The 144,179-nt window shown below is 40.8% G+C and overlaps 3 protein-coding genes across 9 annotated transcripts; all 3 read right to left on the bottom strand.

The window, feature by feature from the left end:
* Positions 1-3,401: 3,401 nt before the first annotated feature.
* On the bottom strand, positions 3,402-15,062 carry TAGLN3 (transgelin 3). Its single transcript, XM_008496813.2, has 5 exons — positions 14,672-15,062; positions 14,024-14,205; positions 13,014-13,188; positions 8,248-8,350; positions 3,402-3,959 (listed from the first exon to the last, which is right to left on the bottom strand). Exons 2-5 carry the CDS (start codon positions 14,201-14,203, stop codon positions 3,818-3,820), a joined length of 600 nt encoding a protein of 199 aa, XP_008495035.1. The 5' UTR covers positions 14,204-14,205; positions 14,672-15,062; the 3' UTR covers positions 3,402-3,817.
* An 8,276-nt stretch (positions 15,063-23,338) lies between these two features.
* ABHD10 (abhydrolase domain containing 10) lies at positions 23,339-32,367 on the bottom strand. Of its 3 annotated transcripts, XM_030469378.1 has the most exons (6): positions 32,288-32,329; positions 31,398-31,462; positions 28,421-28,604; positions 27,511-27,622; positions 26,516-26,653; positions 23,339-25,461 (listed from the first exon to the last, which is right to left on the bottom strand). In XM_030469378.1, the coding sequence occupies exons 3-6, from the start codon at positions 28,594-28,596 to the stop codon at positions 25,120-25,122; spliced, it is 768 nt and encodes a 255-aa protein (XP_030325238.1). In that variant the 5' UTR covers positions 28,597-28,604; positions 31,398-31,462; positions 32,288-32,329; the 3' UTR covers positions 23,339-25,119. The 3 variants fall into 3 exon arrangements, with proteins under 3 accessions (XP_030325238.1, XP_008495054.2, XP_030325237.1); XM_008496832.2 differs by lacking the exons at positions 31,398-31,462; positions 32,288-32,329 and adding an exon at positions 32,138-32,281; XM_030469377.1 differs by lacking the exon at positions 31,398-31,462 and having other exon boundaries at positions 23,345-25,461; positions 32,288-32,367.
* A 1,835-nt stretch (positions 32,368-34,202) lies between these two features.
* Positions 34,203-118,362, bottom strand: PHLDB2 (pleckstrin homology like domain family B member 2). 5 transcript variants are annotated; one of them, XM_030447587.1, is made up of 20 exons: positions 118,227-118,362; positions 115,592-115,689; positions 92,503-92,612; positions 87,897-89,245; positions 78,172-78,555; positions 75,887-76,030; positions 74,901-75,038; positions 63,877-64,005; positions 60,168-60,323; positions 59,327-59,437; positions 58,528-58,617; positions 55,848-55,991; positions 53,912-54,052; positions 53,234-53,333; positions 45,649-45,856; positions 41,959-42,049; positions 41,372-41,518; positions 40,061-40,280; positions 36,871-36,956; positions 34,203-36,108 (listed from the first exon to the last, which is right to left on the bottom strand). In XM_030447587.1, exons 3-20 carry the CDS (start codon positions 92,549-92,551, stop codon positions 35,968-35,970), a joined length of 3,828 nt encoding a protein of 1,275 aa, XP_030303447.1. In that variant the 5' UTR covers positions 92,552-92,612; positions 115,592-115,689; positions 118,227-118,362; the 3' UTR covers positions 34,203-35,967. The 5 variants fall into 5 exon arrangements, with proteins under 5 accessions (XP_030303447.1, XP_030303451.1, XP_030303442.1 ...); XM_030447591.1 differs by lacking the exon at positions 115,592-115,689; XM_030447582.1 differs by lacking the exons at positions 115,592-115,689; positions 118,227-118,362 and adding an exon at positions 101,295-101,364.
* Between the last annotated feature and the right edge of the window lie 25,817 nt (positions 118,363-144,179).

Raw genomic sequence — 144,179 nt, forward strand, 5'->3', positions numbered from 1 at the left:
TGGCCTTGGCCAAGTCATAGCCTTAGCATGGGCTAGCTGTAGCATGGCTAGAGTTGGAAAGGACCTTAAAGATAATCCACTAATGTACTAAAGATAATATACTAATCACTAAAGATAATCTACTAATACCCTGCATGGGTAGGAGCACCTCCCACAAGACCAGGTTGCTCGGGGCCCCATCCAACCCTGGACGTTTCTGGGGAAGGGGCAACCACAATTTCCTTGGGCAACCTTCTTGATGCAACAGAAGCAAACTTACAGTGGTGTGTTGTTGATATTAGAAAAGCAATAATGTTTCCTGCTATCCTGGTTACTGAACTGGCTTGGTACTCTATTAATTTATTTCTTAGTTTAACATGTTTGTAAACCTAGTAGTAAGGATGTTTTAATAGGAAAACATTAGTAGGTCAGAGTATATTAATAATCAATTAATTATACCATTAACATTTCTGTGTGTATTGTATGCAAATAAGGAAGGATAAGGTTAAATCACAAAATAAGGGTGACAGAGCACTAGAACAGGATGCTCAGAGAGGTTTTGGAGTCTCCTCTAGAGACTGTCAGGACCTATCTGGACACATTTCTGTGTGACCTTAGGTGATCCTGTTTTAGCAGGGTAGTTGGACTCAATGATCTCCAGAAGACCCTTCCAACCCCTCCTATTTTATGTTTTATATATAAATATACTTCTATATTTTGCAGCATCTACTGCCAGATATTAACATCTAGATTGGTTTGATAGTTTACAGTAAAGAAACACTTTATGGGATGTACCCTATTGCAACAGTTGTAGGTGCTGATGGATCTGGAAGGGCAGGCACTGAAGAAAGCAGCTGGGCTCAGGTGCTCTCTCTAAGTAACCACTTCTTTTACTGCTATCAGAGGCAGAGTACTGGGCTAGAGGGATCACTGCTCTGACCAGGTAGTTCTCTGCTCTTCTGAGGCAGTCATGCAAATGGCTAGGACTTGAATTTGCCCAGCTCCTCTCCAATGGCTGCAAGGAGAAAATCTGACACAGAAGGGGGGCAGGTGATGCTCTAGCATCACAACAGGGATGCAGAATGTATCATACCCTGGGAATGCAACTGGCATTTAAAAAATGGTGTTTCCAGGGAGGATATATGGATTGGGAATTATGCAGCTCAAAGGAGAGGTGATACCCAGGTCACCAAGCTCAGGTCTGGCTGCTGAAAACTGTGTCCTCAGTGTGGGTGGTGTGGGGCAGAGGGGTCAGCTTGTGTTTTCTCAGCCCCCTTACCTGCAAGGCAGCTTTTCCAGCTGCTCTCATCTGGCCTTTTTGTCTGCTGTGGCTGTGACTTCATAGTTTCTCTTAGGGGAAGATTGCTGCTGCTCACATTCACAAAGGCAAAATTTCTGGTTGCAGTCATTTATCTTGTCATCAGCCCAGACTTTCTTCATCAGCTTATTCATTTTTAATAAGAAAAAACACTATTTTCTTCATGTTACACTTAATGTAATACCTAGGGGAAAATGTTGTGTTATACTTTACACTGAACTAATGCCCTGCCACAGCTGAAAGCAAACTCCTATCCTGATGCACCACCAGCTGTAGTCATCTGATCCTCTGATGAACTAATTCACCTAAGTAACAGAAAAATAGCTCTGAACAGGTAGTAAACATTTTTAAACTGCTTGACAAGAGCACACTGGAGGAGCCAAGACACCTTGGCAGGTACAAGAGGAGGTCCAAGTGAGGGCAGGACCTTTTCAGGGGCAGCTGCTAGAAAGCCCCTCAGCCCCAACCATGTAACAGGATCTTTACATTACTCCTCACTTGCAGTGTCAAGCAGTACTTCAGGAAAGCTTGACTGAAGTGGGGAGTTGTTACTCTAATCCCTTTACTGACAGGGAAAATAGGATTTAATCTGAGCTGGAGAAATCATCCTTGCAGTTTAATCAGGGGTAGAAGCTTTTGAAGTCACGTCGATCTTTTTATTATTGGCTACAGGGCTACTTAGTGGACAACTAGATGCCACCAAGTGTCACCAAAGTTCAGACTCGGGCAGAAGTCTTCATTACCTGTGTCTGTAGGCACTCTACTGTCAGAGCAGCTTGCCCTTTTTTTGCTACCTGCACAGATAATACATTTTCAGGCCTTCTTGTAAGTCTGTCATGAAATAAAAAAAAAATTTTAAAAAAGGCCACAATTATGTTTGCCTTCCTATTTGCCTGTAGGGATGAAGAAGTGACTGGGCTTTGAGAGTGAAGCCATCAGAGATAGCTAACAACAGGAAGAAAACCCTGCAGAGACAATAGTGTGCATCCCCTAGGTGTATATGCCACATGACTGCAAGGCAGCTCACTGACTAGCAGGGGAACCTACATTTGCCTAAGCTTTTGTGGCCAGATGACTAGATCAGCAAGCAGTGACTCCCCAGCAAACTATCCCAAATGAACTACCAGTGTGAGGCACTTTTACCAGTTATTACAGCTGAGCAGAAGAGATTATTTGAATTATGAGCATTTTTCAGGTCAGAAATATTCTAACACTTTTGCTCTATTTCTTCCTATGTATTTAAAACACACCTTGTTTTACATCTACAATATCAATTATCACAAGGTAAAGCCTGTTCTCAGCTCTGTCTGAAATACTGCCCTTTCCTGGTGAAGAATTCCCTGAGTTTGGAGACCTGCCTGCTGTTTACAAGGTCTGGCTGGGATGAAGTTACTCTTCTCCCCAGCAGACTGTAGGGTGCTGTGCTTTGGGTTGGTGACTAAAGCAACATAGACAAACCACCAGCATGGTGCCTACTGCTAAACAGTGCCTGCTTTGTGTCAAGATCTTCTCCCTCATTCTGCCCCACAGCTGGAAGTGGGTAAGAAGCAGGGATGGATCACAGCCAGGACAACTGACCCCAGCTGTCCAGAGGGATATCCCACACATAAGGTGTCATGGTCAGCAAGTGGTGACAAGTAACCATTATGCATGCTGAGACCCTGCTTTGCAGGAAGGAGATAAATGTCTGACTGACAATGAGAAGTACTGAATTAATTCCTTATTTTGCTTTGTTTTCACACACAGCTTTTTTGCTTTTTACCTGTTAAACTGATGCTAGCTCAATCTGCAGGTTTGCTGGCTGCAGTGAACCCAGCACACTAGATCAAGGGAAATCTGAGCTACATCAGATGGGACTACACAAATGAGACTCCATGGATAATACATCTTTTTTTTTTTTGATTATAGGAAAATACATTAGTTGTTCCTTTAGACAAACACTAAAATGAACATGTAATGCAAACTCTAAACAACATAGCAAGGAGTCAGTCTCTAGGTTAGAGATGAGACAGGGGAACCATTTGAAATATTTAACTACCCAGCACTGTGCCATGGTGGCTGTTGGTTTTAGGTGATTTTACCTCTAAATAATGAGTCTAAGGCATGTCTTTAATTTGTCTTTATTCTTAGGTCAAACAATATCATCACTGAATTGAAGAACGAGGTTACTGGTTGAAATACAAGTGCAGTGTGAGACAAATATGGAAGATAACACTTCGCAAATAAATTAATACAGAATAATTGTCTTTGCATAGTTCAGAAGTGAAAAGGAGGAGGCAGCAGTGCACACGTGCTGTGAACTGACACATACCACCACAAAAACCCAAGTTCCTAGATGAACTCTTGCAGCTGCAAATAAAACGAACCAAACCAAAAATACTCCAAACCTTAAAGAGTACTAACTATTAGAAACCAGGCAGAAAAGGAACTAATGAGCATTTTTTTTTTGTTTACTTTTTCTTTTTTTTTTTTTTTTCAACATCATGCTGCAGAAAGAGTGTTTTCTCTACAGAGATGCTTTTAGATAATCTGTCTTGGCATCCCATAGCCTGTCATACCCGACTGTGATGCTCCTTTGTTGCTGCCCATCTGAAGGCCTATTACATTCTGTCCCTGACGAAGCTGCTCCTCTGAAAATCCTCGTCGATTCTGCTGCGCTTTCCTGTCCAGATACAGACAAAAAAAAGCAACATACACACATACCATCATTCTGTGTATGCCTAGAGGACCATGAAAAGCAATCTGATATTGGCTCACGGTAACAGACATGTGCCCTGTAATGCAGTATTTCATTTATGAATCCCATGGGCTGGACAATTCTGGCTGAGCTAATTGCTTTCCTGCAGTCAGAAGTAATCATAGAATCATAGAATTTGCAGGGTTGGAAGGGACCTCAGAGATCATCAAATCCAACCCTTGATCCACTACTGTTGCAGTTACCAGACCATGGCACTGAGTGCCACATCCAGTCTCTTTTTAAATATCTCCAGGGATGGAGAATCCACTACTTCCCTGGGCAGCCCATTCCAATGTCTGATCACCCTCTCCATAAAGAAATTCTTTCTAATATCCAACCTAATGCACTGGTCAAACCTATACCACTTCAGACTTTCACTGTACCACATATTCCAGAACCCCAAGGAACTCCCCCAGCCACTGTGACAGGTAAAATATTTGTATAGTTCCATTTGTATAGTTCCATAATACACATAATATGGTCAATTTGTGCTAAACCCTATAGCTCTTAAAAGCAGTAATCCGTGGCACATCCACGATCACTGAGACACTTACCTGTGCTGTAATACAGGTTGATATCCACCTACAGCAACAGTACAAATTGGTATCATTTAACTCGATGGAGTAAATAAAAGCTGAATGTACTCCAAGAAAAAATGGGACAGTGAAATGTCTTGCTTATTTTTGAAGAGCAGAATGGTTGCCTGCAGGACAGAACAATTGCTCAGTTGCCATTTCCAGATCTCTCTATTCTGAGCAATAGACTGCGCCCTTTGCACCTGTGTCTTGACTGTATGGCTGTCCTTTATCTTCTGTCAAAACACACTGACCACTTTTGTTCAGTGGTCCCGGGTCCCAAAAGCCCTTTGGATCAATGAACCTTTGTAGGAGTTTAAAAGGAGCCTCTCATCCTTCAGAAAAACACTGAGGGCCAAAGTGGCTTTTAAGAAGAAGCACAAAAGTCTGTACTCTGCTGCCTTGCTAGAAACTGTTTAGTTTATCCAAGACAGGGAAAACAAGTCATTTACAAGGGAAAAGGATCAGTCTGTGCCTACCAAATAAGCCATATGAATCAGCAGAGCCCGAGGATGAGCCAGGTTTTCAATCAACTCGACTCTACACCCACCCAGGTACAAACTTTCTCCCTGCTGTGTCTGTCTGTCCTGGGATCAGGTTTCCCTGCAATGTGGCATGGCATTACAATACCCCTTCTCTCCCCACACACTAGATGAGAACCCTAGATTAGCTGCCTGCAGTGATTGAAATCCATCAACACCATCCTCTCTGTGAAAGCACTTAAAACTCTTTGCTAGGCTCAGGACATTGCAGGTGAAGAACTCACGTGGGCATAAAAGCTCCAGAAAGCTGAAAAGGGAGAAGGACTCAGAGGAAACCTGTACTACCTGTCATTTTTCAGAATGGCTCTCCGGTGTTACCATACGGACTAGTAAGAGGGCTGACCAAAGCCCAGCATAGGCTCTCAGATCTCACAGCTCCTGAGAGAAAGAGTTTTGGAGGGGGGCATGCAGAACTGTGGGTTCCTCAGGCAGCAACCCTTCTCATTCCTGCTTAATTTCTTTTCCAGACTACTTACGTGGATACTGGAACTACTGCCGGGATCTCCACAAGAGATGTTTTTAAAACTACTCCTATTACCTAATTGAATCTCAAGTTCACTGTGTCTGCCTTTCTTTTAATTAAAATCCCAGGAACACGGTCTATTATTCTTCTCTCCTTCCTCCCAGAATTTTCAGCTGTGTTGTGGAGTATTTCCAAAGAAAGTTGAAAAATAACTCTGAACAAGATTTAAAAAAGAGAGCTGTAAAGAAGAAATGAAAAGAGAGACTAAAGGGAAGCCTAGATATGTAATAAAAGTTGAGTTTGGATCTTGTGATGTTATTTTTGCCATCATAAGCACCACATTTACTATATGAAGGCCTTGCAGACAGCAATATATACTTACATTTTGCTTTTAGATTGGTGGAAATAGCCTTAGCTGGGACTGTAGAAAAAGAGGTGAGGGCAAGGATATTCCCCTCAATATCTCACACTAGGCCAAGTTCTCTTTGGCCTGTCTGCCATCACTTGGCATCAACCTTACTGCAAACTGTGCCCACTGGATCTGTTAAATTTTTGTGCCAGCTTTTCACCAGTGCTTGTCCATTCCAAACCACAACAGAACAAACAGCCGTGGATCCAAGAACCTTGCTGGGGCATGCAAGGAAGAGAGAATCAGCCCTCGTGGGGCTGGTATCTGAGACACTGTCAGTGGAAAGTTAAAATGGCTTAGCTCAAGTGTGGGAGTATCTCAATCACTGTAGATCCCTGCATGGATACTCTTATTTTCCATTTAATCTTGACTTCTTTCAGTTTGAGACAATTAAGAATCATCCTGAAAGCCCTGATTTAGGACTAACACTGGGTGGCAGTGAGGGGGCTGGATATGCCTGAAGGGATGGGTAAAGTATTCAGAAAGTAGCTCCTGATCAGTAATTTGTTATTTCCTTATAGAAAGAGCACCAGTTTTCCTTAAGACAACAGCTGTAAAATGGTATTTGATGGGCTGCAATAGATATGAATTGGCTACCCAAGCAGTACAGGCAGGACAGACAGCTAGAGGAGAAGGGAGGTGATCACATCTTGATTTATGCCAATGAAAACTGTTCCCAACCACAATTAAGAGTCCAGATGGAAATTAATTTTTGCATGTAGGACTTTGTTTTCGTTACATAAAACAAATAAGCCTGTCCGGGTCGTAGTGATTTCATGTCTGGTTTATATTAAAGCATGTTACTGGATTTGAACCCAATTTTGAACCCAATTACATTCCATAAATACAAATATATTTGTGCACTGTATTAAGTTAATTTAAACCAATTTCCTATACAGAATTCTCAAGAGTTTCCACTTATTCATCTAAAACTTAAGTCTCCCTTTGCCTCAGCTAGACCAGCTCAAGGTTTAAGACAAACCAAGCAAAGTGTGCTTTACTTTTGCTGAGTCTCATCTACACATCCAAAAATTCAAGAAAACCAAATACAAGCAGCCAGCACTCTTATTGCTAACATGCTGCATATATTTCAGTGTAAGAAATGCTCTTAGATGGCAGAATGTCATGTCAATAATATGCTTGTGAGGCAGGAGGGCTAACTGGAAGGATTTCCTTTTCTTTCTGTCCCTGCTTCTCAGCCTCTGTAGCCAAAACAAATGGACTTTTACAGCAAATGGAGAGCTTGCCAAGACAGAGAATTCTTCACAGACAAGTGGTAAGATGACTAGGAAGTGAAACAATTTTTGCTTTGATGAAAAATAGAAAGAGACTTTATGCCTTTTCTTTGCTCAGTAAAGGGGTCATTTTTTGTTTGCAGACAGCCATGGCAGCCTTGTCTTCATTAGTCTTTCTGTCTGCTATCTGATGTGAGGCAAAAGCACACTTCTCCTGCCAGCTGCTCTTAGGACACACATATCTGCATGGCTGCTGCCACTTTCAATCCCTTTCCTTCATAAACAGATACAGAGAATTAGCTGGAGCTGCTAGATGAATGCCAGGAAAACTGGTGGCTGAACTGCCTAAGTATTGTTGTTCTTCTAGGGAATGAGTCAGGGATGATGTCAGTGGACAAGATTATGTCTTTAGTGACCTGTGCTGGACCCCTCCACAGGAGGATGGACACACTACAGAGATGCCTGGAGCAGCATGCTGCACCCCACCCTGTGCACACTACCAAACCCCAGACATCCAGTGGGGTCCCCAGGCATGCACAGACACATACACAGTGTGTAACAGTCTTGCTCAAAAGAGGCACCTCCAGGATGAAAACAGAGCTGGAGCCAGAGGCAATGTGCTTCTCCCTCCTGGTACCTGTATTGCTGTCCCAGCTTAGGGCAGGAAGGACACAAAAGGTGGTGTGATGAAGCTACATTAGCAGAGGCTGCACTACACGGCTCCCAAAGGGCTCCTCCCCAGCAGCCCTGGTGTAACTTTAGGCTCATGAGACACTGTAAGATGTGGGCCTAGCAGTGATGCTGATAAAACTGGGAACCAATGAAGGGTAGAAAATCTTTGTGCCTGGTAGGGTCTTTGCTAACTTTTCCCAAAAGAGTAAACTTCTCCATTACAAAGTAACTTTGGAAAGATTCTTCCCTTCCCCAGCACATTTCCTTAAGGCCTAAAGGCAGATTATATCTCTGTGCAGCTGTGCTTTGGACTTTACCTGTGAAACCAGGATGGATCCCCCTTGTAGCAGCCATCATCCTTGGTGACTGCCAAACTGCCCAGAGCCATTAAAGTTCTCTGCACTGCTGCCATGTCCTTTCCTAGAAAGACAGACAGTGAATTTAATAAAAGAAAACTTTGCATTAAAAATATCTTGGCACACTCATAAGCAGTCTTATCCAATCTATTAAATAACTCCCACAGTTCCCCTAAAAAGGTGCATTAATAGCATTATAGATCCTATTTTACCATTGCTGAAATGGAGATCCTGACATGCAAGAGTTTAATAAAAGTCATAAAAAGGGCAATGCTAAAGAGAAACTTAACAATTCAGACATTCCAAGGTTTCCAGACCTCTGGCTATTTTAATGCCTTCCCCCATACTATTTTAAATCCTTCTAGATAATACTTTAGGGCAAATTTTTCTGCTAAAAAGAAATCACTTTAGTGTATGAAGAACAGTAATATACTCAATAAAACGTGGGTGAAAAAGAAGAGTGTGGTAAACAACAGTACTGTTTCTCATTTTTTTCACCTATAAACTGGCAAGACTGATACTACCATTTAACTCCTGGCAATTCCAGCTAGTCCCAGTGCTAAGAGAGCTCACAGCTCTCCTGGAGAGCTCCTGTGCAGGTAACTTATCATCAGATCACCTCCCAGATCTGTCCTACTGGCTTCCCCTCTCAGGCTGCCAAAAATCAATGCTCTGCAGCTTCACACCTTCAGATCCTGCCATCAAGTCCTGCCATCCTTCCACCTCCCACCTATGCTACCTCACTTTATTTCTTGCTTCAAATAGTCAGGGCTCTTCTAATCTTTAGCCAAGTAAAAGTTACATGTCTGGTCATTACTAGTTCTTTAGGTTCTCTCTTTAAAAAAAGAGAGAGAAAAGCTGCTCAGGGGATGATTTATCCCATCTGTATTGCAAAGGATGTAATTGCCTATCACTTGGTTAGAGACACACTTTCATTTAGCTGAACATTCATTAGGGATCCAAGAGAGCACCTTTTCCTTTTTGGTCAACAACTTTTGCTGATTCCTCCAGTGATTTAAAAAACAAACAAACAAACAAATGAAAACACACCACACAAAAAAAAAAAAACAACAAACCAAACACAAAAAATCCAACCCTTTCCCCAAACAAAACAAAACAGAGAGATAGATTTTTTTACTTTTTTTTTTAATTAGAACTGTTCCTTTTTGTTGGTTTTCCTCCTGTACTTTGTTACTTGATGTAAAAAGGGTGGGGAACATTAAGACATCTGTTAGACAGATTCATTACCCAATCCAGACATCTTAACTTTTGGAAAACTTTCTAGCAAAAATGAGTTGCAGCAGAGATTTCCAATTGTGTGAGTTGGTGAATTGTTGCAAATCTGTCTTTTGCCTCTCCCTCCTTCTGAAATCCTTCCCTGACTATTTCTATGAATCCCCTCCCTTTCTCTCTGTTCCAGTTCTTTCTTTTTTGCTAAAATATTCCATCCAGTTAACAAATCTGATTTTGACTGTGAGTTCTTCACATGAGAAAATAAGTAGTTCATAAAAACATGAGATACAAGAGAGGTGATGATGATAACAGATTTCAGAAATACCTCCAGTGGGCCAGTATTAATGAAAACCACTGTAGGACCAGCTGGAGTGTAGAAGGAAGTGAGAGTTGCACATTCTGTGGTTATGCTATGCATCACCTTGATTATGGGAAGCTGCAGCTCAGGGCTTTGATTCACACAAACCTGCAGGTCTAACACACTGGCTGAGGTGAGGAAAACACTCCGCAGCCACAAACACCTAGCAGATTCCAACCGTGGCTGTCACACAGCCTAATAAAGTTTGCAGCAACCCTATCTGCAGGGGACCGTTTGCTTGGAAAATAAATTGCCAACCATCCAGAACCCTCACTGCACTGTATTTGTCAAGACAACCTGGATCAGACTGGATCTTTGCTTAGGAGGGCAGCTGAAGAGCCAACACCCCACACAGGAGGGTAGCAGGCACACAGGGAAGCGCATGAGGCAGCAGATGTACCATATGCTGTGACAGATGCCACCTACCACGTCCTTGGGATGCCTCCCATATAACAAGGGGTGCGGTGACTGGGATGAAGAGGGATGTTCTGGAGGATTTAAAAGTGAATGGGCTGAATAAACAGGGCAAGCCCAGAAAAAAAAAAAATTAAAAAGGAAAAGAAACAAAAGATGGGTAGCAAAATATGATCACGGGCCTCTCAGAGCCATCTGGCAGCCTCCCTCCCCCCACGCTCTGCCCTCAGCTCTGCTTTATTTGTCAGTGGAGAGTGGGAGATGCTGTGGGGGGAAAACAGACCAAGTGGGAGCTGAGTGCCATCTGCCAAAACAAAGGCAAGGATGTAGACCTGCTTCTCAGAGCCTCCTTGCTGTATATGAGAGGGACTGCAGGTGAGGGAAAAACCCCAAACCATTTGTGGTCTTTTGACATTCATCCTCTTCCAGCAAAGGACATAAGGGGCTCAGTGGTCAGCGTGAAAATGGCTGTGAAAAGTTTTACGTGCCCACTGAGAAAGTTGCCTAATACTGCAGCCACCTGAGAGCAGGGATAACAAGCATTCCCTGAAGCCAGGCTTGACTCTGGCATTGCAGTAAATTGCAGTCAGTGCCTTCCTTTGGCTCCAGTACTTGTTCACTGAGAGCCACGTGGGCTGTCTGCTCAGTCCTCAGCCTCCCAGCATCATGCTGCAGGGACCCACGTGGGGTCCCTGCATCTTCAGTGTCCTCTGCAGTGTTCTTCAAATAGCACAGCCTCCTAGAGGATGGTGGCAGTGCCCCTACAAGGATGAAGGGGCGTCTGATCGCTTGTTATGGGTTAGCCTTTTTCTTTGGGGGAAACCTGGCTGGGGAAGGTTCAAGCCCAAAGGTAGAGAACTGCTCTGCACAGTATTCCTGAAATGTTTTTTTTTGTGAAGGCTGAAGAAATATGCAGATGTACAGCTGCCTTTTGCCTACCTGGAAGTATACATTTATATATATACACAAGGAGGTATCCGTAGAAAACACTGCACATACCTTTGGTGTGGATTAGGGAAAGCAGCTGAGCACAGAACATTTGTATAAGAAAGGACTAAAAAAAGAGGTGATCCTTCTCCCAGACCAAGAAGATGAAGGAAAATGCAGCAGATGGACTGGGTGAATTTGAAACGGCCAACAGCAGATTGCATCCTAAAACATTTTTGTTAATCACTACTAAGAACTTCAAAGCAAAAGCTCTCAGAAAACAATCAGTGCCAGAGAAAAGCTGTATTTTTCTTTCCCTAGAAACATACATGGAGATCTCCTCTCTTTCTAAAGAGGTTATGGCGGGAAGTGTAGCAGTGCAGTAATTATGAAACAGTGAAAAAGAGGCTGTCCTTTCTGTCCAGCTAATGTATCCAGGTTCGGACTATTCAGCCCTGAAGCAACACAGATGCTAGAGGTCAGAATTAAGGTTAGACACAAAAAGCTTGCTGTGACTCACTGCTGAAGAGACACACTGTGTCAGCTCAGAACTGAAATGAGCCCCAGAGGGATGAAAAGGGGGTGTGAAAATGAGGAGACACATTAGTTTTGGGAAGTCCTAAAGTAACAATGGAGAAAAGTCCTCTATGTCTCCCTCCTAGGTTGTGAGATGTGTTTTGACTTCCTGTCCTCTAGAAGTCACTAGCTCTTTTCCTTAACAACTGTTCAGAAAAGGTGATGAGTGAAAGAAAGAGTGAAGAAAGCCACCATCATTAGGAACTTTTTGTCTTCAAAGCAAGTCCTTTTCATGGTAAGGATCAATGTACCATACTTTGATTTGCATGGTGTGAAACCATTGTGAGATGCAAAAGACTGCAAAGAACAGCATCTGAAATGAGCTATTATGATCCTCCTAGAAGTCAGATGGAGCTTCACTTTCAGTAGTCTGCTGTGCTGAGGGGCAGAGAGGGTGTTACACCAGGGAAGTGGAAATCCCTTACCTAAAGACATTTAAAGGTAGACTGGATTAAAGACTAACTACTGAACTGGAAGAAATAATCCTGTCCTTGTACCCAAAGGTAGGATTTGCCAAGTAAATCTGTCACTCTGAGAACATTACAGTTCCTAGTAACTCCAGCTGTCAGTACATCCTTCCCTTCTAACCTATCCAACAAAGAGGTTCCAAGTGTTTAATCCCTCAAACTGTTCCTCAGATGAGTCCTCCCACATATCCCAGCAGTCTGTGAAAATGCCATAATGACCTCTCTAAAAAGGCTGCATTCTCAGAGAAAGATGCTCAGCTAACATGGTGTTAGCAGTAAGTTTTGCTTTTTGCTAATCATAAATGAGCCCTCATAAGTTCCACAGAGGCATATTTGCTCCTGGGAACACATTTTGTAGCTCCAATTTAAGCTTTGCTTATAATTTGAAAACTGCAATAAAACCCTGCAAGCAGAAAAAAAAAAAAGGTTTTCCACATTTGCTATTAGAAGCTGTCTACTTGGAAATAATTAGCATAAAGAACATATGTTTTATTAGGTCTGTAGATTTCTATCAGAATGATGGAGGTTTTGATAACACATGAGTTTGGTAAGGCTCCTTTATGCCCTTGGGGCAATATAAATCCCTCAGAGGAGATAATGCACCCCTGGAAGAACATTATAATGAGGTAAGGCAAAGAGTAACAAAAGATAATTACATTAGAGAGTATGCCTTAAACAAAATGCACCATTACAACACATCAAAGAAAAGTAAAATGAAGACTGTAAACTGACTTCCAGTTTATTACTTTTACCTTCCCATAAATCCACTGTCTGGAAAATATCTGTTGTTCTTACTCCGTAGATTTCAGCAGCTTTTAAGAACTGTGAAATTTGTTCCATCTGCTTGAAAGCCATTTTTGATTCCGAGATCTTTGCAATGGGCTCATTTCCCTTTGGATGTAAACTGTTTATTAACTTGCATAACAGCTGAGAGATAAATATAGAAACAAAATTAGAAAACAGTCATCAAACTAGGAGGTAATTTCTGAAAATGAAGTGATGCTGCAGAATGCTTTTGACCTGGCCAGTTTCTGTCAGGGACATAATTTCTTCAAATAAAAACAAAGAAGTGAATCGCTAATTACCAAAGTATATTAGAAAGGAAATAAAGCTTTCATTAACTGATGTCAATAGCCTGGCCATATAAATCCTAATCTGCTAGGAAGAACAAAGCAATCACTGGTAAAGGTTATATAACAACTGACAGAGAAGAAACCACATGTCCAAGCCAAAAAAATAAGCAATGTCAATTGAAATATTGTTGAAGTCACTTTGGCTGAGATTCAATGATTAGCATATTCTTACAGCCCACTGCAAACAGCAGCATCTGCCTGTTGTTCAATGGAACACAATGTTTTAGCTACAGAATTATTCCCAAGAAGAAAACACATAATACAGTCCTTCAAATTTCCTGCATCTCTTCCCTTATCCCCAGCAACACTGACGATTTCATAAAGAGAAAAGTATACATCTGATTTTAAAACAGATCTCATCTAACTGTATGAGAAAAGGTGCTGAGGCAATGAGTCATACTCATATATAATGTGCATGACTCATAGGAATCATAAGTACTGTGCTAATCCCAGTGCACTAGCAGAATAATTATCTTCTGACATTAAGATTCCTGGTCAAAAGAAAATAAAGCAGATGCTAAGATAGATATCCATGCACTGTTCACGAGCTCTTTGCAATTTAGTTAAATGCAGACAGAAAATAAAGACACTGGGCATATAAATCCATGCAAGTATATAACCAGACTTACCGTTCCATCCATCAACCAGGTCTGAAAATGTTGCCTTCCAGGCGGAGGGTGCTCTATCTGTTCTCCACACTGTACAATAATCCAGTTCACCAGCCTAGACTCTAATTCTGGGTCATATTTCTGTTCAATCTTTTCCTGAACTTCTCGGCTTAAGCCATAGCTTGGTCCTCTGTTAGCCATCTCTGGAACCAAAGCAGAACTTACTTAGTGGTCGAGTCCCGATCTGCAGCTTTGAAGTACGGACCAGAAAATTAAAGAAGAAAAGAGAAGAGTGAGCAGCTTGCCCTGTATGTTCGACAGTGTAGCAGATGTTCAACAACACTGAAAGTAACTGTATGGCATCGGTTATAGCTGTTCTGCAGAACAGGGGAAGAACAGGGGAGGGATCAACAAGGGAATATCCTTTTCCAAAAGCACAAATCAGCCACGACCATTTTACAAAAAGAAGGAAAAAAACAGACACCCCCTGCCCAACCACAAAAAAAAAAAAAAAAAAAAAAAAAAAAAAAAAAAAAAAAAAAGAAACCAAGATTTTAAACAGAGCAGGTTTTAAAGAGAGGCTTCTGCTATGTTTACAGAGAATACGATAGGATTCTCAGGTCAATGTTAAAGCTGCCTGAAAATCCAAAGCATTTTAAAATTGCCTACCTAATGCTTGCTAATAAGAAGAAGGTTGTACATGGGAGCTCAAACAATCCAATTAAAGATGCAGTCAGAGTCTTTCTCAGCAGAGATGCAGGGATGAATATCCAGAGATCAGCAAACTGAAAAGCGTTGATGGATTTAAGAGACGAAGGCTGCCACAATGCCCTGCTGCTGCTGCAGCATCGTGGTTTGAAGAGCAGTGTATTGATTTGATTTTCCTCACATATGAGGAGGGTCAAAGCAGGGGCGTTGCTAAGAGCCATTAAAGAGGCCTGCCTACTCAGTCACAGCCTGGGGATCCTGTTTATCTCTCCCATCTGCAGTCTGTTTTCATGCCTGTTTCCTCAGCCTTGCGCTGTTCGTCCTACAGGCTCAGTTTTACTCCACCTAGTCTGCATCACCCCAAACTGCACCAGCATCCCAGTGCCTGAGAGCTAGAAATACAGAGGGACTTCACTGGACTTCACTCTGTTAAACAAAGGTAACAGAAATCATTACACATCACATTTAAGTTTTATAACCAAACAGAAGCAAAGCCTTCTTCTCTCTGTTCTGCATCATTATGCTAACAGGCTTAGAATGTGAAAACTGATTTCTCCTTTTCCCTGTTCAAGTGACGACAAAAAGTTTCAGTGAGGGGACAACAGGATGAAAAGTCAAGGAAGAGAAGGCAGGCAGTAGAATATTACTATCACTCTATCAGTACTATATATTCAACTATCAAATAGTACAATAGCATCTTGAGAAAACAAGTTGAACTGATAAAAACAAAGGGGAAATCACCAAAAACTAGCAAATATACTTAAAGCACTAGGATTGTATTTTTTGCTGGTATGAGTCAGCATACCTCCACTGACAGCAAGGAAGCTATGCCCATGTAAGGTAGCCTAAATTCTGATTATACCACTGCAGAGGTGGGAGGGGAGAGGAAGAAACATGAGACTTTTCTTCTTCTGTGATATATGAAAATGTATCCTTTATTAAATAAAATAATTTTGCTTCTCTTTTGAGTTGCAACACACTTTGTTAAATGTCTTCCATCCATGCTGCATTATCCACTCTGCTATAAATGAATTTTCTTTTGGCAAATGATTCATGTTCAGCTTAATAAGGAAGGAGGGTAATAAACCTGAGGTGGATTCACAAACAGCTTTGCCAACAAAATTCCTTCTGATGTATTAAAAAAAAAAACAACAAACAAAAAAACCAGCTCCTTGTATACCTATCTCACAATGGTCTCTTCATCCATTACTTTCTTATTTTAACACAATGAATTCTCAGATTTATACTGCTTTGGATGCTGCTGGGCTTGAGCAGACTCAAGAGATGAAAAATTTAATAGACGACCTAATTCATTGTTGTCCTCCAAAGGCATTTCATCTACTGCTTTCTCTTCTCTGCACTGGTAGTTTTAAAACCCCATGAAATATTTGATTACATAACTCAGAGCATGCTACGTGACAGGGCCACCACTTGAGCACTTTCCAGCCCAGTGAACACACTGTTGAAGGCACAGCAAATGCTTAGGAGCCAAGAGTGGAGAGATCAGAGAAGGAATAAACTACAGCTGAAACAGTAAAAGGCCATGCATGTGTTTAATGTCCTTTCCACTCAAGCAGCCCTTAAGGGCCATTTTTTTGGCCAGACCCACAAAGCAGCAGCAGCTTTGTTATCTTTTTACATTCTTCTGCTTAGAAGGGAGCTACCTAGGTTGCTTGGCTGCTTCTGGTCACACCAGGGTGCTCAGCATCCACTGGCAATGGGGTTTCATGAAAGCCACCTACCTTTGCATCAGCCACTGATCCCTGTTTCCTAACTTGGGAGCAGGCAAGGGTGAAACAGCTCTCCCAAGCTGCAGAGCAGAGGTCTCCCCCTTCACAGATATTGCTGGATATACAACCTGTTCTCCAGGGACCATTCCATCCTGGGAAAGCTGAAAAGCAACCTTTTCATCCATTGTGATCAATTTTTAATAAGTCCTTGAAAACCAGGAAAGCTGCAGAGGACTGGTAAAATGCCAGCCCTCCACCAAAATTTCCAAAGTATCAGTAATCAAATTATAAGCTTGCTTCTGTGCCATCAGTCCTGGGAAAAACAATGGAATGAATTTATGTTAAAGCAACAGTCTTGATGAAATGGCTACTGCACTTAGCTTTGATTAGTAAACTGAATTTGTATCTGAAACAACATGACACAGTAAGGACCCTTAAGCTGGCTAACTAGTAGGTCCTATAATATGTCTGTAACTCTGTGAATATAACTGTAATCATTAATTATTGTGTATATTTTTATTCAGTTTGTTCGTGTTCTCAAGGCTGAACTATTTTGTATGTCATCAGGAGTCACAAAAAATCCCAGACTCCTAAGATCTCAGCTTATGCAACTATGATGAGTAAACAGCAAAGATAAAGAAAACTGCTTAAAAGCAATCTACCTGGAAGCAGGCAAAAATGTTTCATTGCAGCAGAAGTCTAGGCATCATCAAAAAAGTGCTTTTCAGAATGTAGCACTCTGTCTTGTGTATAAGAAGATTTTTTAAAAACTGGAAAAAGGTAATGGAAGATAAACAGGTGGGCACACATGCTGGGTAAAACACTGTGACCAAAGGACTTGGCTGAATAAACTATGGGAGATGCAAAACTAATGGGAATATCATATGGAGTTCTGACAACCACCCTTCAGAAAAAGTGGTGAAAATGAAGTAAATTCAAATAGACTTCCCAGTACTGAAGAGGATTGAAACATGAAGTCTTTACAGTAGTCATTTCAGAAGGATTACCTGTTTAGCTCATCAAAACCAGAAGTTAAGAAATGGCAAGCACATGTGGCTAGAAAGCAGAGAAGACCACAAGGAAACAGAGTTCCTTTTGTTGGACAAGGGCATATAGGAGCCTGACTGCCAGAAATCTGATGAGGAAGGGTTGAATTTTTAGCAGCAAGGGTACTACCATTAGAACACCTCACCTAGCTGCTTCCAGTGGACTTTTTCCTCTTTATTTTCCTTGGTAATGCAAGATTGGAACTTATGACTAAAAACAGAGCTGAAACTTCAATACTTGAAGTAAGAGTTCATGCCTGTAAGCAATATGGCTTATCTTATGCTTTTGGATGATCAGCATTACCCTATAAATTTAAAACTTTGCAAATTTATAAACAAATGCTGCCAACAACAATAAAACTGACATTAACTTGATCACGACCCTCTTTAGATCCAGAGTAACTCAATAGTTTTCAATGCCTTCCTGCTGGAACACAGAGAGAAAAGTAAAACTTACCGTGTCTCAGAACACCTCTTCACCTTTGCTAGATTTGCTGCTTGGCAATTCACTCCTTAGAAGGAGCTTGGAATTTCAGCCATCCCAAAACACTGTCTCTCAAAGTATGCTGGGTCAATTCCCATCAGACAAAGCTATCCTGCAATTGTAACAACTGGGAAGTACAGGATCCATTTCCCAGGCCTGCTACTATAATAGACCATTCATAACCAAGTGTAAAAAAAAAAAAAAAAAAAAATTGGGGAAATTTTCCAAAGCTGTAAAACAGCTTAAAACACCTCCCTTCACAAGGAAACTTCTGAAGGGCTGCTGGAAAATGCTCCCTGCATATACAGCTATGTCATGATAACAGGTCTTCTATCGTTGCAGAGAGGTTGCTAAGGTTCAATACAAGCTCAGTTCATGTACAGGGTCTTTTCCAGGGAGCTGCAAGTGCTCAGCAGACCCTTGGTTTTATTCATAGCCCTGCTTTGTCATCATACATCTGCAGATATTCTACCCAAGAGAACTAGTCAGACAAGGTTAAAAAGGAGCTACTGGAACATGGCCATTTTTTTAACTATACAAGCCAAGTGGCAGGGATATCTGAACTGGGGAACAACATTAATTTTAAAAACTCTAACTTGCCCATTATTTTGAATTCTAAAATCTAGAGAGCTCTGGAGACAAGAAAGTGCCAGCTTAAACAACCATTTTCTCTTTCACTTGCAAAAGGATTTATTTGCCTGCTCTGTTAAGCCTCAAGCAAGTACAAGGTTGAAAACCTCAATTTGAGATTAAAAGCAAAAGTAATTCAGGAGGGAAGAAGCTTCCTATTTGTGGCATAGAACAGGATGCACTGACACTCTGGTCTCCAGAAAGAGGCAACTCCTAAGACTGCCATGACCAGAAGTGTTTCTGGAATTCTTAAGTTGCTGACCACCTTCCAGGCAGCTGTCCAGCAGGAACAGTTACCACTGGAAAACAATTCCTGTGGATGTAATTGTCACCATCCCCAATATTTAAGATGACCCTGGAGGTAAATTGCAAATTTTAATTCTCAAGATCTTTTAAGCCTTGTGCTGGACTGACAGACTCCTTGAAAGAAAACCAACATGTGTCATCATATGAATTTTTTATCTGTCCCTTACAAAAACAATACCTTCTGAGAACTGCCTTCGCTTGAGAATTACCCACTGCAATAGACATTCACCAGAAGAACAAACATGAAGCAGCATCTTTACTTCAGTGAAATATAGGTCAAAACAGACAGCAAGATCTAAGCTCATAACTAAATAAATGCTTCACATGATCAGGGATTTAGCTTTGCTGTGGGGGACTTTTTCAAGGGTTGCTATCCTAAGGACTAGCACACTCTGGCACGCTCTCTGCCAGCAAGCTGTATTCAATACAGCAGCAAAGAGAAGGACTCTTGTAAGGCCCAGACCTGATGCCAGGCAGCCCATGTCCTTCAGGGATTACTTTTCCAGGACCAAAGGCTGGGCAGGCCATTAACACCACTCCAAAGTTTAAGTGTGCTACTGTTCAGCATACCTTTGCCACAGCTATGAGCACCTGTTCCCACCCTGACAGGCAGCAGTGACCTTCTCGTGTTGCCACGTGGGAGGCGAGCGGACAGCATGGTGCAGGTCAGAAGGCCCAAAAAGAACACATCCTTTCACGTGCTAGCCTGAAACCATTTTAAATTTGTGTTTCAGAACCAACTGGAAGTTTCAGCAGCTGTCATTTGCTTTTCATTCCAAATATAAACACGGAGTTAACCAAAGCTCCTTGCCAAACACCAGTCAAGACACTCCAGCAGGCTGAGAACATGTCTGTTCCTCACCTATGAGCAGATCACAAGCTACAATTACTGCATCATATGGGGGAGGCCCACTTCTATTTAATGGAATAGAACCATTGGACTGTATAAAATACATATGCAGGACTTGGAAGAGAAACACAAGGTCAAGCCTGCAATCAGACTGCAATAGGTCCTGTAATTCAGATTTGCACATGATATTGCCAGGACTGTAAATAACATTCTTCTAATCTAGGCAAACATGTATTTAAGAGAGATAAGGTCCTAGAGTCACAAGTAAATCTCACCTATTCAGTGGAAACTGACCTATAAGCAGTAAATCTGTGAGCAGTCTATTTTTGTCCTTCATCTCTGTCTCTTCTTCCCAACCATTTCAATAATCACTCCCTGCAGAAAACACCTGCCAGGAGAAAAGCAACATGCACAGGGGCTTTAAATCCATGTATGGCAAACTGCCTGATATGACAAAGAATGGCTGAGTTCCCTCTGTCCTTCCCATCCCTGCTGAGTTTGAAAACAAGGTGGGAGAGCAAGGGCATGCAGAAATTTTCTGTATTTCTAAATGTATTCCTTTTACAATTGTTAAATTTTCTCCAGACTTCAGTGAAAGTCTACATGATCACACATCTGACTGTACAGCAGCTTATAGCAGAGGGTGCTGACCTTATAGACAGGTAAAACACATAACCCTCTTCTATTTCCAGGGAAGCCTTTTATCTTTAACATAATTTTTTAACACTTAAAAAAAAATAATCTGAAAAGTAGGCTTCTCTTTATTAGCACAATTGAGTAAACACAAAAACAAGGAAGCTTATTCCCCAGGACACAATTTTCCCTCCTACTTTTTCATTGTTTTTTTTTTTCTCCCTCCAAGGAGGGGATAGGGGCCAATAAGAAATGACAAGCACAGTCCTGAGGTACAGACTCTGATCAAGGCACTGGTTCAGAAAATGTTAACTCTGTATTGCAGTACATCTTAAGCATTGAAATCAGTTGAGCAGCTGCCAACACACAGCTGAATGAAAGTTTCTCTCTTAGCACATTTTAATTTGATATGAAAAGTATGGTACCATAAATCTCTTAGCCCCACTGAGTAACAGCATGTCCAAGATACCATGTAATCAAATTAACATAAAAATGAAACAACAGGAGGCAGTTCTTCTAAGGTCTATCCAGCTAGAGCTTTTTTTTTTTTTAACATTGCTTTGTTTGCATTTAGTGTTGATGCAAGAGAAATTAAGTTAGTTAAACTTAAACAACATGAAACACTTAATCCCATTTAAAAAAAAAACCACCACCACCAACAAAAAATCCAACAAAAAAAAAAGCCACCAAAAAAACCCAACCAACCAAAAAACCAACCCCAAGAATAGATGAACCACTACAAATCCAAACAACATAAGAGACAGAACAAGTAAACTACCAAAGATAAAAGTACACGTATATAAAACTGCAGTAGTACAGCTCAATATACATAGAATAAGAGCACTTTCTTATTAGGAAATCAGTTGAATAAGCTTTAGACTCTTTCAATACATACTGGTCTACTGAAGTTTAAACTCAAATACAGGAAAGTATGAAAGTATGCACCATCACTTTCTTCCTTTTAAGAAGGCAAATGGTTTGTTTCACAAGTTAAGTCAGAGTTATTTTGCAAGAGTTCTGAAACTAAAATGTTGGTAAGGTCTAGGAACAGCTGAGGTCAGCTGGTCATGCTTCTGTCTGTTTTTAATGAAAACTATCACCTACCCCTTTGGTATTATATGCTAATCAAGCTTTCTGCCTGGCTATAAAAGCTTTTTGTTATTTAGTCATGAAACCTGAACGACTATAGTAACTCCACAGGAGTTAATGCTATGTAGTTTAAGCATTACATATAAAACAAATACCTGGAAGTGTGTATTCAACTAGTATTGTTTGATGAAAATCTTCAACACAAGCAGCTGAATTGCTTGGTTAGGGGACAAAGCTTCCTTGTACTATGACAGCAGTGTCAGCCTTACCATGTCCATACTACACTTGATGGCAGAGGTTATTTTCAGACCTGCCAGAAGAGAAAGACAATGAGAATGCTAACAATTCAAGCTAAGAGAGCTTGATTTGCACAAAATGATCAGTGTCTTACCCTTTGACATTTATGAACTCTATTTTGTGCTGCCTGGGGGGTTTGGTTTTTTCTGAGTATTTTAATTTACAATTAAACCAAGCTCAGAGTTGAAGAAATGTATGTTATATATTCACAAAATATACTTTGGCAGCAAATTTTAACATCATAAGAAAAGAACATAAGAATTAATTACAAGGGATTTTAAAAATCTGCATCATGAAGAGCTTTCCAAATGTGCAATACTCGAGTTTAATACAGGATTTATACGGAAGAATCAAACAGTTGTTTTCAATCATGACTTATGAAAAAATATCACTACCTAGACATTTACTGCCAAAAAAGAAAAAAGAAAAAAAAGAAGAAATGTCTCAGGCATTATTAACTCAGGTGACAAAACAGAGTACTGAATCACTATGAATCACCATGACACCACAATATCTTAATATCTCATTACCCAAGACTGTCAAAACTCCCCAATAGGTCAAGAACTAGTCATGGATATGATGTAAATCTCCCTGGTTATCATCTATCCCTTCTTTCAGGTATTTGAACGTGCCAAGTTGATGGTAATCAAAATGCTGGTAACTTCCAGCATACACAAAGGGAAAATGCCAGGCTTGGTAAGAGAAACAAATATCAACAAATATAGAGCTCCTATACCAAAGCTACAGGAAAATGTCTGTATAAGGTCTACCTCAGAGCCACCCCTTCATACTTAAGGAATATAAGCTGAATTTAGAAAACAGTAAATGAACACAGAGAGAAGGGCACTAGCAATCACTGAATCTCAAAACATTATCAGCAATACTGTCTCTGAAGAAAGTATCATCTCTGCTTTTGCATTTATGTTGTATGTCATAAATTTTGGGTGTACCTGTAATGCAAATGCTACCATTAATCTCCATTCAGCAAGCAGAGAAGAAAAACACAACTACAAAACAAGTGGCATGCAAAAAACAAAAAAAAAACCCTCCCTAGGATTAAGTTTCAGTAATCTTGTGGTTTGAACAACTGATGCTTTAGTTCTGCATCCCCAGAATTTTTTCAACCTTGTTATGCTGCATTCTCCCACCTAATGTTGTTACAGCAGAATAATGGCGGGGGGGCTGGGTTGGGGGGAACAAAACACAAAAAAACCCACCACCAAACAAATCTGAAAACTCAACACAATTGCTCCTCTTTACATTTGCTTTCAGCTATCTTGCTTTAAGGCACTGTAACAAAAATGTAATACTTATTTCAAAACAGTGAAGGTTTGAATGAATGCAATGTAACACTTTCAAGAGAAATACACAGCTACAGTTGGTACAGACATTAAAAGACTTTTCCCTGTCTGAACTAGTACAGTTATTGATTGTTTATAGGCAAAGCTCCCAACTTAAAAAAAATAGCTTAGAACTTTTCAGTTATTTTATTATGTGTGACCAAAACATACATCTATCTTAACTGGCAAATCTGGGCCTTAGAAATTATTTACTGCACTCCACTTTTTTCAAACTTTGTCTCAGTAAGAGACAAAGAAATCTAAAGCTGTGACAAAAGTAGATTAAGAAAAAACTCTCATAGGCGAGCTACAAGCAGGCAGTTTTGAATTAAATTAATTATGATCTGATTGTGTCTTTAAAATAAAATATATTTTTCAGGTTTTATTAAATCCAAGTCACATTAGCATATAAGAAGAGGACAACTACATAACAGTACATGAAGATGAACACAACTCAACCTTCAGAAATGGAAGTGGCTGAGCAATTTGCATAAATTATCTGAATTAAGTTTTCTCAGGAGCAAAACACTTGTTCAGTACAAGTTTAAGAAAGTAGCACATTGCATATTTGTACAGAAAAAAAGTTTACTCCCTTTAGAAATACTTGGAAACAAGATTTCATGGGATGCTGTAATTCCTCAAACAAGTATCCTGAGACTGATAACTGAACTGGGGAATTGGTGCATTTGAATTAGAAGATTTCCATCTAAACTAGAATCATGTTTTTTAATCTCATACCAGAATTCCAATTTTTTTGCAATAGATTCCTGATTTTTTTATTGAAGCCTAAACAAAACTGTACTTCACAGGAACTCACCTGAAATTTAGGGTGTCTTTTTACTTTGTTGTTTTTTCCTGGGTTCGTTTTGGTTTTTTTTTAATTAGAAATCACTACCTCAGCAAAGGTCTATACAACTTACTACTACTGCCAGCATACTTCTACTGACAACACTAACACTGAAAACAACAAACCTTCAGTCTTTTAAAAAAAAGTAGCAACAGTGATACTATTAAGGCAGAAACAACTATGTACTTTTGACTGGTGTTTTATACTGAGACTGGCCTCATATTTTTTTATAAAACCCAGGTAATAATCACATTTGCAATTAAATCTATTTACTATTAAATTTAGTAATTTACATTACAAAAATTATCCAACTATTAAGTGTCAGCTACAAGTTCTCAGGCTTGTGATAATGTAATCAAGTCACAGGACAGAGGCAGCAATGCTCTATGGTTCTGTATTCCCTGCTTTAAAGCAACTCCCATAAAAACTCACTGATCTAGTTTCAGTTTACACTGATTATATATTTTTTTCCTTACCAATAGACCCACTGATTAACACTAACAAAAAGGTACCCTGCAGAAGAGGACAGAAAATTCTACTGATAAGCACTTGGAGATACTGTATTCTAAGTTTACTTGTCCCATATGCAGTACCCCAAGCACACCATCAGGGTGTGTCTTCCACTTACCAATTTTAACAATACTTAAGAACAGTATGATAATTCATCCAAAATCTGTTTATTATAACCATGTTAGTCACTATTTCTAGTAATAATAGCTTTAGTAAACACTTAAGTTGTATTTTGCCTTGCACAGATGGTTTCAGACATAAAATACACAAATATTACAGCAAAAGGATAACGTGGAAAAGCTGTCAAGAGACATGGGAATTTAAAGTTTTACTCCACAGCCCAAGAGTAACAGAAATGAATCAAGATTTCAGTAAAAAAATATAGGAAGCTTGTGAAAAAGGTTTAAGTCGTGAAGGAGAGATTCAGAACAAAACAGCAGCACTCCTTCACACTTTGGACTGTCTGTGCAAATGCAGTGTTAATAAAAATACCTGTATTTACGAAATAGAGGTCAGAAAACAGCAGGTAAAGCTCAGCTCCTACTGCGATAGTCACAGGCCTGTTATCATCTTGTTAAGAACTGGGTTTCTGCTACTCATGGAAAAATGTCAGGTGTAAAGTTCATGCAGGTATGCTACTCTGCAGCTTAGGCTAGTATTGCCAGCTTGTCAATTAAATCATCAACAGTATTGACAAGAAGTTTGATATCCTCCTTCTCACTCATCCGATGCTGGCCACCTTTGCGCAGGATAACATCCACGTCTTTGCTCAGAACACGCTCAGCAACCTGCATGGAGATCTGCCAGGGGACATCCTCATCCTTCATGCCATGGATCAGTCGTATGGGACATGTCACAGGAATAGGACTGTTTAGCACACAGTGATTTTCTGCCTCCTTGATAAAGTCATATGGCAAGGAGTAATACCCTTCCTCATTATACTTGGTTGGGAATTTCCATTGCCCTTTTTCTTCTATTTCTTTTTGTGCCTATTAAAAAAAAAAAAAAAAAAGGTGTAGACAAGACAGATGTTACAATCTCTTCAGAGTCCCTCAGTCTATTTCTATTCTAAATGCAACAAAAGTTCCTCAGGCATAAAATTTTACTTTGTCCATTTTTATTAGCAGAGAAGGTATATTCCTGTTCACCACCCAGCACATGGGAAAACAACTGTGCTACTGTGTCACAAAAGCTACTCCACACATCTCTCCTGAAAATTAATCTATTCAGGATTTGAAAAAAACAAACAAAATATCTCATCTAGAATTTATCAGAAAGAAAACAATGTACAGCCACAATAAACAGTAGGACTTTATGGCTTCAATCCATTGACTGAGGCTCAAACAAGGTGAATCCTAGGAAAAAAGGAATTTTCTAATCATCAACTTCTTCAGTCTTTGCCACAGTAGGTGTCTCTAAATACCATCGTTCCAGAACCTTACCTTAGTCTTAAGTAGCAATACTGACACTACACAGTACCTTGCAAAAAAAATCTCCTGAATTTTAAAGTATGAGTTACTTGTTGCCATTACGATGTTGTCACATAGTAACAGCTGATTTTCTCTAGAAGACTGGACACTATCAAGGAAGCAAATGGGAGACTTCCCACCACCGAAATCTCAGAGTCTTCCCAAATACTGGTCTGAAGAATTCCCCTTCTACACACACGATCTTTGTCAGATTGATGTCATCCAATGTCTTCCCAAACACTTTAGTAGCTGCTTTTTCATCCTTGAAAGCACAAGGATCCAATTTGAATGCAAATATAAGATATTGAACACTGAAATCTAATGGACTGCTGAACTCCAAAGACCTGACTTCATGTTCTTTATGTCAGAGCAATAATAAACATTCTAGGTAGTGTTTACATTAGCTTGATACTAGGAGCACAGCATTTCACAGACTTTTAGGTTAATGCAAATTTTTAGCTTACTTTACCAAAACCACAGAAAAATTACCAGAAGACTTGCAGGAAAATTACAGTTTTAAATGACTGACAGATTTTTCTTTTACACAGCACAAAAGCCAACCATCATCATTTACCTCAATGGGAAGCTTCTTAAAAGTTGTTACAAGATGGTCTGCTGCTGCAGCTACTCCAACTAGAGCAGCTACTTTATCTGGGCGTGCTATTGCAGCATGAATCATCAGCCATCCACCCAAGCTGGAGCCCACTAGAATCTTGAGAGAGAAAATAAGATATTATTTTACAGGAAACAGCTCATTTTTTTTCCTTTCACTTAGCATCAGTTTTCATTTTAACTACTTAATCCTTGGGCATAATCCTGCTGTCCTTACCCAGGCAGAACTGCTGTCACTTCCAGTAGAAATTTTGCCTGAGTAAGCACCACAGAATCTGGTATTTTATTATTCTTTTTGTTTGACATGGCCCGTTATTGCTGTCTGAGACTGAAACACTGTAAACAAAACAAGAGTTGAAATAATTCAGTATTCTATGTATGCATTATGTTTCCTTCTTAAAATAAATGCACATGGTAAGGGCTCAGTGCAGTGAAAGCAGGTCAACAAAAGCCATTCATAATATAAAAAAGTGTTTTAAACACAATGTTATTGTTTTCCAAATTTCCAGAAATTTTACATTTCTTACAGTAATTTCTAAAGTAACTGAATAAGTCAAATGCTGCTTCTGCTGACTTTTAAACTATATTATCATACAGAGTATATTAACTTGTAACATTCCTGTAAATCCTTTAATTAAGGTAGAATCTCCACCATGAGATTTTCTCAGACTCTAGAGGATGACACTCTTGGCTCTGGTCAAGAGGCTCTATTAAAGAACCTCCAGAAAGCCCTGCAAAATCATCTATCCATGATGTGGTGAGCTACCCGCTTGCAGAAGAGGTGCTATGAATATGACATTTCAAATTAATCAGTTGGAAAGCAAGCATGTATAAGCTGTTAAATAGAAGCTACTGTTGATAAGAGCTACTAGAGTGTGTTTTTTCTTAATGTTCTACCTTGACGACAAAATACTATATTTAGATTTAAAATATCTATATTTAAAAATAAAATATAACCTGTGGTCCATCTGTAAGTTCATCCAGTATAGACAAAACGTCTTTTCTCCACTTCCCAATTGTACACTCCTCCAAGTTACCATCAGAACTTCCACATCCTGTAAAATCAAATCTGAAAAAGTAACCATCAAAATGAAACTCATGGCACTGCCTTCAGCAAAACAGCAGCTAACTAAACAGTAGTAGTAAACTAAATAAGTAGGAGACAAGATATCACATTGAAGATTTTCTTACTTGGTTCTGCATATCACTAGCACCAAAAATGACAAGGAAAGATGTTTAAACACAATGGATACAACTGAGCGTTCTCTTACTATGTGATGTAACAATACCTTAAGTTATCAGATTATGCCCCAAAGAATTTTCCAACATGCTTCCATTTTCTAGATATTTTTTAAATGCACAAGATATCTTTCAAACATTATTCCCAAATAGAAAGATTTATAAAACTCAGCATTCAATCTACTCTATCAAAGGAGAATATCACTAAGCATGTGCATGTGCCCCTAAACCCACAGAAGGCACTGGACAGCCTCATAGACTTTAGTAGTTAAGAAGTACTTATAGTAATGATTTACAGAAATTAGAACTCCAGGTTCTAAATCTAAATTTTTTAATGTTTTCTTTCCTTACTTTTTCATTATTCTGCTGACAGCCTTGATGTAACACAAAGTATTGTAGCTAGATTACAGAAATTTATGGGAGCCTTCTGAATTAATTTTAGAATACATTCTCCTGATTTACCTCAGTTTCTCTACAGACAGAAAGCCTACATTTGAAATGGAAGACACTTTTTAGCTTGTGTATGATACCACATGCATTCCAAACCAAAGTTCACATGTTCTTGTTAAAATCCCTTCCCTCATCCCATGATACTTTGTCATTTTCAAGAACTACACTCTGAAAGTACCTGACAAAGGCATGACCCAGGGAGCTGCAGAAATCTTCAAGGGCAGTTGCTTTCTGACCATTCATATTTGAATTAAAGCCTGGAAGGAAAATAACCCCTGGATTCCTGCCTTTTAGTCGATGGTAAGCAAGTTTTGGTCGATCCGGCCGAGTAAGAAAGCTTATTGATGATTTCATCCTGCAAACTAAAAAGAAGAGTTATTTTGTACAACCATCATGTTGGCAGAAATACTAGTATTTTGTAACTGTAGGATTCAGGGAATTTGGGAGTATTATATGAAAGATACTTTGTAACAAGAGAAATTTAAAAAACTATCTTATATTGATCAGCCTGGTAAGGAAAGCTGATTATAATTCCTTCTCAAATCATTAAATGACAACCAACCATGTAAGGAGCCCACTCAGCAATTAGTGAAGTGACTGGCTAAAGCCAAAAGATAAGATTTCCCATGCTTCATGTGTCCTCATGTTTTAAACCAGCTTGAATATAGTTACTCATTTCACATGATATAACACATCAATAAAACCTTTTTGCTTTTTCTTTTTGCTTTTTAAGACAGAATTTCAAAAAATATTACTTTGGGACTGAAGTACTGTGTGCAATAGTAAGTTTACAATACACGAGGTGACAAATTTTTGATTAAAAAGTCAAACTGAAGGTCAAAAGTTCATCTGTATCAAATTCCCAGATCTAGAAGATCTATGAAGAAGATGTACAATAAAGAGTTAAAATGTGGAAACTGAAATAGAATCTTGAGATTAAACTTTTCAAGATGAAGAAAACAAAACAACTTTAGCATTGTTTAAAACTGAAATAACTAATATCTAGCTTTTTTCATATTATCACCAACAGCTACTTTTGCTTAAATTACAAATACTGCCAGGAACACTGGAAAAAAGGCTCATTTAACACAGCAATCTTAACATCTTTTTCTCAGGTATGAAGCACAGAAGGTAAATACAAAATAAAGTTATTTTCTGTAAAAAAACAGATCAATAGATAAAATACATCCCATTAAAAAAAGGAGTTGACCACTGCAGAACTACGATTTTCTTATGTATCTCCAAAAACAGGCACAGATATCCCGTTATACAGGCTGCTGTATCCTTGCTGGAGATGTTACACTATTGCAGTACTCAAATTGTTCTCTGCTTATCCAAAATGAAATAGCTGTTTGCAAAGTTAAGTATTTTAAAAAGACTAAAAATGGAAGATTGTTTAGGGCAAATTCTGTCAAAGTGATCTTCAATATATTACACGAGAGAGAAATTTTCTTAACAACATAAATTTAGAATTATTTTGGTTTTGCTTTAGTTTAAGATAACAAGCCAGATACATTTGTAAAGCAAGCACAAGGTTGGACTCTGTTACTCACGTTAATAACTTTAGAAGAAAACAGTTTGCCTCAAACAAGATAAAAGATTAACAAAGGAAATGCTAACTAATGAATAACTATGCTGCTACAGTATTCAATCTAAGTTCAGCAGTCAATTGTACCTCTGCTGTGTGTGAGGATAAGTGATTTGTTGAGAGGTGTTATCAAGACTTAATCCACTCTATTACCCACTCAGTAATCTGTTAAACTGAAAGCTTCGTTGAGACTTCTAAGACTTTGACATTCTTAATTCTTAGCTTAGTAGAAGATTGGCTCTTCAATAATGTAAATCAAGAGTGGAGCACAAAAACTATACAGCTCCAACTACATCAGGGCTTCCAGGATAAATACTGCAAAAACAAGCTGTCCCAGTATCACACTACTTAGAGGTTCCACAGCTTTGAGTTCTGTTTTCTCACTATAAGAGAGATTACACGCAAGGGTTTGGGGGCTTTTGTTTCTTTTTAAGCCTGTGTGTGCCTAAGTAAATGTGGGTACGTAGAAGATGCAGAGTGCAGCTAGCATTCAGCTCAAGGAAATTATTCCATTTGAACTATAGATTAAAACCACTAAGTCTCTCCTGAAAAGATGGGATGGCTCTCTAATCTACTTATTATTAAGGGGAGTAAATGCCACAGTAAAGGTATTCAGATCCACGCCATGGCTTTTGGTTTGTGTGTGCCTTTCTCAGTAAACCAGTCACTTCTCCACCTGCCAGTAACAGGAGATCAGGAGATGCACCAAGAAGTGGTAAGCCTGATAGAAAAATTAGTCTCTTTTTTTTTTTTTTTTTTTTTTTTTTCCTTTAAGTGCTGGTAACCATCCCTAAAATCATTGGTTTTCCATTCTGCAGCACCCTGGAGATGCCCTCAAACCATACTGCCACTTGGCAGGCTTTAGACTGCAGCTACAAGGCACAACTGCTATCTAAGCTATTTCACAAACCAGCATTCTGCACTCAGCAAGCCACTTTGTGGATCACATCTGTAAACTCATCATCAGCAATCCTAACCTGAATTATGCAGAACCCTAAAGGAGCTACCCCAGCCAATCCAAGAGCAAGGCTAAGAGGGGAGTCACTCTCTCAGACTTCCCTTCAAACTGTCAGAACCATCAATAACTAAATAGCTACCCAGAAATTTCTCATCCTGTTTTCACTGGAGGACCTTGTTATGAGCAGGGAAGCCGTTCTGAGAGGTGCAAGGTATAAAAGCTATATTAGGAGCTGCCTACAGGAAGACCACAGGCCCCTTGCCTGATGCTATGGAACTCTCTTCCAAATCACGCTGCAATTTTGTGTTACAAGAAACCAAAACTCTGATTGAGATCGATGCTGCATGACAAACCCAAAGAAATCCTCCAAAACAACCTTGGGAATGCTCCAGCACTGTGACTTCCCTAGTGCTAAGAGCAGCAACAGATTAACACAGTTCTAGGAGATAACTCTCCATTTCCCACAATAGTCTGTGCTGCAGGAGTAAGAAGGCCACACTGTAACTAACCACACAGAACAAACAAAGAGTATCGACAAAAACTCACTGCATTCATGTATTTGTGCAGATACAGAACGTGCACCCTTAGTTGTAAAGGAGTTTTACTCACTTCTACATGGAGTAACCCCTCAAGAGGTTCATCACCTCATCACCCAGTGCAGTTGCCTGTCAAAACTCAAGACAATGAACAACATGTCAGACAAGCACTGACCCTGGAACAAGAAGAAGGGGCACTGTATGTTTGGGCAGAGGATCGCCTCGCTCAAACGCCGATGCCAGTAAAGCTGTTCAGGTGCCCGATGAAGGCAAGCGAAGCGGCCCCGTTCCTTGCATTCCCACTTCCCCAGAAGGAAGAAGGTGGAAAGAAGGAAGAAAGCAAGCAGCAGCAGGGCCCCAAGGCGATCTGAACGCCTGAGGTGTGAGAGCAGCTGCCTCCAGCCAGGCGGGGCTCTGCCCTCCCTGTGCGCACACACCGAGTCGCCTCCCTCGGGACATAGCAGAGGGGGAAAGGCCCCTAAGGAACCCTCTCCCCCAGCCCCGTTTCACAGCCCCATCCCCGCCGCAGGGTGAGCGCCCAGCCCGGCGCCCACCCAACACGGGGCACTGAAAGGAAACCCAAGAGGGGGTGAGGGGTGCCACCTCTGCTGCCCGCCCCGCTCTCTGCCGGGAGCAGACACTCTTCTTCCCCGGGGCCATTACACACGGTATATACACCCGACACGGACACGAATCCTCTCGCCTCTCCGCCTGCCTGGCTGGCATCGCCTTCTCCCCCTAGACTCCCAAAGCCGGCAGCGAGAGAGCGGTGCCAAGAATGCCAGCAGAGGCACCCCGGGGCCCTTCCCTTACCCGGGAGCCCCAGGGCCGCCCTCAGCGGCGACAGCAATAACACGAGAGCCGAGGAGGAGAAGAAGCAGCAGCGGCGGCGACCGCCGCCCCGCACGAAACCCCGCAGAGCTCCCGCTGCAGCCATGGCCACAGCTCCAGCCCCGCACGTACCTCAGGGATGGCGGCGGGGGGGGTAAGGGAGGGAGTCGATGGGTGGAAGGTGTGGCATCCCATGGCGCAGGCGCGGGAGGAAGAGGAGGAGAGGAGGGAGGAGAGGAGGGGAGGAGGAGAAGAGGAGGAGAGGAGGAGAGAAGGAGAGAAGGAGAGAAGGAGAGGAGGAAAGGAGGAGAGGAAGGGAGGAGGGAAGGAGGAGAGGAGGAAAGGAGGAAAGGAGGAAAGGAGGAGAGGAGGAAAGGAGAGGAGGGGAGGAGGAGAGGAGGGGAGGAGGGGAGGAGAGGAGGGAAGGAGGAGAGGAGGGAAGGAGGAGAGGAGGAAAGGAGGAGAGAAGGAAAGGAGGAGAGGAGAAAAGGAGGAGAGGAGGAAAGGAGGAGAGGAAGGGAGGAGGAGAGGAAGGGGGGAGGAGAGGAAGGGAGGAGGAGAGGAGGGAGGAGGGAGGGAGGAGGAGAGGAGGGAGGAGGAGGAGAGGGGTGTGCATGCGGTGCTGCGTGATGTAGAGGTGGGGGGGGTTGGGGGTCTTCTCGGTGGTTGTGGGTTGCACTACGGAGCTGGGTGCGGTGGGTGTCGTTTGCGGTGTGCTTATTTGTGAAGTAGAAAAAGGAGTTATGACAATAAAAAGCACTTAATGAGCGTTTCTCTTGGGTGCGTGTGTGTTCTGGAGATGGGACCCCTCCTTTGAAGGTGCTGCACCAAGCATGGATGGTGAAACGCAGCCCAGAAACTTCCGTAGTGCGTGTGGCCTGTGTATACATGTGTGTGTGCTGTTATGAAATATGAATTTATTTATATGTACGTATGTGTAATGTAAGACGTTTAATAGAGAGCATTTGCCAGCCCAGCGTTAACCAGTGACACGCAAGGCCAAGTGTTGGGTCCTGCCCTTGGGTCATGACAACCCCCAGGCAATGCTGCAGGCTTGGGGGAAGAGTGGCATGGAAAGCTGTCCAGAGGAAAAGGGCCTGGGGGTGTTGATGGGACAGGAGGATAAATATAAGACAGCAGTGTGCCCAGCAGCATCCTGGGTTGTGTCAGGAACAGCGTGGCCAGCGGGATAAGGAAAGTGATCCTGTGCTTGGCACTGGTGAGGCCGTGCCTTGAGTGCCGGGCTCGGTTCTGGGCCCCTCACTACAAGAAGAGCATTGAGCTGCTGGAGGATGTCCAGAGAAGGGCAACCAAGGGTCTGGAGAGCAAGTCTCACTGAAGAACAGCTGGAGTGGATAGTCTGAAGAAGAGGAGATGGAGGGAACCCTAATTGCTCTCTACAGATACCCAAAAGGAGGCTGCAGTGAGGTGGGGTTGGTCTTTTCTCCTTAGTGACTGGAAATAGGACAAGAGGAAATGGCCTGTAGTTGTGCCAGGAAAGGTTTGGATTGGATATTTGTAAAAATTTCTAAAGAGCCGTCAAGTATTGGAACAGGTTGCTTGGGAAATGGTGGAGTTCATGGTGCTGATAGCAAACTCAAAAAAACCCCCCAAAAAACCAAAACCAAACCAACATAAAGCCCCATGGACTTCTACAATGAGCCAATGCTTCTTGCAATTCAAGTCATGACTACAGTCAAATGTTAGGAAAACTGGGCAACCCTTAACGTTCAGCAATTTTTGTTTTGCAGTTTAAAGAAAAAAAAAGAAAAAAAGGTCTACATCCAAGACTGGTGATACATTTTTCAAACAGGATCATAAAAAATGGAAAATGTATTATACTTTGTTCACAAATTAAACAGACTGTGTTGCTAATATCACTTTCATCTGAAAGATTATTTTTTATAGCTCTTTATGGGGAAACATATGGAATGGTTAGATAAAACATTACTAGGAAATACAAAATTGGTTGCACAACTGGATACACCTATTTAAAAGACATGCACAAATGTCTCAGGATTAAGCAGGGGAATACTTAAAACAAGTGTATTTTTAAAAACATTTATTGAAATGCCTTCATTGCATCATGCGGGATACAAAAATCATTACTGGAAAACCTTTATAACCATACTTAGGAGTAAAATCAAGATACATCAGGGAAAAGTAATAATTCTGTAAACCAGAGCAATTCATTTCTGATAGTGTTTTAAATCATTAGCTTACAAGTTGTGATCTCCACAGATGATAACAAATTAGCTTGTGAGAACAGTCCCTTCTTGCATGGTTCAAGTTGAAACTGATGTTCAGTATGCTAGAGCAACTGTATTACTGTTTATAGCACAAAAAAATTCAACCTGTTCATTACAGATAAAGGGTTCAAAGTATAACAAAAATATTCTGCCATCATAATTCTATATTCTGCTTTCGTTTTTTTATTTGTTCCATCAAAAGCCATTAGCTTTTCATAAAGGAAACAAAAAAGGCTAATATGCTTTCTTCTACTACACAAACCACATAGCACATAAGTTTTGACTACTGAAATAGAACCTCTTTAAAGTCATGTTATAAGAGACTTTCTTGAAGTTCAGCTCAATTAAGTATTGTATGTTTTTGCAACAGTGCTCAAAGACTTGGAAGTGATTTTAAAATGAGAGACCACTGCACCCTTGGTATTTTTGGTTTTTTAGGAATAAATTTACGTTTTCAGGGGGTTTTATTCTTACAGTTCTAAGTGCAAATTCTTAGAACTTGCCTCTCTTTTTGTTCTAATTGACAGAATTATTCTGTATTTTAAAAAATCTCCAGGGCTGAAGACTTGACTCCAAAGAATTCAGACAGGTAGAGCTTTTGATGCTGGCTTCAGTCTTCAAGAGGTTTCTGTAGAGTGTTTATTTGGCACAGAGTCAGATTAGAAGCATGCTGGGACCATACTACATGAAAAAAAAAATTGGTGTAGGATCTAGAATTCTGCTCCACAGGGGAGACTAAAAAAGCCTTCTCCTTATGAGGAAATCAATACAGGTGTCTCCATTTCATATCCTTGTGGAAAAATGCATCTTTATAAAGCTACCTTTTTTTTTTTTTTTGAGCTCCATAGATGCAGACTTTATACACACAGTTGATGTCACTAAGCATTTGAATACACAGAATATTGTAACAATTTAATTACATTAAAAGTCTTGAAGAGTTTTGGCACTGTCCCCTTAAAGTAAGTTAGGTACAAGTAACAATATGAAAACATGATAAGGGAATACTATAACTCTTTGGCTGTTGTAATAATTACCTACTAAGGCAAGATCTGTGTGTACCTTAGGGTTGCTTTTTGTTTATATTTTTATAAAATATTTGACTAAAAGGTTTTAAAAGTCCCCTAATCATCTCTAAGTGTCAAATGCTGCATATTAAAATATATGCTTACTACACCCTTTTGTTCCACTACTAGAATTTTTTGCATACTGATTTGAACACATACATTTGTAAACAGCTTGGTTTGACTTTTTGAAGGCATTCTCTGCGTCAGAGAACTTGTAGAAAATTATAGTATAAAGATGCTGTAATTCCAATTGCCCAATTATCCATTTTGGAGCACTGTGATTCTCTCAACAGCGTTACCTCTTTCTTTCCTCCAAAGATCAACTCAAACCAGTAACAACCCCCCCTTTTCAATGCATTTGTAAAACCGTCTCATCTGAGGTTTTGGGTGCACATCATTCAGAGGACGTTTCAGAGTATCCACTGGCTTCTCAGACTTCCCTACATATGGCTAACTTCATATGGTACATTATTGCAGGATGCCCCAGTGCCCCCTTTTGTTATAACATGAAGTGGGTGTAGCCTTCTGCTCCTGTGACAATGACATCCATCCATATCCGCATGGCTTCTGGTGAAGGAGCAACCATATAGTATATCCGGTCATGTGTCTTAACACTGAAAGTGAGCATTGGGTTGGGACTCTAAAATAAAGCAGAAAGAAGGAGGGCAAAATAGTGAAATCGAAGCCATTTATTGGCACCAGAAGTAAAATTACTTACAGGAAGATTTACAGGAGGGTTAAGGAGAAAGACAAAATGCAAAATGCTGTAGCACTGCAGCCTACATTGCAGCGCTGGGAGCACAGATGTGTTTACAGTGTTTGCATCAGCATAAACACTTTTTACTACATATTTCCACTAGCCTATTACACAGTTTTACTGGGCTCCAAATTGGGTTTTTTTGTGCGCATACAACTAACTTCCCCACTCTATCCAGTGGTCATTACAAATCTATGTTCCAAGGATATATTTGGGTTATTCACAGCTCATTTAAATTGCCGATGAGAGGCAGGGGGTGCAGACATCAGTTAACTCCCTCCCTGTGATAGATGGATACAGACATCCTTTGATTTGCCAAAGCCACTGGTTTCAGTGCTCTCACCAATGGACTAAGGAATTCCTCACAGCATATCTCATGTAGGACCATCACTTGGCAGGCAGATTCTCCCTTGCCCCTGTTTTTATCAGCATAGAAAAGAACCCCAGGGTTCTCTTGTCTTTGAATTTATCAGTATGAAAAAGAACCCCAGGGCTAATCATGGATCTGGCTTCAACTTCCTCTTCCTCCACTCTGGTTTTGTTTGTATTTCTAATAAGTCAGCTCTCCCTTTGACTTTACAGGATGTGCCATACTTTGGGTAGTGCCCTATGATACACATTTAAAACAACAATATTGATGTTTACCTTATATGCATTCTTTAGATGATCATAATAGACTTCTTCAATAGCTTGAAAATATATTACACCTTTTAATTTAGTTTCATGTTTATCTAAAATGGAAAAGAGAGAATGACTTTTTAGAACTGAAATTAAAAGTACACCAAGATGCAAAAGCTTAACTTGCATTTCTATATATGTTCAGCTGATAAGTAACTGGATTAATATTTCTGCTTCTGAAATCCCACAGAAATCTGCAACCTTTCTCATTAGTTAGCTGGTGTTGATGAGAAAAGCATTTCAAACTTATGTTTTCCTGCTGCCCTGGTTTCCAAGGAAATAAAGCTTTGGCAAGTTCCTCATCAGTCCCTTCACTCAAGTGGCTAAACATGGATGGTATTAGCCAGCAGGAGGACAGATGTGTCCAAGATACACCCAGTCTTCCAACTCCATGAAAGCCAGCCAGATGTTACAAGCTAGGATCTACAGTTTGCTTAGAAGGGAAAACTGTTATGATAAACAAATTTGAAAGACAATTTGATAGAAAAAGCTTTATTTTAGAACATCACTTGTCTTTATTTAAAAAAAAACGCTTCTTCCCATTTATCAGAATCTCCCTCAGTCTCAAGCTAGTATTTATTTACTCAAATGTGAAGTTAGGAGAATGTAGGCAAGTTTTGGTGAGCCCTGACAAGTGGAAAAGTTTACAGGAGGTTAAAAATTCCTGAGCACCAGCTGCAGCATCATAATTGCCTATTGCACTCTCCTACTCTGAAATCCAAGGTAAAAGCCAAATTAATTAGAAGCAGTTTGCCCCTGTTGCAGAAGGGACCTCCCCATTTGCTTCAGAGCACCCGAGGTGGGAATGCCTGGATGGACAGTTCCCCCAGGGAGGCTGCAGATGAGGAGCAGGTCATTATCCAGTGGTACTGTGTTTCTGAAACAATGGGGTTGGAATCTTCCTAAATGGAGACACAGCTGACTTAATATCCCTTTAAAGGCAATGGAAAGAAGGAGACACTTGTAGGGGGGGTCAAATCTAAACTATATTAGATATTTTGTGATGATTTCTTTCTGTCCCAGTATTACCTAGAGAATCACTAGTGCAAGGAGGTGCATATGCACAGTGCATATGCACTGTGAACTTAGCATCTTAACACTCACATTTATAGTGTTTCACAAGAAAAAGGTGCAGGAAGGGTGTAAAGTACCCTCTGTTTTCTTAAAAGGGAAGAGAAATTGTTAAATGGTCCTGGAGGGTGTAAAGAAGCATTATAACTGCATGTGACACTGAAGAGCAAACTTCCTTCCACTCTCCATCCTTTTATATTAGGGCAATATAATGCCTTCTGACCTCAAGTTAGTATCATCTTAACAGTGAACAGTCCTTTAGAACATCTTTATCTGTCCCATGAGAGATTCTGCTCATCTTGAACACCCAAGAAACTAAGCTTACATCCTATTGGTAGCTGCAGGCAGTTTCCAAAGCTTCAGGTAATACAAAAGAGAAATCCCAGAGATGCAACAATATAGCATTTGGAATCAAAAAGGGACCAGTAGAGTACTGAAGTATAAGATGATAACATTATAGCATACGTTATACTAAGGTAAATGCAATACCACGTAACATATACTCTATGTAGTACAAGCAAACAGTGATGAAGTTTCCTTTCAAGCCTCACCTCAGGTTTTGGTTGTAAGAGCATTTTGGGTACCCACAAGCTGCCACGGCAGCATTATTTGTAGAGTTTCCTGGATGCTTCAGATCAGAAAGTACAAATACTTCAGTCACTGAACTAAACAGTCAGACTTTAAGGTAAGGTCTTTGTTCAGTACACTTGCAGAATGAAACAAATATACTGGTAAATTTACTTAGAATTTAATTACTCTGAATTTACAGCATCAATAATTAATTTGGAAATCTACTAAATATTTAATGATCTAGACAGATATTCACTCATACAAGCAGCTGCATTTCTGTGCAGGTGGTACAGAATTCTCATGAAATTATGTTTGTTGGCTGAAGTCCTTGAGACACAATAAAAAGTTTTCTTTGGTAGTTCAAGCTGCATTATGGCAACTATACTGTACTCAAAACTAAAACTGTTAACTATTAACAGAACTACTGAAAAAATATTTTAAAAATCAGTACCAGATGGGAATGCTACTGTATGTTACAGGCCTTGCTAACCAATAAACCAGATGACAAGAACAAAATAAAAAGAAATGTTGCTACATTCTCAATAGTATTACAGCAGACTGGTAAGAAATATTCAGCAAGCATGTAATGAATTAATGTAATGAATTCAAGTATGTGTTTTGAAAAAGATGAAATGAGCAATACATAACTACCATCAATTTTAAGTTCTTTCTGAGCTGGTGGGAAGCAGTAATGTCATAAAGGAAATGGAACCATTTGGGTGTTTTTTGTACTCCATGTTTTCTTCTGTTTCTTAGCAATGACCACCCTACATATGCCCCTTTGTCTGGCCTCTCCTAACAATAAATATTCAGAACACAATGTCATTTTTCTGGCTTCCTCTGAAACTTCAAAGTCAAACTGTGTGTGGATTTGCACAGCAATCAGAGAATCATATATGTTCTTAAATTCCAAATATCTGCGTTTATCCCAAGATAACAAATTAATGTAACGATTATAATGTCTTTAGATATTGTCTAGAACAACTTAGTGTACAGAAACCTCTTTGGAATATTACATCTTGTTCATTTCCCTAGGCAAAAACATGGCAAACTCAAAGTCTTCTCCTGTATTTTTAATTTCCTGAGAGACTTGTCAGCACATCAAGCAGTGGGAATGCAGAAGCATTCAATTTTACTATCATGATAAGTATAAAAAATTATCTTCTTGTATGAAAGGTATAAGGGATCTTTCTGTCATTAGGGGAAGTATATCCTATTTAAATAGAAATTATGTGGAGCGTTTATTCTGTGTAACAGGAACCTGATGATCTTCCATTTCTTCCTCTTGCCTATCCACATCCCTTCCTTTGTCTGTTGCAGTCCCTTCTGTCTTATCTGGCATTAGGATTGAACACTATGAGGAAATGACTGCACAAGCTCTGAGGATATGTGTAAAACACCAGACAAAATGGAAATGTAAGTTTTACTCAGGATTCCCTACACATTCATAACTCAGCTGAGCTTGATAGGAAAACATGAAGCACAGGTCTAACCTTGTTGCAGTACTACAACCTACCTGCATAGTAAGTGAAAGTTCTCTTGTTTCTGTCAAAAACAAACCATCGTTTTTTCCATGTTTTAATTTTTCCTCCCATTTTAATCAGAAAGCCTCGGCAGGTCTTCTCTGTGAGGGAGACATGGTAACAGGTCTCTATGTTGTGACCAGCAGTTTCAATGTGACTTCGTAGGTCAAAGTCTTCCTTTCGAATGGGCAAATAGCGAGTCAAGGGACGGGCCTGAAGCAAAGCAAAGAAAATATATGTTATTTTTAATGGGAGTCTTAACTTCTCCTTCACTTTTTCTGCTACAAAGACTTTTAACTGCAAACTGCCCATAGAATCGAAAAATGAATGTAAGAAAAACAAAGAGCTCTTGATGCAGCCCTCATTTTTTTTAAAAGAAAATTTCTTAAAACTTTTAAGTGCCGGATAACGTTATACAGATGAGTTTAGAGCATAAGAGTTTCTTGAAATCATCATCTGATAATCTAGTAGAACAGGGGTCAATAGCATAGAAAGATTGTTTTGGAATTAAAATATTAATTAAATGTCAAGGTGTGTGATGATGAAGTGTAAAAAACTCCATCTGCAAGATGTCAGGCAGTTATTTCTCTGGGCTAGATACTCACTTTACAAATATCATTAATTAGCATTTTACTGCTGCAGGTATTTTCATTGCAAGTATAATCTAAATAATAAGAACATGATATCATGGGACAAATTAATAATGAAAGTGAGCTCTAATTGCTAGGTTGTTTCACAGAGACTGCTGTGAGCAAAATGGAATTATTTTCTTCTGACTGAATTAAATATGGTATCTGGTTCACAGTTGGCAATATGGTACAGTGCAGCCCTCTGCAAGAGGCAGCAAATGGTGCCTCATTCTTGACTGCAGTTCAAGGCTCTTCAAGCCTAGATAATATACATTGGGAGAAGAAGCAGGAGGGAGTAGTGATTTGAGATCTCTGCCAGCTGAGGGAATATATGCTTGTCTTCTGTGCCTGAAGAGTCTCTGCACACCCCTTTTCCCACCCCTATTTTAAGTACAGAAGACAAGTCTTGTGGTCTCCTGCTGCTGTCAAGGCAGACAGAGGCAACACAGCACAGGGAGCTTCAGAGCAGAACTGTAAATGTATATCCAGATATCTGTCTAAGGCTCCAAGAGCCCAAACATACCGTCAGTGACACAGTTACACCTCAGAAATACTAAATCCATCTATTCAGCTGACAGCAGTCCTGTTTACCATTGGCAGAAATGCACTTGATCCCTTCTATACATATGGGGGAGGTTTTGCACTTCGAAACCATTTCATGTCAATGTCCCTCACCTGTGCTCTTTGTTTCTCACGTATTTTGACTTCCTTTTCAATTAATTTTTGCCTCTGGCTAGTTTCTTCTTCCAGTCTTTTCTCCAGTTGCTCTCTGCGGCGCTTCTCTTCTTCCAGAGCTCGTTTTTTGGCTTCCATCTCCCGTTCCTATGTACCACAGCATATTCAGAACTTGAGTTATATTTGAGGCAACAGCAGAAAATGTAATTTCTAAGCTAGGACTAAATCCCTTTTCAAGTGGGAAGAAATATATATCCAGCAATGTGTATTGGGTATTAGAACCAGAATTGCAAATATTATGACTCTAAAACCTGAAGTTTTTCTTAAGCAACTTTCCTAGCAGGTGTAGGAGCAATGCTGACCTAGCTTTTGATGGGATTTTGCCATCAGCTCACCTGTTGAGGTAGAAGCTATTCTATATGGGCTCAAAGTATGGGCTTAGTATGAGGGTGAAACCAGACCAAAATAAGGGGGAAAAGGTTATTTTTAAGTGTCTGTTAGCTGTAAACTATTTAGGGTCCAATTTAGGAGGATGTTATCTAACCAAGATGCCCACACTTAGTTTTACTCAATAAACTTATGCTTACCCTGGTCTCAAGCAGCCTGGTCTTTTCAGCATGTGCCTGTTTCAAAAGTCTCTCCATCTCTTCTATTCGTGCAACATTTGAAGTGCTAGCACTGCACAAAAAAAAAAATAAAAATCAGTGTTATTGAAAAGAATACTTGATATTTAGAGATGTATTTTGCAGTCTCACATTAAAAAGTTAAAGCATACTTGATCCTGTTCTGACCCAATTCAGTGCAATAGACACTAACAAAAAAATGACATATAAAGTATACTGTACTCTGTCAATGTGTACATTTCCTGTGAAGAGTTGTGAAAAATGCAGGCTCAGATGCCTAAAAATGTATCTTGTCAGTCAGCTTTGATATGTTATCTTCTCTTTGATAACAGAATATGGATGGAGGTGGTTACCATGTCCCAGCAGAACAAACTACTGGCCATCAGAGCTGGCATTAGTAGCTGTATTAATATACCAGTCTCTCTGGCTGCCTCTGGTTTGTGTCTCACTGAGATCATCATCAAGAAATGCTCAATAAAAACAAGGAGGATTAAGAAGTATGCATTAAGACCATTCAGTGACAGAGCAGTGTCAGGAAGGATCTAATAGTTAAAGTAATAGGCAAGCCAAAGAAACAAGGGTAATAATAAAGAGTGCCAGAGCCTGGCCCAGCACAACACATCTATCACCTTTGCCTATCCTTTTTTCTTCTGTTTCTTTTCTCCAATACAGTTTCTTTGGTTCATCTCAATTTAACAGCCATTTCAACTGTGGTGTCTCCATGGCAGGTTTTCAATTTTATTTTTCATTTTATGCTGCTCAAGAAAAAGAGCTGATGTTAAGGATGACTGTAGTACCATTAATAATGCCATTAAACTAAAGCACAATGCAAGGAAACAGAAGGAATTAAAATATTTAGAGAGAAACTGGGATTGCAGTGAAAACACTATCTGACGACTCAAGTGGAAGTGAGTGTCAGATGGCAGGTTTATTCATAACACTTGGTATCATACAAGCTGACTGTGAAGGGACACAAGTTGAATAGAAGTAGTCCAAATATGTGTTCTGGGCAAGGAAAAGAAAAAAGTAAGAATAATTTCCTCCATTTTCTGAGCATGCATCTGATGCCTATGTCTGCAAGACCAGGATTGTTGTCTGAAGTAAGACAGTCTTAGAAGACATTTCTCTGATACGGGGAATGTGTTTCATGGGATGATACAATACAAAATAAAAATAATATACCTCATTTAACCCTATTTTGCAGAAGAGGTATAATCTATCTGAACTCTAAAATCTTACTGTCTCTGAAAAAAATGAGGCTTAGATGCCTAAGACTAGTTTGGCCAAAGTATGTTTCATTGACGAGTCAAATAACTCAAATAAAAGCAATGGGACCATAAATTAAAAGTCATTTAATTGACCTGGAAAATAGTTAATTGCAGTAGATTTTCCTGTAGTGAAATGAAGCAACCAGGTGCCACTAATTCCCAGGTAGTGGGCATGAGCTTGTGTTAAGCCCACCTGTGCCTGATTAGGGTGGGCCCCCACTGCGCATGAGCAGGATTAGGGGGCCAATAAACAGTAGGGGCCTGCCCTAATCGTGGGCTTAACACAAGCTCATGCCACTCCCTGGGAATTAGTGTCACCTGGTTGCCTCATTTCACTACATTTTCCCATCTTAAACTGGTTAATAGTTCAGCTTAGTTAAATTCTTTCATCCTTGATTTGCTTAACCAGACCAAAGAAATTAATGCATAACAGAAGAACATGATCTCTGAAACCTCAGCCATGAAAAATAATTTGCTAATTACCTTTGAAACAACTACTATTTGGTGAGTTGATGAATTACTATAATGGTTCTGTTATGTACTTTGAGCACAGACAGATTTTATGCATTTCCAGCAAAAAAGAGTCCCTGTCAATCTATACAAGGTAAAATATAAGTTAAGTATTTTAAATATGGCAGAACAAACTGTCAGAAAATGCTTTCCTTTCAAGTCTAGTATGGCTAGAAAATATCCTCAAATACCACCTAAGCCAATCTGAATTCGTTTTGCTTAAGTGAAGTTTAGTCAAGGAAAATTAACTGCCCGTCTTCCAAATTTTATTGGCAAAATCAGTGCACGCTCTTTTCTTCCCTCACCAAAGTTTTCCTCTGTGAGAAACAGAGAGATCTGTTGTAATAAGTCCTTTTCTGAATTTTGGTTTGGTTTGGTTTGAATTCCAGCACTGGCTGGGAGCTGCAGAAGGGCAAACAGTATCAGTGAAATTCAAGAGCCACTGGGGTACCCCCATCCTGGGCTGGAGATTCCATTTTTAAGATGGCCCCAAGATAGCTCAGCCACATGCCAGCTTATTCCAAAATGGTCAGAGCAGCAACTCAATGAGAGAAATTTCAAACCACTGCCATGTTAAATCACTGCAGAGATAGAATTAACTCCCAGCCTGTCTCCAGCTATCAGAAATGTACTGACTGCATACCTATTTAAAACAGAAAACCTCAAAACCTGGGTCCTAATGTTTTTACTTTAAATAAACCAAAACCAAACAATCAGAAAAACAAACAAACAAACCAAAACAAAAAGAATGACAGTCACTGGTATTTTCTGAAACCTTTAACATTACAGTGATGAAGATGACAAGTAAAAACCAGAATCAGTGGGCTGATACTTTGTTACAGGAACCAGATGCCCAATAAAACACAACATGCCAGCCAGAAGAGCTGTCCTTGTGTTCAGTTTTAATCCCACCACAACACTGTACTTAATTAACACCCTCCACTTGTGCTTGTGAAACTGCTGGGGCAGGATTGTGAGCAGAAATTAAAGCACTGTCATTAAAACCAGACTGTCAGAAGAAAATTGTTTGCACTCAATATTAAGACTCAGGTGGACTTTTAGCACAGACCATTGATATTCCTTTTATCTGAGAAGCAGTATCTGAGCTGATAGGCTCTGGGGATGAGAAAATCAGCTGAGGGCTCTAAGGCTTTCAGTGTCATCTCATTCGTTTTACTGACTAAAAAAAGGGAGGAGGGGTAGGGGCAAAAATAGATTGCCAGAGAGTCCTAAGTGTTTCAGCATAAGGCTCCAGTAAGTTAACACACTGGACATGCAGAACAAGTGTACTTCATCACTGACAGATGCCTTTGAGAAATTTCCTATCACAGGAAGTCTCGGGTGACCAGGGAAGGAAGCTCAGATATTACCTGAGCATCAGTGACTTCAGAATTTCAGTTCAGGACTGGCACTCATTTCTCTGTGGCCTTCAACATTACTATTTAGCCTCCCCATGTTTTTATTTTCCATATTGAAGCAGTTAGGTGAGGTGATAGTTAAACCTGATGATGAATGGCTACACAAATATTAAATATTATCATAGAATCACAGGATCATAGAATTGGTTGGGTTGGAAGGGACCTCAGAGGTCATCAAGTCCAACCCTTGATCCACTACCGCTGCAGTTACCAGACCATGGCACCGAGTGCCACATCCAGTCTCTTTTGAAATATCTCCAGGGATGGAGAATCCACTACTTCCCTGGGCAGCCCATTCCAATGTCTGATCACCCTCTCAGTAAAGAAATTCTTTCTAACATCCAACCTAAACCTCCCCTGGCACAACTTTTCAGCACTCCCAGTATCATAGCACTGACATAATACTTTTTTATTATAACCCTATGACCACTTCAACATCAGAAAGAAAGATGATTTACCTGGAAATGTTATCTGGTGAGCATGCTGATATGCTTGTCTCCATACTGTCAGAACTGTCTAAGCTTAGTGTATCAAAGGTATGGTCCTTGTAACTACGATCTGGGTAATGGAAACTATTCAAATACACATTTGATTCTGATGCTGTTCTGCTGTAGAATTCTGGAGACTTCTGCCTTTGGTTTTCACAGATACGTTGATGGTTATATCCTAGAGAGTAAAGAGGAAACATTTATTTTACAAAGACATTTTGTGACCCAAACATAAGATGTTAGCAGCACAAGCATTTTCAGTCTTAACTGCATTATGACAAAGGCATTATAATATTATGGTTAATTTCACAAGCTAATCATGACTGAAATAAAACTTTTATATGCTTGTTTTATCTCTGATGGACACAAATGTATACAGAATAATATAAGGACTTGTCAATATATATTCTTGTATGTGTATCACGCAAATTTAATTTGAATGACTGAAATTTGACTTTCAAAATGAAAATTAAGCCTCATCTAGAAAGTAGTGCAGCTACATTCAAGGACCAACGAACTGTCACTGCTTAAAATATATATATATATTAAAAAAAAAAAAATTAAATCCTGACATTCAGTAGTGTTGACCATCCATTTGGTCGATTATACTGAGCGTGGATTACTTTTGTCTGTTTTGGGAACCTTGCCTTCTAGTAACTGCATGTTGTGCTTTTAGATTCAGCTGGAATAATACAGGCTACTTGTCACATCATCACAGTTAGTAGTGTAAAGGTACTTTCCTGGAGCTTTAGAACTGCAGTTCACTCTGCATGACTGAAGCAGATCCCTATAGCTCAACAACTGTAAGTAAAGTAAGACTCATGCAACTTTTAGGTTCTTTACATTGTAGTTTTTCCTTAAAATCATCCTTTCTGAAAAGCCATCCTTCTTGAACACAGGGAACTTTGCTTGGCTATGTCATCTAAAAATTACTTCTTTGGATTTATTTTTATCTCACATCTCGATTGCTCTTTGTAAATAACAGAGCAGTGGTTATACAGACTTATAGAGAGGTTGTTGAGCTTGCCTGATTAAGAGAAGAGTATGGCAGTTTTAATTTCCACTGCTTAAGTTATCTTACAGTGCCTTTTTAAGGTCTGTTTAATTCACGTGATTACAATGCAGCTGCACTGCACTTCAGTTAATGCACTGAGTGAGACTTTCTCATGGTTCAGATACTCAGCCAGGTTTATGATACTCTGCATATTTCTGACCCAAAATCTGAGCTCGAGGCAGAAGTGGAGAATAGGAAGGCCTATTATACTACATGAAAACCTCCCATTAATACAGGAAGGCAGCCACTGATGTTCCACTTATTTAAAGATAAACAGCCAAATTAAAAACGCAGACAAATGTCAAAATGCAGCAAGGTCCAGATAAAAAATTTTAATAGACACTGATGTTAGGAAAACATGCTTGAAATGGGAATATTTTCCTGCTTTATTCCTATTCTCCATCTGCACATAGAAGGTTACAGTCTGGCGTTTTTTCTGCCATGCTGGAGTGGGTAGAGTCCCAGTTCAGGGAGCCAGCATCTGCAGCTCTGCCTTGGAAAGGCTAGAAAATTCCCCAGAAGGTATCTGAAAAGTATAACTGAAACTGAATAATTCAAGCATATTATGAAGGAAATCATGTCCTACAAGCATTTCCAAGGCAGATGCTTTCCTCTTTCCCCCTCATTTCCCTCTGCACAATACAAAGGTTTCTGGCAGACACTTAGAGCTGGTTTCTAAGGAACTAATAGGACTTTACTTGCCATTTAAAAGAACATTAGATTTCCAAAAAAGTTCAATTGCACCGATTAGTAGAAGAGACAAAGAGACACAAATACACCTCAGCAGTCATAGATAATAGCATCACACAACACAGGTGTTACTGATTCACACGTACAGTTTCCATTTTTTTCCCCCCATTGTTATGGTAAATGGTGCTGTTGTTGCAGATAAGAAATTACCTTTCATACTCCAACCTTTGGAATGACTAATTGTTCCTGGGAACCAGTTATTAATTATTCATTATGGAAAGAAAAAAAAAAAAATTACTGAAAGAACTTTACTCAAACGCATCTTTTTCTATTGAACCCTTTACAAAACCCTGACTACTCAGAAATAATAATTCCATATCTTATGCTTCACTGGAAAATAAAGCCATCTAAAAGACATACATAGAGAAACACAGCAGCTTTACAAATGCACTCCTAAAAGAAAATCAGCTTTCCATGAAGATAAAGAACCCATTTTTATGTAAAATATTTATTAGTTAAACTTTATGTAATCATGCAAACAATAACTAAACACTGCAAGAAATAGACAGCCGTTAGGTTGCCACATGAAAACCATTCAGGGCAACAATGCATAATGTGATGTTATCATTTTCTCCTCATGCTGTAAGCAACAGGCAGTTCCAAGCTCAGAATCAGCTGCATACTGACACCAAGAAGCCTTACAGCCAACCTGCCTCCATTAAAGCCCCAATTGTGCATCACACAGGCAACAATCTGTTGCTTTTTGTTATTTTTAACTGCTCAGGTTATTCACTTAAAAACACACAGGACATTCACTTAAAAATATGAGACTCCTCATGAGATCCATCACTCTACTAAAAATTCCCCATAAGCCATGACTTGTATTGCCAAGTCTAAGATGATGTAAGAGCTAAAATGTTATTGGGTTGTATTCTCTGTAGTAAAACAGTACAACACTGTTAACAGGCATTCTGTTGAGCAAAATATTACAAATATCCATAAAGCCATGTTATTGAAAAAAAAACCCCAACACCCAAGGTGTTACTGTAGCATCACAGAAACCAGGTATACAAGCACTGAATTATTATGAGGTTGAAACTGTAAGTGAAAGCTGTTATTAAAGTGGCACTGTCAAGTATGTTAAAAAACCCCCAGTGTTTCATAAAAAAGATCTCAGTACATTCTCTTTTATTTCTCCTCTTCTTTTTTCTTAATTTTATTTTGTTTAAGATTGAAATTAACATGTCAAGATACATTTTTTGTATGGAAACATGCCAAAGTAGAAGCCCAAGTCTGTCTACTTTGTCATTGTCACCCACAGATCTGCAAAGATTTCTCCATTTTCTGTTCTACTTGTGTGGCTCTGAGCAAAGAAGCAAAAAAATCAGGTCTGCATGAAGCTGTAGCTCTGCAGATATCAGCATTAATCAAAGATTTTGTTGTGGCAGGTTATTTGACTGCAGGAAAATTTTTTAAAGTGTTATCATTATTTAACAATTATTTTAAAGTTTTCCAAGATTTTTGGAACTACTTGACAGTGCTGATACAATTGGTACTTTTACCAAAACATGACAATGATAGATACAGCCAGGTAAAGGGATGTTTTCATACCTTTTCTAGCTTTTCCTGAGTTTGGTAAGAGAAGGAGAAAAAAATAAAAGGCAAACTGCTTTGAAAAGCTTGTAATTTGTTTTTACATATATAACTTACCCTTGGTACACTGCTTTTCTGTAGAGCTTAGAAATACAAATACTCATCTTGCTGGTACCTAACATCTCTGCCAAAGCAATTTGTTCCCAGTGCTGTGCCTGGTCTGAAGGTCCAGCTAATCACTCCCTCTTTCCTTCTGCAGTCCATCCTGTAGTCAGTCCATAGGACTGATTTGTTGGCTAACCCTCCCTCCCTCTTCCTGTCTGTCCTTTGGGCACCCAGAAACCCCACAGGAGTTTCCTGGAGCCAAGTTTTGACTTGTGCAGAGTGAGGCCTTTAGATTGTACCAAACAGCAGCTTCTTAATTTTGCTTTTTTCACATAGTTTGCTTCCAAAGGCATGTACACAGGAGGTGAGTTTATAAGCACAGACCTTCCAAAATACCTCAGGATTGCTGCTAAACCCCAGCTTTTTTCACTAATGATTTATATCAAAGATGTGGCCTCTTAAACATTTTATAAGTTGCTCTTAACTCAGGCTATAAATACAGTGACTTTTCTGTTCAAGAACAACTCTTGAATGCACATAACTGACTAAACACAGTTTTGTTAATCCTGGAACAAACAATATTTGGCTTTTAAAAATCTATGAAAATATTTCCTGCTGTATCCAGCCTAAAATTTATTTGTAGACATTACTTGTTCCTGCGCAAAGAAAATGAGACTGAAATCCATGTTCAAACTCAAGTGGCTGTTCTTCATTTCCCAATTTAATTTTTAACTGGGAAATTTTTTTCATCTCAGACTTTTACATATACCTTCTTAGACTGAAATAAGAAAAACTGGAGGAAGCATGTTAGAGAAAATTCTTTCAGACCATTACTAGTTTACTGATAGTCTTCCAAGCGGCCACTTAATCCAGGCATCGCTGAATATACTTGTTTTCTGAACTATGAGAACTGGCCAAAACTTCTGGTCTAGCAGTTTGCTCAATGCTTTTAAGACCTAAGGAACTTTGTTAGCTACTCATATTGCTTCAGGACTGTACCACCTTCTTTGTATAGCAGTTTGTGAGACACTGTATGAGAGCCAGTGTCCAGTGTGCATGAAATAACATTTTATCATGTGAGACCCTGGATCTTCACCAAGCTGAGCAAACCCTGCTCCAAAGCACTTAGTAGAGCTGTATGCTCAAGGTATCAGTAACTCAAGCCCCTCATGTCACTTGCAATACATCACCTTGAACACAGAAAACTCACAGAGTGAAAAACCTGTCCAGTGGGAAAAGAAATGCAAGGAAAAAAAGAAGCAGCTCAGTACTGGTGACAAGTTGAGAACATTTTTTATCTATTCATCACTTATTCTAGGTGAAAAACTAATTTCTGGAGCAGGAAGAGAAGTGAGTGTATATTTATCAGTATAAGAAGTATCTATATGTTAACAGAGTTCCACTGATTCAGTAGAAAATCTTACTCCTCCAAAACATTCACCCAGTCTGAAAAGGCACATCTGATCTACCTCAAGACTGTTTCCATAAGAAATACTGTGTATTTGTTATCTAACAAACATTTATCACAGAGTGATGGAATAAAAGAAAACTGCCATAGATGGCCACTGGCATGAAATTTGGCTTTGTTTTCAATTCTGTATTAAGGATGTCTGCCAAAATGAATCAGCAACACAGACTAAAATCTTGTTTATTTTAAGGTTTCACAATTTTGACAGCAGTAGTCCATTTCAGTTGTACTGTGTGGTATGTTTAACACTATGTTCAACACATTTCCTAAATGTCCTACAGAATGCATGCCCTTTATTCATGACTTGGGAAAAAAAAACCTTGGTTTTCCTCTGTACTCTAAGCATGGGTATGAGGTGCAAGGCAAAACAAGAAACCACAAAGTTACAGGCAGATCCCTCCCTGCTTGTACCCTGACATTCAGTATATTTATGCCTATAAGGCTGAATGAAAAACATATGAGTACAGTTCCTCCAGCCTGAGCTGACACAGGCTGGGCTGGCAGCTAGCTCAGGCTTAGGGCTGTCTCTCTTCAAAGCCATTTTTGTTGTGGAGAAAGCAAGTTGGAGCAGCCCAGAGCAGTGTGAGGAAGGGACGCTGACATTGTACAGTGTGGATGTCATGTGTGTGCAGTACACCCTGGTCCTTTTGCATAGCTGGATAGAAATGCTCTAGGATCTCATTCTAGCCACCTGACTTGGACAACTCTTTCCTTGCCAAGTTCTGCACTGCAGAAAGAGCCATTCAAAAAACTTTAGTGGTGTGTTACTGAAAGAAACCTAGAACCAATGCCACTTAAGAGCAGGAGAAAGCAGTTACACTCTTCAAGCTCCTCCAACAACATGAAATTCACTAAACTCCATGTTGAATACAAAGGGAATTAACCATTTGCTAATTACTAAGCTGCAAATAATCCCTGAATTCCTGCAGCCTTCGTGTTTTGACTCTACCTATTACTTCACAAATACTGTGAGAGTTCAAGTAAAGAACCTGGCAGCACCATCATTTCCCTTTGACAAAGCTGATGTTTCAGAATAAGCCACCTAGAGCTGCTCTCTTTCCTAGTATGAATTAATTCCCTAAGGCTCTTTTCATAACTTAATATTTCCATTCAAACTGTTTGGTCTTTCAAAGAATGGTCATCTTCCTGTATGGCAGGCAGTACAACAGAAATTATTCTTCATGACATATGACAATACTGTGCCAAGACCCTTAACAAATTCATATCCCTTGTTCTGGCCTGCCTCTCCTTTGTCAGGCCATAATTCAGTTTTGATTTGTGGGGATTTTTTCTTTCTCTCATTTTCACTTTCTTTCTTCCTTTCACTTTTAAGTCAAGAAATCTGCCTATATTCTTAGGGTTTCCTTAATTGCATGCTGACAAAGAGGAGGAACATTAAAACTAATCAATCTATTTTTAAAACATTTTTGCCTATATTCGGTTTGGCAATACTTTGAAATTGTCTTTTAGGTCACACAGTAATGCTGTGAATTAACAATGAACCAAATCCACTTTACAAGCTGAGCATGAAGCTTCCTTTGTGTCACACCTGAAATACTCCAAAGTAAATCAAACACAACATGCTGGCTATCTAAGGCTCAAAAATACCAAATTCAAACAGGAACAGCTCTAGGAAGTAAATGTAGTAAGCATGATGCCTTCTCAGCAAGGTTTTTCCGTCCCTGTATTGAATTATCTTGGTGCATATGGCTGACCTCAGTCAGGATCTTTGACCTTTAACAGCTGCTGGCTCTGACAAGTCCCTGTAACAACAGGATGGATCCTATCACTGCTCAGGCTTAGTCAGTGCAATTTTACAGAAGGGCCTCTGGCACTACTGTTGATAACAATGCCACAGATGCTGGGAAGAAGAGAGACTGACAGATGGTACTGAAGCAACTCCATCTGAAAATGGGACACTTATGAATAATGCATCCCATTAAAGCAGAAACTAAGTGTTATTGACTTAAGCTGACAAAGAACAGGCACTGAATGCCATAGCCTAAAGTCTCATGTTTCAAAGATATAACCTCCTTTTGCATCCCTAATTGTTATTTCTGCTACAAGAATGCAGCTACCTATCCACGGTAAAACATCTCTCTCCTTTCCTATTTTGTAGCCCAAATATTTAAGATTTGTGACAATAGCACAGTTACAGTTTCTCCAAGATAAGTCAGGATACTGAATCTCTGTCTGGGGAATTACTTTGGCTAGGCAAAAATATATGCCCATGGAAAACAATTTTTAAGATCACAACATGAAAGGAATTACTAAGAAAAAAAAAAAAAAAAAAAAGGAGGACGAAAAATTAAAGCAACATGTAGTATCTCTAATGTACTCTGTCTCCAAATCACCCACACAGATTACCCACATAACCCAAAGTATATTTTTCAATGTATTTTTCTTGTTTACTTAATTATATTTGCTGATCACATACTTTGTGGTCAAAACTACATGCATGCTTATGCCATTATCTTAAACTACAATATCTGCAAATTACATTTAGAGCTTGCTTTTTTTCACCAAGGAAAAAAACTTTTATTTCACAGCCCTGTTGATTATAGCAACACTAGTTTCAGACTTATTTTCTGAAAAACTGAACACTGACTTTTAACATCAATGAATCAAAAATAAAGAGGTCTTACCTTTGTGCATCCTTCTTGCCTCTGACTCTTTGGTCATGGTTGCCAGGCAGTGAGGAAGTACGCTGCCACAGCTGTTGCTCTGTCCTAGTGGTAAATGACCCTGCAGGAAATTTTGTAAATATGTGCTTAAAAATACACTTCAAAACTTTTTTTTTTTTTTTAATAAGCAACTAATGGTAAAATAACTTGCTTTGTCATGGGTATCTATGCCACATATCAGTCAGCCACGGATATTTTACTTGTGCAGTCTCTATTAGACCAAAACATTTTTGAAGTAATAAATCCACCTTGCCGATGTTTGTTGATTTACCATGTCACAAACAGAGGGTATTTTTACTTGATACACAGCTTTAGCTTTAACGTATAGAGGGGTCAGATAGGCAGGAAAACAACCTGTCAAGTCGATAAAATGAATTTAAACTAAACTAGCCTGGAAATAGTCATTACATCAGTCAGAATGCAAGATCACTATTACAGCACAGCACCTGCAGTGCTCAGAACCGAGGCTGAGAGTATGGGAGGCTTCATGGATATTCCTGTGTGTCAGCAACCAAGATCCCAAGTCAATTTCAGATGTGGATTAAAGGGGTTCTTACAGCACTACCCAACCTTACCAGTAGCACATAACAGGGTTTATGTAGCTACTGGAAGGCTCTCAATAGGAGGGCAGCCACGTACTTTGGATGTGACGCTGCGTCCCAGGGTGGAGCTGTTGAAATGCGGCGATACGGACGGCGCCGTTTTCTTGCGCGGCAAAGTGTCGCTCATGTACATGCAGTCTCTGTGCTGCTTCTTGCGCTCTTCCAGGTTTCTGAAATGCTTCAAATGGAATTTGTTATGTGGCTTTGAAACAAACTGAACTGACCTACTTGCTCAGTTAGGCTTTGCATAGGTTACGCTAGAGGTGAGAGTCTTGGGAACTCCACTGGAGAGAACAAAAGCGGAAGTGCAAATTACCTCTTGCTTCACAGTTCTTCCTGGGATTCTACAAATTTCACACTAAAACAACGCTGATTAAGAAAATGTATTAAAGTCATCCGCATACTTTACGTGCGTGTCCCTTGCAACTACTTACAAGAGACTTAGCTAAAAGCAAAAGTACAAGACAGAAAATCACCTTTATCCTGGCCCAAACCAGGACATCCCTGTAGCAAATTTCTTTTTTAAAAAATCTAACACACAACTGAATTGTACAGAATTAAAGAGAAAAGCATTTATTTACAGGCTGTTGTAATGTATCGGTGTCTTTAAACCAATACAGTTTTTGTGAGGCATTGTTCAAATTTATACGAAAAATTAATTTATTATTTCAAACTCAGCCACCTGTGCTTCATTTCTGCAAGGCTTCTGACAGTTACAACAGCTCCTAAATATTAGTATTTGCCTCTGCATTGTTTATATAAGGAGAATTTCTTTGTTGAGTACGATTCTATCATGCATTGTATTGATTTTTAAATGAGCAAAGCCTTCAAGGGCAGCACTGCAAACACAGTCAACTAATGATCTATCATATAACTCTAAGAACTTCACACATAAATCAACTTCATGGCCACAAGAACAAAACAAACAAACCAAAATAATCCCAATTTATCAGCTCTGAATCTGTTACCTGTTGTTGCCTGCGGTGTTTCTTAGCTGGCAGAGGTGGAGGTGTGTCAGATAAAGGAATAGGATCTACATGAGTAGCCATGACCTCAGGCCAATGGACTGATGGAAGTTGAGCAATAGAGCGAGGAGAAAGAGAGTGAGGAAACACAAATCCAGAACAGAGAGGTGATCTTAGCTTTATAGAAAAAAGAGAAATTACACACAGAGTTTTCTTTTTGGAATCGCTCAAAAGATACGGCACATACAAGCTGCAGTTTTAGCACTGTTTGTTGGAGTGTTTAGCAGGAAAGAAATGTTCTGTTGCAACTCTCGAGGTGATTTAACTATCAAAAACATCACAGAAATTCTAAACCTGTTGCTGCCTTATTGCAACACAAGGATAGGTGTTTCTACATTCATAAGATTATTCCATTCCTTTAAAAGGGGATTTATTAAAAATTCACTATGGTCATGACAAAGGCAAAAACATCACAAAGAATGAGGAAAGGAGAATCAGCTAGAAGACACGGATTGGACAGACCTCATAAAATAGCTAAGATAAGTAGAAGCTCCCCATCTCCCCCAAATATTCAATATATATTTCTTCTACCATCTCACAGGAAAAAAACAAACAAAGAAACAAAAAACTACAAAACATACAAAATTAAGACCTAAGCACCACTGAAGTAGTCATCATCAAATGTGTCCACAGACCATACACCAAAGGTTCATTACATTAGAGTGTCTGGCAGACAAAGATTGTTACTTATTGCTGCTTGTGTTGCTAGGATTCAGGTTTTTTGACCTTCAAAGTCCCACCTACATCATCAGACAGTTGACAACTGGAGCAGTTCTGCAGCTTTACTATTAAATCTTCATCTGACTCAATAACTGGCAGACAGTCGTTTGCCTTAGGGTCAACTTGTTACATGTTGAATTATCAAAAAATAATGAAAAATAAAAAAAGAAAAGAAAAAGGCATCTGTGAAAGAACAATGCAAACAAAGGGAAATGTCTTCAAACAAACCTCTTTATTTTGTGGCTGGCTGGTCAGCACAGCCGTGGAAGGCTCAGTGGCAACTGCTTCAGCATCTGTGGGGGGCTGAGTGGAAGGGGATATATTCGTGGAATTGCCATACAGCTCACTAATTTCACTTACACTGATATAGCCCTAAAAGGAGGAATTCAGAAGTTAAAAGAAGCATAAGCCAGAAGACGTGCAGGAGTATTAATGTATCCAGTATGATGAGAGTTAGTTTGGAGTGATACAGCCAAATATTTGTTAATCATTGAAATACTTCATCATAAAATAAAATTATTGGCAAGCTTATCAGATGTAGAATACTTGGATTCTGAAAGTTTTTCTTAATTTAAACAAATTAATTTGTGTGATCAAAACGCAAATATACATTAAATGATCAAAAGACTTTACTAAAATCTAAATACCCTTCTGCAATTAAGTAGTTCTTTCTCAGGAAAGCAGATTGGGAGGAAAGGAAAATTAATCTTATTCACCTATCTATTTATTCCTTAATTTTTTGGTCCATGTTGAAATAAAATAAATTAGTCTGATTTCTTTCTTGCCTGACTATTAAGCTAGTAAAGTAAGATACTAAAGTTTTCCTCTCAAAACATGTTGCCATACTGCAGTAATATAGAGTCCAGTGTTTCCAAACATAAAACTTGCTTAACCATCTTTTAGTAGCAGTACATTGCACTGATTTTCGTACAGATGGTAAAAGCACCCTCACAGTTACATGACAAACATTCAGTTCAGTCTCACAACCCCAGTGGGAATACACCATGGGGATAGAAAAAAGCAAACAGGGAAAGACTCCGGCTCCTCTTACATTAGATTAAATAAATGGTTTTGTCATAGATCAGGAATCCTTGTCAATGCTAGACCTTTAAAAAAACACCGATTCTTCTCAGTTATTGAAGTACTAGGATAAGCCCCCTGCCTCATTACATGAGGCCACATTACTCTGTATCCCCATGCACACATGGAGTAAACTTCTTGATGGATGGGAGAGTCTCAAAAGTGTGCTTGGTGAGGAGGGGGAGAGAAATGTCGCAGACGTGGCTGGTACAGGAGCAAGTGTGTGGTGAAATTAGCTTCTGTCTGTTTAAGCCTGTGTACCATTTGGTGCCTGGTTATTAAAAGTGCCTGAACAGTCAGAGAAATATAAAACTTAACTGAGACGAACATAACGTCTAGCAAGGAGAAGCATTTCTTTTAGGAGAAGGCATTTCTTTAGCATTTCTTTTATAGGAGAGAGCCTCTGAGTACACTGGGGTTATAATAGATAACCCTTACTGGTCCTTCTCTCCTTTACCTTGGATTAAGTCCTAACTGACTTCATTACACTGAACAGAATGACACCACTGAATAATCAATTTCAGGAAAAAGAGTGTCAGGCTCAGTTAATGTAGTTGCCTTTTGAAATAGCTGTGATTTAAAAAAAACCCCACAACATTATGTGAATACAAAGACAACAACCAGAGATAGCACCCACTCCAGTGAGAAAATGAAGTGATTAATCTCAAGAGAACAACAATGAAGTTTAGACTTGCCAGATAGCAGATCACAATCTAGGACATCTGCAACATGGCTTGCAGTGAGGAAGGGCACTCAGCCCCACAGGCATGTGCTGGAGATCATCTGGGTTTACCAGGAACCAGGAAGCCAAATAAACAAGATCACATTTCTCAGGAACTAATAGGACATGTGGTTGCTTTAGACTTTATGCCCAACTTCCCACAGTGGAAGCAGCAACTTCCCACAGCACCTACATTCTTAGATGGGGCAGACCTTGTCCAGAGCTTCAGTACAAGCAGATCCAGCAAGTCCAGTCAGAACTCTTAAGCAGAAGTTAACAAAGCAGCCACAGACATGTGCCAGTGTATTTTAAACACTAGATTTTCTGCTTCTCCATTTATAACTTCATGTTTCTCTGCAATCTGCAGATTCATCGAGTCAAGTAAAAAAGCTAAACACGGGGAGTTAATAATAATTTGGTACGTGCTGATTGAATCTTTGCAACAGGCTGTGGATAACCTTACGCTGACCTTGCCTGTGGACCTTGAGGCATAAAGTGGTATCCCCAAATCTATGCAGTCTTGGGTCTCATCATGTGTTATCCAAACTAACTCGGTTTTTTCAAGAAGAAATTTGACACTTTAACTACTCAGTATAGTTAAATAAATAGCTCAGTAGATATTTTACAACCAAAATATCCTGAAGTGCTCAATTCAATGGTTTTTAAAAAGACCAAAATGTACCACTCTGGTGTTTTACTGCAGAGCCTTACAATAAAGGAGGGGAGACAATGATAAAATCTACAGTGTAAAAATAAGACTGAACTGTATTCATACTTGAACAGTTATTCCTGGATCTCATTCTTCCTCACTTCAATAAGGTTTAATTGTCTATTTTGAGAAAATTAGACACACACATACACATGAGAATGATCATTTTTCCAGAGCAAGAGATTAAGATGATACCAGTCACATCTGGGAAAATGTCAAGAGAAGCTATTTTTGCTCACCCATACATTTGGACATCCATGAATAGCTTCATAAAGTAATTTAATCACATCTCAGAAAAACAAAAAGTATGAATAGGACTTTACTAAATACTGGAGTGCTTTTACATTGTGCTATTAAAAGTTACTTATGCTAAAGTCAAAAGCAGTGAATGTCTTTACCTCTTTTAGACTATTAGGACTGACAGGAAATCCCTTTCCTCCAGAAAGCATGGAATATTTCTTTTCCAGATTACAGAGATTCTCTTTTTCCTGTTAAAAACCATACATTTTATGTTAAATATCAACAGCTATGTAGTAAAAAAAAAAATGTTAGCCATTTTCTTAACCGTGTAAAGAAACATGTTGGGATAGAAGGCTAGAAAGTGCATAGCAGATCTTCAACTTGATCCATTTACAGCAGAAAAAATGGATGTATAGAATGAAAAGATATTGAAAGATTTATTTAATAACCACAGCCAAACCAAATACGTATTCCTTAAGCATTTTGGAAATGCTGATTGTGCTTAAAGAACTAAGCATGATTTCTCTTGTGATTTAAAGCAGAACATAAAATGGACATTAACAGTTCATGCCAGCTTCTTATTAACCAGATGTTAATAATCTTATCTGGTGGACAAATATCTGAGCATTCTCTGCAGTTCCAGAAGCCACACAGGGAGCACAGGCATCTCACTTCAGCACCCATGTAGGTGCCTCTAGTTGAATCCTCTGGAAGGGGGACACCTCTAAAACCCTCTTGATTATCAAATGCCACTGGCATTTTGTCTTTGGAAATCTAATGATCAATTACAAAAGATTTTTTTTGTTGTTAAAGTTGAATGGATACAAACAATGTCTATCATGTTATTGCCTGCTTGCTAGCTTCTGCACAAGTGACACTTTTCTTATGCTCTATGTTCTTTCATTCTATGAAATGTTCTTTTATGACACAATAAAATATTTAAAAGACAATACTTACCCTTTGCAGCATCATTATTAAGTTGTTTTTCTCTTTTACAAAATGATCTTGTTCTCTTTGTGCTTGTTGGACAATATGATTGGCTTGTTTTTTGAGAGCAGAAATCTTTTCCTAATATAAAAAGATAATTTCTATGTTTTATTTTCAAAGCAGAAGACAACCTGCAGCAAGGATCCTATTCAGGAGAGCTGACTTATTCATATGACTGAAGCAGTAGGAAAATAAGTTTTTACAAGACAGCTCACTGCTCTAAAGGTTATAATTAAGATTTTGACAGTAAAGAGAATTTATTCAAAAGACAAAAGACAATAAAAATTGTACATATTCTAAACAGGATGACTGGCATCCATATACTGAACAGAACTGGTTTAGAGATGCAACTTCTAATGTCTGAAAAACTGGCATTTAATTGGTTGAGATAGGATCTTTACAGCCAATTTTAAAAATTAAGGTTTTGTCTTTATTTGATGTTCTATTATTACTTCAACAAAATAATTTACCATCAATATCCATCATAAGCATAAAATAACTGTAGTTTTGTCCAGAGTGTAAGAAGAAGAAAGATGAAAAAACAACACGTTTTGTAGCAAACTAAAGGGTTTAATTATAATATGTAAACATACAGACAGGGCATGGGATTTTATTGATTTTTTTTTTTTTTTTGCAGAAGTGCATTATTTCATCTGTGTGGGATGTTACTGTGCCATTATCTTTGCTCTGCTTCAAAAGCTTTTTCAAAGAGGAAAATTTTGCACTATTTCTTACAGATGGGTGGGGTTAAATCCATTTAATTTCCTTTATGCTCACAAAGAACAAATAAATCTCATGTCTGTGCTCTTACCTTTCTACTGACAATGCTGCGCTGATATTCGGCTACTTCACGCAGAAGCTGTTGTGTCAGATTCTCTTTCTCTTCATCTAACCTGCTTTCATGTTCAAGCTGCTGGAATTCCAGGTCTTCAAAGTGTTTGCTTTCTATATCCAATAGGTCAGCATCCTTAAGAAAAAAAATAAAATAAAAGTAATTATGCTTTACCTGACATCAGAGTAGAGATACTTACAAACAAAAAAATCAGTCTCAAGTGGTATTTAAATGTCTCATACAACATGTTCAAACAGGAGTTTAATGCTTTTAATGACTTCCTGGCATAAGAAAAGAGTAAACAGCACTAATCTTTATTTTGATATTGCTTTCTCCAATGCTGCTACTGTTGTCCCCCAATGAAGGATGAAGCACCAGCAAGCTGGAGTCTCCTAACCACCTAGCACACCCTGGATGGGCAGATGATGGCTGTAGCCTACCTGTGACACCACCAAAGCCTGAACCCATTTAGTGAGGCTGTCACATACCAAAGTGGGAGAGCTTCTGCTTACCAACCAATGAGGACAGAAAGTATCATCCCAGCAACATTGGAGAACTACCAAATAAAATTAATTATGGGAATAAACACTCAAAGGAAGGAGTCTTAAACTGCAGTTGGAATTTCTTTAGGTTTAGCCCAAGTACCAGCACTGTTTTTATTAACAGACACACAGCAAGATAAGACCAAAGGTATGTGAAGCTGTGTGCCATCAGCAAGCTGCCATCACCTCAGCAGTGATGTCCAACCATTTAACTTGCTCAACCAGAGGATGGTCATGGAGCCATGAAGAGAAGCTGACAATTGCTCACTGGGCAAACACACAATTAAGGACTCATAATTAAGGAGGTCAGTTCAGAATAGGTGTTAGCCCACTTCTGTGCATTCCCCTGGACCAATGCCAGGTTTTGTCAGGAAAAAGAGGTTGAATTCTGCAGGAAAGACCCAAGAAAACACCTGCCTTCCACTGAAGGATGATGAAATACAACTTATGGGGCTTTTCATCCCAAGAACTGGATGCTAATCTTTCTCCTGTAGTATCTGTGTATTCATAATAACAAATTCCCACTTACAAGTTTCAGAGTTCTGAAGAAAAAGTTGTTTTTAATAACCACAGTATTATTACATTTTAAGGCTCTCTAAATGTTGTACATAAAATGTCAAGACAAGAAAACCTACATCCTGTAAGCAATTTATCACTTGGGAGAAATGTCAGCTTACCCCTTTTCTTATTTTGACCTAGGGCAAAGGTTGGTGGCTGAGATTAGCAGATAATTCTCTACAAAGGCGTTCAAAACCAGCTTCCAGTGTACCAGGGAAAGACATAGGATGAAGAAACTGAAGAATCTAAGTTACTATATGAAATACTAGCATGTTGCCATTAAACTCCAAAGATGTGCCTTTCACTTGTACAAGATAGTGAAGAGATCAAAAGTAAAGGTATGGGCTAAAAATCACAAGAAATCAGTTACTGCAATACAGAAATGCTTCATTCAAATTAGTGACCCACCTTCAGCGTTCAAAAAAACCTGAGGGGCTTTGTCTGGGCCACAAAAGTCTATGTCATACCATATTAATGGCTACTGTGTAACAAGAAGAAACTTCAGGAAAGGCAATTGATAGCCAGAGAAGCAACTGGTAGCCAGCTGAGCTCACAAACCTCTCTCTTCTTTGTGAGATATGCTATGGAGCAAGAATTCCACTACATGCTGTACCACTGTGTCCACTGGGGAAAGAGAAACCCACCTAATTCAAGACCAAATTAAAAACCCTCTCAAGGGTAAGTGGCAGTGTCTTATCTCTGCCACTGGCTGCAAGCATCTTGCAGTGAGATCAGCAGGCAGGCAGGCCCATGGGGATCAAGTCCCTGGGCAGCCTGTGGGAATAGGGCACAACAGCAGGGGCACAAGGGTCTGGCTCTGAGATCTGCCCAACAAAGTCCTTGCCATAACATTCTCAAGGATCCTACTTGGCAGTGTAGGATTTATAAGAGGAAAATTGCTCTTGCTGTAGGTAATGACATCCTGAGCTAAGTAGCAAGTGTGCTCCCTCCCTTTTATTAAAACATTTGACATAAAAATATTGTAATTGATCATCTCTTAACAAACAACAGACACAATTTCTCCATACTGAATTTCCAAACCATAAATTCACCCTGCACCTCTATGACTTCGCTAATGGGACTGGAGAAAGCTCAATGGGACACAGTCTGGCCCTGACTTCAGGGTGTCTGGGGAGCTCCACAGGCCCACATCATCTGTAAAAATCAGGAGAATTTTATCCAAAGAGTAAGATATTTCCATGCAGTGCCTTTACAGATCTCCACAGGAATCCAGGCATCTGTTCTCATTCTCCATTTACAGGGATCTCCAGAAAGCCAGGCCCATGAGAACAAACAAGCTTTGGTGCCTCCATACTAAACAGTAAAGGATGAAGAGTGATAACTGACTTTAAACAACCCATTGGGAAGATCAATGCTTTCCCTCAGTGCCTTCCACAAGCCCTCAGGTCTCAGCAGTTTCTGAAGAAGTGTCCTCCCTGCACAGTAAGCAGAGCATTTATTGATGGTAAGAGCCAGACCTTCTTCTCCTGGTAAGTGCAGAGGGTGCTCCAGCTGCCCACTGTCAACCCCAGCCCCAACTCCAGACCCACCCTGCACCCAGCTGAGTGGGTGCCCACTCCTCTGAGCACAAATCACAAAGTTCCGAAGTCCCATGGAGAGATGAAACAAAGGGAATTCATGACCATCACGCCTTCCATGATGGTAGTAAAAGTAGCACAGCATAGCCTGCTGCAAACTCAGGTATTTTATCCTGCACTGGGCTTCTACTGGAGGTAGAAGGCATTTGCTCTATTTTGTGTATGACACAGTAATTTTATAACTGCTCCCACACCAGGCATCCACCTGAGACCTACTGTGCACTGAAGTAGAGATAACTTCTATTTCTTTGACCACAGCAGCTACAGCTCATTCTCACTACAATTGGCCTGGAATAATTTAGTCATGCAATATGATGACTAAATGGACATTTATCTGCACCCCAGCATCTCAAGCTTTGCCCCATATTCAAATCCAAAATAGTTATTAAGCCAACTTAGAAGGAACAAAACAAAACAAAAAAACAACCAAAGCACAGTACAGGCTAACAGCTAAGTTATTTACTGAAGAAAAAAAAAGTTATCCATGGTGTTATTGATGCATCCATTTAGAGCGTTGCAAAGGACTAGTACAGAACAGGGTCAGACAGGAGTAACAGGAAAGTGATGCTAAAATGTCTGATCCTAATGACTGAAGTTCAATTCCTGTCTTTGCTCACACAGGTAAAGGGTGATAAACCACCATCCATCTAAACACAACAGCCTCCACCACCACTCAGCAGGTCTAAGGTGCATACTACAGGCATGGAGCCCAAAGCTTTAAAAACATCCAATAAAAAATTATTTCTAATCCACCCATTTGCACTCTACTAGCTTGTCACTTAACTATTACAAGTATTCCACACACACACAAAAATAACCCTTTTGACTATTAACAATCATAAATCGCACATATTTTTGGACACTGGATACTTCAAACAGAATATGTTACACTTAGCACTAAAAAAAATTTTTTAAATAAAATTAAAAAAAAAGAGAAAGAAAGAAAATTGAATAAAAAAAAAAAGCGCAATCTTGAAACTTGCTACTGACCCTCTTCAGCTGCTGCTGTAATTGTTCCCTCATGGACTCAGGGCAATTATCAAGCTGCGTCTTCTGCTCGGAGTAAAGCTCCTGAAGCCTCTCTAGTTTTTCCCTCTCAGCATCAAGTTTTAATTTTTCCTGAAGCATGAACCAGAAAATAAACACAATTACCTTCAAACCCAAGCAGTTGTTAGTGATTATGACAGTGCGTGGCAAAACCTTAACAAACAGTTGAAGCATCCAGGTCAAAAGCAGAAACCTCTCGTTAGTCGAAATGTAATGGCAGGATGTAAAGTGACCAAAACAAAACATTAATCATTTTAGTGCAGTGATTAATTCTCTCCCTCATCACTGTGTTTTGTGCCCATGCCTGGATGATGCTATTAAAGCCCACTGCCCAAACACTTGCCTCAGCTAATGGGAAATAATAATAATAATGAGGAAATGGGAGCCATGTTAGTGAGGAAATGATGAAGGAGAAAGAGTAGCTTTTAGAAAGCAAAATGGATGGAAAATTAGTCTGGGAGTGAGAGGAAAATAGATCTTCCCAAGAGAATGGATTACATGCCTATGTGCCTCTGTACAGATAAGTAAATTTAGCAAGCAGTGAAAAAACAGAATGAGATAGAGCTTTATAAAAAAGTAATTCTGGGCCAAGAAATCCTATTGCAGCAGAAACACCAAGTGATTTAGCATATTTGCTTCAAGATAGTTCAACCACCCTCGTCTCCTTCAACTAGTTCAGCTTTCCTCTCATTTCACTTGAGCAGTAGCACTTGGCAAACTGCTTCTCACCCTCAAAAGCCTTCAACCTTTACATCTTTATAATAAAATGCTACACTATTTACTGTGCAGCATTGCTCTGAAGACTGACCCAGTCACATAAAGATGACTTTTAGACTATTATTTATCTACAGAGCAAAGATTGGTGGAAAAAAAAACAGAGTGCAAATAATTTTTCAATGTTACTTTTTTTCATCTATACCACCCAAGATGCATTTTCTACGGCTAGCAATTACTAACTGGGACAAAAAACATGCCTGATATGCCAGGCATAAATAATTGAGTCCCTGAAGACCAGCTCTCTGCTACCTTCTAGAGTCACACTGCTATAGTTATCTTTTCCCAATGCTTGTTCTGTATTTTCACATCTCTCCTCAGGTGGTCTCTAACTTTCCTTTATACTGAAAAATTAACAGTATCAGCCTCAAAACTTGAGCTGCTTCTTTTGGATGCACCAAGAACAATTGAATTCTGTCACAACAAGCACTTATTTGTCCTCTTTCCAGTCCCAATGATAAATTAAAATTAATTTTTAAATCAAATGCATGTCTCAGCAGGTACTATATGATCAGACACTCTACAGCACCCTATGGGATATACGACAGAGAAAGAACTTGTTTCAGAACACAGTATTTGCCATTGCAAACTCTGGGATGGTCTTTCCCTAAAACCTCCTCCTAAAACCTTCTCTGTGTTGTTCCTGACAAGGTTCTCAAGCCCTCATGCATGGCGGAGGCAAAATAAGGAATTTACATTAGTGGCCTGCTTTCTAGATCATTTTGTCTTTAAATCTGAGTGGAATCAGAAGCTGGGATTTCATTTTCTCAGTATTTAAAACAAACAACAGGAAGCATTCTCATTCAATCCCAACGTCAGCCAAATTTCCAGCTCTGTTATTTTCATTTACGCGTGCAGCTTCTCAGTCAATCAAGCAAATTAACAACACGCAGAACACAAAAGACTTTTTTTTTTTTTTTTTTAAGCTTGTAAAATGAGCATCAGAGACAGCATATTCTATTACCTGGACTTCTTGTACTAGCTTCTGCCTAAAAACAACAGCAGCAGGGATCAAAACTATGGAGGATGTAGCACGTGCAAGCTGCACAATGAGGGAGAAGCATGCAACTCTTCAGAGGTCACCTCCAGACCTCAGTCCCCAAGGAGCCCCCTCTGCTGAATCATCCTTACTTCCAACAAGGAAGGAGATCTATGAATAAACTGGTAGTTCCCCTCCTCATAAACCTTGCTGTCCATTTAACATGGTCTGCCACACTGTTTCTCACTTTTTTTTTTTCTGCCCACCTAGCAATCTGAGCCAGAATTCTCTGACCTTAGCTGCATTGTGCCTCTGAAGCTAATAATAACTCTTGAAATGTCTGTGCCCTATAACAAGCATGCTCACTCACTAATGAACAAGTTAAATCTCAAGAGTGAGGAGACAGCAGCAGCAGCAGCAAGTATAAAACTCCCTGAGAGCCCTGCCAGAGATACTGTTACGTCCCTCAATAAATTAGAAATGCAGTCCTTTAAGATTGAAAGTGATACTCATCTGGTCTATTTATAGCATAGGAAGTGCTAGCATCCCTCCAGACTGGCTCCCTTGAAAATATGCAGTCTTAACAGGAAGTATCACTTTCAGCAAGGAGAGGCATTACTTGTTTTGCAGCTGTGGAGTTAAGTTTGCTGACATCTCTGGCTGCACACTGCTGTAAGTCCACCTAATTCACACAAAGTAATTTGATAAATAAATGAATTATCAGATTTTTTCATACCGTCTCGTCTATAAATTCATCAAGGCAAGCTCTTTTAGAAGGAAAAATATGAATAACTTCACAAGCTAAGAGCAAGATGCCACTGAGAGAGGCTTTGGCTGTCTCCTTGAGCTGTTTGCTCCAGTGCAGCAGAGCCAGAGCTGTGAGCTGAACCCATGTTCTCCAGCTGCTCATCCTCATTTAACCACATGAGCTTGTAGTAATTAAACATTTCTCTGCAGACAACCACTTCCCAGCCCCAGCGTTGTCTCTGGAGTCACATTAACTTCAGTCTGGCTGGATGCTTAACATCCTCTTTCCAGAGAAAAGAAGTACAGCCCAGCAAAGCACAACATCTGAGCTGAGCCCACACTCCAGCTTGCCCTACAATGTGCCTTCAGATGTATGATAAATGAACTTTGGGTGAGTCAGGGCAGAGATGGACTGACTTGTTTTGTGATGATGCTGGGGCACAGCTTGGATTGGTTTGGGAGGATTTTGGAATATTGTGCAGGACAGTAGTAGAAAGAATTGCTGTGAGACACCATCTCTAAAGCATAGACACAGGATGTCACCAAAGCACCCACGGTATGAACACAGACCTTAAGTGATCAACACAGGTCATAAAATGAAACCAATCTTTAGTCATGGTAGAACTGATTTTAGGGAAAAGAGAGACAAAAGAAAGAATATATATATCCAAAACATCTCATAGATGATGACACAGAGGAATTAGGACAGTATTAAAGGCAATCAAAGACCCCAGAAGAATGAGAACAAAAGAAAGAAAGACCTAATGCTTCAGTGTTGTCTCCTGTGGTTAAGGATGCCCTATGCCTGATCAACACTGCTAATTAAAACCCTAATAGGTTTCCACACACCTTCTACAGAGAATTTCTGCTTTTCAGTTTGTTTCAATTCATCACATTCTGCTACTTCAGGCAGGCAAAAACTGTAGAGCAGCCTGTGTCTGCTGAACCAACCTTCCTGCATTAACTGGTAAACTCTGCAGAAATGAGTCAGAATAAATGTCGATGAAACAGAGATATTATCTCAAAAATCCAGATAAAAATAGGGAAAAAAACAAAGCAGCCCCCCTGTTATTTTTACCAAGTCATTGTGAAATGGACAGTATGGCTCAGTGAACTGGGCTCACTCTACAGCCTTCTGATTAACCCCTTCAAAAAAACAACCAAAAAACCAAAACCAAAAAAACCAAGGTATGTTATTTTAAGAGAGAAAGTTAAGCTGTAAAGAAACCTAGGAGCCATAAACAAAGCAAAAATAAATGCTGAGTGCCTTCCAATGCAACAGGCTCTTCTACTTTAAATGTTCCTGTCTCCAGGATCTTCCTCAGTCCAAATCACCTGCTAATAATCACATTTTAAGGCAGCACCATCTCATTACCCACACCAAGCTTCAGACACACAAGCCCTAACTCTAAGTATGGAATCATTCTCATTCTAAGAAATTTGTCTGTCTCATCCTCATGCTTTCACCTCTAGCCAAACCTTATTGTTTTGCACTGCAAAAGAACACCCCTCCTCTTTTTCAAAATAAGCTACAACAAAAACTAGAAGCAGAGGAGAAAGGGCAGACTATAGAAATTATTCTGTTCAATTTGAACATGGTGTGATACAGCAGACATCCTCCATGCATTATTTTGGAGAATAAGTGGAAGAGCATTTGACTTTAACAACTCATTGATGAAAATGGCCTAATTCTTACCATGAATTTTAAAGAAAATATTCTAGTTCCTATCAGGCAGGAGGCTAGGAAATGTTATCTGCTCTTCAGTGGTAGCTGAAGGGGTATATGGTACATTTGGGGAAAGGGTTATACCTGAGGTCTACCAACTCTTGAAAGCATTTCTAACGCTATGGCTGATACAAATCAGACTGCATAAAACTCTGATTAAAAGGATGACATTGAAATGAAACAAACAGTACATGCTCTGATACTTTGAGTAGTCTTTCCTGCATTCCCTGCTGTCTTTCAGAACAGAAGCATAAAACTTGTCGCAATTTAGTTGTCACTAAATCCCTGTGAATTTAATAAAACAAATTTAATAAAACTAATTAAAAAAAGGCAGAAGGGGGGGGGAGAGAGAGAGGCAGGAAGCATAATATGATAGAAGAAGGTATTTCTCAACAGTTCTTTTTACTGCATGAGTGGTAAATAATTTATACTATAATAGTAGACTGTATACAGGGATAGAATCTCTTTGAGAGATCTTAATGGGTTTTTTTTATATGCATATGTAAAGTTAATGTTAAAAAGCACTCAGCTGCAAGTAAACCAAAAAAAAAAAAATATAGTTGCCACATCAGTCTGCTTCTAAAGCAACTCAAGTTTTTCTTAATTCCTAAGCTCATTTTCTGACCACTGCAATCTGCTGTCCCAGTGAACAGATGGGGAGGCAAAAGAAGATCCCTGATTCTCAAGCACTGCTCCTTCATGAAAGTAGAAGAGGAAATAATCATCCAAACCAGAAGATGAAATTTTCAAGTAAGAACATTAAAATTCTGTACAGTATTTGACATCTAGCTGACAATAAGAGGATTTCACTCATGAGTTTTAAAAGGAAGCCTGTGAATTCAGACTTTTCTCCTTGAGTTTTCATAATCATCTTTTTCCTCATGAATGTTCTCTCTACAGGATAATCTTATGTGGATATATTCAGTGGATGCAGGTATGGTATTCTTCAAAATAGTTAAATCTTCTGTATGATGTCTTAAGGAGATTAATAATCACAGACTCATAGAGTGGTTTGGGTTGGAAGGGACCTTAGAGATCATCCAGTTCCAACCCCCCTGCATGGGCAGGGACACCTCCCACCAGATCAGGGTGCTCAAGTCCCCATCCAGCCTGGTCCTAAACACTTCCAAGGACACAATTTACTTGAGCAACCTGTTCCAGTATCTCACCACCCTCACAGGAAATAATTTTTCCTCATGGATAACCTTAGTCTCCCCTATTCAAGTTTGAAACCATTTTCCTTTGTCCTCTCACTACACACCCATGTGAAAAGCCCTACCTCAGCTTTCTTGTAGGCCCCCTTCAGATTTTGGAAGGTTGCTGTAAGGTCACCTCAGAGCCTCCTCTTCTCCAGGCTGAACAACCCCAATTTCCTCAGCCTGTCTTCACAGGGGAGGTGCTCCAGCCCTCTGATCATTTCAGTGGCTTTTTTCTGGACACATTCAAAGAGCTCTGTGTCTTTCTTATGCTGGGGACTCCAGAACTGGACACAGTACTCCTCACAAGAGCAGAGCAGAGGGGCAGAATCCCCTCCCTTCAGCAGCTGTCTGCTGCTTTTGATGCAGCCCAGGACCCTGTTGGCTTTCTGGCTGCAAGTGCACGCTGATGGCTCATGTTTAGCTTCTGGTGCACCACCACCCCCAGTTCCTTTTCTCCTCAGGGCTGTCCCCAGTCCTTTCTCCTCAAAACCTGTATTCATGTATGGGATTGCCTTGACCCAGGTGCGATGCCTTGCACTTGGCCATGTTAAACTTCATGCATTTTACATGAGTCCACGTCTCAAGCCTGTCAAGATCCCTCTGGATGGCATCCCTTCCCTCCAATGTGTTAACTTCACCCCAGTTTGGTGTTATTAGCAAACTTGCCGAGAATACATTCAATTCCACTGTCCATGTCACAAATAAAGATGTTAAACAGCGCTGCTCTGAGTACTCTGAGGAACACCACTCATCACACATCTCCATTTGGACACTGAGCAATTCATCACAACTCACCCGTTTAAAACACTTGCTTATATCTTGCTGAACTGGAATCTGACCAGGAAAGATTTACAAGGCTATGCTATGGGGAATAAATTTGTCAGATTTATCAGGATAAAAAAACAACAGCAGGAATTTTGAATCCATAAGAGAAAGGACTGAGGAGAGATGAGCAGTATATTTAAATTTGATTGCTGGTGGGTCATCAGACAGCTTCTATTTCCTTGACTCAATTCTTGCAAGCATTTGCAGTACTCATTCAGCAAAGAGGCCAAGCTTCAAATATTTTGGCATGGCTGGGATATTCTGCTAATGACTGAAAAATATTTCCACAAAAGCATGTGGACAAAATTAAATGTATTCCAAAAAAAAAAGATGAGTTATCTGCTGCCAGCTGCTCCTGATTTCTGTTCTTGAAGCAGGACAGGAAACCAGCATTGATAAGAGTCCCTGAGTACATATTTCCACCATGACATAAGGCAAAGGTCCTCCAGAAGAAAAGGAATCACCTCCAACTCTTAAGACACAGTCTAAACTTTTGCATAAATGATTTCTTTGAAACTCTGTCAAAACTCCCATGCAGCTATGATTACCTCCCACGGCACTTCCGATAAAGTAATAACTCATTTTCAGTTATTCCTGTTTATTCATGCTTGCTGAGCTCTTCTTTTCACTCTATGGTGTTACTTACAGCCTCACTCTTTAACTTGGAGACATCAGGCATGGTAAATCATTAAGCATCCTTCTTTGCATCTGCCAGGCTCCATGTTTTCAAACTACACATACTAAGGAAGCACTGTATGAAAAAAAAAAGTACTTTGCAAATCTGGATAACATCCAACTGGGTAAATACAATTTTCTCCAGCTTCCTTCTAGACAAACATCAGTCCTGAACTAAATCTTGTGAGCAAAGGGTCATCAGAATGGAGTCATAATTGTGAATATCACCATGGACCTGAGGTGCTATTCCACTTGAAACAATAGCATTATTATTGTACACCTGCAGTGCAGTAACATCAATGATTGCCATGGTAATTAGAGGGAGCTGGGCCTGAATGGCAGGGAAAAGGGACACTGGCTCACTAGCTTGCTTGTTTCTGGGTACTGCCCAGCTTGGCTCTTTCCAGAGCAGGCTGCATTCAAAATAATTTTGTCAGTATCTGTAGCAAAACTCTTGCCTGAAGAACTTAAAGCTCTGTCAAATTGTGTTACTAGCGACTTATCAGGGATGTCCCTACTTAAATGTTGGACATCTTTTTCTGTGGATAAAACCAAATACGTAGGAAAAAAAAAAAGAATGAGGCAATTGTAATCTACACTCAAGAAGCATGGCCATAGAGGCAAAGCCAGACCTTCCTCCATACACTACCATGATTTTCAGCATAGCTGAAAGCAGAGGCCATGGCAAACAGCTCTGGAAGTAGCTATCCCAGCCAGAACAACTGAGTCCTCTCAGCACTTGTACCTGGCAGAGATGCACCACAGCCAGAGTCCTGCAATGCTGCTGACAGGCTCTGTCATCATCTTTTCAAAACAGTAACTGCTCATAACTTTTGTATCCAAAACCTAAGTAAACCAACATTAATTTCTTTGTTGCTTACCATGCATGTGGTGGTATACTTAAAAAATCAAGAAGAAGGCTTTCAACCCACCACTACATGATCTTCCTCACCTATTCATTTGCTCTTCCTTGCCCGTAGGCCTGCCAGGCACTCAGGTAGGGATGAGCAGAGGAGCCAAAGATCAGAATGCAGCATGACAAATAATGTACAAACCCCCCTGCTAAATCTGTTCCTGATTTACAAGATCCTGATCTACAAGCAAGATGCTGGAACACAGAGACATTGCACCAGAGCAAAGAGCACGCTGACACAGCCCTAAACTGAGCTCAGAGCTCCACACCCTTCTGCCTTGAGATATATTTTCCAGCTGGTTATCTTGCTTCACAAAGGCTAGAAACTGTGGCTTTACAGTCAAACAAAAATTAGCAAAAATTTGTGTCCTCCTCTAAATGAATTGTGCACGGGGCATTAAAAAAATAAAATAAAATTAAAAAAAATCAAAGAATTGGGTAGAAAAGTAGTAGAAAAGTTTCCATCTACAGTCTATTTCAAGTACATAACATGGCTGAGTGATCATGTTTAAGTTTATGATCTCTCTTTTTAAGAATTTCACAAGTTTTTCAAACAGGTGCATGGGTAAGGATGAAACACAACCAGGCAGGGGTTTCCTGTCAAACAGGTGTCGAGATCAGTGGCAAATTCCAGGAGATGCTCAAGTCACTCCAGAGACAAGTGCCATCGTGTATAGCACTAACACCCCACCATCATTCCATGAGTGAAATCAACTCTTCCTCTCACCTCACGACAACGTCATTCGGTGTATTCAGATATCACTGCCCTTACCCTGACAGAAATCCAACCATTGCCTCAGAGATAGGACCTGACTGTGACCCTCCCAGTACGTCGGAAACTACTGGGCAAAATCTGAACCTCAGTTCTGTTGAGGAGGTCACAGGTTTCAAATATTTCAGTAAAAGGACCACATACCACCACCACCCAAGGACTGGGCAGGGGCTGATCCTGTACTATTAAAGCCAATATTTTGCCTGTCTTGCATCAGATCTGCAGGGCTGCAGCCTTCAACATACAGACAGACAAATGAAGCTTTAAAAAAATGCTGATGTTTCAAGTAAGCCAGAACCTTTATTTGTTGACATGATCAGTGCCATCTGTTCTGCTGGCTGACACTGCTTTCTCTACAACATTTCAGCTGTCACTTTATATTTTGGCCATTTGCAGAAGCCTGTCAGCCACTCCTGTTTTTAAACATTCACTTTCATGCAAAGCTTTCAGACAGCTTCCAGAACAAAACCTGTAGGCTGTCTTCGGGTTGATTTCTACAAAGATAATTTCATTATTAACTGAGACACGGTTTTAATTCCAGAGCACACACACACAGCTGGTGTGTTTGTTTGTTTGTTTGTTTGTTTGTTTAAAAAGGAACACACAAGAAAAGAGAAATAAAATACTGTAACTGATCTGACTAGTGGCATGTTTCATACCAAAAAAACCCTTTTTGAGTGAACTTGCCTTTTACATAACAAAAGTGCTTTCTCTAGGCTCCTTAATCTGAAAATTTAAACTAGACTTAGCATTTTAATTTTCTGACTGCTGCACACTAATATCCCATTAGATAATTGCAAGGAAATTTAAACAATCTACAGGTTTTAGAATAGTTTCTATTCTAAATAATAAATAATAGTTTCTAAATAATAGTTTCATTGAACTTTGGAGGCTATTAGGGTACAAATATAAAAGGCAAAAGACCTTTTGAATTTCTGGATATATTATTTGTCACCACCTGTGAACCAAAACTTCTAGCAGAATCATTTGGAGGGTACCTGTTTGCATCACACTGTCTGTTCTTGCCAACTTTAAACACATATTTATACTGAAAAGCAAGTCCATGTCGATTTGCTTTGGACAACTTAAAAAGAGACATCACCGAAAGCTGAGGAATCACTGAAGGGTACACAAGAACAAGGAGAAGTGCAGGCAGGAAAGCCCATGCAAGCTCAAGCTCAAACTGGATGTGTGCTGTCACTTCACACAGCAGAGGTGGCAGCACCTTTCTCCTTAGACACAGGCTTGATGAGAACAGCCACAAAACAGCATTGAGGTTCATCACAAAGTAGGCAGAAATTAAAGACAAAAAGCTCAGAATAAACAATGCAAGCTGTAAGGCATGAGTTCAATGGAAACTTTGAAAGAAGTGAAAATGTAGTTTGCCTAAGCAAAAGCAGGTAACGCAGAAGACTTCCAGATATTTCTGGAGAGCTTAAAAGAAGAGGGCAAGAGAGTAGCTAGAGTGTTTCATCAAGTGACAGGTTTAAATTTTAGAGGTAGAGGATGAAATTTAAAAAGGAAACATAATTGGCTGAAAGCCCTGGAAAAACTTCCTGACCTTGAGTTATTCTTGGCTGTGGCACATCCCTGGTGGAGAAGGCAACCATCCACCTGGAGAGGCCAGCAGAGAGTCTGCTGGAGTGAACCAGCCCTCCATGGTTGGAGGGAGACAGCTTTATCTTGCAGACCCTTTTAGTTTCTGTACTTAAAATCTTATTATAGTGCTATCCTATTTTGTAAGTATAAGCTTATATATATTTTCTGTGTATTTGAGAGCAATTAAGTATCTGACTGTATAGAACTAAATTCCTTTGACTTAATCAGAGAATGTTTTACAGTACTAAAATTGTCAGTAAGCAAACAAAATAAACAAACATAATTGCTTTAAAATTATATACTTAACAAATAACAAATATATAATTCTATACAATAATAGTAAAACAATCTTCTGAAACCTTTTCTGAGAAAGATGTTGTTGCATTTTTTTAAAATTCAAGATAGATAACCTATGAGGGAAGTAAAGGAACAGCTCAATTAATGCTGTTCTTTTAAACAACAGATAAGCCAAGTCTGAGCCCTATATGGATTTTTTAATTGATAAAAAGTATCTTCACAGTAGTTCAGGTCCTTACTTAAGCATATGGTATTTTGCTTGTCAAACATACCTTGGGAAACAAGGTTGTTACAGGGAGATGTAACATGGTTTTGGTGAGATAATTACTATTTTCCTCCATATATATGAAATAAATTTACTTACAGACAATATAAAATAACTTCCATAAATATGTTAATCATATAAAGGTATTTTGAACTCAAGCACAGAGCACACAGCTATCTAGAGATAGCTCAGTTACCTTTGTCTTTTCACCAATAACATTTCTCTCCAGCTCAGCTATTTTTCTGTTTAGATGATCCAGTATTTCCTTCTCTTTCAGCAGCTCTGTTGTTTCAGATTTCTGTTCTCCATCCAAAAGGGCACATTCCATATCCAACTAGGAACACAAAAATTTTTTCAGAAGCAGTCCAGATTAAGAAGGAATCTTGATACACATTATTTTCTGGGGGAGGGAAGTGCATTGGCAATTATTCACGAGAGAAACATGATAAAAAGAGAGGGTTGGTTGGAAAGAAGTAAGCTTTACTGCCACAAAAGAAGGTAAAAAAGAGATCACAAATCTGATAAAAAGTAAAACTGCAACATAAAGTACTGCAAAATAAGATCCAAACCAACTTTAGTTTGAAGATTCTTTTTTTTTCCAAAACTTTTTCTTTTCTGTCTCTTCTCTGTGCTTCCTCCTGTTATAACTCTCTGTGTGCAGCCTCTGTAGGAAGCCCTTCTGAAACAGCTGTTTCTTTCCTGTTGCTGATAATTGGAGCAAGCACAACCCAAATGCCTGGCCAGCTTCGTGTGCAACTGTGAGATACCAGAAGTCAAGAGGGTGACAGCATGCCCTTGCTACTGTAAAGGCAAGGAGAATTGAAAGGAAGTTGTCTCACTTCCTCCCTCTCCCTTTAAGTGGTCACAGGAGACACCACCATAAAACTCCCAAGTGACACAAGGTATTTAAATCAATTGAGTGACCATTCAACAAACAAGATAATTCCACCTAGGAGTATAATGGTTACAAGCTAGGAGACTATCACATCCATCTCCCTGTAGGGGAAAAATACCTTTCATCGTGGTACACTGCCAAGTCCATGATGTTTCACCTAATTCTGGTGAAAATGCACAGAATACAAAGGCTACACTACATACAGCCATGAGCTCCCTAAGTATTTGCTGAACACATCAGATTTGTGCTATGTAGACATAGCTAACAAGCCGAAACATATTTCATACCTCTCTTGAGGATTCATCCATCTGGTCATTTAAATCTTTGATCTTCTGCTCCAGCTCTTCCAAGTTATTTAGTATTACTATGCGCTCCTCCTCCAGGCGACCAAGCTCCTGCCCTCTTTGCTCATCACTTGTGCATTCTGGAACCTACAGATGCACATTACAAGAGGTTCATTAGCAAAAGAGTTAAACAGGGGTTTTCCTTCCCTTTTCATTTTGTGCTCATTTTAGACAAGTACCGAACTGCTGGGTTTGAACCTGTTACATATTTTATGTCTATTATACTGTTATATCTGTATTTAGAAAGTGCATAAACATGATACTTTACTTCCAGGCACTGGAAGTAAATATTATAATTAATAGTAAATACTGCTGATACTACAGGAATTATTAAAAAAACCAACTTTGATAATACTTTACATGATGCACTATTTAGGTTATAAAGATACAGTTTTTCTTTATAAAAATAACACAGGGAGATGAAGATGCTTTTTATGTAAATTTCATCTATTCATATAGTAAAAGCCAGGAAGTAGGGCAGGACATTTTAGGAAGCAGCCATTGAGATTGGCAGCTTCTATGAAGTAAGGACAAAGGTTAATTCTATCACAGTTAGCACTGAGGAAGTAGTACCCTAAACATTGCTTTTTTTGTTGCCTTTACTAGCTAACTGTGACAAGAATTAAATAACATTATTAAGAAAACACCTGTGATCTTGTACCAGCAAAGGCTAGATCAAAGAGCACTGAGTTTCAAATATATTCTTCATGTTCATATGACCCCAGGGGCTTGTGATCCAATTTCGGTGATAAGGCTGCTTGCTCCACAATCAGAATTAGAAGTGGGCCACATGCAGGGCTTCAAGTTAAAACCACTGGACCACACAGCCTTTCACAAAACAGGCTCAGCTTCTGAATGGCTATTCTGAGAACAGGCATTCTTATCCTAAACAAATATGATCTTGATAATTTTAAAACAATGAGCTGTGTTTCATTAACACAGTTGCTTGTTACTGCTTTTGTCAGGGCTTAGCAGAATACCCTTTATGAGGAATGAATGAATGGTATTCCTTGATTAGCATTAGTAATCCTAGCAGGAAAGCCTCTTTTTGTCTGGCATCCTGCTCATATAATGCTGGTATAATGTCTTTGATTTCATCTTCCTAATAAGGATTTTAAAAAGGGCCTCTGACCTCCACAAAGAAAGCAACAAATGGGAAAGGAACAGTAACTTGTAAGTGAAATATCTTACTATCTTTTCAACAAAGAAAGACCAAGTCAAGCCATAACAGCATGTTCATGTTCAACATAATTTCACAACAAAAGACTCAACAGACATATTTCCCTTTGAAAGATAAAATGTTTTTCTGTCACACCTCTCTCTTCTGTAAACACACACTTCTATTGACTTTAAGGATGTAAGCTAAGGAGAATGTTAAACACATTCCATGTTAGGCATGGAATAACCATGATGAAACTCATATAGTGTGTAAATAACAGTAGGAAGTAGAGACAAAAAGTATCTTCAAGGTGTGAGTTTAGAAACAGAAACCTGCCTTAATGGCTTTGCTTGGTCTTCTTATGCTCTTGATTCTAACTCTTGAATACAGTTATTTAACACAGCGCCCATCACCAGGATTTGCTGAGCTGCTGGCCTGGCACACCAGAGCCTGGGCACTGGCCCAACGCAACAAAACAGCAGTGTGAAGTACACAGGAAAAGAGCTGGAGCTAATTATAGGCAGGAGTTAAAAGGTTAGAGCAGCAGGAGGCTGGAGCCCTGTGAGAGGGAACAGCTGATGTGACAAGTGACTCAGGTCCAAGCCCAGTAAAAGAGACGGGACAGTAAATTCGGCTCAGGCCACTGCTCTTCATCTCCTGTGTGACTGTTCTAGTTTGTCCATGACAAAACATCCTCCTCTTACAGAAGACAGGAGCCTCAGGCTGGGAGAAGATGACAGGCCTTCCTTCCTTCCTACATCCCAGCATGCTGCAAAGCAGGGTTCCTGAAACCTTCCTTATTTAATGAGTTATAATTGTTCAAGAAAATCCTTCTCCCTCAGAAAACCTTAAAACTCTTTCTGAACTGAACATCCCTCTGAGAAAAACAAAACAAAAAAAACCCAAAAAACCAACATCCTTACCGTACCAACAGCTTTCACAGAAAATTAAATAATAATTTCCTGGCTGCTAAACTGTATGAGCCCACTCTTCACTGTGGCCCCTGCCAAGACAGCCACCTCCTAGAGGACGATTTTAAGCAGCTGACTCTGGATGGTGAGAGCATTACCTTTGGCGTGATGCTTAGGTAGGATGATTCAGTGGCATCCTTAAGGAAGGTAGGAGCAGGGAAAGGTGGAGGCTTGGTGTTTTCATTGAAGTGCTCATCAGCTCTCAGCCCTCTGGAGGAGAGGAAAGCAGAAGTGCTGCGGCTGTGGTTGCTCAGCTCCGAGAAATCCGAATCGCTTGCAGATGATTTCAAGTGGCTTCTGAACCTCGTTTCCAGGTTCATCTGGGAGTCTTCAAACACCGAGTCCTCATCAGAGAGCTGAAGTTTTTCGAGTTCCTTGTTAATTTTTTGAACATCAGCAACTGTTGTAGCTGCAGCGGGGTTGCTGTCGGATTTGGAGAATTCTGCGCAGAGATTGAGGATTGTCTCCAGCCGCTGTCGTTCCTAGTTTTAAAATAGATAATAGCACTAAGCAACACATGTGAGCTAAAAGTAAGGAGGAAATTATAAAAAGTTTTGGCTTTGGTCATTTTTTTTTTAGAGCAAAGGATTAAAGTTCTCAAATTCCATGTATGTCTCTAGGACTTAGAGATAATAAACATATATACATAAATAAATTACAGTGTAAGATGAAGGATCAATGTTAACATGGAAGAAAACCACAAAAACTTAACAGTACTTTGACATACATTAACCCTTACTTATCTTTACAGTGTAGGAAATTTTAATATTAATATTGCTTATTCAGGTTGTTTTAACCATACCCCATTTGTATGTACACACGTCCAGTGAGCTAACTGTATAAATCCTTAATTGCTCCTCTTTAGACATACACTATACTCCTACCAACCTGCAAATATCACACATATTTTCCAAGAACTTATTAATTCCTGGCTTTTCTGTATTTTATGTTTTGTTAACTTTGATTCACTTTTCTGGGAGAGAATTAGTCCACATTTTGAAACATGCTTTTTCAGGAGCATTAACAGTAAAATTAGGCATTACATCTTAAATACAACGGATGTCAAATGAACAGTAGTGGGAGAAATCATTATTTATTAGTTAATTCAAATTCCATATGTACTCATACTAACCTATCAAACTTAAGAATCTGAATAGCTGTGCTGGTTTGACCTAACTACTTCAAGTTGCTAGCATCATTTAATTCCCAGAGGATTTCTAGAGCTCTATGATACTTGACTAAAAGTATCACAAAGCTGTACTTATTTAATTTTCCTGTTGTCATAGCTTCCTGTAACTTCTATTTCAGATTCCATTTTTTTCACCTTTTCATTAAGACATGATGCTTTTATGTGATTTCATGTTTCTTTTGCTAAAGAAGACAAGTAAAGTAAATAAAATACTGCTTACCATAAGCCTATTGAAAATTCTGCTGGAAAAAAGACCACTGTGAAAATTCCATTCTCAGCATTAATACACGCACTAATTATCTCATTTCTGATTCCTAGGAAATATTTTTTTTTGTTTTAGTAGTACTTAGAAAGAAACTCCAAACCCCCCATATCCTCAGATTCCTTCCCCAAGAGCCACTGCAGTGTATTCACTTTCCAGGTCCTACCTGGCATTTCATTTACAAACAAGATTTGTGAAGCAGCTATTTCTGAGAGTCCTACCACTCCTTGTGCAGGTGATAACAAGGATAGAGTAAAGCAGTTTGGGCAGGGCATTGCCTGTCCTTTCCCTGCAGCAAGCCAGTGGAGTTTTATGAAAAATTAACACCAGTTTACAATCACCCAGCTTTTTATACAGCTACCAAGAGATTACACAGTTGGTTACACTACATGTTCACATCACCCTGCATCACCTGCACTTAAAAGCTGCACTTCTGAGCTGAAGAACCAATCTGAACCCATCTGTTTCCAAGCACTACCCAAAAGAGAGCCATGAGATGTAAATTTTGCCTTCGGGTAGCTTATTCCCAGGTTCCTACTGCAGGTTTCCTCTGAAATGGCACCAGCAGAGAAGAGCTGCTGAAATACCGGAGCTGTGGGGCAGCGATTGCCAGATTGTATTTTCCACAAAACGGGTCCAGCAGATTCTGCAGACATCCTTCAGCCTCAAATGATCAACGTAATTATAACTCCCCAAAGCCTTGTTCCCTACAGGCAACCACTGCCAGACCCTAAGCCTTTTCCCTTACCCCTCCAACGTCGCTATCCTCCCTCTTACTGAGTCTTTTGGCCACACAACCCAATTCCTAAAGCGCTGTGCAAGGGCTGGCTGGCGGCACCGGTAATTACCCAGTTCTCCTTGGTGTGACGGCACCAGGCCTGGCACTTCCATACACTCATCATGATGATTATGGATGGGAAACACAGCAGCAAGTCCCATCCTTCCCTGCAGCAACAGGGTATATCAGGTTACCCTGTGCCAAGCCTCCATCCTTTCAATAATAACAGGGAATGGCAAATTTCAAATTGCTGACACAGCTCGTCCGAGCCTAAGCGCTCAGGTAAGGGGCTCAGAAGTCAAAAAAAAAAATAGGATTCTCTTTTTCCTCCGAGTGTCATAAGGTCAGGAAATCTTCAAAACTGCAGAAAAACCTCTGCCAGTCTTCAAAAAATTCCTGGTGAGCTTTCAGACACATTACAGAAATACCGATAGCTCTCACTTCTATTTTGACATGTGGCGAGAGGCTTACAGACAGGAAGCTCTGTGGTTATTTTATACACTCTATTCTCATCATTTCAAGTTGGCCAACTCATTCCAGCTCCAGCACATCTGCACTTAACTGTTTCCAGATTATATACTTCTGAGTCAAGCAGCGAGCTAGGAAAGCCCTCCTGCAATGAAAAGTGCAAATCCAACAGGCAAATCCAGTCAATAATTTTGCAAGAAATACCAAAAAACGTTATTTTTGATGCTGAACACAGCAGAGGGAAAACATGTATGTCAAAAGAAGGAAACTGGTTAAAAATTTGCTCTGGCAGGAGGAAGGGGTGTTAGACCAAGCATTGTAAGCTCTTCAGTGCATTCTCCCATAAAATGTCCTTTCTAAGAGATTAAACATCTCCATGTGTTTTCAGTGGATCTCTTACCTGCTCCAAAAAGGGGTACACAGCTCTTGTATACTTTCTGCCTTTGCAGTTTCACCACTCCTGGCTTTGACAAAACTATCCAGCACCTACAGATGGCTGCAAGTTTTGGTGGTGAAGGAGATGGGTGGGAGAAGAGGATAATAACCCACCTCTATTATAGATTAATAATGACATTAAGAGACATCCCTGCCTGCGGCACTGTAAACAGAAGTACTCTGAAGCAGCAGAGATAAATACCTCCCACTTAAACAGCAAGCATGTCAGAAATGCCTTGGTTTGTTCATCTACTGCATGTGGTATACATGAATTTTACAAATGCGTAGGTAGGGGTGAGGAAACACCTAGATAGCAAGGCAAGACTTGGTTTATCAGCTGTGGCAAGCTGATAAATTTATTATTTGATAAATGCCATTAGCAACCGGATAACCCCAGATTTTATTAAAAATAGATGTGCAGCACAAAAAATACTTTGTGACCGATGCTAATGAGACTAGAAAGCAGTTAGGGCTGACTTTGCCTGAAGAAGAGGCTGTTGCTCTTCTCACCTACCAAAGAACAGCACTTTTCCACTGTTAAGACTTTCAAAACCTCACTAGCAGACAAACAACCAGCTTCACAGCAAAAGGTTGGAGCAGCAACTATTCAAAAAGGACGCAGGGAGGAGGCACACAGAGCTGCGAAGAGTGCAGTTCCCAAACTCTCTTACAAATACATTCAATAGTCCACAGACTTCAATAGTCCACAGACCAGAGGCAGGAAAACGTTTTCTCTTTCTTTCCTGCATTTTTAAGGAGCTGGTGATTTCACACCTATCAGACACCAAGAAGCTTATTTCAAAGATAGACTTCAACCAGGACTGAGAACAGCTTGCCATCTATTTTTGCCTTTCCCTCCAGTTTGCACCAGTTTCTCGCTCCTGCCTCATTTATTTTCTGATTTTCAGCCCCTTGTTTTTGCCTTTTGGCTCTGACAGTACCACTAGCAGCACAGAACTCAGAGAAATCACCCGTATTCCAAGCCCGTTTCCCACGGAGAAGCTCAGGCAGCCTCTCCCTGCAGAGACACCCGCAGGGAGCAGAGACCGCCCCAGCACAGGGACCAGGCTGGCACTCCTCGTCCTTACCTTCCCAACACAGGCATGGAAAAAAACAGAGCAGGAAAAGCAGATCAGTGGCACGGAGTAGAGCCAGGAACAGAGCAGGCGACTTGCTGCAGAATTAGCTCCCGCATCTGCCAGGACGTATTCGGCTCCCGAGGAAATGCCGTCTGCTTCCAAAACAACAGCGCTGGCAAATGATCACTTCCCAGCACCCAGAAGAGCAATCCCGTGTTTTCAGCAGAGTGCTGCCTTTTGCTCAGACCCATCTCCTTATGCCCCTCCAGTACCTGTGTAGAGGCTCCATGTCACATCACAGTGAGGGCAGGACCCTGAAGGAGCTGTAGTGCGGTACTGAAGTTCTGTAAACGGTAATAATCTCCTGAAATAGATTTCTTCCTGGTCTGTGCTGCTCATTTGCATAAAACATATAGCTGCAAAAACCTGGGTGTATGTAATCCACACTTTGGATTACTAAAGAACCCACAGAAATACTTTTAGAACACAACAAAAACTGAGTGTTCCTGAAAATTTACTGAGTTGTCAGGATAAATCATATTCTGCAGGTCGGTTTGGGCTTTGGGTTTTTTTGTTTATTTGTTTGCTTTTTTTCTTTTATCCTAATAAATGGCACTTCTTCATTTAGTACACCAAGCTAATTGCTAAGTAGCTATTCTGTAACAGTATAGAGCCTGTCAAATATTACTGGTGGGAAAAAATACCTTGAACTTCATTTTTTCTACTTGGCTGAGGTACCTGTAAAAAGTCAGTTTTATATACGGCTTGGGTACTTTACACTTAAAGGATCTATAAAAAGACACTGTGCCAAAATAAATTTATAAAACAAGTATATGAGATTTTCCCAAGATATATGGGAGGTTTATATAAGCTCTACTAACCTTAATTGTAAAGCAGCACCACCTTGAAAATTCCAGAAGATTTTCTTTTTAGTTTCCCTCATACTAGCACGTGTTAGTACACTGGAATACAACAACATAAACCAGGCACAGGGATATTCTGTATCATTTCCTACTTGCTAGATAAACTTAGTGATATTCAGTGTTCTTCTGAGTGTGAAAAAGTGGACTGTGGAATAAGCTCCTCGATTATTTTTTTTATGGTTCATTCGTGCAATGGTGATACAAGCTGAAATGTCCCCTGGTGCAATTATTTCATTTACTACATTATCAAGCCTGTGTTCTTAGATTCAGGCAGACAGCAGGACTGTGGAAGGCATCATAGAGACACTGCACGGGTAATTTTTAAGTACCTACCACCATCTAGAGGATATACTGAAAAACTGCAGCAGAAAAGCAAGTTTCATGCTATTCAAATGGGCAGGTATCAAACAGGTGGCCCTTAATACCTGTCTGACTCTGTTGCCCATGATGTTCCCGACCCCACCAGAGGCTGAGGAGAAAGACCGCCTCAGTTTCAGCAGCTATCACAGATAAGCTTTTATCTCTGATAGGAAAAAAAAAAAAAAAAAAAAAAAAAGTGAGATTTCCTCTTTAAAAACAAATTAGATATTCAGTAGCTAACCAAATCACGGGATTCTTATATCACAGTGCTCATGTTTTTCTCTGTTTCTAAGGGCGAGCTTCAGCAATAGCTAAGTCTGACTCTTGCTTGTGAAAAGCTTCTATAAACATCCCCACACCATGATGCAATGTCCGGCCAGCTGGGCTGGAGGGGAAACAGCAGCAGATTGTGACCCTCCAGCCCTGCTGCCTGAAAAACCCTGAGAGAGACCTCCTGCCATCTCCCCTGCTCCCACAGCCCACCAGTAAGGCAGGAGGGATGGCAGCAATGAGATCTTGGGTTTTTCCCACTCCTCAAGTCACAGAGGAACAGACTGACAGAACAGAAGTGGCACCAGCCCTCAGCCAGTTTGGGAAATCAAAAGGCAAATCAAAAGAAAGAGAGAGGGAGAAACACCAAATCCTACAGACAGAACCTACATGTCTCTTTTGTCTGGTCCATGGGAACCAGAACATAAAAATTCAGATTTTTAAGTAATTTAAAAAAAAAAACCCTGCAATTTATATTTCCTCTATTTGTACTATTTTTTCAAATACTCTGTTAATTTTCTTGGTCAGTGACAGCAGAAGATTTGGTTTCATATGCAGGTTGTAGCAGCAGCTCAAAATACAAAGTTTCAGAGGGGACTGTCACTTAAAATGAGAAGTACAAGTAAAACTCATAGAAGAATTTACACGGAAAAAAAAAAAAAAAAAAAAAAAAAAAAAAGAGAAAGAAAGAGAAAGAAAAAGGGAAAAAAAAATGAAAGCAAATAGAAGAGACCAAGGGTGGATACTAGGTAAGACCACAATGTGTACACCCTTTTACTTTAAAAAAATCCAGAGGCCAGCATGAGCTATCAAACGCAACACCCCGAACTTGCTCTGTGCCAGCAGGATAGCTACAGGGGCACTGCTGGTGCAAAAATGCTCTTCACTTTGTATTTGGGCTATAGAACAATCTAAACCTTTAAAAAGGAGACACATGTTTCTGAACAAGTTCTCCAAGTAGCATTAGCCATTAGCCAACAGTTTTACCATCCATGGGTGTTTGGTTGGTTGTCCACCTCATGTTACACAAGGTCAGGGAAAGCTGCTCAGTCTGGGTACATAAAAATGATGTTTGGATAAACCAGTTACTAGATCCACACAGAAGGACACAAAAACCCCAAACCCAAAACTGTACAGGCCCAAAAGTACAAAGAGCTGATATAAGGATTTTTATTTTATTTACTTTTTAATATATTCCTTTCTTTCAGAGGTCTGAAAACCTGCTTGTGATGATCTTCAGAGTCTCAAACCCTTGAAAGGAGGCACTCTCCCAATATTCAACTCTTCCACCAGATACCTCTAACAAGGGATTAAGCATCAAACAGGATACTGAACAGAAGATGAACTCAAGCAGGAGGAAGTTCCTTCATGTTTAAATTATATGCAACACACAAAACTTCATCTATTTTCAAAAACTTTAACGTGCTTGGAAAAGCAGTAGGCAAATTCTCCTTTAGACTTGAGGGTAGCATTGTTAGACAAGAAAAAAAATCAGAGGAAGAAGGGGAAAGTAGTCACATTCAAATATAAAGCCAGAACAATTTTTAGCATTACTGAATATTGAAACAACCTGATGCCTTCCATCCCTTGCTACAAACACACACACACAAAGCTGTTCTCTTTGAAATACAAACACTCTACTGTGTTGTCTTTTATGACTGATTAGCTCAGGTTTTACAGCATTACTGTCTGGAAAACCCTTTGATAAGAAGTAAACACCACTTCACACACACCGAACACCAGGACTAGGGAGGAAGGGTGGAGATTTTCAAGGGGAGTGGAGGAGAAGCAGGAAGAGAGAAAACAACCTGCCAGTGTTTCTGCTGATGCTTCCCACTTCTGGGTTCACAAGCCCCAGAACCTCTTCTAAGCTACTCAGTCATCTCCATCATAGCCAGGGGAGATCCCTTCACCCTAGGGAGCCTTCTCCCTCCTCTCAAGAAGCCACAGCTTCTGGGGGGAGCTGGTGGAGGGTTTCAGGGGTAGGTAGGTGAGACAGGAGGGAGAGATTTGAAAGGTTTACAATCCTATGTCTGAACCTGCTTGAAGGTGAAGCTCAAAATGGGAGCTATGGCCCAGTGCAGGCACCAGGCATTACCGGTGGTCCCTGACAAGCACCCGCTGTTCCCGCATCCCACTGCCCCCACTTCTGCCTCCAACACTTTTCACTCTGCCTTGCCCAGAAAAGGAACTCTCATGCAAGCTTGCTGTCTGCATGCAAACTAGACAGGCTTAAGAGCATCCTGTCCCCAGGGCAACTAGGGAATCAGGCCCATCCAGCATGGTTTCGTGAAAGGCAGGTCCTGCTTGACCAACTGGATCTCCTTCTATGACCAGGTGACCTGCCTGGTGGATGAGGGAAAGACTGTGGATATTGTCTACCTGGACTTCAGTAAAGCCTTTGACACTGTCTCCCACATCATTTTCCTAGAGAAGCTGGCAAATTGTGGCTTAGACATGTGTACTCTTAGCTGGATAAGAAACTGGCTGGACAGCCAAGCCCACAGCTGTGGTGAATGGAATTAAATCCAGTTGGCAGCTGGTGACATGCTGTGCTCCCCAGAGCTCAGTTTCAGGATGGTCACGTTTAATACCTTGAATAATAATCTGGATGAGGGCATTGAGTTCCCTCAGTAAATTTGCAGGTGACACCAAGCTGGGAAGGAGTATTGATCTGGATAAATAGGACAAGGTCAACAGTATGAAGGCCAACAGGGCCAAGTGAAGGGTACTGCACTTGGATCACAAGAACCCCAGGCAATACTACAGGCTTGGGAAAAGTGGCAGGAAAGATGCCCATAGAAAAAGGACCTAGGGGTGCTGTTTGGCACCTGGCTGAACATGAGCCAGCAGTGTGCCCAGGTGGCCAAGGCTAACAGCAACCTGGCCTGTATCAGGAATAGCATGGCCAGCATGAGTTGGGTAGCAATTGTTCCCATGTACTTGGTGTTGGTGAGGCCACACCTTGAGTGCTGTGTTCAGTTCTGGGCCCCTCACTACAAGAAGGACATTGAGCTGCTGGAGTATGTCCAGAGAAGGGCAATGAAGCTGACCAAGTGTCTGAAGAACGAATCTTAGAAAGAACAGCTGAGGGAACTGGAGCTGCTTAGCCTGGAGAATTCTGAGGGGAGACCTAGTGGCTTTCTACAACTACCTGAAAGGAGGCACTAGTAAGGTAGGTGTTGGTTTCTAGGAGGACAATAAAATCAGTACAATATGAGTGGATGTTAACCCACTAAGTGGGTGAGACAGACTCTGTAGTCCCTGCAAAAACTTTTTTCTAATAAATAGTAAGTATTTTCTCAGGGGCTGTTTCACTATGAAACTGTTTCAACATTGTTTGTGTATTCTCAAGACCTTTTTCCTACTCAAAAGTTGCTTCAAAGATATATGAATTCCACTGTGCTGTCAAGTTGAATCTGGAGCTGAAGCTGCATGCGCTGCTTTATGCTGACAAGAACCAAAGACAGAAACTCTGTCCCTCTTGGCTCCTCTCCATTTCAGGAAGGGCAGAAGCAAGGAGCCATACATTTTAATGTAAAATAGTCAGAAGGAAAACCCACAACCAATCAAAGGAAGCTCTGATGATGGATGTTGAACCCACACCAATGTATACCTGACTCTGCAGCACTGCGCACATGACTTAGAGTAGCTTATATAGCGGAGACTCCTTTTTTTTACCCATTTACCACAAAGTGAGTAAGTAGTACCTTCATCTAAAACAAAAAGTGCTGGATCCCTACAGAGCAATTTGTGGATTTTATGCACATAGACATTTTAACAGAGCCCACAGGATGAATGAACAATTTACATGGGTTCCAATATTTTTTTAAGATGGCTGGATGGTCTTCTCTATCCTTTTACAGCAGCACGCTCTTTCAGCATTTAGTTTCATGGACTGCAATAATACACAAAGATTCTGAAGCAGACAACATATGAATGTCAGAACAAAGTGGCTTATGCTTTGCTGTACCCTTATGATGGCTAGATCTGGAATGGATTATTGTGCAAATGCTAAATTGCCATGAAAAACTAAGAGGAAAAGAAAAAAAAAAATACCAGCCGTTCCATCTCCTGCTCCCGAAGCCGCTCTTCTCTCTGCCTCCTGTGATAGTCCATGAGATCTTCTCTTCCCGAAATTGAGCTAATGCTGTTCTTCCTCTCTCGCATGGATGTTTGCAGTGAGTTTGGTGTCTGTCTGTAACTTTCCAGATCTGTATCATCAAGTTCCACGGAACTGGTGGAAAGGTTTCTTCGGACAGAGAACGACCTGTCAAAATCCACCGGGGAGAAGGAACTACTGGGACTTGTTCCTGAGAGTCCAAGTCTATCAAAATCATCAGAAAGATAGGGGGAAGAAGGTGCTAGAAGCATTTTTTTAGCAACTCGAGGGCTTGCAGGAATGCTAAGAGTTGAACCCATGTAGGGATTATTCCCAGGGACAGAATTTGCATGTGGTGAAACCCCTGAGCTGCAAGAAGAAAAATTCAGGTAATTATCAGCATCTAAAGCATTCTGAGGTAGATCTTTTTCTCCAAGTTTTTTTCTTTTAATATTACCCAGAGAGCTTCTGGGGGGCAAACTTAATGGCACCATCTGGCTTTCTGTTGATTTATAAAGTCTGGGTAGGGAACGACTGTACATTCCCATGTGACTTAGAGATCCACTGGAGTATTTCCTAGGCCGTGAACTCAGAGTCTCCATCATAACATCCTTGTGTTTCACTGGTTTTATGTGAAGGGCAAGGCTGTCTTCAGTATTCATCCTCCTGACTTGCTTTGGGCTAGAAGGCATGCTGGCTGCCCCTGAATTGCTAGCAGGTGAAACCATCAGCTCATTCCCTGAGCTTCCATTCCACATGGTCAGAAGAGAGCCTGAAATCTTCTTCGATTCCAGTATTCCTGGGAAGTAGAAATTGTCATAGGACTTGTTTTTCTGACTATACTTTGAGTAATGAAACTTATCCATGTGTCCAAGGGATTTTTCATTTTCTCTGCTGGCATGAATATCAAAGTCTGTCCTTCCTAAACTATACCCACTGAGGGATGGAGATGTGCCCGATATGGAACCCAAATGCTTTACAGAGATGCTTTTATCTGGAAGATATGGGCTTTCACAGGGGAACTGCTTGCCTCCTTGGATTTTGGTAACAGAGTGTGCGTTTTTAACACTGGAGGATGGATTTGGTTTAACTGGCATAGGTTGTGACAGGGTTAAATAAGAGCCAGCATAGTCTCCATTTGTTTTAAACTTGAGACTTGATGAATATTTCCTTGGGTTGAGGTTTTCCATGATATCCTGGAGACCATTTTCAAGGGAATTTGCCACAGAACCCTTTCCCAAGCTAGCATTTTGTAATTCCATCTGGTTTTGTGTGTGGCTATACTCTGCCATAATCTTACTGGAATCTGTAAGGAAGAGAAAACAAGAAAAAAAGAGTTTTAGCAAATAAGTAACCTCTCACATGTGTATTACTGCACATTAACTTGAAAAGAAAACTTTTCCTAACAATTACTGTGCTTATAATAAACATGTCTCAGATCATTAAGGAGGGTAGAGGAGCATCATATTTTCAATTCATATTTAAAACCAGCAACTCAGTCAGAAAGAGGAGAGCCTCTTTCTTGGGTGCCCTGTATATTGCAGGACTCTGTGGCTATACCTTTATAATCCTTAAGATGTCCATCAAGTAAGGAAGAATTGCTGTCCTGATGTTTTATAGCCAAGGAAGAGAGGTACAGAGAGAAGAAGCAAAAGATGAGAGCCAAGTTAAGAACTGGATACAGGTCTCCTAAGATTCAGAGCACAGGACATAAGGTACTGCTCTGGACCACTTCTTATCTTAACCTGTGTAGCTATTGCATCCAGGCCCCAAAATACCAATTACCTCAATTCAAAGCTCAGTAAGAGTCATCTTTCTGCTTACTCTATGCACTGTTACGCACAGCTTCATGGAAGAATACAAAACTGAGGCCCATTTTCCAAGGTGTTTCAGTTCGGTGCTCATAAAATACATATTGTAACTGTATCTGCAATAAGAACTTTACTTAAAAGAGAGCCTTAAAAAAGTATAATGCTATACTCCATGACCTCATAAGAAACAGCACCACCACACTAAAAACACTGTCAGGGACTTAAGGTTCCAGGTCTTAATGCTTGTTCAGAATTATAATCTATATTCTGAAAGAGGACATAAACTAAAAAGCCTTTACTATGCTGAATGCTATTGTTCAACAATGTGTCCATCCTGCCTGCAGTTCTGAGTCCTACTTTGTCAAAAGCAGAGAAAGGGATTCATCTCCTGACAGCCTCAGTCACTGCAGAAGATAAACAGGACCCCCAGCAGGCTTGCACTGAGACCTCAGTTGATGTATAAATGGTACCATTAACATTTAGAGCAACTGCTTCAATGTGCTATGTTGTTTCTCAGAATAATAAAGCATTCTTCAGACTCAGTTCCTGTACTGCCAGAGAGTGTTGCTTCTGAAACTAAGGGTAAAATCTATGATTTATTCTTGGCTGAGTCACATTTCACCTGTGATTTCAGCCATCATGTGAGAAAACTAATCTCAGCTTGAAGCTTGACACTTGGCATGAAAACCTAACATCCAAATGTGTAAAGTGTCTTCAAAATCCTTAGAGGCAACACTTTAATCCTCTCTCAAGTACCACTTCAGACAATTATATGAACCCAGACACAAAACTTAGATTCCCACCCCCCCACCAGAGCTGGTATGATCTGGTTTCAATGAGGATCACTACCTTCACATATGACATGGAAAGTGGCAGTGCATTATCTGAGCAGGTCCTTGCTTCTGAAACCTTCCTTGCTAACAAGGCAAAATCCCTTGGAATTCATTACTGTCCAGGCAATTATTCAATAGACCTCTGTCGCTCAGGCTTCCTCTTTGCAAACTGTGGTAAGTCTAAGCACATTCTCCTCAGTTCTTAAGGAACAAACCCTGAAGTTTAAAAACAAAGGCAACAGCAACCTTCATTAATTAAGTAATTGAATAGGCAGAAGATAAAAGGAGTCAGTATTATGGGAGAGGAAAATAAAAAATACAAAACTCTGTATTGAACATGTGGACCTGGCTAAGTATGTGTTTATCAAAAGATCTGCTAGTTATCAGAAACAGTAACTTGGAGCTTCAAAATCTTGTCTCAGGTTTATTACTACACAGAATTTAATATTTTTGTGCTTGCTGTGATTTTATTTGCTGTAATTTTAGCATGTTTGCTATGGTGATACAGCTATATAAGTTGCCTTTGAACCAGTAAGTTCACAGAGCTCTCCATCAGACCACCACCACTGTGAGCAGAGAAACTGCAGTTTCTTTGTCATTTTACTTGACTTTTTTTTTTTAAGCTATTTTCACAGCTTTTGATCAAGAGCAATGGCAAGTTCATGTAAACAAAAGGTGGAACAAGATCCACGTTCATCAGAACTCTTGTCATGATAAGACAAGACGATTCCCAGATGATTTCTGGAAAAGATCAAACATTCATCTTGTGAGTGGTATTATGAGGAAGAAGAACAAGATGTAAAAGTTACCAAAGAGCACAGATAAAAAGCACAATGTATATAGCCTGTATACTTATTTTTCCACTGTGGAACAGAATCTAATTTCCATCCTCATCACTCTTTCTCCTTCCCTCTTCCAAGCCTCTCTTAAAACTAAAAACTGATCTTATATCAAGATTTTACTGTCTAAATTATAACTGGAACACAGCTGAAGTTCAAATGCTTTTCATAAATTCCACTAACTCCTATATAAATAACTGAGCAGACACATTAATGGGACATGGACAATTGCTTATTAGTCCCTTGCAACACCAGTAGGGCACGTTTAATCCTACAAAGACTGGATGCTGTTGCCAGAAAACAAGTCAGCTCACGGAAACTTTCAAGCCTGGTCACCACAGCAATGAAGGCTTCATTGTACTTGAAATCCAAACAAGTACAGTAAGAAAAGGTCACAATACCTTCATGTAGCCACTCAGATTCAGCTGTTCTCTCCTACACCTTATGTCGGTTCCTCTGCCTTTTCATTTCCGGTGCCACAGTACCCGCAATTACATGGTTAAATCCCAGCTGGACTATAGCACATGTTTAACTGAACCCTAGCTGCTTCCCACAAACCAGATCTTGTTTATTTTGTGTATTTCTAGGGTAATATTTAGAATGAGAGTTTACGAGTGTGCCAGGATGCACATCCCAGCCAACCCTGCCTTCGCGTGCAGTTATCAGGACCGGGGCCACGGCGTTCCCTGAACCCATCCAGCCTCCAGCTCAGCCTGAGCTTTTGTTTGGTAACCTTCAGCATGCAGTACAAGGCTCGTCTGTTTAGAAAAGTGTAAATAAACTCTCTCTCTTTTTTTTTTTTCCCCTCATTCCTTTTCTTTTCTTCCATTCTCAAGTTGTATAGCTGGGGGTCACTGATATCTATTCCAGCCAGGCACTAAACTCTTGGGGGAGGGCTGGCTGGCTGCAGTGTACCCAGCCCTGGCCTTATTTTGGCTGATGAAATGAGTTAGACATGGAATAAGAACAGAGCACTCATCTTATCTGTGTGTCAGAAGAATTAAAGGACCAAAATCGATAACAAATTCTGAAATACCTCAGTCCACTCAGAAACAAACTTCACATTTATTAATTGATTACCTGATCCAACATTCTGAAAGGAGGAGATGTTATTTCTGTTCGGCATCATATTTGTCTTCTACAGGGTGGTTAAAACAAAGCTAATTTGAGTGATCCAGATAGATTCTGACCTGCAAATAAAGTAACAAAATAATTTTTTAAAAAGCATTAAGAAGTGTATTCTGAGAATAATTTTCAAGTGTGCAACACAGACCAAAATTAGCATTCTCAGAGACAAAAAATTAGCATCAAAGACAACGCAATAAAAAGTATGTTAAAAGCTGTTTGGAAAGGGCAATCCATCTTTAATGTGGATGCTAAGAACAAAACCAACTGCAGTTGTTTTACCCATTCAAAAGCCCATATCATTTGATTTGATAACTGACCATTATCTCCGTTCCTGATTATGAAGGCAGTTACTAGTCACAGCTCCTGAGTTTTGTCTGAGTTTCTGTAGCTTCCATAAGAAATCATTAACAAGGTTGGACTTTTCTGCAGAAGATTTTATATTTGAAAGTCTACAACCCAGTTTCAGCCTACACAACACCAGCATCCTGTAGTCATGAAGAAACCTATGCAAAAACAGGCATGAGATCCAAAACACAAAAATGTTTTTGCATGCCATGATTTCTCAGGTTTCACAGAGGCCAGACTAGGAATCCAAGGAGATTCTTTAAACTTTGTTTAAAAAAAAAAAAAAAATTGATACAGCTACAGGAGACACTTGTCTTAAGTGAAACGCCAAAATTAAATTCCAGCCACTAAAGACTAAAATTAAATCCAAATAGATCTCTAGTGAGTTGTTCTATAAAAAGATTTATTTTTTAATATATACACACATCTGTTTTTAAAAGGTTGACAAAAAAGCTCTAAAAAAACCTACAGTAAGTGACAAAATTAATGGTGACCATCTGTAGGTCCTCTGAGCTTTAACTCTGGGCAAGCAAATAGAAACGTAGCAGAAAAACAAGTGAAGAATAGAGACAGATGTCTGGGGCAGTCTAGAGCCGAGCAACCCATCTAATTAACTGCACTCATCACAGCTGCAATGTTTCAGGTCTCTGTTGCAAGGACTTTCCTTGCCATGCTTTTTGATGTTATCCTCTTGGGAGGACAGCCCTGGGAGCAGGGAGCTGGCTGCTAATCCCTGCAGAGGAAAGCTCCTTCACTGTGACCTCTGAGCTTCTCCCTCACCTGCTTCCCCTTAGGTGCTCTCCAGCAGGGGACAGGCCTTGTCTGCTCCCCAAGGAATCCCCCTGTACTGGTCTCACTTTGCAGTGCTTTTTTCTTTCTCTGCAGGTATCATTTCCTCACTCTTAAGGAGAGAGTTTCCACCCCATGGTGCCCTCACAGAGAGAGAGCTGGGCTTCACCATGACAGCCTCCTCCAAGAGCATACAATCTACTGTTCTCCAAAACCTGTGCTGCTCTCAAAGGGGTCAGGATGAGGAGGGACACCCTCAGACCCACTATGTCTGCACTCTCCAGCAGAGTCCTTCACAGAACTGGAGTTCTCCAGAGCAGAATGGTGGGCAACAATCCAGGCAGCTGATAGCTTTTCAACCCAGATTTCTTGCTCAACAGGTTATTCTGTTGACATGAAACATTTACCATCCTTTTTATCCCAATGGATCTTCCACCCCACAGTGAGACTCCTTCCTTGATTCATACCAGCTTGCCTCACACCTTCACAACTAGAAAGCTGTGCAGCATCCCAGGCACCTTTCTTGCCAGGGCTGGGGGATGCCTGTGGACCCCCAGCAGGGCTGTGGCTGACAGGCATCTGACCCTGGCAGGAGTTAACAGAGGTTCTCCCACTTGCCAAACAGGCTCTCTGGCTTTGTCTGCCTACAAAAAGTGAAGGGCTAGGGTAGGAATCCTGTTAAAATTGCTGCTGTGTTGCTGTCTTGCCATATAGCGTGTGTAATAGCTATTAAATATACTGCACTTCAAGTGCAGAGCTCCCTAGGAAACAAGTAAAAATCAAACTTTTCAGGACATATCCAGCTTGACTCGGATGAGTGACCCTCATCATTTCACTGTTCTGTGACAAAAGTACAACCATATAATCAAACACAGATCTAAATTATGGACAACTTGGAATTAAAAGACAGAAAAAAGTGTTCCTTTGAAAGAAATTTAAATACCATTAGTTTTCCTACAGCTTTAGCATTGCTGCTTTATGATTAAAGCCATTGGCAAAAATCACCAAAGAAAAAACCCAAACCCATCCTTTCTATTCAATGAGAAGATGGCTACTGCTTAATCAATGTGACAAAGAATAAAGTGAGAACAGCTGAGAGGGGAGGGTATCTATCTAATTGAAATTTCAATCTTCAGTTTGGTTTAGTGAGTACCTGGGTTTGCTAACAGCTGAAAGGAAGAATGTCTTTTCTATGGTTAAACATTTATATGGTTTCAGTTCAAGAACTCATTACACATCTCTCTTCTTAGAGGACGAGAGATCAGAGAAGTTGCTACCTAGCAGCTATGGGGGGGAAGAATTTTCTAAAACTCTGCTGTAAGCATGAGCAAGGAACAATTAATAAGCAAATTAACAGCTCACACCCAACAGTTTGTCTGTTCACAAGAAATTATATTCTTTTAGAGGAGGGTTGTACAGGGCCTCATCCAGCAACCAGTGAGGCTGACTCTTATTACAGAGCACATGCCGTGCTCTGCCTTGGCTGGAACGAAGCAAAATTATTTCATCTGGGATTTATAAAGTCATCTGAAGTGAATGTATACAGAATTACCAAATCATGCTTTGTCTCTACAGTGCCCAGGCCAGATTAAATTTTGTTTCACTAACGACCAGAAGAAACAGTGATTCACGACTCAAACAGGCAGCGAGTCAAACAATGGATTCCAGTTTTGAGATATTAATACACAGGGTGTCTTGACAGTAAAAACTCCCTTTCCTTGACACAGAAGCCTAGGGCTGCAGCTAAACCAAGCCCCAGGTACAGCTTTTTCCAGCATTTAGTCTGCTGAGGGCAATGTTTTCTAAGGACAGTTTCTCACCTCTTCCTTTACCTCTGCCTGGGCTGATAACCAACTCCCTTCAGCAGTCTACTGTGGCACTCACTTTGCTCTTACATTGCAGACTGAGGGGTTTGTGATGCCTGAAGTATTGCTGAAGTGCTCCTCTGACTGAAAATAAATAGTCATTTTTAAAACAACCTCTCATCTCTCCTTTAAAGCTTTTCTGCTCTTCTTCGTTTCTTCATTTTCAGTTTCTAGAAAAAACACATTATGAGTGGGTCCTGGCAGCTCCTGTTCCTAACACTTCTCTTTAGGAACTCCTACAGCATCATGCAGCCATCCACAGAAAACAGATGTTTTCCCCAAGTGATGGAGGGCAAGGCCAAAAATCCATCCACTGCCACAGCTGGCACAACATCATTTGAGTTTCATTTTTTCAGAAACAAGAAAGTTTTCAAATTATTAGGGTCTGTTTTAACTGTTCCAATAAAATACATGTTGTTCACAAAGTAAAAAAGCCTACATTTTCCATCCTGAACTAAATTTGGTGAATGATTGCTGGTAGCTTCGGTGCCCAGAGATTTAATTTTCCCATGGTGTAATACACCTAAGTGAATGAATAGACTGATATATCACATTGATATACTTTATCCCTGTATGACTGAGGACAAAGCACATGGCTCCTGATTAAATCAGGCCTGCTTTTCTCCTTTGACTTTGTTATTTGCAAACAAAAGTCCTGATAGGTTTAAATGGATGGGAATGTAAAACACACTGGGATCTACAGTATAACTCCAAAAAGCACTCAAGTATAAATCCATTTTAGCCCAGCACCCTAAAGCCTACTCTCAAACCAAAGCAATATATTCACAGAAAGGCACCTGCATTATTTCATGGAGGTTCTGTACCTATAAATCAGTGACTGGACACATCCTTAAGAGAGTCCACAGCCATCTTTGCCAAGAACCGGGCAACTTGGCAATGATGCTATCTAAAAGTCACCTTAAAAATCCTTCTTTATTTCCTCCTCCTCCTCCCCCACAACACAATATACTAGGCTTAGAGCTACAGCTAATTTCCTGCTAGCATAGCCCTGAAGCCAGCTCAGTCCCTGGCTTTTCATAATGTGGGTCCTGCAATCCATTGGTCCCTGTAGCAGAAGTGAGTGCAAGGTCTAGTTACAGGCACAGGGAGTTCTAGTTCCCAAAGCTCACAGCTTGGCACCTTCACCAATACAAAATAAATGAAAAATCAAATATCCAGATTTGACTAAGTCACTCCCTCATAATCCTGCAGGTTTCCGATGAGGAAAAGGGAGAGGCAGAGGAAGTCCCTCTTATGGCTTATCTCTTCCTCCAAGAAATTATCCTGTTGGATACTGGCGAAGGAGCAAAAAAAGGGCAACACAACAGCAATAGAAAACACCCTAAATAACTTTACTTCCCTCATAAACCACATCTCTTTTACAGGAATAACTACCCCAACTACTCTAAACATTGCACTCAAATACGACATTTTTAATTATTCTGTCCTTCTGTATAAGTATGATTCTCAAATACTTGATAAGGATTGATGTTGAAGGGTTCAAATCAACTGCTCTTTCCAGTAAAAAGAAACCATGTAATCATTTTAATCCGGTCATGACAACTGAAAATTTTAAATGCACATTAAATATGAAAACATTCATTACCATGTAAACCCTATAGTTTTTTGACTACAAGTTGAGATTTAAAACACTGATATAAGAGACTTCTGAGTGTGTCCAAATAAAAATGACAGTGAAAATGTTGAAGCTTTATAAATTTTGTGCCATAATAGCTACTCTTACCTGAAATTGAAATTGTTAAAGTACACATATCAATGAATCCAATCTAATTCCTATGTACTGGGTAAGACAAAATGTTAGACCATTTATCAGATTGAATTATTTGACTGGACATCAGTGATTCTTCCTTATTTTGCAGCCACGCAAGCAACCGCTTCATCTGGACTGAATATGAACTATGTTGAGGTAAGGAGAGTCAATTCCTTTCTGCCCAAACAAAAGCCGCCAAAAGGTAGAAATGTATTAGAAGAGATTTCTGTTAAAACAAAGAACTCCTTTCTTCATGCAGAAAAACGGGACTGGCAGAGGACAAGCCATATGTCAAGTCATATTCATCTTCCCTATCCTGGCACCTTTATGGTATTTAAGCTTAAGAGTTCAGTTATCTGACCTAATAACTGATTTGTTTTATGCCAGTAATGATGAGCTCTCTGGTATTATTCTAACACTATTTCATTAACTCCTCTCCTATTGAGAATTTGAGCATGCTAAAAGGACTTGCAAATTGAGACTTAAAAAGTTCACAGATACAGCAAAAAGAAAGCTTGGCTGGTGGACTATGATTGTGTTCTACTGTGCAGATTAGCAAGCCCCAAACAAATAATATAGCTACAGTAGCAATAAATGTACATAAATATTCTAGACCAATATAATTCTTACTCCTGAAGCCCAAGAAATACAGACTTTCTTCATCCAAAATTTCAGGAAGGGGGTTGGGGGCTGAGTGAAAATCAAAGATGAATCCAAATTCATCCTGTACAGGAGCAGAAATTCTCACTGTATAGAAGCAGAAAGACTCTAAAGAAATCTTTCTCCTTTCCCACCTGACATGATTAACTTGCCTCTAGGGTGCCCCTAAAAAATTCATCGAGAGCTTGCCTTAGCCAACAGGTAAGTCCTAGAAAATTTAAGTATCTAGAAAAACTAATCAGAGCAGCTTCAAAGTTCATCTACTCCCTTTTCCTTTTTTTGGCCTTCTTGGATGTCCTTACCATTTTTTTCCTATCTGTCTCTTCCATTTCTCTCAGGCAACCTTTGCCCAAGATCTGCTCTCCTCTGTGCTGATTTCTTTCACTGCCACTTTGTGCCTGTCACTTCCTTTCGTTACTCAGTTCCCTCCAGTGCCCACTTATTCTGACAGTTTCTGTCTCTCTGATTTCATTTGTCCATTTCTCCACAATTTGTCTCCTTCCTGAGATGCTTGCCCCATATTTCCAAACGTCCCCTCCAGCTCTTCAAACGCTTCTTCATTCTCCAGCACTCTCGGGGCAGTGAGCATGCCCCCCAGACTAAATGCTTCTCATCACACTTGCTTGGCAAACCACATCATGACAGTGACAGCTCAAGTGCCATCCTCCCTGGCTGCTGTGCTACTGTGCCATGGGCCTGTCTGCTCAAATACAGGGCTGCATTTGTCAGCAAGTCATAAAATCATACAATCCCAGGACTGCGCTCCCTCAAGCCAGGAAGGAGGTGCTATACCTTCAGTCACATCATTTAATATAATTAAGGCAGTTAAACAAAATGGTTCTTTAAAAAAAAAAAACAAAAACAATCCCACCTGCATGAGCCTTGAGTCATTAAAACGAGCCTGGTCACTTTTATTGACTCCTGTGCTACAGTCTCTGAGGGATCTTCTTCAGGGGAAAACTCCTCTTGGATTTCAGTCGCATTTCGGATGTGCCCCACTAGCCCAAAACAAAGCCTACTGGGGCATCACCTCCTCTGAACACCCAAAACATGGCATCATCTTATAGCTGTTAAATTAGTGCTAAGGGAAGCACTGTATGCTATACTGGAGTTACTACACATCAGAACTGTTTGCTTTAAATTGAGAGAATACACTTCATGTGCAGTGAACACAGCAATAAGTTTTTCAGAAACAATAATCAGCACTTCCCCCCCACTTTCATTATTTCAGCCTTTCTCTGGATCTATAAAAACAGGTGAGATCTTTCCATCCAAACCCCTTTATTCCTTCTTAATCAACTCTAGCCTCAAGGTAGACCTGCAATCTTTACCTCAGCCATCTTCTGCTTCCTATCTAAAACCAAAAATTCTCCAAATTTTTTCATGATGGACTTAGTTCCTTCCATACAAAGGTCAACTGGTATCTTTGCATACTTTCAAGGAGCTAGTTGCTAATTGTATCTGATAAGCACAGACAGGCACTGATACAGAAAAAAAGGAAAATATGACTATTCTTCCTGTCCTGGTTGCTGCCAAGCTTTCCATTCCCTCAGTGAAAACATGGACACACAAGAGTTAATATAACATTTCCCTTCCATTTTATGGAAGGGAAATAAATTTCTGGTCTGGAAATGTAACTATAAAACAACCAAAAATGGTACTACTAGCTCTGGAAATAATTCCCTGTTATTATTTGACTGCCTTAAAAGTATGTCCTCCTCTTCTATCCCCTTAGCACAGGCCTAACCCTTCCCCTGACAGCAAAACTAGGCACTCTTCCATGATATGATAACTTCACCTCCTTTCTCTCCTACATTGCTTCCTTCTACTGTAGGAAAGCAAACCCATCCTCCCTGGTGATTCCCTTTGGCACTCCCATGCCCTTCCTCTCCCACGTCTCTTCCTTTCCCATGTTAATACCTTATATCTGGGGACTGTATCTATAAGAATACAGAGAAAGAAAAAAAAAAAAACTGAGAAGTTTGCTAAAAGTGAGAACTTGTAAAATTGCCTTTCTTGTCTGCTTCTTTTCCCAAAAGGGAGGGAATGTGTGGCACAAAGGCAAAAAAATCACCATGGCATTCACTGGTACCATGTCCCCCCAGCTGGCCTGGAGACACAGATGTGGAGGATTTGGGCATGTGCAAAGTCAAAGTGTGTAGACAAGATGATACATTGACAAGATGAGCACTTGGGGGCGGGGGGAAGGAACTGGGGACAAAAGCCATGTGTTTAAGATCAGGCAAGCACTCAGAGGCAGAGGCAGAAAGCCCACCTCTTGAGCCTTTATGTAAGCACAGCCACTCTATTTACACTTCCGCACATGGGGAAATTCCTCAGGCAGCTTTGGGGCAGGAGGGGAAGGAGCGCAGACTGTTAGTTTCCAGCCCGCCCCTCCTTTTGCTGGTGGGTATCAGGTAGCTTTCCAAAAAGGCTCCTATCTCATCTCCAAGGTGAATTTACCATCGAGCGTGCGGCTCCGGGCGACACCGAGGCACGCCCTGGCACCGGCTGTTGACAGGGCTACAGGAGGGGTGACTTACTGAGCTCTATCGGGGGGGACCGAGTCTAAAAACCCTTTGATTTCCGCAAGCCAATCAGACGGAATGCCGGATTCCTGTTGCTAAACTCCAGCGATGCCGAGACGGCATCCATCGCCAGCTCAGCCCGAGGAGAAACCCATCTCCGCTGGGCACAGCAGCTCCTGCACAGCAGCAGGCTTTAAAAGCCACCGGCTTAACAAAGAAGCGCGGACAAAGAGCCCTGTCCTACCTCTTCCCCTCCGCCAGGTAGATTATTGACGATGGAAAAACAACCAAAGACGAACCAAAGCCCCGCTGTTCCTCCCTTGCCTCGCCGGCCCACGGACGCCCCCGCCGCCGGCCGGGACAGAGGCTTTGTTCGCCGGCGGGGACGCGGCAGCGCCCGCCGGCATCGGGGGGAAACACCCGGACAAAGAGGGAGAGGAGGCTGGCGCCGAAAGAGACACGGGGCGATGGCTGCAGGGTCCCCGCCGAGTCGGGAGGTAAAGGAGAGGGACTCCGCCGCTACCACCCGCCAGAAACGTGAAGGGGTCGGGAGGTCGTTGGCACAAACTCGCCTAAAAGTAGCGAAAAAAACCCCAAACAAACCAACGGGCGACAGCTGTGAGCAGCTGAGCTAGCGTCAACTCGGGCTCCGCATACCCGGCGGGGACCTTCTCGTCATCCCCGCAGGCAGCCCCGAAGGGCTCCACCGAGAGCCGAGCAGTCCCTGCCGCCCAGGAACACGGAACCCACCCCGCGGGACGGCTCTTTCCCCGGCCGTGCACTCACCGCCTCCTGCCGCCTCTGCCCCCCGCACATCCCGCTGCCCTCCCGGCTGCCGCTGCGATCACCGCCGCCGCCGCCTCCTCTGCCCGCCGCCACCGGGAGCCGCCCCCCGCCCGGCTGCCAGCACCGCCCCGCACAGAGCCGCGCCCGCCCCACGGCGGGGCCGGGGCGTGGGGCACCCCCGCTGGCGGAATGGTTCGCTCCCCGCAGTCCGGGGTCGCGGGAGCGGGGCGCCGAAGGGCAGCAGGAGTGGGGGGGAAAGGGGAGGGGGGATGGCGATAGAGGAAGGGAATGAGGAGTGGGAATGAGGAGTGGGGATGGGAGGGTGGGCGGGTGAAAAGGGGGAAACCGGCGCAGAGGTTCCCATAGAGAGGTGGGGGGCTCGACCGAGGAGGCGGCGGGGGGCTCGTCGGGGCCGCTCCGGGGGACGGCTGCCGGGGAGGGGGGGGCGCCCCAGGCGTTTGGCGATCCATATATATGAATCGCCAGGGAATTTCCTGCCTGCCAGATTAGCTGAGCAAACAGGGCGGCTCTGGGAGGGTGCGGGCCCGGTTTTCCTTGCCTGGGGCTGGGGGTGCGTTTACCTGCACCCTTCCGTACTCCTCCTCCTTACCCGCCTCGTCATCTTCCCCGGGGGAGCCGTGTTGAGGAGGGGGCTGCCCTCCACCTTCCCAGCTACGAAGGGGAGCTCAGTTGTTCCCCTGCCCTGGTGGGGCATCCCTGCCATTCACCCCAGTGAGTGGGGTCACACCTTGCTGCCATCTGCCAGAAGCCTTCCTGCAATTTAGTCTCACTTGGAAAAAAAAAGCATATCCAGCTGTGTGTGAACACATACATGTGCATATAGACACACAGGGTCCCCAGAAGACCCCCATCCAGGCCCCTGTGCATCAGCCAAAGATGAACCAGCATTTTGCTGTCCCAAAGCAGGGTAGCAGGCTGGTGAGCCCATCCAGGCATAGCTGGCAGGGCTTGCAAACCAAAGCAAGTGTACAAACCAACACCAGCTTGGCAAAGCATAGATGCCCAAGAAGCCTGGTGTCCTTCTCTCTCCAAAAGCACGTACAGCTTCAGCTTGGTAAAGAACACACCAGCAAAGAGAGATGCGAGCCTGCCAAGAGGACTGTGCTCAGGGCAGCGAGCCAGAGTATCCTGCATAGTGATCTTGATTCGTGCTGTGTGGCCTCATCACTCTACCTTTCCCCATTTGTTTCCCCAGGAGGAAATTGGGGGATTGCTGGGTGTACCTACTGCACAGGGGGTCCTGCAGGGAAAGCTGAAGCTCAGGTGGCTCTCAGCAGATGTCAAGGGGTAGCATGATTTCTGGCTGTTCCCACTTGCCATGGGGAAATGAGGTGTTGTGAACTGGTTCCTCCCTTGCCCTATTCCAGGGGATATTTTATTTGGCTAAAGCTGTTCCTTTACCGCAATATAAACTTTTTAATAACTCCTTAAAACCTGGAATCTTAATAGCAACACCCATGTTCCTGAGAATATTCATTAAAAAAATAAAAAAGGGCCTTGGCTGCCCTGGTGTTGAGTGTAGTTTCCTTATATTAAGAGAAGATGTCGAAACTAATTAATCTAATAGGCCAATCTGTAGTTGAGCTTTTCTGCTGTTATGCCCCCACAAACTTCCAAGTACTTCATTTACCACTTGTTTTGAACCTGGCTCTTCTGTTTTTTTCACTGAAATAACAAGGAATGCACACAGAAAAACTAAGGGTGTCTGGGTGTAATGAATGCAGAGTTAAGGACATGTTTACAGCTGGAAAAGGGAGAATGGCTTTTAACCCTGCAGCAGCCAGAGCCAAAAGTAGCCAGCCTTCCCTTAGCCTCACATGATCTTCCTTTTCCTTTTAAGTGGAAAAAGCTGCAAAGAACAGTCTGCAAAAATGTCCCCAGAGAAACTGATGCCTAATAGTGCAGAAAAAAAATAACTTTGTACTTGTGGTTAAACTGTTACTCTGAAGGACTTCTGATGTGCGAGCTGAAATGTTCCTTTAGTTAGTTCTTACACAGTAGGTGAGGTGGCAGCAAAGCTGGGTCAGGCAGAACATGTGTTTCCCGTCATATATGTACACTGGGAAAATGTTATCTGAGTCAGTGACATCTGTTTCTTGGCAGCAGAGTAGACAAAAATAAGGAATTTCTAAAAGAACAAGAGGTATTCAAAACCAGCCATACCAGAGGCCCTAGTATAACTCAATAAGTTGGAATGTCTAGCAGGCAGGGCTCTGGAAATTTGAAAAAAAAAAAAAAAAAAAAAAAAAAGCAAGCAGGAAAAAAAAAAAAAGCTCTTTCTTAGACACTTTATGAGTAGGAAATACTTAAAAATTAGCAAACAAGTGACATTCCAAAACCTAAAGAGAGCTAGCTGAAAACTCTTGCTGGAACAAAAGAGACAATACTTCTGCTGAATAAAGTTAAGAAAAAGGGTATGGAAACTTGCACAAGGGGTACAAGTCATAGCTGGGTTGAACAGCCCACCAAACTAGCTTTAACTGCTTTCATTACAGTTGTATGGCTACCCCAACTGTACTTCACATCATAAAGGCTTTTGAGGTTCTCCACCCCTGAGCATACAAGCATGCCCAATAAAAATTTAGTTTCCATGGTAATGCATATAAGTAGAAATCAAATGTTGGAATGCTTGCAAAAAGCGGGCTTGAATCAGAAGCATTGAAAACAGTAATAAAATACTTCACTTGTGTGGTTATTTTTCCTTCCTGGTTATGCAAGCAGAGCACTGAAGTCACCCCTGAACAGGCACCCACAATCACATCCTCTGCATTACCTGGTCCCTGGCCTTTATAGATTTTATCCACATCAGGTGTGGACATGACTGCATTGCTGTCAAGTGAGCCAGAGCCCACAGCAGGGAGTTGGTTGGGATTTCTGCTACCTACAGGAGGGAAGGACAATACCCAGCCTAACAAAATGAGTTGCGATAAAGCTACCTGTTGATGACTGGGTGTAGCTACACCCAGTCTTTTCTTTAATGGCATAACTGGTCTGGTTTCTTCCTTTTCCTGCCTTAACTATTCATTTGGGTTCCCAACCAAGTTTGTGACACTCTTTGGTGGGCTGATGGAGACCGAGAACATGACTCTGGTGAAACCTCTTCCCTCCCTGAACTTCTACTTCTGAAAAAGCTCCAAAAAGTACTTGCTTTAGAGTGTTCCTGAGAAAAGGAACAACACAGATCTGAGCATCTGTGCTTGAGACCTAACCTTTCTTTCTCAAACAGGCAAAACTAACATACCAATGGATTTTTATTAAATTGCACCCTTTTTGAACAAACCTGCCACAACAAACAGGGTTGTAAGGATTCAGAGCTTTTCAGCATATAAACAGCATTTTGAGCCACTGCCTCTGAAAAAACCCAGCTGTTGCTTGTCATTGCAGACTAAAACTACTCAGTTTTGTATAGCTTGAAAGTAATAACAGTGCTCACAACTAGGACTTCTGGTGAAACTTCAAAGCAAGCTGTGATTCTTCTGTTGTAACTTCCTCAAAAGACATTCTGAGGCTCTGTAGCAGGATGGATTGTAGGTACTGCAGGAAACTTGATTTTTAAGGCTCATTGTGAATCTCTACAAAATCAAAAGGCAACCTAAAGGGCACTGCATTCATCAGTACCATTCTGGTGAAAAAAAATCACACCCAGTAGTTACACTGGTCATCCAAGTTAAAAATCTGTTAATGCAGCACTCAGTAGACAGATATATAAAACAATAAAAAATAATATAAACTGAGGTTCAACCAGTAGAGTGTTTCTGTGACTTGGCCTGAAACCTTTTTAAATTGTCACACAAGAGCTATCAAGAAGAAACTGCCTGAGGAAAATAAGTTACACGAGTAATCAAATCTTATGCCTCAGGGCACAAGTCAATTGCTGGAAGGGTCAAGAAAGGAATTTCCTCACCCTCTTCCTTTGCACAGTTGTACACAATTAACTAGGTTGTAATTGCAAAGCAAGGAAGTGGTTAGGTTTTGCATTCCTCTGAATCATCAAGTGCTGGGCTGCTTCTGTAGCTGAATCCAGAGCTTAAGGGACAGGTTTGGTAGGTGGGTTTTGTTGCACTTCTGTCAGGCTCTGGCTACGTTTGCAGTGCAACTGTGAGGTCTGCTCTTCCTGATGCTGATTGTAGCTCAGACTGTGGTTGCACAGCAGAACTACCATAGAAGTGTGGGATTGATTAATTCAGGTGGTTAGTTTTTTTTTAATAGCAAGTACCTACCTTAAAAATGTCTCTATCAATGAATTGCACAACTCGTAATGACTCATTTAAGTAGTGCCAATGTTGTAGCCATAGTGGCCTAAAGATATAAACAAGACTAGATTTGTTGGAAAGGTAAGCATTTTTTGTTAAAGCAACTAGTCAGTTTAGTGCAAGACAAGATCATGCCATTTCTTCTTACATAGAACATTTTAGAAACCAAAAAGCATTTTTGCTAACACAGGCCAGACATTACTCTGTTCAAATCACAAGAGCACTACCCTATTAGCTTGTGTATGGCTATCTGTCCTTGCAGCTGATTAATTGCTTCCCCTTGCTACAATCAGCATGCTGCTGAGAATTGGGGGGGGCTTAGGGCTTCATTAGCCAGCTCTGATACTGCAGCTAAACTTACTAGAGTGTTACTAAAGTTTTTCTGTACACAAATACATTCTTGGTATAAGAGCTGTGAGCAAATGTTGAAAGCTGCAAGCACTAGGTCTACAGGCAAAACCTTGGTCCATGCTCCTTGGAGATGTTAAGTCAGGAGGCAAATGGCTGGCAGAAGACAGACTGCAAATTATGGAGCTACTCCAGTAGTCTAATTATAGTCTCAGATAAAGGCAGCTAATTATTTTGTACTCAGTGGTTGGATACAAAGGTATCTTCATCCTGCAATTGCCCCTTCTATACTTATCTTCCTCACAGCAAGCAATGAGCTGATTCCTAAGTGCCCATACACATCTTAGTTTGGGGCCTTATGAATTACCTCTGATGCCAAGCCAGGGAAGTTTTTTGTTCTCCTTTGGTCTCAACCCTTATTTATCAAATCTGAATGCAGAAATCTTTTCTACACCTAACGAAGTGGTGGGTAATGTGTAGAAGATGGTATTTTCTTTCATAGGAAATTGAAAGGAATCTAAAAGCATTTAAACCACTTGCCCAAGCTTACCCAGAGGAAGCAAGGTGTGGAACACAAGAACCCAAGACAGTACTTCTATTTCACAATTAATCTGTGTAAAGACAGATCTCTGTGTTGAAATAAATGCTCATGTTCTTCCTGCAAAAAATACCCTTCTCCTTCAGGTGGAACTCAATTAATTACTAAAGAATCAAGACTAAAACAATGCTTTTCTACCAAAAGGAAAGATGATAGACAAAACTTACTTCATTCTGTTCAGAGTCATTTGAGCTGGGATTGATGTAGTGACTTTCATAAAGGTAAAATCTCCACCTAACAAACTGTAGATAAAATATAACCTCACAACTGATTAATGAAGTTGCTTTTGCTAACAAGTTTTTATATGTGCATCGAGTAGTTGGTTTTTTTTCTCTCAACAGATGGCCTCCAAATGTGAAATTAAGTCCCATTAGCAGCACAAAGAATGACACAGTATAGCTACTACTTTCATGCACTAAATGGGGCAGACTTAGATGCAGAGATATATTTTAGTCTTAGCTATTGGGGATTTTTCTTCAAATACAGACAGGATTAAAAGCAACTGAAAAATATAAATTATAATCACTTTTTCTGTTTGTAGCCTGTACACAAAACTGATTTAAGGGCTTAGACACAATATGCAAAACCCAAAGATAAACATCCTGAAAATGTACTAATGCCTAATGTAAAATCAACCTAAATGAAAATAGTAGGCAAGTGACAATCCCACCATCTAACCTCCACAATATACTCGCATCCCTTCAACAAAACCCTAAAAATATAGTGGGGTAGGGAAGGGGCTGCAGACTCAAATATGTTTGAGTCCTGTCGGAATGTGCAGGGGAAGGGGGAAGGAGGGTGAGCATCTCCCCACGGGTTTTTTAACTGATGTGTGCTGAAGGAATCTGTCTCCTGAGACCAGAACAGCTTCTGTACCAAAGAGCGTGTTGGATTGCAAGGCACAGGAGGACACATACAGCTTGCATATGCCCACTGCCAGGTTAATCTATATCCTGTTACTCCCTTTCCCATTTATACCAGGCCCATTTTGGGTTACTTTGGGGAATAACAGGGGACCATCCCACTGGTAATGCTGTTTCCCTGTGCCTGCTGTTGGGTATACCACCTTCCTCATGGTAGGTGTACTGCCTGCAGGGAGGCTGCAAACTGCCAGAACAGTTGTGGACAGCCTAAGTTTACTCAAAGGAAAATAAAGTATTAGGCTACTTGAAAATCCAAGTTTCACACCTCTCCCTGAGGTGGCTAGGGCCCCTGCATTTTAACCAGAAGCTCAGACTTCATGGGGCAACACCTCAGCTAATGGCATTATAGTAAACTGAAAAGCAAACTCAGCCATTACAGAAATATGAGAAGTTTTGAAATGGTACTTTACAGGAGCTTGATTGTGTAAAACATGCTAATTTGTGTAAATATTCTTGTCTACGTTGCTCACCTGAGAGCATCTACCTCCATTCTGCATTGCTGTTCTGGCAGCCTGAGTATCCTGTTTGCCAAGAAGCTGTAGATATGTGCTCCAATCTGGGCTTGCACCACTGTGGGCATGACACCACGTGTGCACTTCCAATGAAATTCCCACTTACTGATGTAGGATTAGGCCCATGAGAAACAATAAAATCTGCATGCTGATCCTGGAGTATCATAGGAAATTAACACATGACAATCTTTAACATGTTGGTTTAATAAATTATAATTTTGTACTGTAGTTTAAAGACCACTGTGAAATCTGAGATAGCAAGAAGCTGGGGGTGGTCTTACTTCTTTTCCATAATGTCTTGTTCACACGCTGTGGGTTTTTTCCTTCCTCTTTGTGCTGTTGGAACCTTAAAACAGTTGGGGAGGCATCCCAGTGTCCAGGAGCAACAACATGCATTTTGGTTGCAAGCTCCCCAGGCCCTCCTGTAAAAGTAGAAATCCATTCTAACCAAGATGAGAAATCCACTATCTTAGTAGCACGCTTTGCTGACAGGACATAAATTAGGTAACAGTATGAGAAGGGGGACACAAAAGTGGCCTGTAGGAGCCAGGGAATCAACACATAAAGAGAGGAAAGGGCTGAGAGAGAATCATCATTAGGCTCAGGAACAGTGTGTTATTAGTGTGCTTTTTTAAACCTCAGAAGTTGAAGGGGAGAAAAATGTTTCTTTATGCCTCAGATCTCCTCTTTAGTTAACAGAGGTTTCAGGTTCCACCTCCCCCCTGCCATTTCTGGAGAGGCTGCCAAGTTTTCCCAGAGCTAAAAGCAACAACTTTCTGCTAAAGGTTACTTCATGCTTCTGGTATTAATCTAATAGGAGGCTAGATGGGGAGGAGGGGGAAGCAGCAATGAAAGCTGATTTCCTGCCATGCAGTGGGAAATCCATAGAAAATTCAGATGTAACACCAATTTTAACAGCTGGATGGCTACTTAGGCTTTTACTTGCTGTAGGAACATGTAACTGCGTACTTTTCATGTTATTGTTGTTGTTATAAAAAGAACACAGCCATCAAGCAAAAGGCAGAATTAAACGAAGGCTTGCAGTTCTAAATGTCCTGATTAAACCATCCTATCCAACTATGCTGGAAATACCAACAGTTTGCAAATATTCTCTCATTTCTGTTAATATTTCTAATAAGAATGTTAATGGAAACAGAAAATACACAAGGAAATTGTTTTGCTTATAAGCACTTCCACAAATATTTACTTGGGAAGTGCTCCAGTAACCACTTTGAAAAGAGTCTTAGCGGGTTTGATAATCATGCTATCTGAAGATTGAAATTAAACTCCCTGATGGAGGTGAAAAAAAAACATAGGAATGAGCAGATTGTGAATACTCAACATATAAGTCAGAGACAATGGTCCTGTAGTACTTCATGGCCATATATAACATATACTGAAGAACTGTTAGCAGCACCTCTCTCAAGTGTGCAGCAAGCCAGTGGTTAACTTTTTATATTCACCCTCCCTTTTCTGGATAAGTCCCTTACTAGAAAAGGTTTGACTATTTATTCTAATAATAATTGCTGCGAGTGTGGTGCCCAGAAGCGTAGTCCCTTATTTTGCCTATTTAAAAAATGACTTTTTCCTCCTTTCATGCTTTTTGCTCAGCCTTTGCTCCACCTGTTTCTCACACACCATATGGCTCCAATCACGACACATTGCAGAAGATTTTTCTACACTGATGCAAAGAAAGCTTAATACAGCACACATGCTGAAAGAGAACCCTGTTTTGTAGCTGAAGCTGGGCTGTAACTCGTTTGTGCATGCTGGGTATACTACTAGGAAGGACCCTTACTGCACATTATCTTGATGATAAAGCCTTACCTGCCCACTGGAGCATGGGATCAGCAGAAGATGGAACCTGTTTTTTTATGTCACTAGCTGCAGCCAGCTGTTAGACTGAAAGTGTTAATCACCATTTTCATCAGTCCCAGGCTTGCATTATGCAAACTGCCAGACTCAAAGACTCTCATGGGCAGTGATGGCAGGAAAAGCCCCGAGGCTAACACCCAAAACACAGAGTAGAAGCTATGCTGTGTGAGCTTAGAGGCTTCTCCTGGGGCAGATAAACACAGCCCTGGAACATTTGATAGCTTCAAGTACTGATGGGCAGGAGACATGAAAAACTAAAGCCTTGAAAACAAGTGAGAGAATGAGAAAAGTTGCTGTGGATATCACATTAGAAAGAAGTTTAAAGAGCTCAAGCTTCTTAAGGGTGTAGTACTGCTGAAAAGGCAGGGACACCTAAACAGAAAACTGTTTCCAATTATTTATTATGTGTTCATAAACCCAGGACATTATGCACAGTTTTTAAGTCAACAGGACCATTGCTGTTGCTCTCTCTGTACTCCAAAAATTCCAGCGGGTATCAGGTTTTCCTTGTAGTGGAAGAAACTGGCAGAACTTCAAAGACTTGATAACAGCTTATTCAGAGAAAGGACAGTAGCAGTCATACTTGACTATTAAAAATGTTCTTTTCACCTCTACATATATATGTATATAATATATATTTTTTAAGAGAAGCTGGATAGAATTTGGCAATGTTTAAAACGGTGCCAGTTGTATCAGGTCACAGCTCAGGCAAAGAATGTGAAAATGTAGCTGCACTGGAATTTGTTTGGGAAAGGCTATCTAACAGCTCAACTTTCATCAAATATGCTGTGGCCAGCGACTACAAGAACCATGAAATCACTGAGCACAGTTGGACAGCTTTTAAATGACTGAAAAACTGAAACAGAAATTTTGAAAAATAGGGATATATGAGTACTCTATTTATTTCTTTATTTGAAGGCACAGACATTGCCCAGCCCTGATAAATATTGTCTTAAGAGCATGGACATTCTGAAGAACCTAAGAAACGGAGTGAAAAAATGTTGATTAAGTCAAAATAAGCCTTTAATTTATAATTTGATCTGGCACATTACATATTTTCCTTTGATGGACAAAGCCAGTTCAAACAATTCTCCCTCAGCCTAATGTTGCATCTTTTCCTTTCTAATCTTTGAGCACAACAGGTTTGTAGGTTCAGTTTCAAGAGTGCCCTAACTTTCCATGTAGTGCCAAATGGCATCTGTACTACACTAAAGCAAGGTGGCATGGATCCATGCCACTTTGCAGAGATTTAAGAGTTATGCTGGGGCTCACAGTAAGCAGAGGCTGAGTATCTATATAAATAAGACACTTTTACTTCTCTGGAAAACATGTTTCTCTCTCAAAAATATTACAGTCCCTCATTTCTTTTCTTTCCTTTCCTCTCTCCCTCTTCCCTGGTCATATGCAACTGAAGAAACGGCCTTTGTTAGTGTTTTTTCTGGGCTGGCAAGAAGCCCAAAGATCCAGCTGACAAAAACCTCAAGTCAGCACATCCAATGAGAGGACTGTCCCTTTCAGAGCCCCGTTTCACAGCCTCCCTGTCACGGGAGCATCTCAACAGCACCACACAGAAGAGCCACGCGTGGCCCTTCTTCTTCCTTACAAGGTGAACCATTCTTACCCTGTTTCTTGAGCTTAAGTAATGAGCTTTCCTTATTCACCCCATGGCTGCCCAGTGTTTGCTTGCTGAACTCTGGGAGAGGGCTGGCAGACAGCATCAGTACAAAATGAAGCTCCCACCGGCGGGTTTGAGTGACTATAAGGCTCAGTGGATTGGCTCCTGTTTCTCCCACCTGTCCTTTTGCCTGTCATGAGACATCCTGTGATCAGAAGGAAGCAGCCTGACAGGGCTGTGTTAGCCTAGGTAATGTACAGTCAGCACGAGTAAGTGACAACGTACAGTCCTCCAAGTAAATATATATGTGCTGCTCTAAATCCTAGCCCACTGCCAGAGTTTGCACCAAAATTTCTGACATCAAAGAGTCAAGGACTTCGAAGAAACTGCTGGTTCACAGCAGCCAGTAGTCAGAAAAACAAGTGCTGTGAACAAACTTAAGGATTTACCTCATGCATTAATTGGATAAGATGCTTTTTTTTTTTTTTCTGAAAAGGAATTCAGTGCTTTTTGCAATTTGCACTCTGGCTTCACAGAACAGAAGTGGTTCATCCTGCAATCAGAGCACTTCACGTAATGTCAAAATAAGCACTGATTTCTCACGCGGTTTTCTTTCCTGAGCCTTTTCTTATCCAACACAACAAGTGAACACTGTTTTTTCTGTTCTTTCTCCTCCCCTTTCCTCAGCGGTCCTTTGGTATTTACCTCCTCTCATTTTGGATTTCCTGTCTGCACCCTAGGGAAAGGATTTTCCTGTAAGAAACAAATGTCATGCTGATGATGTGTTTGGATGCCAACAGAACAAGTCTATCCCCCATGTGAAGCAAATCTCTCATCTACCTGCTATCAGAACAGTACTGCCCAGATTTTTTATTTTTTTTTCTACCTTACCCATTTCATTTGGAAACAGCTTTAGAGAATTGGCTTTCTGGTCCCTAGCAGAGCTGCTATTTCCATGGAAAGACTTAAGATGGATAAAATTGTTTTGAGTAAATGAAGACCTAAACTGGATTAAATCTCAAAATTAAAACAAAACATCAAACATTTTGAAAGCACACCTACTTTCTATAGCATCCTGCATAGCACGTAACTTTTTTGTTACTTTGTGAAGTTTTGGTCTGAGAGAAAGAGAAAAAAATACTCCACATCTCTTCTGTACATGTACAAAGAGCAGGGCACAGGAACTCTGCCAGAAGCATCCAAATATGGTGATATTAAAACATACACAGCTGTTTCTGAAATTACAGAAGGTGGTTTTTCATAAGGCGGGAAATCTCCTGGCAATTCACTTCTACTTATTCATGGAAATGAAAACCACCAACAAGACATGGGAAGAAAAAAAAGCTCTGCATCTTAGCAGCAAAAGTCCCAGGAGATGTATCTGTTCAGATTGGTTTGGAACCAAAAGTTTTTTCACCTCAAACACAGATTAGAGCTTTTGCCTTTCCCCAGCAACCAAAGAGACCAGGAAACCTTCAGCCTCTGGATCATGGCCAAGGCTGCCAAGCCCCCAGCCCCAGGAAGTTGCTGACAGGCTTTGCAAGTGATTGGGAGGACAAAGGTGCCACATCTTTCTGCTGTCTCTGCAGAGGCCAGAAGATACAACACAATCGTGCTATAAAGATAGAAAAGCCATTTCTGGAAGAAGACCAAGGAAAGCGTTTATGTGCATGCATGCTCAAGTACAAGGTGTGCATGCTATATTGAGTATATTTAATATCAGCAGAGTGCAAAAGTCTGTTTAAAGAATGTGGCAGGATGTTTTGCTTCATGTATTTTTGTTTAGAGGTCTTCAGGGTGCTTAGGATATTGAAAATACCATAGATCTCATTGCTATCCTCTTGTGGTACATTGTAAGAGATGCTAGATAGCCATGTTGCAACAGCCCAGCTGGGGCAAAAAACAGTCTGTGGCTTTGACTGGGTTGTCATATATATCTTTGAACTGCTCTAGGCATTGGGGATTGTCCTAGGGGATTGTTGTGGTTTATGGCATATGCAGAATGGGTGTTTTGGGGTCTAACCAGCTAGTACCTCTGTGCTTGGATGACCCTAGTGGCTTATACCGTGTAAAATAGGTGGTGTCTCACATTGCTCACTATCTTGTGAGAAATAAATAATTGCCTTGTGTTCTCACTTTGAAAGCTAAATAAAAACTTCTTTTTTACATATGAAAGTATTTTTGAGTACAAAAGTCTAGGGCTTGAACTCTGGGTAATGCATTTGGGAAAGCTCACAGAAGTCAGTCCTCTGGTCAGTACATGGCTGACGAGCTAGCTGGGGCTCGGAAGAATGCAGAAGAATTATGAACATCCTTGCTGCAGCTTTCCCTTAGGCCCTTTCACTGTGCATTTTCTGCAAAGTAAGCATAAGAAGAATCTGAGTCTACACTTACTGATAATTCATGGGACCAATGAAAGTCAGATTCAGACAGTTCTTTAATAGAAGTCAGACTTAGTTGTTCAGGAAATTACGTGGAGCCTTACAGACACTTTAAAACCAGAGGAACTATCTGTGGAAGACACTGTTTAGATGGTCTTGAACTTTGTCTGAGTTCCAGCCCGAACTCAGAATGTTAGAAATCTCTCAAGGTCATGCTTATAAATAGACAGTCAAAAGTCTTTTTCATATAAAGACATAAGGAACAACCTTTCTGTCACAGCCAGACAACCCATTCACATGCTAAACCTAGTCAACAAAGCAAACATTGTTCAAAAAATCATCAAAAAGCGATGAGATAGATGAATAACAAAGTAAAGCTCATTTAAGAGAGAAAGTGTGGGGGACACTGTAGCAATCAGAAAGGCAAGTAAAGTTAACTGTGATCAAACTGGATGTACAATAATGAGAAAAAGCAAACCTCCAAACCCAACTGCAAGTTTCACTTAGACAGATTTGACTTTGTAGCAACTAAATATTCCTACATGGAAAGCTCTGATAGTCTACTTAGGCCAGGTTGGCCTCGTTTGTGTTTATTCTGATCTGTCCTTTCCCTCCTAAGTGATGTTTGTTCATATTTACCATACAGAAACCTAAAGTTGCATTCCCTATAAAAGATTCACTTGTCTAACTACAGCTAGAAGTAGAGACACCTACTTCTTTGCTACTGAAATAATGAGTAGATCCAGCAGAGCATCAGATTCAATCAGAGAAGTTACCACACTTTGAGCTGGTCAATACTTGTACATTGTTTTTCTCTGGCAGATGGACAGATGTTGGAACCTAATAATGCATTTTCAGAGCAATTCCTTAAACACAAGTTCTCACATACCAATAAGAACTTCAGAGCAGGTAACTCCTTGCTTGCTTGGAGCTCCAGGTGCCTGACTTCTGAAAAACTCAGCATTTATTCAAGCTGGCAATATTTATTTTGCTATGACTCTCTTTTCTCTGTGTGCTGCTGTGATGTCTTTCTGGTTTCTCTTCTACAAGCACAATATTCAGTCACCTGCATGTTAACTCAGCCTGTTATCAAACCCTCCACCTACACAATACATTCTTAAACATCTTTGTATGTACCCTCATTTTTGAGGTGGTGGCTCCTATTGTTTCAGCTATCTACTCCATAAAGCTTAATTGCACTTTGCAGTTGACTCAAATTAAGGGTGGTTGTTACACCCACTATGATCAGCCAGACCTCATGCAACTGCCAGAAGCAACAAGATGTGCATTTTTAGTACCCACTGCATTTCTGTCCCTCAGAACTATTCAACAAGACACTAACCACTGATGACAAGTTTTCACAGACACACAAATCTCTTCCCTGTAAAACTTCTGGATATGTAGACTACCTTCTTCTGTCTTCCTACAGTAAAGAAGCACTGTATTTAAATGCAGCAGATGCCTTTTCTATGACAAAGGTACAACCTGAGTACTATAGGAAAATGGCCAGTTCCATTCTTAGTCCTGCCATTTCAATTACTCTCCTCTCCCCAGTTAATTCCCTTTTCCAAGTAAATCTGCCAACAGGCTGCCCTCTTAGCTTCAAGAGCTGGATTTTCCCATTTTGTAGATTCATGACTTTGTGAAACACAACTCTACACATTTCAAACTTAATCTGTACTGTGAGTTATCCCCAGTGTGGTAAGACACAGCACAGAGAGAATATTTGTGGGAGATAAAAAAAAAACAAAAACAAAAAGGGAATTTTTACCTTTAAGTTAAAGCTGGCATTTTTGGCAATGTGTAGAAGCTCTTCTCATAAAGCTCTTGACAATGGTACACCCACGTTCAAGCTCTTGCTGTGTTCATCTGATAAGATCTGGAGTTAAAAACCTCTGCTCAAAGTTAGGCAGGACTACCACTTTAAAGTGGGATGCACCCCACGCATCTGATACCACAAAACAAACATTTACAAATTAAAACATCCCATTAGAATCTAAAAGCAGACATTAGCACAACTGAGTTCACAAGAAGAATATTATGTAAAAATAATTTTAAAAAAGTAACATTTCAAACAGTCCTTCTTCCACTCCAGTGTGGAATTTACACATTTCACACCTCTAGCCCTGCTAAGGAGCAAACATTGTGCTCCAGCAGTAACAGAACTACTGCCCTGGTAGCAATTGTAGTTTCAGGAGTGGAAACCTTTAGGCTTCCACTGTTCATTTGGTATTTCCAGACTTTTGGGTGGTGCTTCAGGATATGAGTCTCCTAGGAATTGACTTGTGCCAATTTGGCACTTCCCAGCTTGTTCAGGTTTCTTTACTGCCTTTGCTCCCTGGGCAGAGGCTGATGGGTGTTGGAGCGAGGACTGCTGCCCCTTGCAGAGCTTTGCAAAGTGCAGGATGTTGCTCCAAGAGCTGCAGCAAGCTCTCCTTCCTGGGCCACATGCCCTTGTAGTGCTGCTGGTCCCCCACCATGATCCTGCCCTTTGCAATCATCTTCCTTAGCACAGCTCCTGACTGCTGCTGTCTAAACAGAGCCAGTTCCCAGGCTTGAGGAACAATCCCTGTTTACCTAACGACACCACCCCAGCCTGGAACAGGGATGTCCTTTCTCTGACCCATTTGACACAGGAAATTTATCTGCTTTGGAGTTTTTCCACTTAAAACAGACAGGCTTGAGTGAACGCCACTTGCCAAGACCTGCTCCATGGAGCACACAAAGGAGCACAGTGTCAGGGAAATAAATCAGCCTCTTCCTTGCACAAGCACGGTGGTATTCTTCAGCCTGGCAGTCATGCCCTGGCAAGAACCTCACCTGGCGCCTATTTTTGTCAACCAACAGGTCATAACCCGGAGGCAACTCACTTGTTGAGAACAGACACAAGCTGTTAACAAAAACAAAGAAAACTGAATGAATGGGTAGGCTCTGGAAATCCCACGGAAGTTTTATCTGATGACTGATGAGCAGATTGCAAAAATGCTTAAGTACTTCTGGGAAGTACCAGATCCCATAACAGCTCCATCCCAGGAAATTGCTTCATCACTAGGCAAGACAGTTGTGCTGACTCTTGCTTTTTTCTCTGTGGCATGATGAGTGTTCCTTCCTTTCCTGGCCAGATCATGACTGCATATCCAGAGATGAGGTGGAGAGTGTCTCTGTGCCAGTTCGTCCACTGGATAAACTAATTATCCTGCACACAAGGTGTAAATTTGATCTGCCTCAGGCACGAGAGGAGCCTCATGCTGCTTTGATACTCCTCACTTCTTGGGTAAGAGATGGGGCACAACTTAGAATAGAACAGCAAATCCCCCATGTATAAAGGGAATACACAGGTGCCTGAGCCCGAGCCATGAATCCTAATTTCAAATAATCCCTCATTTAAAAGCTGTGGGCCTGGGAGAGCACAAGAATTCTTGACACATTTTGGTTCTTGTCAACAGCCTTTCTTTGGCCATTTGCTCCCTCTAGTAACCTGTGGAGTCCCTTTTTGGACATCTGGACCAGGGCTTTGCAGGGATCTGAAGTACAAGCCCTGGGTTTTCACAAGTTAGGAACATGGAAACCCCATGTTCCTGTGCCTGAGCTGCTGTTATCTGTAGTGGCTTGTGCTGTGCTGCACACCCACAAGGATGCAGAGAGGTGACTGCCAGCTGGGAATTTTCTGCCTTTCAAGTGCTCAGTTCTTTTTAAACAAGATTTTAAAAACACGTCTTGATATGTTTCTAAAAGAAAGTTTTTTAAAAGTATGGAGATTATATCACATAGAAACTTCAGAACTTGTATGGACCTCTAATCCTTGGGGTTAATGATAAAATATGCTTGTGAGGCAATGTCACATCTCTACTTTAAAGCACAAGGTACTAATACTACTCTAAACGGGTTCAATGAATTTGTATCAGAAGTACATGGATTTCCTAATCTAAGTTCAGTAGCCTTCAATGAAACATCCCATAAAATTCAGCATGAGGCATGCCTACATTTACCAAATAGTTCATACTTGGTTTACAAAATTCATAGCATCCTAATCAATTAAAAGGAACCTTTTATATTTTAAGGTAGCCTTAAATGCATATATTTGTACCTGCTTTGTCTATAACAATATAGTGCTGCCCAAGAAATGGCTGACAAAGCATGGATCCTTCCTATGCTTTAAAAATGGGCAGTCTGGAGGAGGGTGTCCTTTTGCCATTCAGCCATGCTCGAGCTAGTAGAGGAGAGAAGGTCACAAAACTGGCTGTTCTACCTAGCTGGCTCGTCAACACATTGTCCCCATAATTAGCTGTGCCCTCTGCAACCTCTTATTAAGTCAGGTGGCCTAAAACAAACAAAAAAACAAACCACCGACATCTCTTCAAAGTCGAAATGTGGAGAGTCCCCGTCAAGAAATGGCGTGAGCTCACCTTCACAGTGAGGTAGTGATCCTTGGTGGGAGTTACACCTCCTTCCTCAAGCTCAACCATCATTTTCTGAAAGCTGGGGTCAGGATGCAGGACTTCACTGATGGAGACATCCTGAACGCCGGCCGCCTCGGAGAAGACACGCCGAGGCCGCTGGAAGGCAGGAGAATCATGCAGGCTGAGGGAGCCAAGTCACACTGATGCTGCATGGAGTCTCTTTGGAGGCTTGGCCTCTATTAGCATATAAATGAAGTGATACACGCAGCCGCAGCTTGCCAGAAAACCAGAGAGAATAATCTCCCCAGTTTGGCAGCTCTCTGGAGCATTTAGTTTGTGAATGAAGAGCCAGGCACACGTTGAAGCCAAGCTGGGTCCATGGTTTACAGCCAAACTTGACTTTACATGGCAAAAAAACTGGTCTTGAGAAGTTGTGGAGGCGACCAGCACTTTTTCTGCTCTTAAAGTAAGTTGCTATTCTAGGAAAATGACTTCAAAGATACACATCTCTGTTCCAGTAGACTGATAGCATTTCACCTATTGCGTCTGCAGGCCCAGATGAGCTGTGGCACGGCCCTTCCGCTGCAGGCTCCTGGCCATTAACTCCAAATGCTTGATTTTATTCCAAGTGAAGGAGAAGGAACTGAAAGTTCACAGGAAAAACGATATGGAAGAGGGATGACCACGTAGCTGCTGAGCTTAGACACACAAAGAATTTTTACTTACGGATCCTTATTAGGCTAATGAATAGAAAAAACCAGAAATAGAAAGGCAGACATTCAAAACTGGCATGCTAAGCACAGAGGGAAGGAGTAGTTGCATTTAACTGTGTAGCCTATGTGAGCCTTTTAAGGTATTTCAATTAAGACAGAGAGAAGAAGGCTTGTGTTTTTTGTATAAATACTTTTCATGTTTATTAGGGTTTAGTTTTCCTTCTTTAAATATTTTCAATTGTCAGGGGCTCAGCTCAGACGCAAAAGCAAGGAAGTCTAAGCACAAAGGCATGCAAACTTTTCCAAGAGCAGTGCAGTCTTGCTCGTTGTAGCCACATAGGATACTTTGGGGAAGATCAGATTTCTAGAGGAAAAAGCAAAATGGAATTAAACATAGGTAAAAGGAAGACCAGTGCTAGGCCAGGATGGCCTTTTTTCTTCAGACATTTTAATTCTGGCTTAAATACACTGACTTGAAAAAAGAAATCCATTTTCCATTTACATTAGCAGCCACAGTCAAGAGTATCTTGACTATACATTTAGCTGTACCTTGTTTCTCTTCATTAGATTCAGAATTACAACAAAAAGCTCTTAAAAAATCTCTCACAAAAATCTCTTCGCAACTTTCAGCTAGCTTTTAGTTTCTTTGCACACTGAATTTGTCCCTTCCCTTCGTTTCTAAGTTTTAGTTCAGTGCTTTTCTAAGGTGCTGTAGCAGCTGCAATCTGGAACTGCACAGATGGCTCAGTCTTTGCAAGTGCCCCAGGCCAGCTTCTCAGCTGGGGTGAACAAGGTGCTGTGCTCCTGCACCCCTGTCCATTTCACCCACAAAGTCACTAGCTGGTCCTGTAGCAGTCAGGTAGATACAATCCCATCTGCTGTTCATAGCTAGGGAAGTCACGATCTGAATAACCACTTTTTCCCTTTCACATGAAATAGTCAATCAGCCTTAATGAAAAGCAGGAATGACCGTCTGCTTGAGCAAGATCTGGGAATTTTAACAACTGGGATCAAAGAAATGTGTGACATCCAAATCAGTTCAATGCAGAAAAAACATGTCACAAGACAAGAAAAATCAAGATATATATATTTCTTGAAAAGTCCCTCTTGCCCATTTCATTAATGCTACCCACCCCTAGGCAATCTGCTTTCCGGGTAAGCCGTTTCTGGCAGAGCTGTTTTGTGAAGGGTGGTTTCTGATCTTGCACTTTGGAAAATATCCCATTCAAGTTTCAACAAGGGAGAAGTGTTTCATTGAGGAATTAGAATTTGTTTAACCCACCCTCACAAAAAAAAAAAAAAAAAAAAAAAAGGAGCAAAGTGGTTCATCAAAAATGAGTATAGCAGAATTAAATAATCCCATGAGTCAGGGTTGAACCAGAGTTATGATGCAAATCTACTAGTGACTCCAACTTGCATTTGTTCAAATTAAAGGGCAAAAACTGCTCTAATCTTGTTTGGTCTTGCATATTCTGACAACACCACCTGAACTGGAACAGCAACATAATTTTCCAGTTGTCTCCACACTTTGCTTTCTTGTGGTCAGAACCTAAGAGTAGCTCTGACAAAAAAAAAGAGGGCTGCTTCCCAAAATTTCAGCTTTGTAAATATAATTCTTACTCATGCTTCTAGGCACATAACATCACCTTTAAGACCGTGAACCTTTTATAACCATGACCTATAGCCTGGAAATTACAGTTCAGTGTGAAATGAAGATGCTAGCTCTGTCCTGGACTCACCCACAAAAGGTCCTGTGAAGACTACTTCGTTAATATTGTCTCTGCCCCTACCCCAAAAATGCAAAAACCAAAGCAATATAGCTTAGTAAAGCAGGAATAATGATACTTTTGCTTGGTTGGTATTATCTCAGAACTGCCAGGCTCTGTTCATAGGTGAGAACTCTTCAGAGGGCCAGCTCTGTTTGGCTGACCTCTTCCTTACGATCCTCAGAAAAATGACATCACGACACAAGCATTGAGTAGGCTTGAGCTACCTGTCTCAAACAAGTTAAATAATAGATTGCAGAAGAGGTCTAATACTGAGCTACTGATACTCTTTATGGGCCCCATTACCAAGCACATTACTCATGACCTTTACAGCATGAGACACAGCCTAGGGACACGAGCGCCTCACGGCTGTCACATGGCGGACAAGTGCCACACAAGTCTCTCCTGTCTGATGCCATTCCCAAGCTCTGCCTCACCCCAGTTCTACTTGCTCCCTTCGCTGTCCAAGGGCAGGAAAGCAGCGGAGGCATGGTGACAGGATTCCCACCACCTTCCCACGGACCTCAGCCAGGTTGGTCGTCACCTTCCTCTGCTCATCTCGATGGCTGCCGGAGCTGCACCCAGCCCTGACACCAGCTCCTGACTTTGGAACAGCTTCCAGTCAGGAAGGTGTACGTGGTGAACGGTTTGCAAGCCTTAACAAAGCCCCAGCTGTTTTTATCGAGCCTGGCTCTACCTACTGCTTGCAGAAACAGCACTAAGAAAGGTCAGGAACAACACTGATTTCTCATTCCAGAGGAAGCACCGAGCAAAACAAAGACCTCAGAGAAGCTAACAACCTTCTGGTGAGGTTCAGCATAAACTCAGGGACCGGCTGCAAAATAACAGTTGGATTTCAACTATAAACAGACTTGAGTTCTACAGCGGGTTTATGTATCTATTTTGGTGAAGTTATTTATTCTAGGGGAAAAATACTTTTTGTAAGGCCCCAGGAAGGCAGGGGGATGAGAGGAGAAAAGGAAGTACTGCTTGTGTTGTTAAAAGTAGCCTTACTTCTAGACTCAGAAAGAGAATCTAAAATAAACATTTCACAAAGCTACAGATTTAGTGAATCTTCAAGAAAATAATGGGGTTTGTTGTTTTTTTTTTTTAAAGAATAAATAAGATCTTGCAGCTCTGCCATCAAGATATTTAAAGCTACTTTCCTGCTTTTAAAAGCACACCCTGTTTTTTGTTTCCTGGCTGGAGGTGGAAAAAAAAACCCCACAGTGATACAGAAATCACATCCCAAGGTAAATAGGAATAGTATGTGCTTAAGTATCTGCATGAGGCAGAGAGGCAAATGGAACAAAAACTGGACTGAATAAAAGGAGCAGAAAAAAGACAGATTCTTTGCCCCGGTCAAAGAATCTTTGAAAAATAAAAACTGTTAAGACAAGGGAAGCTGTAAATTCTGTACAGGCTTAATGTAAACTGTATATTTTAAATTATTTCATTTCATGCAGTAAGTTACTGTGAAACAGTAAAGTCCACACTGAAACAAGACTGGCTCTAACTATAAGAGGCTTTTAAATGACAACAAGAGACATTTCTCATCTTTATCTACTGTAAAACAAGCAAAACCCTTTCTCATACTATCCTCTTTTGCCCCTCAGAGAACCCCAGCTTCTTCCACAGCTAAAAATGAAAAAGAAGCTTGTTTAGTGTCTATAAAAGCATTTCAAATTAATAACAAGAGATGAGATACTTGTTTTTTATTCTCTGATTTCTCCAAAAGATCGATGATGACAAAATGGTCTGGAAACTTAATCTTGAGTAACAGGCACCCAAACACACTAGGATACATTCCCACAAGCTCTGAAGTCTGTGGGACCCAGGGAACAGCTTTACTGAAATGCATTACTTGTTCCTTTCAAAGGTGAATTTTGGAGCATCAGGAGTTTTAAGACTATGCTAGAAGCTGATTTGTCATGACCTGTTCCACAGACATTTGTGGGTTGTTGTTGCTATGTTTTTTTTTTAAACTTTCAATCACATTCAACAGTAACACAATAGCAGTGAGGTAATAAGAATGAAAAAATAGAGTATCCTTTGCTCAACATGTCCTAAGAACATGCTGCCAACTCAACCATTCAAAAAAGCCAGCCATCTATTCACAATGCAAGATCGACATGCCAATAAATGTACACCCTGAAACTTGTTATGAATCCCCACCATGTCAGCCCAGGTGAATTTACAAAAAAAATCAAAACTATCATCATGTCCTAGAGTTCACCCTACAAGATATCCTCATCTTGGGTCAGTGCAGTGATGTTCTGGCAGCAGGAGGGCTACAGGGGTGGCTCCTGTGGAAGCTGTTGGAAGCTTCCCCAGCTCCATTCCCTGCCCTATCTCTGCCCAAGGCTGAGAAGATCTGGGAAGCTGGATGGGCCTCTTTGAGTGATATATTCAGGGAATCATAGAATAATTAGGGTTGGAAGGGACCTCTAAAGGCAAAATGAAACTGCAAAAAATATGATACAACAGATCTTCAGAGTAGAGGAGAGGCGTAGGTGAGAGAGCAGTTCCAGAGAAAAGACCCCGAGGTCAGTGAAGCAGGAGGGGGAAAGGTGCCTGAGCAGAGATCTCCCCACAGCCCATGGTGAGATGGCAGCTGTGTCCCTGCAGCCCATGGAGGAGCACGGTGGAGCAGTCCCTGAAGGACTACAGTGGGGTAAATGTGGATTTGTAGCCCCCGAAGTGTCACAGGGGGGAAATGCGAAGCAGCAGCCTGTGCAGGAACATGGAGAGGGGCAGAGGTGGATCTGCAGCCATGGAGGAGCCCATGGGGGAGGAGGTGACTCAGGGGCACCCATCACAGTCTGTGCCTGAGGGACTGCACCTGTGGGAGGGACTCGTGTCCCAGGGGTTCCTGAAGGACTCTCCCATGAGAGGGTCCCCCTGTTGGAGTGGGGTGAGGCTGTGAGGAGTCCTCCCCCTGAGGAGGAAGGAGCGGCAGAAACACCGTGTGGGGAACTGACCCTAAACCCCCCCTGCCCCTCCGCTGTGCCCTGAGGAGGAGGCAGCAGGGAAGGGATTGGGAATGGGGAGAAGGCAAAGGTGGGAAGGAAGGTGTTAAGATCTGGACATGTTTCCTCTTTCTCCTTGTAGATTAAGTTGGCATTTTTCCTTCCCATACTGAACCTGTCTGGTTTTTGCCTGTTACTGTAATTCCCTCTCCTTGTCTCAATTCATGAGCCTTAAGGTGGATTTTCCCCACCCTGTCCCACAGAGGGGGGTGGGTGAGGGAGCAGAGGCCCGGTTGATACCAACTGAGCCTAAACTGTGACACCTCTGCTCATCTTGCTGCAAATAGTTTCTGGACCTTAATGAGAAGGACTAACATATATTTCTTCCTCATAGCAGAGTCTGGGTTTTTTTAATCACAATTGTGGAGTTTACACTGTGCATATTTACAGTTTTAGGTAGCATATTTCAGCAATGACAGCCAGTACAAGACCTATCAGCATTTTGCTTTCAGATCCCAGTTTTAACAAATGCCCCATTATTTTTGCTGCAGAAAACAGCAAGCACAGGACCCTCTGCCAAAGGCAGGAAGCCTTGCAGCAAACCAGGCTCACAGAAGTTCTCCACTCCACACGTTCCGAGACTTGGTGCCACAAGAAGATGTCAAAACAAAAAATCACTGAAGTACTGTGATTTCAAAACAAACTTGTAATGAACCTCACTGGCCAATAAAAACACTAATATATGATTTTCTTTACTCAGTACTCTCATTTCTTCTGCACAATACTATTACTTCAGAAGCTGAAGTAACCTGAAATGCATTGTAAGATAAGGTTTTAATGTTGAATTTGTTCCTTTGGAGATTGAGGAGATAAGATTTGCATTTTAAGAATCTAATATTCCTGTAATATTAACTTAAGCTAATATATAGAAATCTAATATTATGTTCTTTTCCCCTCTGATTCTGAATTTCATTCTCTCTCCTGTATTAATCATAACTAGTCTTTTTCTTGTTTAAAATACAGAAAAATACCATATATAAATTGCTTTACCCTACTATTTCTGTGATTTGTATTACACACTATATTTAAAAATTTAGCCCCAGAACATGCTCTGCACTCCTGCTTCATGAAATTTGATGCAAAAAGAAAATTCAGTATTAGCAACAGAAATTAGTGTAATATAGTGACAAATATATTTGTAGAAATACACAGTTATTTGGGAGCTAAAATCGCAAATTCAGATCAAATTTGATAAACCATTTTAGGCCAAATAATAGAGCATAAGGGCCAAAAAGTTATTTTTGTGGGCTTCTCTTGATGGACTCAACGCCTGCTATCAGAAAGAACAGCAAACCACAGAAATTTTTAAAATTCTCTTCCTAGAAGTCTGATTAACAACAGTTTTAACTATTCAGAGTCTATTAGAGTCACATTTCAGAAGGATGCAGCTCCATATTAGCATCTCTAGCAGCAAACCTCTCTGATTTTTATTATCTTTAAGCAGGAACCATCTGGAAAAAGAGAACCAATGCAAACCACCCAGACAGCTGTGCTGCTGCTCAGAAAGGAGGAAAAAACCAAGTAGGGATTGTGCCATGAAGGACTGACCCCAGAGAAATGTTAACATTGACAATGTACCTTCAGTTGCCACAAGCTGTCATCCCATGTGTTTGGTGAATTTCAAATGGTATCTTTGACAGCAGCAAGAGGTGTATCCTGATGGGTTTGGGAAAATTTGGTAAAGTGATAAGATGTGCAATCAGAACTTATTTGAAGTAAATGACTCCCATTTTCTAGGAACTATTGTAAAGATTATAGTGGGAAAAACCTCCAGTATTATACCTATTTTGCTGGTTTGTTTTGTTTGTTTTGGATTTTTTTGGTTGAGGTTTTTTTTAAAAAAAATAAAAGCAGATTTTTTTTTTTTAACTAGCATGTTGTCTTGTTAGAGATTAATCCAAGATGAGACTTCATTACTATAATTTTAATTTAAAGTCTTCCTTCTCATTGGTTACTACTTCTAATGGCCCATATCTACACCTAGGCTACTAAAACAAATTTAATTTATGGTATATTATGCATTTATGTATCTCCAAATAAGCAGCTTTCCTTTCTTCTTTTTTCTTAAATTTAATTTTCCACTTACTGTTAAATTTCAGAGAAAAAAAAATAACAGTAGGTAGCCAGTATCAATTAAAACATAGGTTAATTTCCCAGAGACCGCTCGATACTTTCTTTCAATATGAAATGATAGACCAATAACCATACATTTTAATCCTAATGTAAACCATTTAAAAGCTTAATCCAGTGTGAGGTGGCTGCCTCTGCAGACCATTCATAGCACAGGCTGCTTGGGGCATCAACAGCCTGAGCCCTGTGTGTGAGCCCCATAGGACTGCTGGCTGCCATGGGGCATACTCATCCCTAACCAGCTGCTCGAGCAGCCTCTGACTGCCCATCACTGCTGTCATGTAGGATGTGGCTTTCACTGAAGCAATGCTCCTGCACTAAGCTGCCTGCCTGGGAAAAGGCTTTCCCAGCCTTGCCCCACTATTTAAGCATGCCAAGTGCCCTTGGCACTTAGGTGAATATGAAATAAAACCTCTGAAGACATTCAGCTCAAGTCCTGGATGTTCTGACGTGCTGACACTTGCCTTCAAGCGTGTAGTCCTTCACAGCATCCACCTTGCACAGAAATTTATTTTCTGTCTGTCTCAGCCTCTCCCAACACCCCTCATATCTGTTCTGCCTTCCCATCCTTGCAGACATCTCTTGCGTGCCCACATCCTTCAAAATGCCAGAGGAGTTTCATGGCTGCATAGAAGGCAGGCATGGACATGGGTAAACACATCCCTGCAGTGTCTTCTCCCAGCTCTAGGCCCCTCCACAATCTGTCCTGCAAGCTAGAGAGAGAGGAGGTGTTCAGCATCCTCCCTTTCTATTTGTCCACTGTACCAGGGCTGCCCATGTTCATTGACATCAACCAGGAGTCCAACTAATATGGTCAGACACATTGAAAAAAAAATCAGGAATATCGTCTGGAGATGCAGAGAAGGAAAGAACATAGAGTGAGATGATTTGAATGAAAATAAAGGTATTAGAAGTGCCAGTGTTTAAGGCTAAAACAATGAATGGCATTTAAAACTGAAAACAGATCTTTCACATGCTTAATAATTGTTCCTATGCAAAAATCGTGACAGCAGAAAAAGCCTAAGGAATGTTCCTATGGACTGAACCCCCAAACTGGCGACAGGCAGGTAAATCTAAAGTCCTTATAAAACTAAAAAACTGTTTTTGTGACTGACTCTTTAACCATGGCCAACATATATTTTTTAATTGATCAGAAGCAGCTCTCCCTAGAGGCTGGGAGGCACCAGGCAGGAGGTTCTGCTCACACACACCAGGGACTCAGCTTTTGATAAGCACCAGATAAGCCCAATCCAGGCAGTGTGAGCAGGCAAAACCTTGCAGTACCAGGCAAAATTCAGCCACAGTCGAGTCCATCCTCACTCTTTTCTTTAGATTTTGCTTTATTAATGAAGAATGATGACAGATTAAAGAACTACCCCTCCAGTTCATTTACTCTCTGTGCCAGTCACAGGCCTGTTTAGGCTCACAAACTGAATGACCTCAGAGAACCAACTTCAAATACTTTCTAACAAAGTAAAGTACTCACATGCATATGCTGAATTAGTCCACAAATACACAGTTCTTTCCAAGCAGAAGTAATTGCTTCCAAGAAGACACATTCCAGTTTAGGTAAGTCCTGCTGCTCATTAGAGAGAGGAACACACATAATTATCAAAGATGATGACATTGGAAATATTGAGACTGTGATGTAATTACTTCTGGATACCAATCACTGTGTGAGGGATGGAAGGCATTTTTTTCCCCATGCTAATAATTTTCTCCCTCAACCACATCATATGCCCTCATGGAAAGACTACTGCTGCCTATAAATCCCTTTGCCTTAATTGCCACCTGTGGTTGCAGCAGTATGCAGCATGAGACTGTGGCACTTTGACCTTTGTGCTCAATGGATCATCAGAATTTGTTTGCAAAATGTTTGATTAAGACAAAGCATCCCTTTACAAGATGAAAAATCACATGCTTAATTGCCTTCTCTGAACAAGCAGAGGTAATTGCAAAGTATCTTGTATTGATGACTCCTCTACATGTGGGCCCAAAAGGAGAAATGAGTCTGAGGTGTTCATGGTGGGACTACAGAAAGCAGCGACTCTGCAATCAGAGCTGTTTTTCTTACATGAAAAAAGATTACTCAGCCAGTGCTGACTGTCTGAGAAGAAAAAAACAACTTCAAGCAGCAAATGAGCAACACATTCAACTGAATATAATTCCACTCCAGTGGGGATGAGGGAAGTTTTTATTATTAATTGCCTAATCATACACTTTGCCCCTCCAGTATAGCAAACCATTTGCATGGACCATTCAGAGATGGAAGCCATCTGCCTACAGCTGAGATGCAGCAGGAGATTTATTATGCTCAAGTACATCAGAGATTTCCAAAGCACTATGTGAAACTGTACAAATATCCAAGGAGGTCTCAGCTAGGGTAAAGTTTCAGTTTATTGCTTGATATTATAAAGTTGTATTTTCCTCCAAAGGTTAGCAGGACCTAACAGCAAAAGGATTTTAATTTCCAATGGCTGTGGAGGGACTTAATGATATATCCTGCTTTGCTTGTATTTCAAATAATTAACCCTAAATTTTAAAAGCCACACCAATGAAACTAATATCCCAAGGAGCTATACAGCTGAAATTTTTGCAAAGTTTTGAGCCTGTGCCTCTTCTCTGTTACGTGATCCTCTCAAAGTCTCCATTTTTAGTTCTAGATCCATTACTTGCATGCCAAAAAGGGATGTGCAAGACAGATGCCACTTGTTTCTTAACTTTTGTCAAGTACTTAAGAAAAGCAATGAGTATTTTGAGCTCTGGCACCAAGTGAGAGCTTACACAGGAGACTTTAGGGGTAGGTCTGTGACATTTCCTCTACAACCAGTCACAGACAACCAATTCTAAATGGTTCTAAATGGTTTTAATTTGGGTTTCCCAGACAAGTTGCATGCCAAATACTTTATGTGTTACCAAGACACTGCCTGAACTGATGACCATCTCTTCCCAGAGCTGCTGCCAAGCTGCTGCTGTCACTAGTGACAATACTGGTGTAAACTAATTTTGGGAACCATGCTTTTAAGTGAAGCTCTAGGATCAGTAGTGAACAATTAAGAGATGGAGGAGGGTTAGATGGGGTTCCATCAGGAAGATAAAGGATTTATGTGGGAAAGCAATGATTGCTTATGCTAGCTTGTGAGCTATCCGGAAGCACTGGTCAAAACCTTCCTGGGCTTTTGAACACCAGTCAATAGGCACAAGGACCATAAGAGTGATTGGCAACACCAAAAAATGTATTTCTTACACTGTATTGAGTTCATAGAATAGTAACAAAAAGGAAGCCAGAAAAGCAATTGCAAGCATGGCCTTGATTATTGTGGAGACCACTAGAGCCAAGGGCTGTACACCAATGCAGTCAGAGAGCTCCCTGCCTCAGGAACCTAAAAGCTTTAACTTCCTGAGAAAAATGATACCCTGTGACAAACACAAATCCCTGTGGGCTATGTCCTCAAACACAGTAGCATAGAAACAGAAAAGAAAGCTAAAAATAAAGCACAACTTTAAAAAAAATTAACCCCATAGCTTAGTTTGTGTTCATTTACCAGACCAGAATATTAATTGCTTGCAAACATTTGGAGATTGCCAAGTATTTATAAAAGTGTTGGTGGCTCCAATGATCAATATTAGCAAGATTATGAAATTTTAAATGCACAAATGGATTTGCTTGCTTCTCCTAATGCTCTTTCCAGCCTGTTTCAGTCATTCACTGAGGGAATACAAATAGCATCAATCCATCAGTACAAATACCAAGCCCAGAATAAGAATAGCAAATAACAAAAAAAATATTAAACAATAGACACCATTAAAATATTACTAATACCACCTACATCTGGAGGAAATTAGAGTTAATTTGAAATAATGGATGAACCAAACAGGACCAGCTTCATAGTCCCTATTATTTGTGGGGGCCAGAACTAGCAACAGTCTGAAGATGTCCATATTTGTATGCTCCATCCTTTAGCTGTCACTGCATCTCTGCATAATTAATTCTACCACATCCCCCATCATCCAGACATATTGCTTAATACATAAATATATATTGCTGCCTTTCTTCTCATGCCTCCCCCATCCAAACCACACATGTCTCCTGTATGCAGCATATTATTAAAAATTTGATGAAGGCACAAGCTAATAAATGGTTTCTGCATAGGAAAACATTTTATGCTATGAGGGGATTTATTATCTGAAGTCGGGCAGGCTGCAAAGTTTGCTGATGAGAAACAAACCCTCTGCCATATTTAGCTGTTTTGACAACTGTTAAATACAAGTGATGACACACTTGAAATACCTATGCTGAAAGAAGGTAAGATTGATTCTTCACATTTAAAGCTTTCTTGCACTAACGTTAGTTTTGCATGTATTAACACCAATAGCAGAACAGCCCTCGATACAGATCAAAGTAGATTTGGACTTGTAACCTTTAACATGAGTCAGACATGATTCATAGCTCAAGCTATGTCATTCCTATCTGGACTTGCTTATTTTATAATAAATAATGGACCTTTTAAGTACTGCCTAACTGGCACCGTTTCCACAGCCTTGCAGTCATATGCTCACAGTTCAAGCAGAGGACAGTGCATGAATGAAAAAAAAAAAAAAAAAGTTTTTGCTGCCAAGCAGGGGGGAAAGGTACCCCTGAACCTCTGCTGCTTCCACAGCAGGTCAAGCACAGGGATTTTTCCATCTCTCCTGGCTACCAGCTCGCAGTTAACCTATTGCCTCCACTGCCTTTATTTTTTGAACAACAAAGTCACTGAAATAGGTCAAGGAGGCAGGCTGGAGGCTCATGAGTCTGCTTCAGCTCATGAGTGAAAATCCTTGCACTCAGCTGTGAGACCTGCCCAGTGTGACGACAGCTCTCTAGCATCCCTCCAGAATTTCCTTAAGGACACAGCAGATTGGGAAAAGAGGCCCTAGAACATCTCAGTGCACAGACTTATGCTTGAAAATATATTAATAGATCAATAATGTGATAGAAAAGAACAGCATTTCTTTGTAGGTGGCTTGCCAATTGTCTACCCAATAGCTTGCATGAAGTGAATATTGGAAAGATAAAATAAGTTTATCTTCAAAGGCCAATGGAAAGTCTCTGAGAAAGAATAAGTGTGTTAGAAGTACTCTAATGTATTTGTTATGTAGTATTTTATAGCCAGGTGGAGAACATCATTCTACCCTCAACTCAACCACCAAATTAGCAAGGCATCAAACTAAAGCTAATATTTTTTTCTACTGTGTGTATTTCTTTAAATCTAGCTTCCGGGCTTGGCTTGCAAAAGGGGTTGTTATCCTTTGATACAGACAGTTGATATCTTATTAATATCAGAACAAGTCTTAGTCCAAGCAACTGCAAAGCACAGCAGTTGCTCCAATGCTTGGAGGCAGTCATTTACAACATAGAGAACTATGAATGTTGGTATTCATGGGATTTCTCTCTCTAAAGGCAGTTGCAGGATGCCTGCGCACTTAGATAAACCCACCCTGTTAAACCAAAACATTTCATACACCTGCTTCCAGAGCAGAGCAGAGCAGAGCAGTGACTCTTCTGACTCTAGAAAGCTACCATACCTGGTTACATAAATCATGGAAATTCAGTCTAGAAAAGCAAAGCAAGTGAAGAAGCAACAGAGAATTCCACTTGGTATTTCAATGACCATCACCACCAGCTTGGAGTTGATCACAATTTGGTGAATTCTGTGGCTTCTCCATGAAGCTAAGAGCTCAGATGGCAGCACTGATTCAGAAGAAAGGTTGTCCAGCCCCAAAATTAATTTAGTCCATCCTAAGTGTGAAAAGCATCAGTGTTGGATCAACAGCAAAGCACATATGATTTTGTATTAATCACTACTCAAAACCTTTTGGGTGGGGATAGGGAAAGGGGCCCCAAGTCAGTGCATTGCAAACTGAAGCCCACTATCAGTATTATTTTAAATACTTCTGTAGATACACCAGTATCAGTTTCATATAGGCATGGTGTGAAACACTTTTTTTGGCAAAACTGACACCTATTTGTTGGTTCAAAGCAATACCATAAAACATCCCCAATTCTGTTCTACAGCAGACAGAAGTGGGAGTCTTTCCATATCACTGCTCCTACTCGGATACAGCAGCATCACAACTGTGCAAAGGCAGACACAGCTTCTTGTCAACTATTTAAAATTAAACAAAGAGGTTCCTGTCAACTTCTGTCTCAATACAACCAGCAGGCCCACTCAAAATAGAGGAGGTTGCCAGGGTGAAAAGATCTACCTGTAAATGCAGGTTAATTCACAGGCAGCTGCACTCTGACTTCCATGCCAACTAACAGATGTTCAGGTAAAGCCAAGATAAGATTGTGACAATATCTCCTGTGTTAGTGGTTATGAGCTGCACAAAGCCTGGCACTACTTGAACAGTCATTTTCAAGTGCCTTGTTTACCCTAAGAACTGATTTCCAGTTTGTGGGAAAAGATTAACTCCTCCACTCATTTGGACTCTATAGCAGATATTGTCCATGCTTAAGATGAGTATTAAGCCACTCCTGAGAAAATTTTAACACTTCTATTTCATTATACTTAAATCTTAGCAAGCAAACAAAAGGGGACTCTTTCTGCCCTCCCTCAGAGACATGCAGGAGCAGCTCTTGGCCTCTGTGACTCTTTCCCCCTCCCCTGTGCAAGCCAGAGCAATGAGTCTTTCCTTACAGCCCCCGAATTCAAACACTGGACAAGGGTAATCTGGTTTCACACTTCATGGTTTAAACTGATCATCATATGGATTAGGTGAGAAACTGTGTCTCACTGAGTATGCAACTATCACTCAAGTTCATAGCTCTGTTAGTGGTTTCTTTACTGTAGTCTTGAGAAATGGGTATTTAAGTAATATTCACTGTAGTCTCAAGAAATGGCTGGACACGTGGATGCTGGACACGCACATCATCTTTTTGTGCTTAATTTTGCTGGCTCTGTATTTTTGAAACTTGTCCAGTGCAGAAATCAAGATGACAATTTTGTTGCTCTGAGCATACTTGGTAGATGTTTTACACATTGCACTTTCACATACTAAAAATTACTTGCTAGGAAATTCCCTTGCTGTGCTAGATAAGATTCGTTGGAGGAGTGGCTTTAATCATCTTCAGTGCTATTCTGCTGTGTTTAGTTTTTGGGATAGACTTACTGTTTCACATTAAGACTTAACACACTCCCATTAAGACCTTAGATATTTTAGGGGGGTGGATTGGCTTTTTTGTGGTTGGCTCTTTGGCTTTTTTGTTTGGTTGGTTGGTTGTTTTTTTGGTTTTTGGGGGGGTTTTGGGGGCCAAGTGTGTCCAGGCCCTTGAGCAAAAGCAACCCCACGAATGGGTTTGCCTTTGCCCAAGGCAGGATAAACCCAAACTGTTTTCCCTAGCAGATTCTTCTCATGCACCACAGGCACTTTGTCCCCATCTACTGTGTGTAGAAGATCTGACTGAGCAGGACCAGCTCGATTGATGGAACCCCTGGTATTAACTAACCAGGTAGCTTTTGCCAAGTGCTTGTCCCAGTTTTTGAAAGTTCCACCACCCATTCTTTGTTTTTTAGTATAGAATTTGCATTTTAAAACTCTTCTCAAGGAAATCTATAATTGTATTTTAGGCAGTTTTTTGCTTCGTGCTTCCACAGTGTTTCTGCTCAGGTGGCTGTCCCTAACAGCCTTGAGACACCCACTATGTAAAATATCTGGGAACCTTCTCATCAATTCCCTCAGTTTTGGTGGGGAACATAACTCAGGTTTCCAGGGTCTGAATCCCCATTCAAGAGACACTGTACCAGGCTGCCAGGCTTCAGCAGCAACAGCAACAAAACTGCCTGAAACACAGCAGATGATATGAATAATTATGCTTGGTTTCTCCCCAGCAACCCAGTAAGCAGATTTGTCAGGAACATTCATTACAGTTACACAGCAGCAGCAGAGTAGAGAAATAGAGGAGGAAAAGGGGGTTTGGCCCACTTCAAACAGCTGTATATTCTTTGATGTTTCATCTCAGCAGTGCCCAAGCAACAGAGCTGCCATCTCTTAGGAGAACATGTACAGAGGGAGTCACTTGGCTTCATACTCTGCATCTTTGGCCCCTGTTACCTCACCCCCTCCCCAGCAATTATTGTTCGATTCGTCTCACTTCAGAAAACTCCAAAGGCTCTCTCTCCAGCTTCACCAGCCCTTTTCCCAACAAACTGGCTCCTTTCAGCTCTGGTTCCCATGGCTAGAGCTTGTGCTCCCCTTAGGAAGGCTGCACATACATTTCACACAATAGGTGCCATCTCCATGACACTCTGTGCTGTCTGCACAAGGAAGAACTGCAAGTTTGCCACATAAATCCCACCATGTAATCGATTTACATGCCAACATTTCTGGGTCACAGCAAGCACTCATGCTCTGGGGGACCTTTCATAACCAAATGACTTCAGATTGCCCTACTCTGAATAATCTGCTCTGACAATGGTTATTGTTTATGCTTGAAGCTCCAGCCAAAACTGAGGCCCATCTGATGCTAGATAAATAGACAGGTAAACACAGCTCCCGCCTGAAAGAACTTGCAGCATCATTTATGTCAACAAGCAAAGAAGAGTTCAGGAATGGGAAGCATGGGGTTGAAGAAAAGCAGAAGAAAGCACTGTCTAAAATGTTGCATCACCACGGGTTAAGGTTTCCTAGCTACCACTGTTTGATCACAGGACCTGGTGGGACCTCATGGGTCCACACCACATAGCCATGGCCCCAGGCAGGACCAGCTTCACACACTCCCTCCCTAGCAGATGTGACCTATGTGGTTTGAACAGAGATTTTACAAGTTCCCTATCCCAACTACTGCTACTCAGAAAAATCATCTTAGTGCCTATTTTGCTAACTGTGAACAAGAGAAGAGAATATTGCTTTTGTCTTTGCAAACAATTAACTTATTGGATAACTTTAATTTCTTTCAGCCTTATCTTCCCTAAATTACACAATCCCATGTCTCTCGCTTGATTATCTAGGGAGCTGGTCTTTCCTCTCATTCCTTTCTGGCCCTTCCAGTTGATCTAGCCAAGGAATTACCACTATTATCTCCTCAGGGAGCACGATCTCTTCTATAACCCATCAACTCAGTCTGACCTTGTGGAATAACTGGCTTTTTTTTGCTATGATATGTTGACTCAGTCACTAGAATTTTTTTTACATATTTCTGCAGAACTGCAACTTAGCTGGTTTTTTTTCCACCTTGTGAACAACTAATCAATTATTTCTTGTTGCAAGGCAGAAATTCACTTTTGTTTTCTCTGGACTACAATCTATTTTCATATAGGTTTGTTGTTGTTGGGGGGTTGCTTTTTTTGTTTGTTTTCCAATTCCTCTCAGTTATTTTGAATCAGAAACTTGTCATCTAAAATCCCTGAGCCCCACCTTCTAGCCCAAATTTTCCATCATCAAATGTATTTAATCATGAATCACTGTTCCATCATCCGAGTCATCAGGCCTCTCTGATGCCTTCATTAGAATGATGATCCCCTGACAACTACTTGAAGAGCATATTGTTGTGCATAATTTTGTATTGTATTTTCCTACACTTATCAAGCAAGACAATAAGAGTGTTTAGCTAAAACGTTTGATTAATAAGGGACATATTCAGCCTGTTCTTTATCATTTTTAAAGACTGACGTAAACCACTCCAGTACTGAAAAGGGACAGACAAAATGCTTCCCTCAGCAAACAGGCAGATAAAAGCATCTTCAGCAACTGTGGGTTTATCAAGCTGAAGGAGAGTGACAAATGTCCCCTGTTCCCTCTCTGAAGATGCAGTCACCTTTTGTCCTCTCTTCCAAAAGAGAGTATCTAATATCTGTCCCAGAGCCTTCTCTGAATTAAATCAGGTTAACCACTGCTCAGCTAATTCCACCACGCCCTTGAAGAACAGGCCCTGTGATGCTCTTCAAAAGATCCAGAGAGGTTTGATTTGCTTCTGCATCAAAACTCCTTTTTTTCCCAGTTCAAGGCATTATAGCTGATGGCAAAGCCCACACTAAATGCAGAGCAAGGAGAGGCCTGCAAGTGCTCACAAGGAGCAAACCAGCCTCACAGGCAGCCACCACTCCTTTGCATGCCAGATCCAGCTCTGCTTTGTACATGCACAGCCAGGCTATGTCTGGTGTTTGAGCTGGGTGGAAAAAAACACATATTTTTGCTTGCTGCACCCTGCAGAAGGTAGAGTGAAAGAAATGAACTCCTAAGTGTAAAAGGTTGAACCAGTTTCAACAAAGCCAGGATCCAAAGAGAACATAAAAAAAGAAAAATAAAGAAGCAGTGCCCAAAATAGTGTTCGGCTTAATTTGTAAAACATCAGCTGATACTGTCAGTAATCAACATGGTCTGTATAGGCTCAGTTTTATCTTCCATTAATTTCCAAGGAGAACACAATAGCATGATGAAAACAGAGACTGAAGAAGCCTGGATTTAAAAATATTATGTGACACACACACATAAAAATTCCATCACCTGAGTCCCCGAGAAACTTGAAACCTGTATTTCCAAAACTCCTAAACTAAGCTGTTTTGCAGCAAACTTCTGTTTTATTACTCAGTTGTATTATTCTCTTATACAGTCGCGAACTACATTGCAGAAACTATTCCTTGTTGATTCTAATGGCACCATTTCTCATTAACACTGGTCAGCGGGTCTTTCACTTTGAAAACCAAAGTGAGCACAGTCATTAGATTTGCATGAAAAACAATTATCTACGCCTCCAAAAGGCATTTAGAGCTGGAAATCAGTAAAAACACCTTGTCATAATGAAAGCTTTAAGAGTATTGCCATCAGTTTCAAAGAAATTTAAATTATGCCAGCTGCAGTTCCGTTTTGTTGGGTTTTTTCACTTTACTTACAAACTTCAGTGTTTCATAAATTTTATTACTTTGCTAAAGCCAAAACTTTAATGCCATTACGTATTACTCTATAAAATAATATGGCTAACACATCACTTCCACAGTATAGGAAATGAACCATAAAGCAGTACCTTGGTCATTACGAGAATCTTTTATGAGAGCAGAGCTTTTCCACAGCAAAAACTGTCAGCAGCAAAACTGCTATTTAACCTGTACTGCTGCTTTAGGAAGATTTCCTGCCACAGCAAAATATCCCTATTTTATCTCTGCTTGCTAAAGAACAGGATTTACACCATTCCATAACTCAGCCACCACAGTCTGGGACACTTTAAATTCACTCTTGTTGAGCACCATTCCAGCACTGTCATATTCAACCTTCACAAAGGCTACAGGACACTTTGGAGCAGGTTTATTCCATGCTTAAATCATAATAAGAAGGTAAAAATACCAACGCCAGGCTCACCACCCAGCTCTGAGCCTGCTCCACAGAAACCACCACAAGCCTCCAGGAGTTATTTTTCACCCCTCCCAGACTTGCCTTCTCTCACAGAAAACCTATGGTCACACATGCCACATACCTGAAAGTAATCATAGCCAATTCCCTTGGCAAGGAGAAATGAGTGCTCTGAAACCAAGCACTGCAATGAGATGCTTGAGAGTCAAGTTATGCAGGACTGTGAATTGCACCTTGCTCTAGCAGGTCCAGTGAACAACTCCACCACTTAGTAGTGGGAAAACAGTACTAGGAAAAGCATGCAAAAATGTGTCACAATTTGCATCTGTAAAACACAACCTGTAAAAGGCGTAAGGTTCTTCCCTCCCACCCCTTTCCCATTTTTTACAGTTTCAGAGAATTTCTGAAGAAATTCTATTCCTTTCCCCAGAACATGGACCACAGATTACAATTAATAATATCAACTTAATAATGAGTTTGTATTAGAAGATTTTTTTCAAAAGATGACACATAGAGGCATATGTCTGTAACTGCAGACAGCAAGCAGCGGAGAGCCCAGCAGGGTCTTTGCAATAGCCACTTCATGCCCCACACCATCGGGATGGGAATTTGCCTAGTTGGACTTCACATTTGTTGCTAGAGGCACAGCTCCACACCCCCCCAAACCCCATATTGCTGATAGGAGCTCAAACAACTGTGCAATCTTAGCTCTGTGTTCACAGCAGTGTGGGTGGGTTATAACTTTGGGCTTGCATGGAGAGGACAGTGCCCATCATTACTGCACAAGCTATCATCTCCATGCTGCATCAAACAGGGATCTCTGTTCAGCACATCATTGTGTGGCTATCCTACTACAAACATTTGCCATAAAGATGCTACGAGTAGAGCCTATCCCATGTACAAAGGTGGGAGTAAATGGATGCTTCTCTCTCCTCCAGCTGAAGGGGTGACAAGATCAGAGTTGGGCTGGAGAGTTGGGCTGATTCCAATGGGATGAGGTTTAACATGGCCAAGTGCCGGGTCCTGCACTTTGGCCACAACAACCCCATGCAGCGCTACAGGCTGGGCACAGAGTGGCTGAGAGCAGCCAGACAGAGAGGGACCTTGGAGTTTGGATTGAAAGGAAGCTGAACATGAGCCAGCAGTGTGTCCAGGTGGCCAAGAAGGCCAATGGCATCCTGGCCTGTATCAGGAACAGCGTCGCCAGCAGGTCCAAGGAAGTGATTCTGCCCCTGTACTCAGCACTGGTGAGGCCACACCTCGAGTACTGTGTCCAGTTCTGGGCCCCCCAGTTCAGGAAGGATATTGAGGTCCTGGAGCAGGCCCAAAGCAGGGCAACCAGGCTGGTGAAGGGACTCGAGCAGAGACACCATGAGAGGCTGAGGGAGCTGGGGCTGTTCAGCCTGGAGAAGAGGTGGCTCAGGGGAGACCTCATCGCTCTCTACAACTCCCTGAAAGGAGGGTGCAGCTAGAGGGGTGTGAGTCTCTTTTCCCAGGCAACTCTCAGCAAGACAAGAGGGCATGGTCTTAAGTTGTGCCAGGGGAAGTTTAGGTTAGACATTAGAAATAATTTCTTTATGGAGAGAGTGATCAGGCATTGGAATGGGCTGCCCAGGGAAGTAGTGGATTCTCCGTCCCTGGAGATATTTAAAAAGAGACTGGATGTGGCACTCAGTGCCATGGTCTGGTAACCGCAACGGTGGTTCAAAGGTTGGACTCAATGATCTCTGAGGTCCCTTCCAACCCAGCCAATTCTATGATTCTATGATTATGGTGGGAAATGCATGAAGCCAATGGCCATACACACAAGGGATGAGATCTGCATTCCATGCAGAGATAGCAAGAGACTGCCTACACAGACACATAGCTGTCTGATTGTTTATGTTGTTTTGGTTTGGTTTTTGGCTTTTTAAAAATTATTATTTAAATTTCTTTTAATTGTTTATTTTACAAAGCCACAGCAAACAATGCCTGTGCTCCTCTTTTACTTCATAGGGATCTTTTAGCTATACTTGAAGCAGTCCCTGAGGCAGTGGGGACTAAAGAAGCCCAAGGCAGATATAACAACCTCCTCCCAAGGTAACTTTCTCTGCAGAGGAGGTGTTCACAAAGGCTCCCCTAAATGGATTATCTGGTGCCTACAAAGGGTTGCAATCACGTCTAAGCCCTCCCTGAGTGACAGCAATGGCTTCTCAGTCCTTTCATTGGCTCTCATACATCCTGGAAGAAGTTAATTATGTTGAGTACCTTCTGCTCTCTATCACACTTAACCAAAGTTGGACAACAGAAGCAAGTTTTTCAGGCAGGAAAATCATGTGATATTTTTACTTGTGTTAACCACTTCTTGCTGCTAGTTTAACCTCTCAAGTTTCAGTGTTATTGGACTCTTCCATACTGCCTTGCCCATATCTATGTACAATGTAAGAAGCAGTTTTTGACTCGCACCAGTGTGCAATTCCAAAGCATACTTTAAAATCACGTTATGCTGCAACATTTCCTTTTACACAAAGGCTTATAAGCCATTCCTCCCACTTTAATTTTAAACCTAAATTTCAGATCTAAGCAGTTCAAAGTCCCATTTACAGAAAGCGGGTACATGTGAAATATGCAACATTGGCTGCAACTGACTCCAGACTGGTGCCAGCTCGGGATATTTATGGAAGACAAGAATAGAAGGAGGGAAATAGCTCTGAAACCCCACGGAAGAACATGCCCTTTCCCAGGCCCTGTGTTTTGCTTAACACTCAGTTCATAACCATTTTCCAAGCTGCTGGAGGCCAGTGGCCCTGCTGCCAGGGAGAGGAGAAGGCCTCTGCTGACTCCTTCTAAAGCAAGGTATGCCGGTCAGGGATTTCTTGTTTCCAGGCCTGTTTTGTCTCTCACACTTCATTTCCCCCTCAAAAACATACTTCACATCTTTTTGTGTCATGGTTTTTCCACTCAACCCTGGCATCCTCCCGGACCATTACAGCATAACCAAACAAACCAGTGTCCTTGCTATCCTATGGGTGCTTCTGAGGACAGCAAACATATCAAGTAAAGAAGTGTCAAAAAAAAAAAAAGTGGTAAAACATATTCCCTCGTGTTGCAGGAAGCTGCTATGGAGAGTCCTGTTCACACCCCTCCCTCTTCTCTGCAACACCTCTAGCAGATGCTTGCATTGCTCCCTTGGAGTTCAGCTTTGGAAAAGACTCTGCTTCCCATTAAGGTTGCTGGTTTTTCTGTTTTCAGAGGCAAAATATGCGCAAACCCCAAAATAACAGCTCCACCCAGCATGAGCTGCACCCTGAGGTCTGTAGGCAATAACAATAACTATCTACCTCCTCCAAATGTCATTTTTCACAGAAGAGCAGGTCATGGACCTGCAGGGTCTCTCACTGGTGGTGTTTTAGTGTTTACAGATACCTCCTTCCCTCTTCCCCTCTTTTGTGCCTACCGCATCCATCAGTCCTACAAGACCCGATGGAGCGGCTGGATCCACCAGACAGCAATGGCAGAAGGGGCCCAGGACATCCAAGTATTAGTATGGCCACACTGACAAAAAGCTACTCCTATTGTCTGCTTCTCTGTGATCACTAACACAGGCAGGGGGTTAGAGCCTGCATCATTTTTTTTTATTTCCTAAGAGTCTAAAGCAAGTCAAGCTGGGACGTGCTTGAGCTGATTACATCTTCTCTGCCTGTTCCTTCTTCCCCCATGGAATGGTAAACTCTGGTAGAGCTGCTAGGACTGGAGAAGGGAATGCTATTTCAAGTTTAGAAGTTGACAGCCTAAATTAAATAATTAAAAGATTAGCATTCTCTTCAGGAGTTAGGTAGATATTTGAATTCAGTATTTTATTGTAGATAAGCCAGTCAAAAATCCATTTCTGTTCTCAAAAAAATCATTGATATTTAAGAGCAGTTCAGTCTTATCAGGAATGAAAGGCTAAGAAACTCTCAATTTTAAGTTAAGACCAATGAAAATCTTGAAAATTCTAAGACAATGTCTCTCTTTTCTGAAATCAGAGAATTACATCTTCACTTTCACATGTGCTTCAAAATATCAGATCCAGTTGGGTTCAAGTACACCCTCTAGCAAGCCAAATGAAGCATAACACCCTCCCAAAACATGACTGATAAAGTATAGACATTTTGTTATACAATGAGTTATTCTGACTTTTTATCCAGCAAAAGTCAAATAGAGGAAAGTAATTACTCTGATTTTTGCTGAATATATATGGACCTCAGGACCCATAGCTTCATAGGAACTGTTTTAATTTTGATAAAACTGCATTATCTATTCCACAGAAAACTTTTTCATCAAAGTTTTTCCAAACACATTGAGCTGTAATTCTGGAGTAACCTTCCTCTTGGGAAGGGCCTCATCCACAGCCATCAGTGATGCTTCTCACAGTGTACACCAGTGTTTTGCAGGGAGCTGGGAGTATTGCAAATTCATCTTTCAGCTGACTGCATGCTCTTGGCAGACAGCTATCTTGTCTGCATCAATACAGCTGCTATCTGATAATCCAAATCCCACATTATTGTTTCCAAAGGAAAAGTGTGCTTCCTTTCTTTCTTCTCATTTCCTGAAAAACGCCTGTTCCCTGATTCAAGAATCTGACATTCATTTATCCATGGAGTAGTTTCAGAATAGCTATATTGCTTGGAGTTCATATTCTACTTTACTACAGAATAAGGGGGTTTTTTTGTGTGTGTTGGACAAGACCTCATCCTTTAAGGCTACCATTCATCCTGCAAGTCTCCCCTTTCCACATGATGGGCTGCTTTTCCCTGTCCTATTCTCAGGACTATCTGGGCAAACTCAGATATTCCCCTCTCAAGTGTCATGACTTTGGTGCAGGTGGCCACCATCAGCCATGGCACGTTGCCACAGGAAGATGAAGCTGTGCTCATCCTTCTAAGAGGAAGATGGAAAGGATGGATGGGGTTATAAACAATGACTACTTTGTAATTAGCAGTAGCCCAATTACACACACAAAATACCAGTTTTGAGGGGGCTACGTGGCTGTTTCACAGTAATTTTTACATCTGATGAGCTTATGTGCCCAGCTCCAATGCACTGTGTTAATTGATATTTTAAAGCAGACAGTAAAGCAGCACATATAGCTCATCATTCAAACCATTTTTTTACTTTGCACAGACACTTTACAATATTCACCCATGAAACAACATGTCAAGGGCAGCTTCTCAGCCCAGGTCAGATGCTGAAAGGGAGGCACATTCCATCCCACAAACATTTAAGACACCAGAAATTAACTTACCGGAGGCCACGAGGGCCTTTTTTTTTGTCTTCTAGTGCCTCCTTCAAACAGACAGGCAGTGGGAGTGGGTTTGTTGGTATGCACCAGGCATTTCAGGCATGAATCCCAGCCTTGTCCCAATGTACCTCTCTCTGTACGTGGGCAGAGCCACCAAGAGCTGAGAAAGCCTCGCAAACCCTCTCCACACTCTGAGAACGTGGGAGGGGCTCGGAGTCACAACAAAGGCAGCACAAACAGTGATAACATTGGTTATCAGATTACTGAAGCTCACTAAAAAGCCAAGAGGCTGCAGGAGTGGTTTTCTTTCCCTGGCATGCTTTGCCAAACTTGAGGAGTAGGCTGGCTCCTCCTCAGGTCTTTTCCCCTGGGAAATGCCACAAGCCTGCTGCATCCCCACCTTGGCACAGATATAGTTTCTTGGCAGTCTCTGTGTGAATGAGACAATACAGCTGATCAAAATCCTCTAGCTCATGTTCAGATATAATGCAGAACCACCACCAATCAAAATCACTAGCTTTAGGTACCTGGCCAGAGGGTGTAAATCAAGCTCACTGTATGAGCTAGTGCTCAGTCCTTCCCCCACCCCTTCTCCAGTAACTTCATGACTTCAGTCTAGAGCAGGTGAAAGTTTATTTCAAAGTTTTAACCTCATACAGACATGTGAAATCCATCCTCAGCAGCCCTCTTTTAATACCAGCTCATCATCATGCAACAGTGGTGTTGCAATAGAAAAGAACTTCCAGGAGAAAGTCAGTAATCCTAGTGTGGAGTTTGAGAGGACTCCAGCATAATTTGGGATAGTCCTGAATGACCTGCAACTCTAACAAAAGTAATTCACTCAGTTACCAAAAATACAGAATGTTATTGAAATAATAACAAAGGTCTCTTCAGGTGCTCAGAGGGCTACTGAAAATTCAATCCACACAACTCTTGAGAAGTAATATTCTCCTCTATCACACAACAAATCACAAATACTCACAGGCAGTCTGAAGGGAAGCCTCCTTAACTTTAAAATCCTCTTCATTCTTTGGAAAATATTTTGAACATAGTAAGAAAATCTCAATCTAACTTCCCCAAGAAGAGTTTTCCTTTTTCATGTGAAATTTTTATTTTTCAGTAACATCTTTTTCTGCAAGACTCTTCTCACAAGAAAACTTTACCCAGCTCCACTCAAAACATCTGTACAATACATGTGATTATATATAAACACACAAGAAGACTGCAGCAATTTTAAAATTACTTTCTCAAGAAAAGTATCAAGACAGGGTTGAAGCCATGGTACAACTGATCCCACATCTGCTACCATCCAGGGTGCAGCTACAATGACATGCACCATTGTCACTGGATGCCTGCAAGCTCTTGTGGCCCTCTAGTTTTCAACATCTCCAAAAAGCATTTCAGATGATTCACATTTCATTACCTGCAAAGTAAGTTCCTCAAGCAACTGAGCTTGAGATGTAACGTGTTCCTAATCAAAGTCTCACTACCTGTCAGCCTACCCTTCACGATTCACCCGGAGTCTCATTTAATGGAAAAGTTAAACTTCTGTTATTTTGCATTTTGTTTTATATTATTTAATGTTTTATTTTGCATTTTATTTTTTTCATTTTACATTTTTAATATTTTATATTTTATTTTTTGCAAGCAGAGAGCCATTTATAAGGATTTTGCCCTGTTTTTTATTCATAGAATCATAGAATTGGCTGGGTTGGAAGGGACCTCAGAGA

This window comes from Calypte anna, chromosome 1, assembly GCF_003957555.1.
Source record: "Calypte anna isolate BGI_N300 chromosome 1, bCalAnn1_v1.p, whole genome shotgun sequence".
In the NCBI taxonomy this organism is placed as follows: Eukaryota; Metazoa; Chordata; class Aves; order Apodiformes; family Trochilidae; genus Calypte; species Calypte anna.

Bases quoted from the DNA above. Each gene is read 5' to 3' on its own strand.
- TAGLN3 (XM_008496813.2), bottom strand. From the start codon at position 14,203: ATGGCTAACAGAGGACCAAGCTATGGCTTAAGCCGAGAAGTTCAGGAA. The intron at 13,189-14,023 runs GTAAGTCTGGTT...TTTATCTCTCAG, and splicing joins CCTGGTTGATGGATGGAACG to CTGTTATGCAAGTTAATAAA. The intron at 3,960-8,247 runs GTAAAGTCCAAA...GTATCTGGACAG, and splicing joins GATCCATCCTGGTTTCACAG to GAAAGCGCAGCAGAATCGAC.
- PHLDB2 (XM_030447591.1), bottom strand. From the start codon at position 92,551: ATGATGCCGAACAGAAATAACATCTCCTCCTTTCAGAATGTTGGATCA. The intron at 60,324-63,876 runs GTCAGTAGCAAG...TTTTTTCTTAAG, and splicing joins TACAGCAGCAGCTGAAGAGG to GATGCTGACCTATTGGATAT. The intron at 54,053-55,847 runs GTTTGTTTGAAG...TTCCATTTGAAG, and splicing joins GCCAGCCACAAAATAAAGAG to CATTTCAGAAACCTGGAAGA.
- ABHD10 (XM_008496832.2), bottom strand. From the start codon at position 32,261: ATGGCTGCAGCGGGAGCTCTGCGGGGTTTCGTGCGGGGCGGCGGTCGC. The intron at 28,605-32,137 runs GTAAGGGAAGGG...TCTTCTTTTTAG, and splicing joins GGCGGCCCTGGGGCTCCCGG to TTTGCAGGATGAAATCATCA. The intron at 26,654-27,510 runs GTTATATTTTAT...TTCTCTCTCAAG, and splicing joins AACTTACAGATGGACCACAG to ATTCTAGTGGGCTCCAGCTT.